General features: G+C 42.7%; 6 protein-coding genes across 9 annotated transcripts; 2 read left to right on the forward strand and 4 right to left on the reverse strand.

Annotated features, from left to right (window-relative positions):
• Positions 1-3,769: 3,769 nt before the first annotated feature.
• LOC308074240 (mis18-binding protein 1-like) lies at positions 3,770-18,348 on the reverse strand. 3 transcript variants are annotated; one of them, XM_080413610.1, is made up of 19 exons: positions 18,265-18,348; positions 15,566-16,057; positions 15,313-15,426; positions 14,886-15,089; positions 14,569-14,706; positions 13,128-13,423; positions 11,406-11,479; positions 10,391-10,512; positions 10,122-10,212; positions 9,769-9,866; positions 8,350-8,525; positions 8,208-8,250; positions 6,905-7,412; positions 6,050-6,219; positions 5,199-5,332; positions 4,880-5,034; positions 4,411-4,498; positions 4,160-4,208; positions 3,770-3,933 (listed from the first exon to the last, which is right to left on the reverse strand). In XM_080413610.1, exons 2-19 carry the CDS (start codon positions 15,906-15,908, stop codon positions 3,842-3,844), a joined length of 2,895 nt encoding a protein of 964 aa, XP_080269736.1. In that variant the 5' UTR covers positions 15,909-16,057; positions 18,265-18,348; the 3' UTR covers positions 3,770-3,841. The 3 variants fall into 3 exon arrangements, with proteins under 3 accessions (XP_080269736.1, XP_080269737.1, XP_080269735.1); XM_080413611.1 differs by lacking the exon at positions 18,265-18,348 and adding an exon at positions 16,993-17,018; XM_080413609.1 differs by lacking the exon at positions 18,265-18,348 and adding an exon at positions 16,935-16,994.
• LOC308074244 (serine protease HTRA2, mitochondrial-like) lies at positions 17,969-31,296 on the forward strand. The gene is made up of 9 exons (XM_080413617.1): positions 17,969-18,693; positions 19,250-19,454; positions 20,668-20,862; positions 21,404-21,436; positions 21,970-22,078; positions 22,366-22,435; positions 22,535-22,633; positions 27,613-30,309; positions 30,712-31,296. Exons 1-8 carry the CDS (start codon positions 18,182-18,184, stop codon positions 27,776-27,778), a joined length of 1,389 nt encoding a protein of 462 aa, XP_080269743.1. The 5' UTR covers positions 17,969-18,181; the 3' UTR covers positions 27,779-30,309; positions 30,712-31,296.
• hif1aa (hypoxia inducible factor 1 subunit alpha a) lies at positions 30,323-54,820 on the reverse strand. Its single transcript, XM_080413614.1, has 15 exons — positions 54,585-54,820; positions 42,419-42,609; positions 41,437-41,588; positions 41,033-41,117; positions 40,226-40,335; positions 39,129-39,331; positions 38,765-38,871; positions 38,295-38,442; positions 36,894-37,168; positions 34,876-35,093; positions 34,265-34,387; positions 32,901-33,151; positions 32,491-32,590; positions 32,289-32,394; positions 30,323-31,789 (listed from the first exon to the last, which is right to left on the reverse strand). The coding sequence occupies exons 1-15, from the start codon at positions 54,614-54,616 to the stop codon at positions 31,626-31,628; spliced, it is 2,265 nt and encodes a 754-aa protein (XP_080269740.1). The 5' UTR covers positions 54,617-54,820; the 3' UTR covers positions 30,323-31,625.
• Positions 54,821-58,715: 3,895 nt separating this feature from the next.
• prkcha (protein kinase C, eta, a) lies at positions 58,716-93,430 on the reverse strand. Of its 2 annotated transcripts, none has more exons than XM_080413616.1 (14): positions 92,743-93,430; positions 85,181-85,244; positions 80,420-80,573; positions 79,058-79,092; positions 77,974-78,056; positions 77,103-77,232; positions 75,958-76,091; positions 75,707-75,847; positions 74,599-74,772; positions 71,932-72,086; positions 66,046-66,184; positions 63,558-63,746; positions 60,646-60,792; positions 58,716-59,858 (listed from the first exon to the last, which is right to left on the reverse strand). In XM_080413616.1, the coding sequence occupies exons 1-14, from the start codon at positions 93,091-93,093 to the stop codon at positions 59,709-59,711; spliced, it is 2,046 nt and encodes a 681-aa protein (XP_080269742.1). In that variant the 5' UTR covers positions 93,094-93,430; the 3' UTR covers positions 58,716-59,708. The 2 variants fall into 2 exon arrangements, with proteins under 2 accessions (XP_080269742.1, XP_080269741.1); XM_080413615.1 differs by having other exon boundaries at positions 75,955-76,091.
• A 2,412-nt stretch (positions 93,431-95,842) lies between these two features.
• Positions 95,843-110,185, forward strand: LOC308074700 (dual E2 ubiquitin-conjugating enzyme/E3 ubiquitin-protein ligase BIRC6-like; the record flags this gene model as incomplete). Its single annotated transcript, XM_080414205.1, has 1 exon — positions 95,843-110,185. One exon carries the CDS (start codon positions 95,843-95,845, stop codon positions 110,183-110,185), a length of 14,343 nt encoding a protein of 4,780 aa, XP_080270331.1.
• A 520-nt stretch (positions 110,186-110,705) lies between these two features.
• On the reverse strand, positions 110,706-121,579 carry cfap99 (cilia and flagella associated protein 99; the record flags this gene model as incomplete). The annotated part of the gene is made up of 15 exons (XM_080414206.1): positions 110,706-110,765; positions 112,707-112,899; positions 113,077-113,282; positions 116,992-117,143; positions 117,248-117,389; positions 117,528-117,732; positions 117,909-117,997; positions 118,786-118,872; positions 119,363-119,431; positions 119,573-119,653; positions 119,939-120,122; positions 120,256-120,368; positions 120,496-120,590; positions 120,690-120,834; positions 121,463-121,579. The coding sequence occupies 15 exons, from the start codon at positions 121,577-121,579 to the stop codon at positions 110,706-110,708; spliced, it is 1,938 nt and encodes a 645-aa protein (XP_080270332.1).
• Positions 121,580-121,896: the final 317 nt, after the last annotated feature.

Here is a 121,896-nt window from a genome sequence, read left to right on the forward strand (position 1 = left end):
TCTGCTTTAATTAGCTGATAAAGCTAATACTAATTAATTAGTAAAACCTTAGCTGGGAAGAGTTATTTCAGTTATAACCCCCCACCTTTAACTATCAGCAAACAGGGGAGGGACGCAGTCCCCCCGATGGTCCTCCGTGTAAGTTGATGGCATGGGACTTGAACCTGCAAACTGTCGGTAGCAAAGGCAACTGGTCCAGCGCATCGCACCACTGCGCCAACGCACCTTTGGGCCTTCAACAGGTGTCTTCTAGTGGTTTTGTCTTGCTTTTTTGTATTTTGGCCTTGAACATTTAAAAGTTCTGCAACATTGAAATATGGGACAACTGGGATTTGAACATTGAAACTCTGTGCTGAGAGTCTGATCACTATCCTTTTAGACCATCTCTCACTGTCTCTCAGCAGATATGTCTCTTAGTACTCTTGAAGTGTTTATATGTCAGCCTTCAGTTAGTAAAGTTTGTTTGTTTGTTTGTTTGTTTATTAAGGATTAAGTTAGTAAAGTTGAAAAGCAATGAACCAAAGAAGAACTGGGAATTGAACATGGAATCTCAATGCGGAAAGTCTGATCTTTAGACCACGACACCATCTCTCAGCCACTCACATTATGTCTCTTCGTACTCTTGAAGCGTTATTTTGTGTTAGCCTTCAGTTAGTTAAGTTGAAATACTCCAGCATTTAAAGCTTCATTATGTAACTTTCCTGCATGACCCTGCTTTTGCCTTTGAATGCTCTTGAGTTGACAATGAAAAGTATTACTACACCATTACTCAGTCAATGACTTAGTATTTTTTTTACGTTAACAAATTCACAGCAATTTCATAATCAACTACCGTAGGTCTGGGACTTGAACATAGAAACCTGGTGCTGAGAGTTAGAGCATTAGTCCGCAACACCATCACACATGTTTAATGTATAGAAGTTGTTCTAGTTCTAGTGCTTTGAAGTGTTCTTTTGGACTGACCAGCAAAGCCCAGCTTCATTTTAGGGCTGTGAAACCGCCCCTATATGTGAGGTTTGGATATTTGCACCCCCCAATCCTGCGCTGTGATTGGCCACCAGTGTACCCCCCTAACCCTGCACCGTGATTGGCCAATCACAGTCTATTCAGGACTGTGATTGGCTAGTGAAACATGACACATGTGCATAGCCCTATAAATAGGACTATGCACTTAAAAAAACCACATTTATGTTTTTTTTTAAGTTAGGGGTGTACAATGGTTGGTCCACAATATTACTTTTCCATCACTGTGATGACCACTGTGACCACACCGCCCACTTCACACTGGGTGTGATTTTTTACAATGTATTTGATATTACCTTTATATTATTTAATAAATTATACATTTCATCCTCTATATATTGTCCAGCAACCTTTATGATAAAGGCGAAAAAAGATGGAAGACCCGTGGGATATATATATATATACATATGTATATATGTATATATATATATATATATCAGTTGAAAACCCCTGTAATCCCCCTGTAATATGAGATACTAATTCAAAGAAAAGTCAATTGATTGAACAAATTGTAAAATAGATACCTATATTACTTGAAGGCGACCTTTTCTGCAAGTTCCCCCCCTTATGATCCTAATTAAATCGAGACTATGAATCGAGAAATCATAGTCTCCTCTCCACTTCCAAATAAATCTAAAAGAGTGGTACTGGTATGGCATCTGCCTCAACCTCTCTGTAGTTATAATCTTTATTTATAGAGTTCACCTCTGACAAAACATTTCAACTAGGGCTAGGCTAACGTGTGTGTGTGTGTTGGGGGCATAGAGTTGTTGGGGGTCATCCAATCTGGGAACCCAGAGCCAATTGAGAAGGAAAAACAGCGCCCTCTGCTGTTTGTAGCAGAATCTGTTCTTGAGAGATTAGGGGTCATCTGCCTCAACCTCTGTGGTTCACCTCTGCATCTCCATTCAATAGTCTACCTGACAAATGAGACTTCACCATCGCTGTCAGTACTTTCAATTGCCTCTTTTTAAATTTTCAACAGAACTTGGAGGGTGCAGAGTCAGGTATAGTACAGCTGTACTGTATCACTCTGGTGTGTACTCTGAGGTTACAATGAAAATGTTAACTAGGATTAACAGCCAAAAACCTGTGTTATACCATGCTACCAGTCACACATGTGACCATTCACAAATGTACACCTCTTCAATATACTGTACATACTGTGTATCTATTGTTGTATTTGTATTTTTGTAAAATTGTATGTATGTTGCCAAATAATTTATTTTTGGTTTCTATTACTTTGTATTTCTTTCTTGTATTTCTCAAGTGAGGTGAGATTAACCTTATAAACCCGAAAGGGTTTTCTAAATCTCACCTGCACATCCAACACAATATCATGCTGTTGCTTTGTTTGTTGTGTTTTAAATGTGCAAATAAATAATAAAATAAAATAAAAAATAATACATTAGAATCATAGGAATATGATGGATCTGTTAATTAAGGTGCTTTATTTAATTCTTTCAGGTGCAAATGAACTGACCTGCTCATGAAACCTTTCACACTAATCACATTGATACATTTTAATGACAAGACAATCTATTTATTCATTCCATTTAAAAGTAGTTTCTTGCCCAACACCAACAACACTTTAGAGCTTACAGAAATGTAAAAATAATCAAATCAAATAAATGTCACAAATCTGACTAGTGGGATTAAATGAGTTTAAGAATTTAGTATTATGATATTGTAGCCTCTGCGCCATTGATTCATGGATACAGTATGGGTCCTGGCAACTGCATGACCACCGGTTGTTCTCCTGCCCACAAGTGACTTTCAGGAACCCCCTTCCCACTCACGCTCTCCTGTTCCGTGTGAAGCTGCACTGGGAAAGATGTGAGCCCAACTCATCAACACTTCTGGCCGCACCAGTGTAGCCGTCGACCCTGTATTCATGAGGGCAGAGGTGGTCAACCCTTCCACTGTCACCATAAAACTGCTCATCAATCTCTGATCTAATGGCATAAGCACTTAAACCCTATGGCTACGTTGTACATAAAATGGTGAAAATTGCCAATCTACAAGCTCACAACGTGTCGCAACGCGCCGTGTTGTGAGCTTGTAGATCTGCAAAGTGTTTGCCTATTATGACATGCCCAGAATAGGGGTGGTAGGGTTCAAGAGGTTATGAACACTCTGCTGGTAGTGAGACAAAGATACCTTTTTTGGCCCCGACTCTTAGCTACTGACAAAAATAACCACACAGCATCTTCATAGCTAGCGGCACAACGCACAAAGGACTCTTAAGTCTATTGGTTGTCCCCAAGGGGAAGATGAATATTCAATCTATCATTACCCCTCCTGCTAAAACTTCCCACAATATCCAAGTGAAGGCGGTTTGAGTGGTTGTCCATAATAGCGTCCAGCTTTGCCCCAACGAGCGAGCCAGCTTTCCTGACCACCATGTTCAGGTTGCTCGTGGCTTTTTCATACAGGAGCCCATTATTAGTGATGATGACCTGTCATTATACAGCCCCATCCCTGCCAGTGCCAGTCTGCTGCCCTGTCCCAGATTGAACCCTGGCCAGCCCGAGACCACCCACCCTTCCTCAGCATAGATATACACATACGTAGATGCCACTACTGTTCATTGGAGAGATGCGTCTTAATATTGGTAGCCAGGGGCAAGCTGCGCTTCCTAATGCATACAGTACACTCCATGCATGTCTATTGAAGCAGGAGGTCTATCCACAATTAAAGTAATCGTATATAATTTACTCCATCCTACTTCCAGATTCCAATTAAGTTTATTTTAAGAAATTCTTTATTTGCACCATTACAAAAATACAATTTAAAATTCAAATTCAAAAAACACATTTCAGTCCTCAAAGTAAAAATCCTCCTCCTCTCCACTTTCAAGCGATGATGCTGAATCTGGTCTCGTCTCCCAGACCAGGAAGGAATCGTTTCCTAGTAGAAAAGGACAGTATCAGGTTAACATGGCTCATTTTACAGAGTCTGTGTATCATACAGTATGTAGAATTACAGTCTGATGAGGAGTTTGACAGAGATTACCACCTCCTCTGACAGACGGATATGACTTTATACAGCTGACAAAACACTTCAACTAGGCTACACTGCTAAAAAGGCTACACTGCTAAAAATGTATGTTGGACATGTTCTTTAGAAAACCCACCTCCATTAAGACATCTTTTCTCAGATAGTTTCCCTGATGGTTTGATATCCTGAAAGAGGAAATTCAATTGAAATAATAAGTATGCATCCTATTTCAATTCATACATCACACAGTGGTGTTTGCTGACAATGACTGATTAATTCTAAGCTAATGAAACTGTTATTTTAACACCACAATGAGATAAAGTACATAATAGCCTTGAAAATGTATACATGGATAGTGTTTATATTCTCATTATCATACAGTTGTACCTTTACAGCGTGTCTATCAAGGTGGACATTAGCCCGGCTTTTCTTCATTCGTTTTTGAAGTTGATAAACACACCGGTCATCATTGTCCCTTCAAATGGAGAGAAAAGAAAAGGTCCAGTTACCACATCATAGTAATCAAGTCATTAACTAAGGCCATAGGGTGCAACTAGACTATTCTCCTCCCCAAAAAACAACACGCATCTGTGATGAGTTGCAACCAACTTCTAATTTTGAGCACAGTTTGGACAGACTGATCACATGTATATAAATAAGGAAAGGAAAACACTTTTTTTTGCCAGATTCTGATATTGGTTCACCATTAAAGTAGAAATGACAATGAAAGAGGGAAAGAAAACACTGCTTTTACGCCACAGAAAGTCAGCACTTAAATGACTCCCGCTTCCTAAAGTGGACATATTAGACAGCCCCAAAAAAAGATTTGCAACAGACAGAATTCAGCTTCAGTCACCTGTTCGTGTTGACAGAGCCCAACATATCTTCAGTGATGTGGTGACACTGAGGGGTCTTTACTGTAGGGAAGCCTGCTGTCCCCGGAGTCACAGGCTCCAAATCTGGAAACACAAACTCGTCGTCCGACTCCTCACAAGACAAGGTGGCAGGGAACTATGCAGCAAGACAGAGAAAACGTCATATTACACTAATATAATAAATAACCTCTAGAAAGAGCAACTTTGTTAAAACATTTGTTGTAGTCCAAGAACAAATACAGCAAATATTAACAACAAGTTGAGAGCCACAAAGAGAAATCATGAACCAGAAAGTGATACCTGGAACCGATTAGCGAACATGGAAGCGTTGGTGAACGCATCATCATAGTTCTCTTTGGGTATGGCCTTCAGAAGCTGACGAACTTGCTGCTTTCTCTTCAAGGTTCCAACTCCAGCGGTAATCTTGGGAGGTTCTGGGAATAGGTCGACAAGAGGCACAAACAGCATTAACATCATCTTGCCAGTTCCTCCATGTCCTTCCTTTAAAAAAAGTCTTATCTTTGCACAGTTTGCAGCATGTTATGTTAATGGCTGCAATGGCTTTTTTGCAACTTGCATTCTGATATTTGCTGGTAAAACTGAGGCTGCTTGTGTGTATTGGCTCTCGCACACCGCAAGGCAGTGCCCAAGCGGTGTGCTACCTCAAATGTTTTCAGATATGTGTACCGTTTAGACCACAGGAAATGAAAAATATGTTTTTTACACTCCCATGAGCCAATAACAATGGATGCCCAAAGATTTGATCAAATCACTTCCCATCAAGAAAAAAACAGCCGATTATTTTTCAGCTTGTCAATAAGCTGCAATCCGTATGTTTAATGTCAGAGATTCCAAGCTCGGGTAGGCTTGGGTTACGCCACTGATCATTCATAGTATCATATGCCACAGCATCATATTCCAGCTGTGGTTTTCGAAGCAAATCGTTGTGTCAGGTAAAGGGGGTACTTGGATTTTGAAATGAGGAAAAGGGGTACTGAAGCGAGAATCACTGCAGAGAATGTAAAAATGTGTCCAGTCTTACACTCAAGTGTGTCTGATTGATGTCAATAAAGTGTTTTAATCTAGCTTCAATAAGCAACCAAAACTACCCGGCTCAAACAGAAACACTGGTTATATAGGAACACACGTACCTGGCTCATTTACAGGTACTTCCTTCTTCCTGGATGTCTTGGTTCTCTTGGTCCGGACGGAGACCTGTGGCATGTTCTCTCTCTGGCACGCTTCAGCAGAGCGCGTTCCAACCATCTGGGCCACATTATCCCAGAAACTCCCCAAATGTTTTGGGAACAGGTTGACAGCCCTACACAACACACATGCACAGTGTTAGGTACATACTTAAGTAGTGTTGGTCAGCACAAATTGAGACTTCAACCAACAAACACAATGCAGTGATTTTCTGCCACTAACACAAAGTACATTTGGTTATATGGTGCAGTATACATTACTCATTCAGTAAAAAGTAACTTTGGGCCTTGGTACAACAGTTCTATCGCAGCACAGCAGCTACTTTGATAAAGGCTACAGCGAAAATGTTGGGACTATAGTAATATTATGTTGATATCAATAAAGCATCGACTAAAGACACAGCCTATTGACTGAGTGTGCACTTCATATTCCAGCCACATTCTGATTTCAAGCTGAATTTCTTTTTTACTTAAAATTGTGTCTTTCTGCCAGTGTAGGCATAGGTAATTTCTTGTCATAGCTTTTATTTGTTCCCATCAGTCCACTACACAGATGTTCTTTTCAGTCACACAGATCAATAAAATATCTGCATGCCTTTTAGTGGTTTTGATCTACAGTGTGCAAATCAATATGAACACACAGCCAACAATTGGCATTCATTATATGGGAAACAAAATCGAGGGTATACTATTACATTGGTTTTTCATAGGCTAATTTCTCAGGAACATAAGCAAATAAATACAGTTTAAGAACTTTTGTGAATGAGACCCATCTCTTTCTGTGATTGTACGAAAACTTACTTTTGCAGCCTTGCAAGCTCTGCCTCAGACCACTGGTCCTCATCATCCTCCTTTAGTTTGGCCTTGTTTAAAGTTTTCCTGGTCTTAGATGTAGTTTCTCTGAGAACTTTGGTGCCCTTCCTACGGCTGTTCCCTTTCACCCAAAAGTCATCACTTGAATCTGACGCTTGGTCAGCAGTGGGAGGATCTGAGCTCACTGGAGGATTGCATTTTTTTGGCAACCGCCTCTCTGGGCTTTTAGATCTCCGCCTTGAGCGATGATTAAAGATGGCTTCAGATTCAGGTACACCATCTGTACACAATGCGGGCTGTATGGCCGTAATTCCTGCAGTAGATGTTGATCTGCGAGAACATCCCTCTGGGATGCTCAAGTCAGTGTTCAGTGGCTCGTTGTGTCCTCCTGTTTGCTTGTCAGGTTTGGCCCTGGCTCTGTCACGGTGGCGAGGTGGTGGTTTTACCTTTCTTAGTGGAGCCATCTCACTGCCGTTTCGTTCACTCCGTGTTCTCTCTGGATATAGAGGACACAATGTCAAGGTGTAACGAAGGCTTAATTCATACTTAGACAAATGACAATTGAAGAAAAAATTTTCGGACTGGATTAGCATGAAACTTGCTGTGCGCCTTCATTGCCCCAGAGCATGAGACCAACTGATTTCGGTGACCCCATGGCCTTTTCTATTGATTGATTGATGTACTTTATTTAGTAAGACATGAGAACATCAGTACATGGAAGTACAAATTCACAATACAAGGTCTACTAAACTGGAAGACTCATTAAGCACTGAGCTTGTTTAAGATTGATTGTAAAACAGCACAGTTACATTTAAAATACTTTGTCTAACAGGTCCGTTCATAAAAGTCCTTGCGGACTTGTTTCCAATGAGGGCCTTGGTATTCAATTCATAGACATGTATAGTGGCACCACAGTTCGAATATCAAAACAAAAAAGCAAAAAATAACACTATGTACAACAAAAAATAAAAAAGGGGGTAAAAAGATATGTACAAGAACAGGGGGGGGGTGAGATCCCCATGCACACAAATCATGATGAGCACCACTTGTAGGCAAAAAAATATTTTAGAAACATAAGGTCCTTACAAAGCAATATGCAGGTTTGGCTGATGAAGCAACTGCGCTGCCTATTGACTTTATCGTTACTGCCCTCCAACTAGAAGCTATGGTCTTGCTTTAGTTCATTTTTGCAGAGCGAAAGGTTTATGCAACAAATTAACTAGCCTTAAAAATTCACCCAACATCTGACACTATACCAGGCTAACGCACTTCCAGTTCCATGCATGCCTACCTTCACGGTTGGACCGGGAAACAGTCACCTCTGCCTCGACTTGCTGCAAAAAGATGTTGCAATAAGTAAAAGAAGTCAATTACATCAAGCGTGTAACATCTAAGAACAAAGTGTGTTCAATGTCAAGGTATTAGTAGCTTACTGGGAGAGAGACAGTTGTCTCATAGGAATCATGAATTGTCATGTTCATGTCTTTGTCCACGACGACCCGCCCACCTCGCCAATAATCTAGAGGGGCCACTCTGGTACGGCCACTTCGGGATACATTAATACCAGTCTTCGCAGAGGAAGTTCCTACTTCCGCGGTACAGGAGACAGCTGGAGAAGAGAAAGAAATCATTATAAACTGTACTTAAATGTAAGACAGTACTGTTCGAGTAGTGGAGTCTCCATCTTCATGCTCTTGAGTTTTAGAATACAATTCATGATTTAAAGTGCAATGTCATTCTTTTAACTTTAAAAGTACAATGTCTTGACAAGATTTTTAAAATCTGTCCAGTTATCACAATACTAATCCAAGGCTAGTCAGGCATATCAAGGTTCCAGTCTGACATTAAGGCATTTAACAGACGCCCTTATCCAGAGCGTGCAATATCAGAGTAAGCATGAACCCTAGTTGACAAACAGGGTTAATAGTCACACAGGTAGAGTGCAGAGAAAACAACGTAGTTCCTTAAAGAAACTATACCAATAAAGTTTAAAAAAAATGTACCTAGCATCTGTCCACACAACATGCCATCTAAATAACATTCTTAACATTTATGGTCAATAAAAAACAAACCTAAATAATACAAACATGAAGAAAAGTAAACAACCCATCATCTGCATTATAAACTAGCGTCTATCAAAAAAACGTTACAAGAAGGGGTACAAGTTGAGAGGTGAGGTGGCGTGACTGGTGTCTGAAGAGAGGCTGGTCTTCTTACCACGACTTAAAATTGGGAGCAAGTGCAAGGGGAGTATATTCCACTGTTTGGGAGCCATGATGAAGAAAAGTCTAGTACATGTGGAGCATTGTCCAGTGAGTTTTAGAAAAGGCTTTAAAAGCCTTTCTGTCTAACACACCAACCAGACTACTACAGACTGGCAGTCAAATGAAGTCTGGAGATCAGTCGGTTGAGAGGTGTGAAAAGGTTGCTGCTGAAACTCTGACACTGCATCGACAGTCGGCTACTAGTATGGTGCTAAAACATAACCTTTGGCTTAGGTGATCTAAAAGAGCGGGAGGTTTGTAGTTGGGTCATGTCCTGAAAGTACGGGGGGGCCATGTTTTTGATTGCTTTATAGGTCAACCGCAGTGTGGCAGCAACCGGAAGTAGAGGGAAAATCTTGGGAGGTTGATTGCTGCAGCATTCTGGATTACTTGGAAGGGCTTCAGTGAGCTGTGCTACAGTTTACTGAATGAGTGTCCATCTTGTCCTATAACTTGGAATTGTGTACAAGGCCCTTGTATGAACAGCAAGTTTTTTCACCCTTTTTTTAACATTCCCCACCAATATCAACCAACTCACGGATGCGCGTTCATGTGAACTATTGTTCATTGTTGCCATCCTGTACTTACCTGTGCGGCGAACATTTGGCCTCTGCTGTTTCACAGACTGGTTGGTGACGGCTTCTTCAGACGATGACTTGCCACGTCTGACTTTACTGCTCGTCTCTCTGCGACAGAAATCATGCATCATTAACAGGCTTAACCCATTTAGACCGGGAACCCCTATACTGTAACTAGACCTTTCAATCTGGGAACCGCTTTTGGGGTAGTTGTTGCAGTATGTAACATACATTTTTGAATAAATATTTGACGTTTTTCAGAAAACAGGTCTATAACTGGTAGATAATCAGCAGCCACTGTGTAATATTTAACCAAAAGCCAAAACACTATTCCTAGATAAACATGGACTGAATTCAACTTACCTTAATGATTCTGACATGAACTGATCATATGATATTCTCCAGTCCTCAGGGAATCCACTGGAGAATTTCTTTAAAAACCACCGTGGCAAGTCTATAAAGGACAAAACGGGACAATATAACCTATCTCATCCATTATCTGCACCCACTTTGCTGTCACATTTCCTTGGTTGGTTTCATTTCTATGTTTTGCACTATTCTACAAGCTCACTAAACATAAGAAAAAAAAATATTTTACATAATGAAATCTGAAATGTTCTTAGCTGACTTACCAGAGTTCATCGGCATGATCATCCTGCCCACCAAATTATACGTTTTTCCAGAGGATGTCCTGAGCATAGTATTGGAAAGCCTCTCCACAATGACACTACTATGCCATGGCTGTTTGTCGTCCCTGTGAAGGAAATATACGTAAAAATGTGCCTGCCTATTGTGGCTGCTGCTGGGGTAGGGCAGAGCTGGAGGGATCGTCAGGGAAAATGGGTCACACCTTGGGTCTGGTGTGCCCTAGGCCTGTAAATATCTGGCTTCATTCAATTGCTCAGTTCCAATATCCCACTTTACAGACGTAGGTTCATGTGAAGTCTGTGAGGGCTATCCCATTTGAAATAGTTAAGTCAGTTAGGGCTCTGGTAGATCCCTCCATGAACCTTTTCTGTAAGTCAGCGTTGACGCAGACTAGGGAATTACCCACAGCTGATTCACATTGTACTGATTTGCGCCAAGATTTTTGTGGGAGTAATATTAAAAGAAAATGTCCTGCAAAAATCTGCCTGTCAAGTGTGATAAATAAAGGACTCCTCTTCAAAGTGCGGTCCCATTCCTTTTATAACATTTGGAGACCTTGCACCCTCAAGCACTTACCAGGTGTTAACATCACCTTACTTAACAACTTAAACCCCATACGTTGATGAGTAGAGTCCCTCAGGGCTCTATACTACCATCTTTTCTGTGTTCGCTCTACATTAAATATATCTTTGATGAAAATAGCTGATCTTCCTAGATCTGCTAAGGTTTTTAGTATTCAGAATTACGCTGGGGTTTAAGTGGTTAAGTATGCAAGGGTTCAGGGCTTGAGGGTTTAGGGGGGCCATTGGAACTGAGACATTCTCTCTCCCCTCCATGTGTTCTATGTGTTTGGAAACCTGTCTTTTCGTTTACACACAACATTACTCGCACCCATGCACTGCCTACACAATGATTTTCAATCATAGTTACTATATGTTTGCAGGCATTTCGTTTATTCTTAAATATAGTCATAGGACGGTTTCAATGTATTATACTTACTTGCGGATTCCATCAACATAGAGGCCAGCCGAGTTAGATTTCAGAATCCACCTTGTCAAATATATCCCAGTGACCTACCAGGCAGGAAAAAAATATATATATATATATATATATATTAGCCAGGATTAAGACATTATCAGACAAGTATCATGTCTTTTGCAGACCCCCTTTCAGCTGACCAAGTGCATTCATACTGTAGGAATGACATTTTATGGTAAAAACATTGCAAGATGTGCGTTTCATTCAGATGTATACTGAAATCACTATTAAGGTGAAAAACACTGGAAAGGAAATAGCAATTATTGAGATGGCAAAAAAAACGTTAAAAAGCAGGTCTTCAATGTGGATCTTGAACATATGACCACTGACCAGTCTGTGTAGTGTGACAGTTATTTTCAGGCCGAGCTGATTTTTTTTTTGAAAAGTTAATATAATTAAAAAAAAATATGACAAATGTGAGGAGCATTATGTGCTGTCAACACAAGGCAATTGGCGTGTATTGGTCCAGCGGTTTGTGTCATTGTGTGCATGTCCGGAGCCAATGCCACAGATGGCTAGCCTCCTACATAATCTGAATCAAACAAGAAGTCCCGCACACTGCATCTTGCTGTGGCAACTCACTTTTTTTAATGACAAACGTTTCGGTCCGTCTGGACCTTCCTCAATAGTGTCTCTAGCCTCCTACATAGCCACGGCATTACAATTACTGGTGCACATATAGACTGTCACAATATAGATATGTTTATTTTATCTCGCTAATTTCCAGGCTGTGTTGTCCTCATCATATCATCCTATGGTTTATGTCTGAACCATTTATAGACATTGGTTATGCACAAAAGGGGGCTAGAAAGATGCCTATGCAAATGCTGGGATTACGCACATGCATGAAAACTTTGACCTCAAGTGTACTCACAGTTTGGACACAATGGGAATTGGCAACACTGCAAGTAGTGAAATAAAACCAAATGTTCCAATAACAGACGGATTTTGCACTCAAATTGAAATATGGCCACAACTCTGAACAAATGTACTTGATCAAAAAGCATTTTAATTCTACTTATACGTCCAAATGATATTGTGTGCATACAAAGATATCCTAGCTCAACCACCCATGACTTGTTTATGCTGAATCAGAGCAGTACACGGACAGACTTCAGACTGGAGCTTTATGTAATGACTGGCTTCTTTGTAAAGCTACCATCTGAAGTTTAATGTCCATTGTCGCCACCTCCTGACAGAGGCAAATGGCACCAAATCAAATCACTTTATTGACATTTGTCAACCAGACAGTGGCGGTCTGATCTCCCCACATAGTGGTGGTCTGGTCTCCCCACACTTTAACAGAAGTGTGGGGAGAGGGAGACAACCTCCAACCACTGCAGATCATGTGCTAGTTATACTGCATTAACAGTCTCTACCATACAGATTGGTTAAAATAGCATTTTATTCATTCAGGCCCCTGATTCTAAATGTTACATAGAGTTTAATTATGGCTAATTTTGGGAGTAAATAGAGCAAGATATTAGGCTTGTGCATGCATTTAAGCCGATTGTGATTTACAAATCGAGAATTGCATGCAGGTGTACATCTGTGCGATTTTCATTTTATGAAATTTATTTTGAGCGTATGCCATTTTTGTCTCATGTAAAATTATGTATGGACTTTCTGTACAGTTTTAAAAATGAAGACCCTGATGAGCACAGTTTCTTAAAATCTACTCACCTTGGCCTTTTGGGGGGTATTTTTAGAAGGGTTTGCGGGCCATTTAAACACATCCTCACGTATCTTTCTGTCCTCACGTATCTTTCTGAAGGAGATGCTTGGTGAACTGAGAAGAAGTGGGTCCACCACCAAAGGCTGGACATCCCCTCCAGGGTCATCTGCTCCTTCCAATTTGGACTCACTGATGGGATCAGCACTTCCAGGATCACTTCTGACATCATCCATGGAGGATTTGAGCTCCATCTCATCCTTATGAAAGGCTGTGGAGGTTGACCCGTCCTGTGGCTGAAAGTGACCTACGGAGAAAGAAAACAAAAAAAACAAAGAGTCTAAAACTCTGGTTTCCAAAATGCAGTGACTCGGATAGCAGTGCCAGGGTTAATAGATTGGCAGATGTTTGCCCTCTTTATAGTACCATGCTGTATCTGGGCTCCATACACATAAGTCAGTCTTGAGATTTTGACTTGCCAATTGAGCCACGGGCTCAACATTTTTGAAAGCCATTGGTCTAAGAGACCCATCAGCAACCACTTGAGGTCATACCCAACCAGTCCAAAGTGGTTTGAATTGACAGAGCTGGCCATCCAGACCCCCAAATTTGGAATGAAAGAAAGTAACACAATTGCTAGAAAGTGCCTTGAAACCAAAAAAATACAAGTCAACATTTTGGTGTAAGGGTGGTGCTAGAGTAAAGGCAATAAATAGGTTCTATCCTGAAAACTGCCAGTTAGATTTATGAGATATCTTTTATTGTAAGTGGAAATGTTGGACTACGGTTGGTGCTACAAGAGGCCATAGGTTCAAAGTCAGTAGGGTACATACTCTGTGGAGCATGAAGGTGCCAGGCAAATTCCATTGCAACCCAGACAGTAGTTTGAGATATTTTGATTGAGACAGAAGTGGTGGACTGACCGCAACATCCTTACAATACAGACCCTCCGCTAGTGGGGTCAAATTTAAACCTAATAGGGGGATCTGACTTGAATGACAGAGGATTCAGCCTAAGAACTCAAGGCCCAAAGTCCTGCAGTCATTTTCGTATTACAACAACATATCTAACAGCTTAAAAACTACTTCACCTCACCAGCAGACAACTCTCTACGCTACTGAGATGCACAATCCCACTACATCACCTGCAAGCAGAGATTCTGTTTATAATAAAACGGTGGAAGCCTGGGGGAAAAGAATGCTGTAGTGTTGGGCTTGCCTTATAAACTTGACCCTTATACACCAGAGTAAGAAGATATTTGGCATCCATCACGATAAAACAAGTTTTAATGAAGCCCAAATAAAATGATCACATTGATTTTGTTTGACAGATCACAAAGCCAATTCATTACTCTTAATTTATACATGCAACACCGTTGTACGATGGCGTATATGAATGAACAGAGAATTAATCAGGCTTTACACTTGATTATATCCCATAATACTCACTCACCTCTCTGATGGAGCGTTATCGTGCCGCATCCAGCTTTGTAACCTGCGTGAATGCGTCTATTCCTCTCGTTCTCTTTAATGTGAACAAAGAGCTTGGCTGGAGACATCTGAGGAAGCCTCTCCAAATTAACACACGTCCCTGTTCAAACAGTAAACCAGAACATATCAGTGAGTTCTGACTGACTGTGGCATTGCTGTGTCAAAAGTCAAACAAAGGGATATGAATAAATAAATAAATATGAGGCATGTATGGTGGGTTAACCAGGGAGTAGCATGAAGTAAATTCAAATTTCTTCATCACTTGAGGAATTAACTCACGTTTATATGAGATGTGCGTCTGGGGCAAGTTGTGGCAGAGAAGTGGGTCAGCTGTAACAGCCGTTTGGCTGTCAGTCATGTCCAAATTGTTGTAAGAGAGGGCATTTCCTACACCACTGCCAAAACCCTCCATGATGGGGTTGTCTGGCACATCATTCGCTTTATAAACAGCGGAGGTTGGCTTTTCCATTTGAGAGTAGCACCCTATGAACAGACAAACAAAACCAAACAAACAATTGGACTCAAAACTCAATATTCTGCTAAATAGTACAATTTCCTATAATGTACATACAAGACTGGAAAAAAGAAACTATGATGTACCAGGATTTGCTGGACAAACAGATGACTCCAAGGATGCATTTTTATTTGGGTAATAATTTCATACAAAGCAGACATTCCACTTTACTACAATTCACTTTATTCTCACCTTGCCCCTTGATCAGTCTTCTCTTCACACTGCCAACATTTTTGAATTCCTGATCTCTCTTCAGGGCAAGCACTTCATCTTCAGAAACACGTTTCTCGCAGGAAAGATGAGGCTCTGTGAAACCATCATGATAAGTACTTATTATATTTAAGCTCAAATTTGATTATTAGTTTTCTGCAAAACGTGAGTCTGTCCTGTCTAGATGTCTTACATCGATAGCCAACATTAATGAACATCATGAGTGACAACTTACTGGGAAATAAATTGGACCCAAACGCAGGATGGTTTGAGGCAACTTCAGTGAGAGGATGATGCTCCCTCTGAACTTGGGATTTCATCTTCGCAAACACTTTGGCAGGAGAGTCGTGTTGTGTCATAGTGTGTCGCTTACAGTTTGTGGTTTTGGGGGGAGGCACATGATCTGGCACAAGATCCAGATCATAAATGAACGACCCATTATCATCCATCACAAAAGAAATAATTTCACTGGAGTAATCTGGAGAGGCCATTGTATCATCATTTACATGCTGGTTGTGGGTCATCCGGCTTCCCTGACGCTGCCTGAAGTCCTTGTCTGGTGTGATTGTTGGGTACATGTTCTAAGTTTTACAGTCTTTGTTGAGTCTCCATGGAGGGAACATGGCAGATATATGACAAGAAACCTTTGTTGCACAGTGCACTCTGTAGCCACTTCCTTCTTGTATAGCTTCACCAAAAGATAGCGTCCATGTTTGAACCACGATACCTGCAAGTGACAATGACATGGTGAAATCGTCATTTGTCAAATGTATGCTAGCATTCTACATAGTCTAAACACAAACTCTCACTTGTGGGGGACAGTCTGCAGTGGTGAAAAGTAGCTAAGTACATTTACTCAAGTACTATACTTAAGTACAATTTTGAGGTATTTTTTTAATTTACTGGAGTATTCCAATTTTCAGTACTTTTACTGCATCTCAGAGGCAAATATTGTACTTTTACTGGAATAAAACACACATTAACCACTTCAGCCCAATATACATTTTGGCCATTTGAAAATAGCCGATCTACAAGCTCACAATGCATCGCGTAGATCTGATATTTTATATGCTTTTGAAAACGTGTGAAAAGGGACAGTCTGCATAATGAGTACTTTATACTTTTGGTACGTTAAGTACATTTGAATACCAATACTTTTACGCAAGTCAATTTTGAATTCCGGACTATTACCACAGAGTATTTCTACATTGTAGTATTGATACTTTCACTTAAGTAAAACATTCGGAGTACTTTTTCCACACCACTGCCAGTCTCAGCGAAGCCCCATTTGGAACCTCACACTCCACTATTGAGTGTGAGGTTCCAAACGGGGCTTTGATTGATTGAATACTTATTAACAGTGTGCATATAGTACAGTGGTACGACTATACAACGGTGCTAAAGGGAGAACACAAAAAAAGCCGTATGGTCCTGTGTATTCAATTCATCGAGAAAGCTAAGTGCTGCTAACTAGTTAGCATACATTCACTTCCTCAGTAACGCAGCTGAAGTAAACGTTTGATTCGCGTGTTAAGTTTGAAAACAAAACATTTGAATATGTTATTCCCCATGGCTTCATACAAAGAGAGATAAACAATTCCTACCTTATGTTATGAACACATATCAGAAGAGCAGTAAGTATTAACGCACTGTCTTACTTACACTTAGCCTCGGTCCCAGCCTCACTCATCTGCAAAGAGGGACTTACACTGGGATTTTAAATGACACAACAATGTTGCTATTGGCTAATGAGAAGGCAACGTCACCAGTGTTGCCATGTCCTTTTATTGTAAGCGACTTTGGCTTTGTTTTTCTGTAAAGTTGCTTGTAAATAAATGCTGGGCTTGTTTCCTAATGTGTTGTTAAAATGTTTCAAAAATATTCCACTTTTTTTTTCTTCAAGATTTTTTATAAAAAATGGTAGATCTACAAGCTCACAACACGTTGCATCGTGACGCGTTGTGAGCTTGTGGATCCGCTATTTTCAAATAGCCACTGGTTTAAAGCGCTCATGCGGCATGAGTTGCTTATTTTGGGTCTGTTTTTCTAGAGCTGGTTGCTTATTTCTCTCGCAAACTCTGGCACCACTAAACGTCACTTCCTGGCATAGAATGCGTCACTTCCCCTTTGTGTACCATCATCATGTCGTTATTTTCATCAGATAAAAGCTCTGATTTGATTAAAATAAGTCTACTGAACGGATTTGATACTTTTTATTATAACCTAGGTATAACTGAATAATAGAACACTATGGTATTTAGGTTAGAATCCACCCAACAAAATGCAACACTACAGAACTGCAACAGTGCAGTTATTGAATGTGCCTCTCCAGACTGTGTCCAGTATTGCCAGAGTTTGCTAGATAAATAAGCATTCAGGTCTATGAAAATAAGCCAAAAAAGAAGAGAACAAGCCATGTTGAAAATAGCAGATCTACAAGCTCACATCATATTTTCAAATGGAAAAATACATATTCATTTGGGGATCCTTGATTTGATGTTTGAAACAAGCCCAAAAACCAGCAACCCGCAACTACTAATATTTACACGGGACTTTACACAAAAATAAGCCCAAAGTAGCTTATAATAAGCAGACATGGCAACGCTGCCTAGTCCACTTGTGCGCATGTCAAAACAAGTCAAATTAGCGTTGTTACTCTTCATGTGTTGTTCTCTTTGACAACAGTGACAACTTTATTCGGTTTCGTTTACATCTGCTGTAAATGGTTTTGCTATAACAAAAAAAAAAAGCTTAATTAATACAAATCGGACAGTTATAATAACGGGTATCCCATGGTATATGGTCAAAAGCGAAACGTTCCACTCCTTCAGAAGCAGTGAAGTGATGCAACATGGCATCTCATGTGGTCAATCGTTGCTTGTTCTCGGTCCTCAGGAGGCAACAAGCTAAAGATCACCACCACAGCAGGATCACCTTCAACACGCTGATCCAAACGACTAGTTCCCCTGTTATTGCCATCTGCACGCAGAAGCAGAAGGTCACACGGAGCGATGGAAGAACCACTGCGCGTCTTGTTGACAGAGGAACGCAGACGTCAGGAAGTGACCATCGTCAGGGTCAGGGTGGTTCTTCTTCTCGGGACAGTGTCCTCGGGTCCGTGGCCCTCGGGTCCGGGTTGGGACTTGGTTCTGTGGCCCTTTTGAACAGGGACAACAAGGACGATCATGATGGACAAGACAGAAGAACCACCACAGTCTCTGGTTCGATCCTTGAACGGTTCGTTCTGTCCGCCCAGTGTGCCTCTCCTTATAAGCCAGACAGCCCCCGTTATAAATACAACTTTATTGCTGATGTGGTGGAAAAATCCACTCCTGCTGTTGTGTACATTGAAATAGTAGGCAGGTGAGTTGGCACAATAGGGGGTTACATGTGGGTTCATTTTCATTCATTGATTGATTGCAGTTTTTATTGAATCTAAGCATAATAGGGCTACATGAACATTTGTACATTTCTGTGAAGGATAAAAAGCTCGAGTGTATTTCCATTGTGGTCCTTTGACTGCAAATGTTGGGGGGGGGGTAAACCTGAGGGTTTGATTGATGTACTTTATTTAGTAAGACATGAGAAACGGGGGTGCATTTCTCCTTTCCGACATGTCGCCTTTCCGACGTTGACGAACCCTATACCTAACCCTAACCCTAACCATAACCGCACGCGGAAGCCACTAGTCGGAGTGGTGAGATGTCGGAATGGAAGGAGCACCCCGAGAAACGGTACATGGGAGTACAATTCACAATATACAAGGTCTACTCAATTGGATAACTCGTAAAGCACTAAATGTTTTCCTCTCTCTTCAGAAGCAGTGAAGAAAAGGGTGTAACTCTATCTGCAGTTTCCATTTGTAAACTCAGAGTTACAGATAAAACAAACAGCTTTACCTGCGTTGTTGTTTCTACAGGCATCCACTTTCTGGAAGGGAGGTAGCAGTGTCCAACGGCTCCGGTTTCATTGTCAGTAGTGATGGTCTTATTGTCACAAATGCCCATGTTGTGGCCAACAAGAGGCATGTCCGTGTGAAGCTGACTAATGGAGAGACGTACCATGCCACCGTGAAAGATGTGGATCAAGTGGCAGACATTGCCACAATCAAGATCAGTGCCAAGGTACAGCAATCAGCTAATTATCACACATGATGCTGTCGATATACTGAGACTGGGGATTCTACTTTGCTGTGTGAAAGGAAATGTAATGATTCATTCAACACCCATTTTCCATAATGACAGTGCTCTTTGACACTTCCCAAATTCAAGTATGATTAATTTGTGAACACAGCACACATACACAACATGCACAGTAGTACTTAGCCCTAGAATGTCTGTGATCTTACATACATTTCAAGTATTCCAAATACACAGTCATAGATCGCTTTATTCGCTTATTTTGTCCTCTAGTTTCATATCCATTTGAAAGTTCTGCCAGAAAACGTGTGTTTAGTCAAATATCTCCACTTTTTCACGAGTTGCACACGGACGACTTTCTGTAGGGAGCTAGGGGGGGCGACTTGAGTGACGGACCGAATGTACCCAAACGGTCCATCACTCAAGTCGCCCCCCCTAGCTCCCTACAGAAAGTCGTCCGTGTGCAACTCATGAAAAAGTGGAGATATTTGACTAAACACACGTTTTCTGGCAGAACTGGATATGAAACTAGAGGACAAAATATGACTCCAACTCTTAGGAATTAATTATTGGGTGAGTACAGACGGAGTTTAGAGCACTTTTATGGCCGCACAGATCGCCACTACACAGTGGGGCTCCGAGAGCGATCTATGACTGTGTATTTGGAATACTTGAAATGTATGTAAGATCACAGACATTCTAGGGCTAAGTAGTACTGAAATAGGATTCACTGGTATCTGACTCTTTGTTTTTCTTTCACTCTGAAATCTCTTGTGTCTCTAGCATCTTTCCTCCTCTTTCTCTATTTTCCCTTAGCTTACTTAGTACTGTTGTTATTCATAAATGATCTAGTATCATTGATAGTTGTTATTGTTGCTACAGCGTTGAGGAACTGAAACCATGTCATGGTTACTGTGCGTTCTCTATACTTGTATATTGTATATTTTGTTCAATACTGATGGTGTTTATTTGAGTGTGACGTCTTTTACCCTGCTGTATGTATCTACAGTACTTTGTCTTGCCCTGTAAACTTAACGGCTGTGTGGCGACTGAATTTTGCCCACAGGATCTATAAAGATCTTATATTATCTACCAAAGAATTGTACTTTTGTGTACTCGTGTATGAAAATTTTAATGATAACATATCTTAATCTTGAATCTCTCTTTTCCTCTCCCCTCTGCTTCGTCATTTGCATAGCATCCTTTGCCCACCCTCAGCATTGGGCGGTCCGCTGATGTTCGGCAAGGGGAGTTTGTGGTTGCCATGGGCAGCCCATTTGCACTCCGGAATACAATTACATCCGGAATTGTCAGCTCAGTGCAAAGAGGCAGTAAGGAGCTTGGCCTGTCCAACTCCAAAATGGATTACATCCAGACCGATGCTGCCATCGATGTAAGCATTATTTTGTTATATCGTCACTGTCAGGTGAAAACCTTGTATGTCTGAAACAAGTACTTTTGGTAACTATCATTTAATTGCCATTTACTAATACTAATACATTTTTTTTACTAAAGGTAAAAAGAACCTGTGTTCCAATGGATCTAATTCAAAAGCTCTTGTTAATATTGATTCAATATTTATAAAACCCAGAGACACAATTAGCCACTTTCACTTGAAAGAATATTCAGAAATAGTGAAATTAGCTGATTTACAAGCTCACAACACGTCGCGACACGTTGAGCATGTAAATTAGTTATCTAGCTACTTTTGCAAGGCATTAATTCATGAAAAAACATTTCTGCCCAACAACAACTATATACTATATTGGCTGTCAATTTGCTCTTGGGTTTATATGCACATTGGCATTCTTGTTTGCCTGTCATGAGGACATTGAAAATAAGCTAGGACATTTAAGTACTGATGCGATTCAGAAAACCCTGTATTATACCATGGTCTATTATTGATTCACATGTGATTGAATTTTGTCTTCCAGTTTGGCAATTCTGGAGGTCCCTTGATTAATTTGGTGAGTCACAAAATACATTTCATCTCAGTGATCACACACAAAAAAGCCTGTTCAGGATGCTTACCTTTATGTTGACATACTTTACAGTTAGGGCATACTGATATGGCAATGACTGATTGTTCAAATTGATTGGATGTTTTATAAATTTAAAGCAGTAATGATGTCCTCTTGATAACTGGATACCTTGTTGAGAGTTGATAACTGTGCTTTAATACAGCTAACCTTAATGTACTGCTAAAGCCCACATGAATACTACCACAGTTCTTGTTTCAGAACAGTGATATTTGATAGTGAAATTATGTCCAACGAGGAATTCCACAACAGATACAAAGGGCAGCTGTCATTTGAATATAGTAACACAATTAAAACTAATATACAGTAGGCTACATGGAGTTTTAAAAGATGACGTAGAAGATAATCAAAATTGTCAGTACTCACCAGTTAGTGCTCAAAATGAAGTACACAAACTCAGTCATCAAAGCAAGTATTCATGCTCGGCTGTTAAGTGATAACTCTGTCTCATCACTTCTAAGGATGGTGAAGTTATTGGTATAAACACCATGAAGGTGACTGCTGGGATCTCCTTTGCCATACCCTCTGATCATGTAAGACAGTTCCTGGACAAAGCAGAAGATAAAAACAGTAAGAATACTAAACTTTCTCTATAAACCTTTTTATTTTATTTTCAAGTTTCTAATGTTTTATTTTTATTATATATTTGTATTTTTCCAGAGTTTCTAATGTTTTTACATGTTGCCTTTTGTAAGTGTGAATGAGAAAGACAAGCCATGAATGGAAAACACAAGTGCTTCAAACAGAAGCCTCCACCCAGGTGGTGAAGATTTTCATGCAGTGTGGCTAATAAACTGGAATTACAATTAACATAAATGCCACAAATTATTTTATACATTATTTAATTTGTTTCCTAGAATCCTGGTTTGGTGACTCAGAGACCAAACGCAGATATATTGGTGTGAAGATGTTGACCCTGACTCCAAGGTAAACATTGATCAGTTATGGATTATCTTTGTGTGGCACTACTGAACTGTGATCTCATCTGCTATATTTTCTTGTTATTGACGCATGCCTTTTCTCCAGTATTATCGCTGAGCTGAAGCTAAGAGTCCATACCTTCTCAGATGATGTTACACACGGAATCCTGATCGTTGAGGTCGACATAGGCTCCCCAGCCAAGAGGTAAATAACATCTCTAATACAGTTGAACAAAATTAAGTGAATTCATCAAACCTCTTTACAATATTTGTCTTGTGTATTCAAATATGAACCCATGGTGACTGCCATAATTGAGCCCAAGTGGCCAGCTTCTGAGTTGTAAATTGAGGCTGTATAGGAAGTGACAGTTCACATATGAATGGCCTGTAGTTTCACTGTTTTACCCCTGCTGGTGTCAGAAAGAATTACTCTCCATTCAAGGTGGGTTTTTGCCAAACTTTAGACTTGATTTTATTACCTTAATAAACATTGTCATAAATACTATATGATTCCAGTCGCTAGATTAAAGTCTTCTTTCAATCACTGTTACGAACATTCGGGGCATACTCGCCTATCCCCATAAATGGAGACAAAGTCTGACAGTATAGAATAGCTAGGAAAGGAGATTCCTAAAACCTACCTAGCTCTGACATCAGAACACTCCTTCTAGAAACCCCATATACGGAGATAACCGGAACCATCCAGGACTGACATCGTAGTCCCCGGTTTGAGCATGACAGACATAGCCAGCTCCATATGTGGGAATGCCTGACACCACCTGACATCACCGCCGTGATGTCAGGAGCCACCCTCAGTGTTATAAAACAAGCCGTATGTCAGGGTTGATCTAGTCTCATCATCGGCATCAGACCCAGTCCTAACCCTTCCAGAGTAAGCAACATAGACCCAATCAGGAATAGCTCATCAGGCAATCCAGTGTAATCAGCGAAGCTCAAGGAACATATTGACCCTACACAGAGTACCAGGACAACTGGCTGGCCGTACAAACCAGCTAGACCTCTCAGTGGCTCTTGAGCCCGGTTCTAAGCAATCAGCCGATTATAAGTATTACAATGGTCCTTCGAGCCGGATTCAAGACTTACTGTAGGGGACTGTAGGGGAAACATGCCAAAAGTCACAAGGGAAAGGAGACACCAGGGGCGGCGAGAGGACTCCGATCCTGCCGTTCGGACCTCAATGAGAGATCAGGCAGCATGCGACCCGATGGAGGGGGTACTGGCACCCACCACGGCAGTAGATGCCTACGTGGAGGAGCTGGTGGGGGGCCTCCGACGTGAAGGAACACAGAGAGCGCTCCAGCAGCGGATTCAACAGCAGTCCCGAGCGAGCCAAGGACTGTCAGGAGGGATGAGGAATGGGACAGACACCAGCAGTCCAGTGCCAACCAATGGTTCCTCACAGGGACTCCGGACTGGTCCCGACACACAGGGACCCATCAACCCCCCACCGGAGCCGCAGGCCGGTCCCAGCACGCAGGGACCCAGCACGCAGGGACCCCCAGCTCAGATCACGAAGCACATCACCTGGCTTGAGCGGCCGTCCCCTCGGGAGACTCGTTCCAGGCAGAGTTCCAGTTCCTCCGCAACCGATCAGGGTTCGGCACGCCGGAGACGCCGCTCGAGGCCTGAACGGCAGCTCCGTAGGGAGACCCGTTCCAGGCAGAGTTCCATTTCCTCCGCGACCGATCAGGGTTCGGCACGCCGGAGACGCCGCTCGAGGCCTGAACGGCAGCTCCGTAGGGAGACCCGTTCCAGGCAGAGTTCCAGTTCCTCCGCAACCGATCAGGGTTCGGCACGCCGGAGACGCCGCTCGAGGCCTGAACGGCAGCTCCGTAGGGAGACCCGTTCCAGGCAGAGTTCCATTTCCTCCGCGACCGATCAGGGTTCGGCACGCCGGAGACGCCGCTCGAGGCCTGAACGGCAGCTCCGTAGGGAGACCCGTTCCAGGCAGAGTTCCAGTTCCTCCACAACCGATCAGGGTTCGGCACGCCGGAGACGCCGCTCGAGGCCTGAACGGCAGCTCCGTAGGGAGACCCGTTCCAGGCAGAATTCCAGTTCCTCCGCGACCGATCAGGGTTCGGCACGCCGGAGACGCCGCTCGAGGCCTGAACGACGGTCCCATAGGGCGACCCGTTCAAGGCAGAGCTCATCAGCGACCGATCAGAGTTCGGCACGCAAGAGACGACACTCGAGGCCTGAACGGCAGCTCCGTAGGGAGACCCGTTCCAGGCAAAGTTCTTCTTCGACCAATCGGGGTTCGGCAAGGAGGCACCAGTCGGGAACCCCAGTTGAGCGGCGACATGGCCCTCCAGGGGAGACGCTCTATCGGGGACCGGTACCCATCATACCGGTGTTTGCCTCTCCGAACCCTAGAGAGTTCGCAAGGTTAAAAGGGGCCTTGAAGGATGCCTTCCCTCCCAACACAGGAGAACGATTCAAGTTCCGCATTCTATGCGACCATCTGAAGCTTGAAGACGCCTACTTAATGGCGGAGTCTCACGCAGACTCATCACACCCCTACTCAAAGACTATGGCAGCCCTCGCGGAACAGTTCGGGCAGCCTCAGCAAGTGGCAATGCAGGGCATCGCTGAGCTCATACAGGGACCCACCATTCGGAATGGAAACATAGAGGCATTCCGAACATTTACTCTGAAAGTCCGAGGCCTGGTGGCTCTGTTATCAAGATCCGGGAGAGAAGGAAGAGAGGAGCTGAGATGTGCAACCTATGTCATGCAACTGTTAGATCGGCTGCCGTATGATCTAAGGGTAATATTCCAGAAGTCCGCACACAAGAACCGGATTCGGACCCCCTTTCTGCCGGACCTGGCAGAATGGCTCTTGTTTGAAATGAGGATGAGATGTAAAGGAGCACAGATAGGTGGTCACCAGGAGCAGAGCCCACAGCGCAACCGGCACAGGACGCCACGCGTCCCTAGCCCCCGACGGGCCGTTCGGCAACCGGAGGTACGCAGTCCACGCAACACTGCTCGGACACATAGGATCCGAAGTCCACAGGGAGCTACCCAGCCGTATAAGAGATCTGTAAACATAATGATGAATACTACAAACCCAAAACCTGCACAGGCTCAGAGGTGGAACGAAAGCAGGAATAACAGAGCATATTGTCCATAGTGTACACAGGAGAAGCACACGCTGAACTACTGTGCTGGGTTCAAGCAGTTAACAAAGGATCAGAAACAGCGCTGGATCATCGAAGCAGGGAGGTGTTGGAAATGTGGAAGACACCAGGCCAGGGATTGCGACCTACTCAAGAAATGCTCACAATGCAACCAAACCCATTTGGACATTCTCCATGACGTACAATCTCGAGAATGGACGAAGGAAGGACAGGGGCCTGGAGAGGATGAGCACCCGCAGGTCTAGAGACAACCGCAGGTCGAGAGACAACCAACCGCAGGTCGAGAGCCGTGACAATCAACCAACGACCAACGACGGATCACAACCTGTCACCAAGATCATGCATACCACCGATGGGTTCCTGTACGGGGCGGCAAAATATCCTCCTCATGGGGCGGCGGGACGCATCTCTACCGCAAGTACTGTATGATGAGTCAGAAATGATGAGCAGAAGAAGATGGAGACACAGCCAAATCCTCGCCGACCAGTTCTGGAAACATTTCTTGAGGTGTTACCTATAAAACCTCCAAGTCCGGCAGAAATGGCAGATCGAGATGGCAGATCGAGATGGCAGACCGAAAGGAGGAAAGGAGGTGTGGGAAAAGGGAGAAAGAAAAAAAAAGGGGGGGAGGAATAAGAGAAGGAAGCGGATGCTAGGGAACATCCTGGAATGTTTACGTATTTCCACCGGAAATCCGTGGGGCGGCGTATGCCAGGAATGTTCTTGAAAATATTTTACGTGTTTCCACGGGAAACCCGTGGGGCGGCTGTTACGAACATTCGGGGCATACTCGCCTATCCCCATAAATGGAGACAAAGTCTGACAGTATAGAATAGCTAGGAAAGGAGATTCCTAAAACCTACCTAGCTCTGACATCAGAACACTCCTTCTAGAAACCCCATATACGGAGATAACCGGAACCATCCAGGACTGACATCGTAGTCCCCGGTTTGAGCATGACAGACATAGCCAGCTCCATATGTGGGAATGCCTGACACCACCTGACATCACCGCCGTGATGTCAGGAGCCACCCTCAGTGTTATAAAACAAGCCGTATGTCAGGGTTGATCTAGTCTCATCATCGGCATCAGACCCAGTCCTAACCCTTCCAGAGTAAGCAACATAGACCCAATCAGGAATAGCTCATCAGGCAATCCAGTGTAATCAGCGAAGCTCAAGGAACATATTGACCCTACACAGAGTACCAGGACAACTGGCTGGCCGTACAAACCAGCTAGACCTCTCAGTGGCTCTTGAGCCCGGTTCTAAGCAATCAGCCGATTATAAGTATTACAATCACCATGATATGCGTTTTGGTCAATTATGGTCCCGTTTATTTTAAAATTCATGATAAAGTAGGGTACCTTGGTACCGTGGCTACCTTGTGATGATTTGATTGACAAGCTACTCAACCAATAGCATTAATTTCACACCCCCGCTCTGGTCCCAACCAATAGCATTCATTTCCGTGCCCCAGATAAAGAAAGATGGCGGATTTGAAATAGCTGAAAAATAGGCTTCATTTACGGTCTGTAGAGTCTATGGGTGTAACTTTGTCCATCCTTTTTACTGTCTATGGTTGAGCCACATGGCTGTTTCAGCTCAAGTTACTTTTGGCTATTTAGCGCCCTCTGGCGTACAAATGTGCAGACAAAGTGACATAACACACACAGCCTCATTTCAATAGAAGTCGGTGTCATTTTTTAAATCACTTCTGAAAACATACTTTTATATCAGTGTCTTTTCATAGTGTCCATTTTACTTTCTTATTGCCTGTCTTTATCCATGCGCATATCTTTTTATGCCCTTTGTTTTGATTTAGTGTTTGTCTTTTTACTTTTACTTACTCTGTTTGTTAGAGGATAAGTAGACAATTTTTTTGTTCAGACCCCTCATTTATAATCGTGCATAGCACAACCTCAAAGATAGCTTTAATATTGAGTTGTTTACCATACATATTGCTTTATGGGGAAAACTTGTACAGTACAGTAGGACTGCTGCTAATTCACTGTCCTCTCACAGAGCTGGCATGTTGCCCGGTGACATTGTGGTGGAGATCAATGGTGCCAAGGTCAACACGAACGAGGAGATCTACAAGGCCATACACGGCAGCAACAATATCACCATGCTGGTGCAAAGACAAACAGAAAAACTACGCTTACAGATCACCCCAGAATGCCCAGAATGACCTGCTGGGTAAGAAGGGGCAGGATAAGGAAGTGTGTGAACTGTACACGAAAAATGGACACTGTGAAACATGGTCATTATGGTTGGGACTTGGGAGCCACTTTTTAAATGTAGTTTAATAAAAGCAAAATAAAAACTACACATTTATTAACTTATAGTATGTTCTCACCATGGTGTCCATTTGGGCTGTGAAATGTTTTGTTTCTCATGGTTATCACTTGGGATGTAAAATGTAAATGACAGTTATGAAGGTGCAAACTTTCTTTAATGTGACACTTTGCTTGGTATTATGGAGATTAAGAAATTATTGGAATACATTCGTTTTTTGGAGTGAACAAACATCTGAGTCATGAAAACAGGGTTTAGTCATCTTGGTCATGACTACAGAGCATTAGCTACTGTACATATGCAGGCTGTCTGCCAGTAACAATAATAATTGTCCCATCTGGCAAAAAACAAGTGGTCTTTTATGTTTTATCAAAACTGAAACAAGGCAATATATTATTAAAGCAATTTAATGTTAGACAGAAACATGAAACAAGCAACAGAGACCCAACACTGCAGTATGCAATGGTATAAAACTGACTGAGAAATGAAGTTTGAGAACTGAAATTCTACTATGATAATCACACTAGTAAATTAAAAGAATTGTTATGAATTACACCGTGTATCTACCTGTACTGTACTAGAGTATGTAACAAGCCAAAACTTGAATTATTTTCATGGTCAGAGAACATTCATCTTACAGGAATAAGAATAAAATATTACTTTCAAATAGAATTTGACAGCAATAATCACAGCTTTGAAAAGACATACAAAAAAGAAACCTCTGGTCTATGCACTGTTACACACTTTCACGAATGTAATAAACTAAAGTGACATCTACTGAACGACTGCATAATTGTATTTATCTCAGACAGGTAACCATTAAATGGAGACATGGGACCGTTCAATATTCATGGGATGGTTCCACTGGAGGAAAACAGGATCATCATTTTATTTGTCCAAGGGAGGGTATACCGTTTTTTATTTTAGTCCAGTGGAGGGTCAGAACATTTTGAATTTAAAATATATGTACAGTACGTACACAGACTGAAGAAACATTTCCATTTCTAAAAAAGTTAACTACAATTTTGGTGATGCACGTAAAAGCTGTTGGCCAATCGTCATTAAGAGAGGCTTTTATGGACTTCAAAATAAAACCAGCATTAACAATCATACAAGTTTCACATTGTATTATCACAGCGAGTCATATTTTGAAGTCTGATTAGTATCTACAGGAAGTCAGATATTTACTGAAACTGTCTTTGATGCTGATGGAACGAAGAAAGATGAGACTTTGAGAATGAGAACAAGATTATGACTTGGCTTCATTTTTAAGAACCATACACTGTGGAATAGAGAACGGATGTTTAATGGTTAACATCATTCTGGGACGCTAATTCAGCCTAACAGCACTTTGACGTGCCCATCACAAATAATAATTACTGCAAAGTCTCGCTGCTGAAGAAAGTATTTTAAAAATCTGTTTTTTTTTTGGGGAGAAAATAGAAACTGAACTACAAACTGAGATTGGAATCAAACTGTTATTTATCATTATTTGGTGGGGGGGGGGGTCAATTTCTTTCAATCTCTTGGAGGGTTAAGAAAAATATATTTGTCACTGGTTGTACTGCCCTAATGGTGTTCTAAACCAAACTCCAGCCAAATTCTTAAATAACTTGAGTCGGGACATAACTTTCTAGCTCCAGATTTAATGACTCTTTTTGTTGACATAATCAAGGAGTAAACTGAAGCATAGGAACACAAATAGAAACATACATTGATTTACTTATACAGTATGCAAATAGTAGCCTAAATGTTTCAACATGGTTGCTAAAGCACTGCATATAAAACCAAAATCACACTAATTGTGCTCAAAATACACTGAATGCAAACTACATGCCACTGAGGCATGATGTCATAGTATCAGTACGTTATTTGAGCTACCATCAACATGAATCCAATACAAACCATCCCATCGATAAACATTCTTTAAAACTTAAAGATAACATTGCAAACAATAAAAAAAAAAATGACTTGCAGGCAATGCTTGTGATGGGTCAAATCAGAAGATTGCAATATGCTTGAACACAGAAATCTGCTGAACTCTACTTTGCTACTAAAACGTGTCCATGGCGGTGCTAAAATCATTTCAACACATTAAACTAACCAAAGATTTGTGTATGTAGATACCGCATTGGCTGCTACTGTTCATTGGAGTGATGCGTCAACGTGGCCACCACATTGGTAGGGGCAAGCAGTGACTCCTAATGCAAGTATGCCCCATGTACGCATGTCTATTGAAGCAGGCCCGGTCTATTCACAATTAAAACCATAACTCGCTGAATTCTCAACCCATTTTCAAGTTTGGTTTGTTACAAATTTCAGAAACATTATGATATAGGATACTTGGTTAAATTTAAAATGTGAGTTTTCATCCCATGACACCTCACATAGATAGTAACATTAATGGTTATAAAAGAAAAAAAGGTTTTGTTTGTTTGAGTTTGCATGTTCTCCCCGTGTCTCCTAGGGTAGTTAATACCCTCACAAAAACATGTAGTAATCCTGGTCACTATACCGCCTCCCCCATGACAGCCGGGGCGCCTGATGGAGGGGAAGGGAACTGGTTGGAATAACGTGTTCCTTCCACGCGCTACGTCCAACCAGGGAAACTCCCCCCTGTCAGGTGACAAGAAGGTCAGTTGGCTCTCATGCCTGAAGGAAGCATGAGCTCGGCCCTGGCCTCCCTACTGTGGGGTGACAGGTGTAATACTGGTGTAGGGCTGGTGTAGTGCCCAGGATCACTTAGGAAATTGGCACCGGGTGAAAAAAATGGGTTACAAAAATCGCGGGATAAAAATTTAAGAAAAAAAAAAAAAAGAAAAAAAGGTTTCAGTCATAAGTACTCTGTACTTGTATAAGACTGCAGGCATATTTCTTGCAGCGGAGTTCTGGCAACTGTCCCCTGCGAATATGGCAGTGACGTTGACAGGCTACCCCAGTGGACAATTCGGTGTCTACGTATTCATGTCTATGAAACTAACTGCCATGATGGCAGAACACTAGGAGGGTCACGCCTTTTTATTCCAGAGTACTCTAAAGTCCTCCAGTGACCCCTCATTCTAAACATCGACCGGTCCCTAACATTCAGACCACCTTGGGTAAAAAAAAAAAAGAAGGAACTTCTGGACTAAAGACGTTTTGTTACGTACGAGTACTACAACATACGAGTACTGGAGGACCACAAATAAAATAAAATAGTTGAAATCCTGTTAAAACTACTTTTAAAAAGGCTTAATATATATTGCTGGTAATATCGTTTTTTAAGAAAATATAAATTGTGCGACTTAAGCTTACAATACACTGCTGGCAGTAGCGCCAGGTTCTATGGTGACCTGCTGGAACAGGGTCATCTGTAGATGGCGCTGTGTGTGCTGTCTGAGAGATTACCCAGGGAAAAGACGAAATGACACACAATAAAAAACTATTAGGTGTCTTTTTGCGCCCGAATCCCTTACACCAAAACCCAACAGCTGCTATGGTGTTCATCACGGTGGAATGCTGCAGAGATCACATAGTGTGCACAGATGGCAGCCACACTACAAAGTTTAAACTGATACAGACATAAATAAGGAACAGCAGGGTAGGACACACAGGAAAATCTTCAGGTTCATTTAACTCAGAGTTGAATTAACGCAGAGGATTTTACTGTGTAGGGTGAGATGGGGGTTAGAAAAGGGAGTGTCAGGGAGAGAAATTGTAGTGTCCGGTCTAGTCCAGCAGGAGGCAGGCTAAGCATTGACTCAGTTGACTTGGTCCAGAGCTCTGAGCAAATCCTCCCCCTGCAACAGGTGCTGGCGACCCAGTACAGGTGCGTTGACCTCGTAGTCGTAACGGGTGAGCTGCGGAAGGGTGAAGGGAGAGGAGCCACCATCCGATGAGCTGCCCAGGAGACGACTTGCCAGGTCTGAGAATGAGAGGAGTATGTTAGTCTTGTATGACTGCATGTCGTCTGTGTCCAGTGCTTGGTGTTTCTTTAGTGGTGGACACTTGTTCTTTCTACTTTTAAATGTTAAATTAAATGTATAGTGATGTTATACAGTAAGTATCCCTGTATTTTGTTCATACACAGCTTGGGCAAGTTTGCAAGGGTGGGATGGGCAGCCATAACTTGCTGATGAGACAGCTTAGTAATTGTAGCTTAGTTATTGTAGATAATGTTACGTCGACAACTAGCAGTAGTTTCTTTTGCAGGTTTACTAAAAAACTTTTCTGAAGTATGGAAAATGTATGAGGTGGGCAGGCAGGCAGGGCATACCTTTTCAAACATTTATCCAAAATTCATAAAAGGTTTACTGTTCAAGAGAATGCACAGTAAACCGTATCATATACTACATTTACTTTTTTCACATAATAAAAAATTCCAGTGTTTAAATTGATCTTTTACGTCCTGTCTACTCACTCACCTGTAGGTAGAAGCAGTATGGTCGTACGGGAGAGTGACTCTGGTGGTACAGTCTCATTCACCCTCAGCTTTTTCCCCTGCTCAGGCACTTCCTGGAGTAACGTGCCCTGGGAAATGACAGAAACTCAAGTTAGTCATCCCTCAAGCATAAAAAAAAGAGAACAAAGCCTTTCAGCCATATTTAGACACCAAGAAGAATTTACCAATGCAACAGCCTCCCCGACATCACCCAGCTTTCGTTTGCGCTGTACGTTCTGTGCTGCCAGCGTCCTCAGTAAGACTTCTTTGTCCAACTGTGGGCTCCTGGAACAGAGGGACAGGGATTTTGACATTAGGATTACATCTATAATTTCATGCCTTCCTGACATTTAATTGGTGTTAAAAATGAACAAAAAGCCTAAAGGTTGGTGAAATAAGTCATTGTAGCACGTACTGTATGACCTCGTCTAGCCTATAGTGCCGTTTCTAATATGCAATTAGCGTACTTTTATATATTTATGGCCCATATAATGACGGATAGGAAATAAGCAGTCCTAGTTCACGTTTTGGCGATCTAAATGTGATCTGCCTCCCAAGAGAGCATGTGCTTTGGTCTCGCATGAGCCTCGCTTACCCCTTAGACAGCATGATCAAAGGATTGGGTGTGATCGGTGGCTCAGGGGGCACTGGGGCAGGGGACGCTGTGTTCTTATCTGTGGAGCCGAGATAGCCGTGGACCTCCTGTGTGAGGTGAGGAAGGGAGCTCTCTGAGCATTTGACTGGGTCAGAAGGCAGAAGCTCATCTGGGGACAGAGTGCGCAGCTGGAAATCATCGTCCATGGGGATGTAAGGAGCCAACATCTCCAGGTCGAGGTCCTCCATGGCCTTGGGGGGAGAGAAAAAAATCAAGAAGCTGTGTTGAGCTTCAATACCAAAGTGCCTATTCATGATGACAGCAGTGCAAAGACACTTTTCCTGGCTAGATCGATTTTGGATCTTAGTCAAAAGGAACTCATGTGGGTCCAGTACAATTGAAGGATGTGCCCTGGGCGAAAAGATGGACATTCAACTGAAGTTAGACACATAAAAAGACACAAACACACAAAGATTAGCTGGGTTCAGCAAATCACACAAATATATTCCATTCGAGCAAATCAACCAGAACTGGTCCAAACTAAAAGTAGATTTAAGACTTGCTTTGATAAAAAAAAAAAAAATTAAACACTGCAGTGAATGTTTAGAAGTGTTACTTCTAACCACATTTGCTGGCATCAAGCAAAGGTTTGGTTAAAGGAATACGTCACTTTATTTTTTAAAAATAACGTTTTAAACACTTCTGGTTCAAACCGCGACATGCATGAGCGAAGAACGCACATGGGCGTGCCTGTGTGGTTCAACCGGAGCTCATTCACATGCACACGAGCGCCCAGTAAGATAAAAGACACTATTGCACTTTGGATGATGATCTGAAATTGTTAAAAGGATGATTTGATTGATACAATATGCACAGCTGAAAGTAGAACAACCTCACTTGTGTATTAGGATTAATTTGAGATCTGGGCCAAGTGTCAAATTAGTTATTACTTAGTTATTACTGTTACAGAGAACTTTGTAGTTATTATTGAGAAGATTGCCAATTTGTGGTTATGTATAATGCTATAATGTTTTTGTATGGAATTGTCCCTATGTCCTGTTTACGGACATCGAGGACTGCAAAGGAAATACATATTTCTAATATTTCAATGTGCTATCCTCAGAAAGACACTGTGTGCATTTTATTGTGTATTAATAAATAAATAAAACTTAACACACCCTCTGAACCTACTAATGATCTTCAGTCATTAAAACACAGTAGCCACGACCTTTGCTGTGTGTCCCCCCCCCCCCCCCCATCTCTCTCCCCATTTCCTGTCAGCCTACTATCCTATCAATAAAGTCAGAAAAGGCCCCAAAAAATATATTAAAAAAAAAAAAATACAGTAGCTCCTGGGACTGTACCTGTGTCGTGAAAGGGGTCTTGGGTTGTGTATCAATGGCAAACAGCTTCTCTACTAGGTCTAGTTTGAAATCTGAGCTCATGTCGGAGTCCATGGAGAAAAAGAAGTCCATCGGGCTGTCAGACTGCAAGGGGGACAATAACAAATCAATGAGCCATTCCTCTCTCAGCACCAGTCAAATCTACAATCACAATTTAGGCATTTAGCAGACGCTAAAAGTGAGAAAATAACTGAAACTAAAATAAAAACTAAACTTAAAATATATAAATGAAATAAATCTAAATTAAAACTATAATGAACAATGCAAAACTAACTAAAACTATATAAAATGAAATATAATCTTTCATCCTACTTTTTTTAAGCTTCTATAAATCAAGGAATTCATCATAATACCTGAAAACTAATACTAAGACTAAAACTAGTTAATTAATACAACTACTTGTAAAGCTAAACTGAAATTAAACACCAGACTGAAGAATCTAATAAAACAAACAAATTAATATATATGTATATATAAACAAACCAATAGCTACTTAGTAAGTAGTCCTTGACTGCTATCTACTACAGTCTATTGCAGACAAAGCCCATGGTGTGAACTCCAACAGGTCTTACTTCTGTGGAGCTCTGGCCCAGGCTTGGGCTTCCTGGCGTACTGGAAGAAACTGGTGTGTAGGGCTCAGCCTCTGTTTTCTTTGAGATGTTGCTGCTGGTAATCTGGGGAGGCTCACTGAGCGGCATGGGAGAGAAGGGCAGGGCGAGCTTGTCACTGGTGGCAGGCAGCATCACATCATTGTAGAGAGGCACCTCCTTGAGCAGCTGGATCTCTGAGTCTGCAGGAAGGAGAGGCCAAGAAGACAGAATACTATTATGGCTGATTCTGATATAGGTTTTGTTGGTCGAGTAGCGAGTTTTATTCCAATTGACGTTAGCCTATTTGTCTGCACATTGCTATAGCTAATGTGTAACTTAACTATCAATAATTTAAGACTAGACAGATGTCTAGTCTTAAATTATTGATAGTTAAGTTACTATGTAGTATGCAGTTTGTGAACAAAGCCTCACAAAACATGTGGTGTTCAGTGGTTAAGCTGCACTATCATAGGATGAGGGTAATTTAGCCTAGAGTAGGCTAAGCCATTCTAAAAGTTATGCTGGCTATTGTGCAAATTACAGGATAGAGATATGCCTGGATTGTGGCAGTATAGTGACGTTGAGTGCCAGAGATCTCACCGTTTGTAACGCAACGCTGTTTACAGCTGCAGACTCCACGACGAGCACCCGATTGTAAACAATATATGCGTGCACGATGGTGGATGGTCCTGGCTAACGCCTGGAACAATAACATCTCTCAAGCGAGTCACCATGGCGGAGTGATCTCGGATCGAAAATGAGTGGTTTTCCCCACTGTAAAAAGTTAAGGAAATGGAGGTTTTTTGCAAGGAGATAGAATGGGAGTGGACGGGAGCCAGTTTTTTTGGCACGGTGATACATCTGTCCCTTCCTTCTCAGAGACATTGTGAGTGATCCCAGAGCTGCTCGTGGAAAAAAACAAAAAGATTGATTTCACGTAGATTCCCGGTTTTGGCACTCAACGTCACTTTTTGCAAAACCGTAGATTCACGGTTTTGGCACCCAAGGTGTTAAAATATATTCCAAAAGATTTTCCAAAAATAAATAAAACAAAATTAAATCAGAAATGTAAACATATTTTTTTAAACATGCAGAAATCTATGAAAAAGTTATTTTAAAAAAGCTCATGCTTTTTTCACTAGTTTATGTCACAGGGAGGTAGACATAAAATGTCTCTTTTGGGCCTCAAGCTAAAGAGTTTGGGAACCACTGCCCCAGGCAGCTGTTTATTGTGTGTAGTGGGTGCGCATGGGTGCAAGCTGCATGTCACATTATATAAAACAACAGACACAGTGAACAATAATGGATTGAAAGTAGAACTTAATTGTAACAATTATAGCAATTCACACAGACCGACGATAAACGAGAGAGAGCTTTGTATGTGCCTCCCCCCTGCTGATTTGGACAGATAATCATCCATTAATCATTGTGTATGATTAATGAAGGAGGCTCTGCTGGGGCGGGGGGGGGAGGTGACACTCACGGCTAGTCTCCTCAATGCCACGGTGAGATGAGCATAAATGTGCATCGGGTCCAGTACGGGTCTAGAGACCCAGTCGGACCGGGTCTAATACATTTGAATGATCCTCAGTCCGTTTCGGACCAGTTTTCCTCGATCCCACTTCGGGCCGGGTCCAATATTATCGGGTCCGTTTCAGACCAGGTCCAATTTTTTGGACCCATGCTACCCTCTAGTATGTGTGTGTGTCTATATTACATTTTATTAGTATAGCTTTTCTCACAGAGAGGACTCACAAAGTGCTCTACATATAGGAATAAAAAACACAGCATGATGCATACAAATAATCAAAATCAACAGAACGCAAACTGTACAATTAATCTCAGGTAACAAAACAGCAGACACATTACACACGAGGAGGATGTGTGTGTGTGTGTGTGTGTGTGTGTGTGTGTGTGTGTGTGTGTGTGTGTGTGTGTGTGTGTGTGTGTGTGTGTGTGTGTGTGTGTGTGTGTGTGTGTGTGTGTGTGTGTACACTTACCAGGACAGCTGAAATCCAGGGCGATGATGGTGTCTCCAGCAGCTGGGGCCAGGAGAGTGAGAGCTTCAGGCTCCTCCTTCAGCTGGTCATACAAGCTTGTCATTGGTTGGGTCTCCGCTGTCTGGCTGAACAGCTTGATCACATCAAGCATGTGGCCTTTCTCCTCTTCCAACTGGAGAGGTGGAGCTTCCACCACCTGCTCCTTCTCCTCTTTCACTGGCTTAACATCTTCTGTCTGCTCCAGAGACAAGACCAGCTTCTCCTCTTGGATGCCACTATAGCGGAGGAAACACGCATACCAGATATTAGTACAGAAATCTTTTGCTTGAATGATTATACTTCTGTGACAGAAGATCCTGGACGGTTTCCTGCTAAGATTACCCATTTTCAAATGAAAGTAGTAGACACTTTTTATGGTACGGCTCTGTAAGAGGCTAGTCATCTATAAAAAGGGTCTGTCTGCATTTCTGTCTGTCTTTTTGCCCGTTCAGAGCTTATCTCACCTAGGGGTGTGCCGATATATCGTCCCGCGATATATCGCGATACGTTTTCGTGACGATATGTATCGTTTTGAAAAAAGAAAAAATCGTTTAAAAAAAAAAGAAAATAAGATTTTTTTTTTTTTTTTTTTACAAAATAATCAGGCATGCAAACAGCCCCGAGGTGAAAAGGGTGACAACATGTTGTTTTTTTTTCGGGTCAGGTGTCCCACTATTGCCCTATTTGGATTCAAAACGGCTATTGTAGCTGAAAAGCTACAAGTTCGTATATCTGAATAATGCAAAAACAGAATTATTTGTTTGCATTTGCTTTTTTTCTCCCCCATATATTTTTCATAATAAAAAAAGTGCGTATCGTATCGAAATCGTATCGAAGTTGTGAGCCAAATATCGGCACACCCCTACGACCACTGGATTGATCCGTGCCAAATTTATCATGCATGCTGGCAGTAGGCTAACTTAGTAGTAAACCGTTTTACATATATTTGTAATATAGAATTTTCATCTATGAAGAATCAATGGGGCTTGGATCGGGCTGAAACCGTGCCCAAATGTGGAGATGACCATCATCAATATGACGTTATCGATATGCCAGAGGCATATTATAAAGGCTAAGTGCATGTGCCTTTATTGTCATTGAGGTGTGGCTCTGTCAATTGGTTTTGCCTAACATATAATGACTAGCTATAGATTAAATCATGCAAAGTGGCAATAAAAGATGCAGAACGTCCCGCCATCAATATGATGTCAGTGAGCCACGCCATTATTTGAACACCATATAGTTGTCAGATATATCCCATCAGCGACAGTTTATAATTCATGCCGACAGTACACTGATTGGAATCTGTACTTGACTCTTCTGAACAGACATGCCCCCCTGCTTCCCGAACCTTGAAAGTACCTGAGCACAAAGTTGACGCAGACCACACACTGTGGTTGGGAGTTCTTGTTGTTGTATATGACGGTGGCCTGGGTCTCCACCCAAACAAAGCCTCCTCTCTTGGCCAACATTCGGTACTGGCCTGTGCTGACCTGGCCTTTTGCAAATACTGGAGGAAATGTAAAGAGAGTGAAAGAATAGAAGAGATTATAATGTTTTCCATTAGTGCAGCCATTTGGTTAAGGTTCATATAATAAACGGCATCCTCATGGTAACTAGATTAACCACTGAAGCCCTATATACTTCAGTGTATGATGACAATGCAAAGCAAAAATATTCAACATGCCAGAATGTAAAACATACTTTCATTTTCTTTTTTGAAAATGTTCACCTATAATGACACGCACAAAATAAGGACGCCAGGTTGAAAGAGGTTACGTAATGGTGATCTATTCACTGCTAGAGTACTGCTAGAGGTGTTTTGGGCTTACAGTTGTGGTGGGTCTTGTTGAGATGGTCTGAATCCAGGGCATGATAGTATTCATACACAGAGCGATTCAACAGGTCCTCTGGGTCATACCCCATTAGCTCCGTGATTCTATAGGAAACATGACACATAAAAACAAATTATTCAATTCTTCTGATGGCAGGTTTACACAGAATATAAATGGGAGCTCAACGCATGTTGTACTCATCCTGAACACTAGGTGGCTCTGGAGCACTACACCCGCCGGCTACGGTTGCGCTTCCATCCATTCATGGAAAGTGAAGAGCACTGCACACAGCAGCTTACTATAAGCTTGTTCCTTACGCAACCTCATTAAGTGTGAACAATTTGGAGTGAGCAGTACCAACCTCTCGTCACAGTAGGTGAATTTCATGTCCAGGGTGTGGCGGCTGAGAAAGGTCTTGGTATCCAGGGGGGCTTCAATGTTAGATGGGTGTGGAATGGGATCACAAATCAGCACCAGGTAGGGCACAGGCGGCTCCTTGTGTCCACTCGTTGTCTGCTCAGTGGGGGTCTCAAAGACACGCACGTGACCTGAAATGTGGAGTACCTGGGGAGTTGCAGAAAGAGTATTAATGTGGCTTAAGGCTTGCAAAGGATGTTTATTGTCATTCTAAACAAACAGGCTGCTGTTAGTGAGAATAATGTTCTTATACTAAAGTCAATCTTATTTGTGACTGCAACTAAGGCTTTTGGACATGGGGTGTCATCTAAAATATATATATTTCTCCATTTAATTGCCGCATACAAGGCCTCTGCTTAAAATTATTATTTAAGGCAATCACTTAAATCTACACTCTTAACTTTACCCAAGATTTGAACCCCCTGTAAGTGTTGAATTTTTACAACCGAGTTAATAGAGCACGCTTGCTGGCTTAGGGAAGAAATGTAAGCAGTACCACTTGTCAAACAGACCACAGGATCTAAATGTCTTAATATAAGAGCAGGGAGAGCAAATACAATTTAGTTAGTTGTAAAGATTGAAAGTTACATAATGTAGCTTTATTTCAGGGATGTTAACAGGGACAAGACAGAAATGAATTAGCAACTAGACCTATTCAAGAACAATGCAAGTTTGGAATGCATGCCCCACTCGGTTATTGCATACCCCTTGTACCCGTCTGTCTGTCCGTGTCCTTTTTATGCCAATATATGGAGTTCCGTGTCAGGCATCCAGGCCAGTATATTGTCAGTCCTATGACATAATATTGATGACATCGGGGTACTCCATACATGGGGATTTGCGGTTTAATCAATATTTTGGGGAGATCCACTGAACCGACTGACTTCCCACTCGACGCATCACTCCTCTGCGATATGCATGCCGAGTGATCATCAGTCGGGCAGTTCTCGAGATACGCTGGTGACAAACTCAGAGATTTTGTGAATTTATAGAAGGATAATAAAATGTATGTAATTTGTTATTTTTCTTCTTTTTGCTTACCTTCCACGTGGCTGACTTTACATTAACTGTTCGCCCCCTACTAGTAAGGGTACATTTCATTCGAAGGAAAAAGCTGCGTTCTGTGTTTGCTTCCTTGGCTTTTTTGGAGCCTGAAATGACAGCACAGGATGAGAGAAGAAGTAATAATCTGTCTTGTCTTCATGGTTGCATGTTACAGAAATACCTGCTCTAAATCATTTCATGCAGTCTATTTGTCATGGTTTTAATTCTGGGTTTATTTATATTGCTGTCTTTAGCCGTCTAAATTGCCAGTTTGTATTAATGTGTACATAACTGCTTCATAGCAAAAATGTACTGACAACCCTTTTGCAAAGTTTTTACCCTTCTGTATGAACTAATAGAAGATAATAGAATAGAGATTAACAAATAGTGCTACATAATCAACATCACGTTTCGTATGTTTATATGGATAGGGGAAAAATATATAATTGTCCAAATGTTATAAATTGACATTGACCCTCAGAAACGAATAATTTAATACGCGGTCATTCAGACAAATCCCTAATACTGTTGTGTAAAACAAGTTAGGAAATATACCAATGATTCACTGCACTGTGCCAATAATGCTGAGTGCATGCGAGTACAGACCAAACAACATTAATCATGCGTGACCAAAGGACCGGAGTGGGAAATGCCAACTCGTTCTGACAGCTTCATGTGTGAATTTGCCAGCTTAGAGCAAATGACGCTCTTCAGCGATTGATGCACTGACTTGCGTGCTTGTCTATGCTTGTCTCTCTCCATTAGAGGCATTTTATGATGGAGCAGACCTAATGTTTTCCTCACCTGTTCTGTGGACCAGCATTTCTCTCAGCTCCTCCTGATCACAGGGGTGTGTGTAGTCAAACACACTGTGTCCGGTCATGTCAAACTGCAGTGGACAAAGACAGAACAGAGAGTGGAAATATAGCAACCATCAATATTTAACAGTCTTGCAACTCATTTATCTTAATATACGACTAATTCAGTTACCAGAGGATTTTATCCCGGTGCCGTCTAAACTCAATCAAAATGCCAATGTTATCCACATTATGTCAGTTATTATAATCATTTATATGCCTCATAAATCACTATTTCACCTAATCTCAGATGACAAACTTTTTCTCTCTTTTTTTGTATTACTACTACCATTTATTTATTATTATAATTACAATAATTTATTTCCGAGTAAAGGAAAATGGCAAACCAACCTGTGCCAGCCCCAGGCACTTGTTGACATTCTCGGAGAGATAGATCATGTCTCCGTCCTCAGACAGCACCAGGAGGAATCCCTCCAGAGCCTTCAGGTAGGAGCTGTTCAACTGGCTGTCCAGTTCCGTCTCCTCCACTGCCTCTGGCTCATCTGGAACAGAGAGGAAGAAGGAATGGGATTTGGGAAGTGACAAACAAAGAAAGGGTTAAGGAGAAAATGTGGATGGTGGGCGAGAAAAATGTAATGATCAGGATTCCATAAATCAGCCAGCTCTTTAGAATTTAGTGCGCTGGCTCAAACATGCTTGCATGGGCAGGGCACTGCGACACGCACACACACTCGCACGCACAAGAATGACTGCAAAGGGTTGAGACAGATTTGGTGTTTCTACGACCGAGCTTTTTCCGTGGTTGGTCCAAAACTCTGGAACAGCCTTCCGTCCACTGTTAAGTTTGCCCCCTCCCTGGACACCTTCAAATCCAGACTCAAAACACACCTCTTCTCCCTAGCATTTGAATCACCCTAGACTCTTTCCATCTAGCCTGCACCCCTTATGCATTTGTTTACTGAGTGTACAGCACCTTGGTTCAACGCTGTTATTTTAAATGTGCTCTATAAATAAAGATTGGAAGTAGCTAAAGGTAAAGACTTACTCATTTTCCAGGTCATTTCAGGAAATGACCTGAAGAAGATCCACAATGGATCAAAACGGGTCTTTCTAATTATGTCTTTTTTACCTTTAGCTCTGTGTGCAGGTTCTACTTTTAATTTAGTATACGCCTTTGACTCAGCACCCACTGTGAGTATAGTTGAGTTTCCCTTAAAGTTAACAGAAAAACACTATTCATATAGTGCAAGTTATTTCTACTAACTGACTACTGGAGCAGCAACCTAGTTCATGTGCCATCCTCCACCCCAAGCAAATACACAAAACATACAATAATGGACCCATACGGGTAAGTAAGTTTAACTGCACTCACCAGCGTTGAGCAGCGTCCTCAAACGCAAGTAGCTGATGGTGAGCCTCATGATGGAGGCCTTGTCCATGTTGGAGGTGACACTGTGGGGCAGGGGCAGCTCCTGGGCCAGCTCGTAGAACACCTCCGACTCCTTCCCCCGTCGACATCGCGCAGCATCCCGTGACTTCTCCTTCCTCCGCTCCGAGCTCACCCTGCGGAAGACAGGTGGCAGGTCAGCTACAGCCTGGCCAAGGTCCTGTTCTGACCCGAGCATACACACCACCACGGTTGGCATCCTTCCTGCCTATCCGCCCGTCTTAGACAGCCTGCTGATTCAGGCGTTTTTTCCCAGACACTGGACTGCCTGTTGACTGCAGAGGGCTGCGGTAGCTGAGCGACTGTCTGCAAGCAATCGAGCGCGAGGTACTCCACACTAGCCGCTGTCCCGCTCCCTCTAGCTAATTTACAAACACATCCCTAGCCAGCCGTCTTATTGGCTGCTGACCAAAGGAAGCAAAGTGAACCCCCTAAGTGATTGGCTAAGTGAGGGGGCTTGGTTCACATGGATTCTCTAGTCTGCCTTCCTGGTGCACACAGCTGGGCTACTGTACGACACCAATCATCCTGACATTTATGATCTTGGATCCCCACACTCTGCTCTACTGGAAAAAACACCCAACATGGACATATTGCACAAACACACCTACTTCTCTTTCAGAAGACCACTTTTTTAAAATCAAGCTACAGTTCAATAATGGAGGTTAATGATGTCACATCTTTTGTTACACCAGCCAAATGTTTAACAATAATTAGAATAGGCTTAAATATAGCCATGAAATTGTGCTATTGACTTCAGTTTTTCTCACCATAATGTGACATATGGATCGATTTCTGCGACTCAGAGGTCACACATCCTGTTTTGTTCAGATTGGGCTTCTTGATATACGGTCTGTGATCTGGTCGATGGCTGGAAGGTATCCTTGAAAGCTATTGATTAACATCGTGACATACACTGTATGCTTAGCCCTGGTTATCAGCAGGATGTACCTATTAGGTGACATTTCTGATTCTCGTTATTGATCCAATTTGTGATCTTGATTTATTTCCACTGTAGATTGTTAAGACTACAAATACAGCTTCAATGTTAAGGTTAGGCATACCTAACCTCAATTGAAATTGTGAACAGAAACTCACTTAAAAAAGCAGTTTTTCTATCTGTATCTGTGGGCAAGAGCCCCTAGTGCAATATCAAAGGGATTTGGGAATATTTCCAAATTAAAACAGACCCAAATATTCTAACATGAAAAATGTGCAGTTTGCATATGTATATCATGTATGCTTGAGCACCTGAAAAGGAAGCATCAATAAGTAAAGTTAGCTAAATGAACAGCATGTGATGAACTAGGCAAATAGAGCAGAGCAAGCGGAACAGATTTTAAATGAGTGGCATTACAGTGTTATTAATATGAACAAATAATTGTAATATACTAAATAATATACAATCAAAAATAATTATTATTTGTAGCCCTACATCTGTTATCCCCATTCCAGAACTAAGCTATTTAGAAGGGAAGAAAGGTGTGGCTAATGGACTGGTACCACACAATAGGCTGATCCTCTGGGAAATACTTTAGACAGCAAAATGCAACAAATGGACACATTTCAACTCTGGAAAAGTACAAAATGAACAGTCACAACTCACAACCAATAAAAATGTCAGTGCTTCTCCCAACTCACATTTTAAACCTAACAAGCAATGTAAATGATGTGCTCATTTAAATTTAGCCCATTTAGTGTCAATGATGCGGTTCATAGACTATGCAGTCATGAATAGCAGCATATACAGATCAATCTAAAAAGAAAATGAATAGTGGAAAAGTAAATTTTCTTCCGTAATATAATTCAAAAGTTAATTGCACATAAAGTTAGTTAGTTAGTTAGTTAACTAAAGTGAAATATTTCAAACCTTTTTTGTTTTAAGCTTGATGATTATGGTATACTAGCTCATGAAAAACAAAAATCCATATCTCAAAATATTAGAATATTACCACATAATACCATTATATTATGACCACTCAAAAAAGCATTTATAATACAGAAATCTCCTGGTAGATGGCTGTGTTGACTCTGTCTGGACTTGATAAAACACAGTGGACCAAAACCAGCAGATGAGATGGCACCCCAAATCAGTAGCCCAGATCAAGTATTGAGTGCATAAATTAACATATATTTCTGTATTATAAATCCTTTTTTGAGTGGGCTTATGTAATATTCTAATATTTTGATATATGAATATTCATGACCTGTCCTGCATGCCATAATCATCCAGATTAAAACAATAAAAGGTTTGAAATATTTCACTTTATGCGCAATTAATCTATAATATATGAAGTTTTCACTTTTTAAATTATATTACGGAAGAAAATGAACTTTCCACAATATTCTATTTTTGATCTGTATAGGCTTACCATCTATACGATTAATTCATTTATAAAAATAGAGCAGGCAATGTAAAAGCCTTCAATTCAGAAATGTAAGCTTAATTGAAATTGATTTGTTATGCACTTATAACACAATTAACCAAAGAGAGCTAATGGAAAATGGATCAGCAAAATAAATTTAGCTTCCTCTAAGGATCAAATCACCTAACTGCACTGATAATATTCCAATATTCTAGTCTAGAATTGTTTTCGTTGTTAGTTGAAACTATCCCTAACACTTGATGAGTTGAGTACATAGAATATATTTTTTTATATTGAAATATGGAATATTTGTGACAGTCTGAGTCACCCCACAAAAGGTCCATTGAATTTTGAGCCAGGAAAAACCCTGCCAGTCTAAAAATATTATCATTCTGAAATGCAGATGACAATTAATTATGCCACTGAGACTCATCCTTACTCTACAGTATGCTTGAGAGGCCCATCTGCAATAGCCGATTTGCAACAGAGAAAGAGAGGGAGAGTAAAAGTCAGGTTCACCAATGTCTCTTCCTCGTGAACAAACAATGCGCCACTTTCAACTGACATGTCAAGTAATAGTTTGCTACACTGTGATTGATTGATTGATTGAATATTTTATTAGGCAAAAAATGTAAAACAGCACAGTTACATTTAAAATACTTTGTCTAACAGGTCCGTTCATAAAAGTCCTTGCGGACTTGTTTCCAATGAGGGCCTTGGTATTTAATTCATAGGCATATATAGTGGCACCACAGTTCAAATATCATTACAAAATAAACAGCCAAAAACAATATATAACACTATGTACAACCAAAAAAATAAAAAAGAGGGGAAAAAAAATATGTACAAGAACAGGGGGGGGGTCTGCTGTCTAACGGGAAAATGGTACTACCTCCACCTTTGGCCTCCTGAAAGGTGATTTTTTAAGGCTCTGATGAGTTGTACGATTGCCAAGTTTGGGTTTACACAAGCGCTCCAGTACACATGAATGAGAACCAGTGTGCACAGTATGAAAAGAAACCAAAAGTAAGAAGTGCTCTTCATTTCTCTATATGCATGTTGGATTTAGCCAAGTTTATATAGATAATAACTAATGTGGCAGCCATTTCCTGGATCTGCTGGCATAATTAACTAGTAACTTCATGTTGTTCATCCAACTGACTGTCCCTTCACCTCAAGTCTCTCAGCGAGCCCCTGCAATGCTCTGGCGCTTCACCAGGGGGGCATGCCTCACACTTTCAAAACCCCTGGGCTAGGCTAGTCTAGTGGCAGACGAAAGGTAGGCCTACAGTCACTAGTGATGGATCAAGTCCAGGCATAGCCCAGGCATCTACCCTTGGCACAAGTACAGGAATCCAAAACACTAAGGGTGACTATGACACTTGAGAAGCAGACATGAAACAGCATTGCATGTTTAAAAAAAAAGGTCTCAGCCAAACTCAGCAACAGTGTATAGGTAACATGGCACAAACCTTCAAAATACACAAAATTATAAAATAATGCCATGAAAAACTAAAAGCTCAGTTGTGTGTCATTAGCCTTCTTTTGTACTTTGATCTGATACAAGTACCGAATATGAATCAAGCCGTTTTCAGTGATACTATTAATAAATACTATTATTATTACCTGGACTTCATAGTTCTTTCCCAAATTGCATAAGTGTATGGAACTGGGAGAAAACACGGAACAAACTGCTTTTGATTGTCACATGAAACATAAAAAAAACAGAAGCCAAAAAACAAAAGCAGATACAGTAGGTCACCATTACATAACATGTCTACACACATAGGCATACATGCCTAGCAGCACTGACATTCTGCTTTGTGTAATAATAATGATATCAATAATAATAATGTAGACCTTATTAAACAGTTTCAGCTTCACCCAGCTGGTGGCTGCCCAGGTCGTAATATTGAGCACTCTGGGGGGAAATTTAACCTGGGACCTTCCGTTTCCCTGCCGGCCTCTCAACCCATTCAGCTATGGCTATTATGATGATTAGCGCTATTATGTAACCAGACTCTATTCAATTATTAGTTCAGAGTCAGACAAACAAATGAGGTGGGATGTTGGGTCTTCAAATGAAAATTTCCAGATTACAGCTATAAAACAACCCCTGTTCTTTGACTACATTGTTAGTTATCAGAAGGTGGACAGATTTGACAGGGAAGCATTCAGTCTCAGTCTCTCTCTTTCAATCCGATGACCACTCAACATTGCCATGTCGGTTACATAACCCACTTCAGGGAAACGCACAGAGGACAGAGTGCTGCTGAAGTCAAGGACAGCACACTGCTGTTGAAATCAAATAAATTATGTACATAGCATTTACAGACAAGAAAACAATTTAATAAAAATGATGTTTATAGAGAGTGCTGTGATAAAACACCGTTTATTAACAACACACTTTTAAACAAAATTTGTTTGGGCTGGCTAGTAAATAAAACCACACAGGTTCTGATTAAATGATCCTGCCCACTGAAATTCATCCTAAACAACACACAAGTTAAAATGTCTTAATTAAAAGCAAGATCAAGCCTGATGTAGTCATTTCTTGCATAGGCTTGCATGGTGCTAAATGTTGCATGAGGCTAAAGGGATTCTGCTCTCACGCAGCTATACACCAATGTCAAAGGCCTCAGAGTCTGAACCTTTTGGTGTTTGTTTTGTTTTTTCCTTTATACTATCCATCATGCTGAGCAAGACTGCTACTGAGAATGTCTAACCGGAAGTACAGAAAGTACAGCTCAAGGGAGTTACGTGGACAGGGCTCCAGTATGCAACATTTTGGTCGCACATATGCACAAAAATCTATCAAAAATCTATTGGTTGTACCAGTGTGGCCAATAAATTGAATACCGAACCAACCAAATAAGTAATACCGACTGCCAGGTTGACACTGTCACACCAAAAGTGGTGACACTGAAAACGCAATCAACACAGACTGCTGGCATTTGGCCAATTACATTTGTTGATAGGTCACCAATTGTTGTGTGACAACAGTGATCCTCTGTTGACAGAGACGAGCTCATTCTTTTGTAATGTAACGGGTTCATTTTAGGTACACTGGATCAGATACACCTCGACGATTAAAACAGTAGTGTGGATACTGGATCCCGTATGTCATGCTTTGTAAACACGGTCTGTGTCAGTTATAGCTCTTGTCTGTTTTTTTTGCGTTTGATGTGCACAACTAGCAGCCACACGCTGCAGTAAAAAAAGCGTGTTGTACTATAAACAGCCTGCAGTACCACAGTAATGACTCGCCTACTACAGAACCCTCGACGTCGCTTCCTAACAAAACCTGGTGCATGGCTCTATTTGTAAACAAAAATGATAATGTTGATCACATCATATTGCTTGTTTACTAATACAATACAAGATGGCTTTAGCACAGTCATTAAGTAAACCCTAGGTCGGTAGCACATATGGCACCCGTTTAATACAAATGTTAGAAATAAGTGAAGGTTTAAACTTTACAATCTACATACATTATATTTATTACAGTTTGCAAGCATTAACATAATGTTTTAAGAATTTATCGGAGCTGACAAAAAAGGTTTAAATATAAACTATATTATTGCAGTCAAAATATTTGGGTGCACATAAATTATACGCAGGTGCACCTAAATGAAAAGGTTAGTCTGGAGATCTGGTTGTTGCTGTGCAGATCTGTTTACATTCCTCAAGCATGAAACCAGTGTTGCCATTGGTCGAAAAATACAGCTTCCGTTGATCGCAATCAGCCAACCAGTTGTAGAAGAATCCTTGATATATTTAACAAATTCTATTGCTAGTTTGACCATTTCAAATGCCTTTTAAATCTTAAAACAAAAGATTATCTATTATTACTGTAGGGCTTGACACAGAGCAGTAGTGTTAAAGTTACAAGGAAAGAGGAAGATATGCAGCAGTCTGTAGACTTCAATAGACAATAGTTGTATGAACCATTATGCAGAATATGCACCTTGCATGTGATCATTTACAAGAGAGCAAGTTTATAGACCAACTGGTTTTTGATTGCCAACATTCAAATACTGTACATATAATAGTACCTTTTCAGAGGATTGTTTTGAAGGTTCCATTATCATCTTTACATTTGACAGATAATCTTTAAAAAGGTAAACAACAGGTTGTGTTCCACTGTAGAGCTCAAGACCCTGATGCTAGATAGGAGAGTGTGTGGACTGGATGGGATTCAGGAGTTTCGAGTTGGTGTTGGCTAGACCGCACTCTCAAATTGCATCATCAGGGTTTCCGGCAGTGCATTTGGGCGCCGGGCCTGAAATTTTTACGGGGCGAGCGTGTTTTGGGACGAGCATTCTTCCGTCAAAACAAAACAAACGAACAGCTGCTTGCACGTGCAGCCACACACACAGTTGAATTGATAGTTACTGCGCAGTGCGCTGCCAGCAGTTACAAAACAACGACGCAGTTTATCTTCTGCCGCCCAGTCGTGGTGTTTGCAACATGATCCATCCAACGTTATCAAGTTTACGTTCACCAAGCGACAACGGAACATAATTAGGCTTTATTGGACTAAAGAACAGGGAACTGGCTGATGTGATGGATATAATCCCGCCCCTCCCCCCCCAGGAATTGTGTGGAGAATATGAGTGGAAATGGTCAATGTATGTTGCAATGTCAGCTGTCTTTAACGTGGTCTGTAACCTGTAGCCAAACCAAACCCAATAAATAATAGTAACGTTAGCCTAGCTTGTAGCAACTTGATGCAGCATGCAGCGCGCGCGTGGGGGGTAGTGCATTACTGTTCTAACCTGGTTTTTAGACGTTGGACATTGGTTCTGAACTTCTATAAGCTAGTGTTGTCTTGTTAGGATGTTATGGGATCAGTGTATAGTTCTATACCAGGGGTCTTCAACGTTTTTCAGGCCAAGGACCCCTTAGCTGTCAGAGAGATGAAGCAGGGACCCCCCACTAACATACTGTATTGCAGAATAAACTTTTTCATAGATAGCTTCATAGACTTATTTGACAGCACTATCATCAGTGATGTGTAAATACATGATGTTTGTTTGTTTACACATTATATTTTCTATTATGTTGATTTTCACTTTTCAGAAATGTACCACTTAAACCCTCAATTTAGTACTTTGTAAACTTGACCTTTGGCTCTGTACTTGGTTCACTCTTTTTTCCCTGTACACCAAATCTCTTTGCCGAAAATAGGGAGCTTGTAGATCTGCTATTTTCGGCAAATGTTCCCCTCAGAATAAGGAAGCTACGGTTCAAGTGGTTAATGTAAAATAAAAAAATCCTACCACAAACATTTGGTGGCACTCCTATTCAAGTAAATCAAAGGACCACCTAGGGGTCCCGGACCCCCTGTTGAAGACCCATGTTCTATAACCAGGTGTTGGCTGTGTACTGGGATCAGTGTGGGTTGGTTCTATATTATAACCAAACCAGGTGTTGTGTTGTCAGGCTGTACTGGGATCAGTTGGTACAACTGGACATTGGTTCTATAACCAGGTGTTTAGTGTTGGGTTGTCCTGGGATCAGTGTGGAAAAATGGCAAGTTTGCATGGAATGGAGCAGACTAAAAGATTTAAAAGATTTATAATTGACTAAAACTAGACTAAAATGTAAACGTTTTTTTGTTGACTGAAACGAAACTAAATACTTAACGTTTTGTTGGACAAAGATAAAGACTAAAATGCTTGACTTTTAGTCCACTAAAACTAAAAACAGGATGAGGTTGACTAAATATGATAAACTATTGAAACTGGACTTGCATTTAAAAATGGCTGATAAAATCTAACACTGGTACAAAGCTTAACACAATGTTGAATAAATGTGATGGAAAATAGTGTTTTCCATCATCACACCAATTCGTTAATATTTTGAGGGAAAAAAAATAATTAATTAATTCTATAAAGAATTGTATTCCATTTTTATTCAATTTTATTTAAAAGAAATTGCGCGCACTCGCAAAGCGTGCTCACAAGTGACAGTGAGCATCACAATTGGTACTCAAAGTTTTTAATATGTAGAGACAGTGACAATTGGACTCGTGTAAGCCTGTACATTGTACTGAATTGCTACACACAACTAGCCACTCCCTCTGACGTAAAGCCCTAGTGATTAAGAGATGACACAGAAATAACAAGATCAGGGCAGTTCACAGGTCTGACAAATGCTATTTAAACAGAACCAGATCTACTTAAAACACATGGTGCAAGTGCGCATCAGCTTGTTTCACTTAAGCTGAATTGCATCACTGACAAAAGTGCCGTAAATGTTTTACGTCATAAGTGAGTTAATACTACATTTGTAAATTCTAAAGTAATACTACATTTGTAAATTCTAAAGTAATACTACATTTGTAAATTCTAAAGTAATACTACATTTGTAAATTCTAAAGTAATACTACATTTGTAAATTCTAAAGTAATATACTAAGTATGTCTCGTCTGAAGCTAATCTTGCAAACCGATGGGCTGATCAGCACCAAATTTCTTGTGTACACTGCCAGTATGCCACATTTAGTACCTCCACTAATCAAACCATGAGTAACTCAGGATCCACATGGTAATGGCGGCATGACTCAAATGTAGATTTCCACCCAATCATTGATTGGGCTAACAACACCTCAACCAAATCTGGACTGGAGTCATACATCATACCGATATAGGTTGGCCACAGGAAGTATGATCTACATTGGACCCATGCCATTTCCATGTGGAGCCCAAGATCCAGAGGATTTGATTATTTTTTTCTCCAGATTTTGATCTCCTTGTTAGTAAATTGGATTATTCACATTCAGTTTAAAAAGAAAATTGCAGCACAAAATACAAGTCAAAAAGTCAAGTACTTTTGAGAAGTATCTTGTAGCATATGCTTAGTGTGAAGTACAAAGCATAATATGGTATAGGACCAGTATACTGCTGTCAGAGGTAGGTGATAAGTGAAGGAGTTAAATTATATTGATGGTAACATTAAACAAGGCAGAAGACCGGAGTAAAGAAAATGTACCATGCATTAACAAAATAAAAATAAACAAAAACATACGGTTCAATACATGTGTCAACATCCAGTCCTTGAGCAGCTCTTGGTAGTCAGGTATTGTCAATGGTCAGAGGGCAATGTCAATGTGAGGGCAGTGTATGCTGTATGGTGATTTGGGGGGAAGTGAGTGTGTGGCTGCTGCCCTTTGGCCTACCCGTCCTGGTAGGACAAACTCTTAGTCATTCAAGTTGGGTTCAAGTTAGTTGGCTCGCCATCATGATCCTCTTTCTTATCATGGGGAAAAACCTGGCCTGGATGTATACAAAAAGGCCAAATTAAAATAACAAAAACAGATCTACAAGATCACCGGTAATTAACAACAGCTTATCTACAAGCATTACATCCAAAATAAATCTACATTCCAACCAAAAAGCAATCAAATGAGAACAAACATTTCAACAACAAAACATTTGAACCTCATGGTCATTCACCAATTCAATCTGATTCACACAGTCACAGCCGCGAACAGCCGGTTCGCAGGAGGCGCGCCGACTCAGCAGACCTTGAGGCCGAGGAGTCGCACCCGAGCGCCTCCAGGCGCGAGTGCCCGTGACGACCGGCCGATGGTCTGCTAGTCGACTAAGCGCCGTCCGAGTTATGTACCGATAGGCACAGAATCGTAAATAATATTGGTGGGGACTGCGTTTGCCCCAACTGCCACTCACTGCACTAACTTAGCCCGCCAGCCCCGCCCCCTTGTGCCTTCAACGGCATGGTAGAAGGCCGTTCGCGTCACAGCCAGCAGGTTGTGCCAGCAGGTCAATCAGTTTGGGAAGAAGTCTAAAAGCCACAATATTATTGGTTTTAGTCAATTGGTCAATGTATAAAGTTGGAAATTTAGAGTATGGTAAAATATGGAACAGACCTACAGCAGCTTCAGAGTAATGTGCACCTCACTCACTACTGCAGACAGACTCTGTTTTATAGGGTGTGGCTGGTGGTCTTGCAGTGATTGACAATTGCAATCACTGGTGTGACTGATCTGTGTCATGTGACTTGATTGAGTGAGACTGTGTGTGCATGTGTGTGTCAGCACAGACACGCACAGTATTTGAAACACACAAACAGTGACAGTATTTGAAACCTGGGTTACAATCTTCAAAGTGTTTGGCTTCTTGAGAATTGAATGCAGCACAAGTGTAAATATATATGTAAGTATGGTAAATCCATTGTGTCCCTCTGACTAAATCCATTACTGGGTCAATCATCGCTGAAGCTCCATAAAAACATAACAAAATAATAACAACTATAATAAGGTTGGTTAAGCTAACAGGCTATGTTTGCTGAACAGTTTTGGTTCATCACAAAAGGCCATATTTCGTTAACTTTACCCACTTGACCTGAACCTGTTCCCCATCCATGACCAGATTTAGAGCAAATGCTTTGCCTACGTTTCTGAAAGATCATCGACATTTCTACTGCTGTGGGCTGTAATTAAACAAACCAGAATATGTTTGTAACCTAGCCTAATCAGACAGGGACGAAAATGAACAGCTTTTGGCGAAAAGGAAGACGGTTTCAATTGTGCTTTTCACTATAACCTCACAAGCTCAGTTCCAGTCATTAGCACCACGACGGTACTTCCCATTTCACAATGAACTTGACATGTGCAGATTGCAGTATTAACTAAATTGTTATAGACGCCACTTGTACCCACGCCCTCAAAGAAACATGAAATGAGACAGAAACAATAACAACTTTCACTTCATTTATAAGAGTAAGGTAGCTTTTCATGTTCGTTGTTGAAGAGAAGAATTGTGCTTCCACAAAAGATTGTTGAAAAAACAATTACGTTGTTATAATTATTATAGTACAATAGACAACATCCACATCCAGTGTCAAAGTTCACAAGGCCTTGCCTTTACCACACTGGCCTGGCAAAAATAATCTGAGACAATAAAAGGTAAAGAATAAAAGTGATCTCCCACACATGACAGAAATTAAAATAGGAATTATCAAGATGTGGCCAAATTCTTATTTATAAACTTCTACAGCCAATCTTGCATTAATCATGTTCTATTAATGTTTTTATACATAGGTAGAGGCCTCGGATAAGCCCTTTGGGCTTCTTGCCTCCTCCTGACACTTTTCTTTAATATTTTGTGTACATTTGTTTGTATTGTTTTTATATTTTGTGCTAAATAAATCAAGATCTAGATTAACTAGCAAGCAAAACACAATACAAAACGCTAACATTGATTGTGTGATGACTTAAACACAACATACAGATACCTAGGGTCACGACAGTACTAGTACATGATCGACCATGGACTATGGACTAAAATATGAACACGGCTGAACAATAACAACAAGGTAAACAAAAGCAACCGATCCGGGGAGATAACGTTACACTCCAGTCAGATGACCAGCTAGCTAGCAAGCTAACGCTGGTTGCGACTCGTTTCCACCAACAGCAGATGCAGCTACGCTAGCTAGCTAACTGCGTCGTTACACACACACACACACACACACAGTATAACATGTCAACGCATTAACCATACAACGGGACGTTCAAAGGTTGTTTTAATAGCCAACAACGAGCTCGCACGAGCCAATATTATATAGCATATATTCAATGCAATTAAGAAAAAAGTTGAAAATACGTCTTTTTTTTTTTCCGCCGAGCGACACTGGGCAGAGGGGAAGCCATGAAGCCTTTTTTATATCTTGTCAAACAGAAGTCATCTTTAACGTTACCTTTTCTTTTCGGGGACAATGTCTGTGTCCATGAATATTGACCAGGGTTCAGTCTTCTTCTCTTCGGTGTTCACACACAATTCCACGTTTTCAATTAAAACCCGTTAATCCGTCGGTAGGTCACATATGAGTTGTCGCTGTGCGAGTGTGTGTGTGTATTTTAAAGAATTAAAGCTTCCGTCCGCTGTAGAATGACTTGTTTGGTAGAGACTGGAAGTTCAATGCCACGCAGGAGAGCAGAGGTTGCAGCGAGCGTAGTGGATGGATGGGTGGGTCACGCGCTGCTCTCCCGCCCCCTCCACGGGAGCGAGCAGTGGAGTCACATGCTCCTCCATCCATCACCGGGTACGAGCATCCCGGTGAACCAGCTCAATGATGTGACAGTGTGAACCACTGAACCTATGGTGTGATTCCCATTTAGCCTATATTACTATATAACTCTCCCGTACCGTTATGTGGAGTGGGTGGATTATATACAGTTCCAGACCGCAGGGATTGATTGTGGTTGTTGCCTAGCTAGCCTTTAATTTCAAGGACCCACGGCCATGGACATCCCTTAACTCTGAAATTGACCCAAATGGACACTCTCCAGTCTCCTTGTTATAGACATGTAAAGTTACATTTGGCTCTTCTTAGCTATCAGTAATTTGGCAGGCCTAGCCCAGTGGTTCTGGTTCTCATTTTCATGGCAAGGAGCCCCACATTTATAGGGCCCCCCCATAAAGAGAATATTTGTGCTAGATCAGATTTAGTACAGAATTCTATAACTATCTAGGTGGGACAATAACAGTGGAGAGAGTGCATGAGATACAATCTCTCATTGGGTTAGAGGCTAGAGCGCTTACAGGCAGTGAAATAATAGTGAAATTGAACAGTTCCTCATTTTGCTGGGAAACCCTTGGAACAGCCCTACAAGGACCCCTGTCCCCGTCCCCCAGGGATCTTTCTCCATAGGGCCCAGACCCCACTTGTCTTTGTGACAACTGTGCGTGTTTGTGTTTCTCTCTCACTCACGCACACACACGCACGCACACACGCACACACGCACACACACACACACACACACACACACACACACACACACACACACACACACACACACACACACACACACACACACACACACACACACACACACACACACACACACACACACACACACACACACACACACACACACACACAATATGCCTACAGGATTGATAAGATATTTCCCCCCAAAGAAAATAAATTGCAGTGCTAGTATGTAGGATCTTTTGGCACACACTGGCATATACTACACTTACTGGTTGATGTGAATATATCAATGTATTTTAAATTGTCATAGTGAAACTTTATACAGTGTAGTGTGTAATTATTTTTTATTTTTTATTGTTTATTGGTTTACCTATATTTTTAAACAAAAGATTGACATGTTGAACTGATGCTAGAAAAAGTGCTCCTCGGAGCACAGGTCTCCGCCAGGTCAGGTAGGTTAATGTGGGCAGCAATAGGACTGTTATCAATTCAGTTATTTATTTATTTATTTTAAAGACTAGTAAGGCATTACCATTACCATTAAAGTGGTCACTGGTCACAAACAACAAATTGTGAAGGTGTTAGGTTGCATTCCAAACATCGCACAGAGTGCTGTGAGTGATAGGATATTTCAGTAAGTTTCCTCTTGTGGTTGTATGCCAGGCAAAAGAGAGCTGCTCCGCCCCTCTTACCACAGTGGAACTTGTGGCTCTTCTTTGGAACTCATTGGCCTTGCACCATATTCATCCCTTACCTATAAAAAAAAACCTGGGGGGAAAAATCTTCAATTCAATGTTAATATACATTTTAAGATGCACAATTCTCTCTCTGTGAATCCGATTCTTGTTATAGTCAAATGTGAAAATGTATTAAGATACGTCTTTAGTGCATAATGCATCTGGAAGGTTCTGCCTGTGACTTCCCAGAAATATTTGGTTGGCACAACACCACAATGTGAGTCACTTGAGTGTACAGAGACTTTTGCCTCGAGTTTATTCCATTCTACAGGGTCCATACTTGTGTCTTGATCATTGTAACCAGTTAATATACTTTGTCATACAATGAATAGTGAAAATGGCCAATCTTCAAGATCCTAACACGTCACAATGTGTGTTTGTAGATGTTATGGGGGGTATTAATAGGGATCACCAATTACAATGTGGTTAACAAAGCAAATTTAGAATCTTCGTCTCACTCAAAGGTACCTCATATAATTACAGAACTGGAAAATACTGAAGGTGTGCACAGCATTAACGTTGAATTCTCCTGTTATTATAAAGAATGTCTATAAGTGACACTTGGTCTTTGCATGGAAGATTGATGAACCAAATAAATAAAATCTACGGTATGTTGTTCATTTTCACAGCTCCTTCTGTGGTAGGCCTATCAATCAAATAGACAGAGCAGCGACAAGGGCAAAACAGTGATTCAATCTGTCAATACTGTCACTGCTTGCAGCAATCAATATGTCACCATAATGGTTTAAACATTCACATTACCCCATGAAAGTGTCTGGAAAAGGAACACATTAAAGAGAAATCAAATACAGTCAGATGGTTGAACCCGATATCTGCTGTCCTCAGGACACAACTAGTATCTTGGTTGAAAAAAACATCAAAGTCTACCATACAAGCCCTGACAAAAAAGGATAGTCATTTTGTATTTTAAAACAAAATGTTGACGCCAGAGAGTAAAGCAGATAGTTAGCTACGGCAAAAGATTTTCACGCTCGAAAACATAAACCTTCTAAATGGGTCCATGTTTATTTCCTGTTGCGGTGTTCGTTAATATCAGCAGCTCACAGGAAATAAAGTTCAACCCAAGCTGTTCCATAACAACACAATTCCACTGACAAGGCCTATAACCTACTCCCCACAAGATGAGCTCATTTCTAAAACCTGAGTTAATATGATGCTTTTAGTAAACCAGACACTAAACATGATGGTGTGGGATAATAACAGCTTCAGGCAAGTATGGACTCAAACTGGAGTCAGTCAGAAACTTTCACTTAAATGGCCACACAGCAGAGCATTCCATTTGGCGTTCCCAGAGATGTGGCATTGTTTTAATTCTAAGAAAATCACAGGTGTGTTCTTCCATTTTGAGCGTGTGCATTTCTTTAGCAGTAAAATCTTCCACAGGATAGGCGACTGAGGGGATAAGCAGCTGTGTGGAGACTTCCTTGCTTTAATCAACAGGAAGTGTCCCTTTCCAGTCCATCAAGACACAGCCAGCCAGGTTAAAGATAAAATATGGGACATTTCGGTAATACTTCTGGTTATATATATACACACAACACTAATGCCCAATTTATGCTGTACGATGGTGTCATGCGACGAAAATCCTTATCAAAGCTCACAATGCATTGCAGATGTGAGGCATTGTGAGCTTGTAGATCGGCTATTTTTGGCACGTGACAACTGTATGCCATGATTGTATTAACCGGGCTTAAGCCTGAATATATAATATAACTGTAGCAGATCTGCCCAGGCCTAAACATTAGTATACTCTGTTAACTGGATTCCACTCAAAGACAGCAAAGTCATTTTTGTTTTCATAACAGTATTCTGTCTTCTTTACCATCAGATCATTAGCAGGTTTGGCAAACGTCTGTCGCTTACAAAATAGGCAAGATTCCTGTCTCCGTCATACTACTCATTAATACGACTGTCATGACGCGGTGTGGTTTCCTGCTTATTTTGTATCAGTTTGTGGTGACTGTTGACTCTCTCACTCCACTCACTCATGTGGTTTAAGTGTAGAGCAAAGGGACTTTTCAGTAACTTGCACTTCACTGTGCTGGCAATACCCCACAAACTCATACACACTTACTTTTCACAAATGTGCTTATTGTTTTGCTACTGTCAACAGATGTCCCATATTAACTTATGAGTACTATTATTCACAAGGTGCGTGTAAGTAAATGGAGAACATCACAATGTGCGTTTGAGTAAATGGAGAACATTCAGAAATTTCTAAACAGCTGTGAATCACCATCACTGCTTTCAACAAAGATGAAATATTGCATCATTCTCTTTTTGTTTGACTGTTGCATTGACGTGAAGAGGACCTTAGTCACTGAGATGGATGCCAACAAATTGTCAAAGGATGTGGTTTATAAAAATATGCATATTTAATATCCGTAAGCATGAATTGCCAATCAACTCCGTTAAAGATGGCATTTGTTTATATAATTTATTTTATAAAAAAGGTTGCACCGCTTTCCTTATAAAATATGTCTTTGGTTATTTGTTTTTCTTCTAGGAATAGTCTCACATCACCCAGAAGCTATTTCATAAGCTCAGTCACAGGCAGCTCTATATTTCTGGAAAATACTGTCAAAGGTGGTTCGACAGATCCTATTTCCCAATTCTCTGGAACTTGTGTTAAAGCATGGCAACAAAAGCCAAACCATAAATCATAGACTACTGCCTTATATTCCAAAAGTACTTGCTACTAATGTTATGCAAATGGGAGTAAGTTCATCCACCTGTTTGAGAGCAAATTCACAATAAAACTCAAACATTGTTTTGCTATACAGTTGCAGACAATCTGTTTACAGAAGCACTGTCAGACAGGAACTGAGCAAGATACTTGGGAGTGTCTGGCACTTTTCCAAAGGCCAGGGAGATCAAAAAGCAACACTGAATCCTCCCTGTAATTTTCTCACTCATTGAAAAGTTAAGGATGAGAGCCACATGGCTGTTCAATATACAACTGACCATATTCACACAGCGGCCATTTTGTTGCTCTTGTTAATGAAACGTATTAACAAGAGCTTGTGACATAAAATCTACATTGTATTCATTGTAACACAGGTTTTAGACATACAAGGTTTCCACCCGACAGTGACGATAAACTGTAATACATAACACAATGAAGAGTTCAACAAGTGCTCCAATACCAGTTCTCATTAAGGGAAGATCTATTTGGCTTGTTCAGTGGGATGGCCAACTCTTCTGTCCCGTGTTAGGTCAAGACGTCATTCCAAGTTAAGAGATGTAAGTAATGACAATTAGAAGAGCAGAAGTGGACAACAGTTATTGGTGCCTAGCAACAAAGGTGCAGGATGACCCGGGACACGCTAGAGTTTCACAGAGGGAGTTTCTAGCTTTCCAGCAGTTCAGGTGAGGTGTAAGAGAAGCTATGGAACTCGTCCTGGCTGACAGAAGAGATGACAGGGCCATCGATGGGTGTGAGGGTGGGCTCTTCCTGGGTAAAGTCTGGGTCGAAGTTGTTGACGTCCTCTGCTGTTTTCTGGAATAGGCAAATAAAGGCTTGGTCTTATTAGAGGAAAAAAACAGATATCACAGTTACTGAAATAGCACTTTTAAAGCTTCAATCCAGGAACTTAGTTTAATGAATAAAACAGTATTTTAACCAAACTGTATGGTAAAGTACAGTATGTTAAAACAATACAACTAGCACATCTGCAGTGGTTGGAGGTGCTCTCCCTACTCTTCCTTTGAAAAATGTAGACTTCATTGACAATGTCAATAAAGTTATTTGAAGCAGACAGTGCACCAGACTGTGGACACTAGTTGCGTTATCATCTTTATTGTGGTCTGAATATCGTTGAAATAACCCCTCTGACAGGCGAGGGAGAACACCGACATAAAACCTATGGATTGTTGCTTTAAAGGATGATAAAGCCTCACAAAGAGAGCAGTGGAGATGATGCATACTTGGCAGTGGATCAGTAGTGGCACCATAGAGCCATATCTAAGGTATGAAAGTTGGTTGTTGCACACTTGCACATATTTGGTAGAAATATGACCAGGAATGTTGTATTCCAGCATTGACAAATAATTTATGTAAAGTAACCAATTAATATATAAAATATATATATATACAAAATATAATTTGGTGTGTTGTCCCCTTCAAATTAACTGTCAATTAGTACATTTATCAGAATGGCATAAGGACAACACTGTGGTTGCCCAAGAGAAGACTTAAAGTAAACATTACGTGGTGAGTAGTAAATTACTCCACAGTCTCATTTACACAGTGCCATGTCATAAATTGCATTAGTCATATCACTTACAATCCGGGGTTTGAAGGGCGGTTCCAGCTCTCTACGGTTCAGTTTCTCCCAATCAATGCCAGTAAAGAAGGCATGGCTGGTCACAGCAATGTCACCGCCCTCCGAAGCAACGCAGCCCAGACGCTTGGCTGGATTCTTGGTCAGGAACTGTAGAAAAAGACAGTTTTTACTAATCTACAACTTACAAAAAAAACACTACTGATGATACAATTGAAAAGTAACACAAATAATAACAGCACAGTGATATTCAAACCGTACATGAAAACGAAAGTACACACACACACACACACACACACACACACACACACACACACACACACACACAATGGAGTAATGCCAGACTGAAATCGAGCCAGAATGACATCCTGTCAATCCCTACGTCCCGTCCCCACAGACACTCCCAGGAGGGTGTCTTGGCACTGCACGTCATGTCCAGTCAGAGACCAAGTGGGTCCAGGAAAGTGCAGCTGTGTTGCATGCATTTCCTGGTCTTGTGCACATACTGTAGAATGCTTACTGAGCAACAAAGGAACAGTGAGTCACTACTTGGATTGTAACTGAGAACAATTTATGGACAACCAAAAGGCTGATTTGTGTGTCTGCTGGGAGAGGCCGAAAACAAACAAACGCAAATTTAAAACAGCGCTACAGAGGAGTGCGAACACACCTTGGGGCTGCTGGTGGCATGTAGAGGCAGTCAAAACAAAATGCCACATTCCTTCTCAGTGGGAGGGTGACCAGATTCAGCCCAGCTGTAGATAATATACTACGTCAGACACAAACACAGCTAACTAAAACCTGACCAGAATAACACGGACATCTCAGAAAAATGATCAGGACAAAAGGAGTCAAATGCATTGAATGAATACAGAAATGGGAGAATGGCACATAAGAAGAAATTAAATCAGAGGATGAACACACCAACAGAGGATGAACTATGATAATACCAGAGCAGGGAAAGGCACAGACCTGTTATTATAGTTCCGATTGTGGGGTCAATCAGTTTGTGAGCTGTACGCAATTCCCTACCACTTTATAGACCACAAAATTAAATAAAGACCATTTCGCTTAAGTTGATGCCATCTTTCCATGACTACACCTCAGCTGTGCCATCCACTAAGCCTGCCATGTCAGCAAAAAAACAGAAACAGAAAAATTGAGAACCAGCTTGCTCATATAAAATGCATTAGAGCCCAACCAATATCAGCCGATATTGACTTAAATATCGGCGCATACTGCAGTTGTCCAAAATACATACAAAATACAATTCCCAGTGAAATTTACTGTTTCAGTGTAATTTTGGACTACAAAGTTTATTGTTAAACTGTAAAATATCCTGACTCCATTACATATCTGTGACAACACATTTGAGGGATACATTGTTTTGCAAGTATGTTTCCCTTAAGACCGCAAATATGGATAAGGGATGATGCATGAGACACAAAACATCATGATGACACTTGCTGGCTTAGACATGAACCAGGGATGAGCTTTCAGTATAAATAGCGCAGCGCGGCTCAAATCCACTCAAATGCACTCGTCTTTACATAAGGTTTGTCGCGAGGAGCAAACAAGTGGTGGAACTTGGACCAGTGCCATAACAGCATAACAGCACTACAGCATGTAGGATAAGCAGAGAGGCGGGAGGGAGAGAGGCATGGAAGTACAGTAGGGGGGATATATTTATACGTATAGCATACATGCTGTGTGGGTGGGCAGTGGAGTGCGCCTTAATATAGTTATGTAAGAGTCAAGGCCAACAGCTGGCTGTCAGAGCTCTGCCAGTCATTCTGCAGACAGAACAACAACATAATTACACAGTATAGCAAGTGACAATTTAAGGACTTTTAAGATTTTCTTATTACCTCAACAACAACAAAAAGAAAGAAAAGAAAAAGAAAAAGACTGCATTAATTCTTTCAGTGCCAATGAAATAAAAAAATTATTGCGAACTTTGCCAGAATATTTTTTTTGTTTTTTCAAAGAAAATAAAAAGTGCTTAGGAAGCGAGATACAGCCTTTTTCAGTTTTAGGTTAAACAAAGAGTGGATGGAGCTGCAAATCTTCAGATAATGATATCTTGGGTTCTGAACACTTTAAAAAAAAAAAAAAAATCTATTTTTTTATTTTTTTTTAAAAACTCGGGATTTCTCGTTCTGGCACTGAGGGTATAACCCAAAAACTCGGGATAACTCGGGGTCTGGCACTGAGAGAGTTAAAAGCAATCAACAAACTATACTATAAAAACTGGTCAAACATTGGCCAAATTGTCAAATAATATAAGAAAGAGGCAAACATTTAGCATTGTTGTGAGCTTGTATATGCTATTTTCACAATATTTATCTGTGAAACCGTGTCAAACTAGATTGAATGCCTCAACTCCTACACTCCTGCTTGTCAGAGTGGGGGGGGAGGTCCCCAGTTCAAATATGATCATTTTGGGGGGTCATGGCCTGAAAAGGTTGAGAACCACTGCAGTACAGGACCTCCAGATCATAGACATCCAGTCGAGCAAAAGCTTTTCTCGGTGGGCCCTTATTATCAACGTCCATTATGATCACAATGTGAGCCCTGCCACCTGCCATTAGCATACACAATATGAAGTCCTTTTGGTGGCCGTTTATTGTTTTTTACCCCCCACAATGTTGCAAATACAACCTGCAGTGAGCAATTGATTTCCCTTTTTTCCCCCTTTTTTTTTCACAGACATTTCCGGGAATTGTACAAGGACAATGATGCCATGACCTGTCTAAATGAGCAAATGGAGGAGGCGGCCGAAGTCCTGCCACTGAGACAAAAATATCTTTATTTATCATGCCATAATTCAGGGTGGTCACGGTCGATCCAACTAATTATGAATCAAACACAAATGATAGAGCAGTGAAGCCAAGACTCTGCTATACTCTACTCACAGCTTTGAGTATATCCACCGCATCTGCACTCAGCCAGGACGCGTAGACGATCTCCTCACTGAGGATGGATTCAAACAGGTCGTCTTCATTCTCTGCCTCAAAGGGGGCGTGTCCTGAAAGCATCTCATACAGCAGCACCCCCAGAGCCCACCAATCAACCGAGGGTCCATACAGCATCTCCTGTAGGATCTGTGGGTTCGTAAATCACATCTGACATGTAAATATACTATACTATGTGTGTCACGGCGCGCAGAGAGCACAAGAGAGCTTAAGGGATCATTTATACTTCAACAAAAAAACCTGTTGCTTTCACCGAGTCAAAACGGTTATACACAAATTATAAATTAGGCTTAACCGTCACACATAACATCAAACTAAAACACAGCGCACAGTGCTCGCTTAGTGTGCATGTGGATCACAGTGAGGAATGAGTGTCGAGAAAAAGCAAAAGGGGCCATTCATAAATCCAGACGTGCACACTTCCACCATGAATTTAAAAAAAAATACAGTGCACTACAGATCACCCAAGTCCTTCTTGTGGGAAACAAAGCACGTCTTTCATGGTGCATTCTTATGAGGTCATCAAGGTACACACAGTGGTGGACATTAACTACTGTAAGTACAGTTGTCCCCAGCAAAAGTAGTTAATATAGCATCACAGTCATTTTAACCGCTTTATCCATTTATATGTTGGCTATTCTGCTTGCTTGCTTTTTTTTTTGCAGGCTCATGACTTTCACTCCACTACATCTCAAATAGAAATATTGCACTTTTGACTTCACTACATTTCTAGGATGGGAAAAAGTACATTATGAATGAATGCTAGCGTCCCTATTCTGGGTATGTCATAATAGGAGATCTACAAGCTGTAATTTGTACTTGAATTGAATATTTGAGTATTTACTTATGAGTATTTACTCATACTTTGTTCACCACTGGGTACATAGAGCCCTTCAGAAACACAGCGGACTCCCTGGGCCTCAAGGTGGCCCATGGTCAATTCCACACAGGTGTGCTACCTTTGAATAAGTCAGCAAAGAATCTGGAGAAATGCGCCCTACGTTGTTGAGAATGCTGTGTTTGTTGAAAGAGGTGGAGTAATGGAGAGAGGATGGGCCTGGAAACTGAGTTATGTGAACTCATTTGACCTGAATCATAGAGAGCTAAAGAAAAAAACCAAACAAAAAACTACAAAACTATGTATCCCTTGCCTTGATTAACCAAACAAAAAACATGTATCCCTTGCCTTGATTAAAATGTGAAATACACACAAAATGGATGCCCAATGCACTCTGTTTACATGAAAATGGCAACCTCAATGATTTATAAATGCCCCCCTATATGATAGATATCAGAATCAGCTTTATTATACTTTATAAATTTTTATCTCAGATATGTTGATAGCGCAGTTTGTAGTCACAGCATAATATGGATTTGATCAACCCTGGCTGGGTCACCTGGGTGAGGGTGTATGTTGCGAGACCCGAAACATCCTATGACCCCAGGCTACAACACTGATGATACGTCCCAGGTGCATCCATGTGATGTTTTTCGTTATAGTTATTCTATTTATAGTGGCTCATAGGAATTTATAGACTACGTGACAACCAGGAATAGATTGGTGACCACCGGAGAGACGGGTGACAGCCGGAATGTAGACGGCATCCGGGAGCAGTTTGGGTTGGCGCCCCAGTCTGTGTCTTCCGTGAGGAAGAAGCCCAACAAATCCACGGTGAGGCCTTTGGGAGGACCATTCAAGTAAGACGCAAGGGAGCCTGCAGTACCACCACGGGCCATGGTGGTCATTGCAGTACCATCACGGGCCAAGACACCATCACACCAGAATGAAATGTTTGGAGCAGGGGAGTCTGGTGCAACGCTCAGGTCCTGGACCTGGTGAGACGAAGGAGGAGCCCGGCCAGGAGACAACCCACAGAGCCTAGTCCCTCCACGTGCCAGAGCCTCCCCGAGTCCCGGCAGAGTATTTCCGGAGAAGCGGACTGAGTGGCCCTGTCTTGCCCTATAGGACTGACCGTGGGTAGCTACTGGGACGTAAGTCGGGGCTTGATCAACCCTGGCTGGGTCACCTGGGTGAGGGTGTATGTTGCGAGACCCGAAACATCCTATGACCCCAGGCTACAACACTGATGATACGTCCCAGGTGCATCCATGTGATGTTTTTCGTTATGGATACTGTAATTAGACGTTGTGTTGTATGGTAATGTATGTTTTTCAGTACAAGAGTAACGTCCCAAGAGTAACGTCCCTGGGTATGTCATAATAGGCAAACATTTGCTGAAACTAGGCAAATATTCCGCAAACATAGCAGATCTACAAGCTCACAACACGTCACAGTGTGGCGTGTTGTGAGCTTGTAGTATTTTCAGCGAAGACAATAGTGTAGAGGTAAAAAAGAAGAGAGGACTAAGTACAGACCCCTGTGGGACCCCGTTCACCAAAGTATATAGGGTTTAAGAAGTTAACTGACCTCTGGAGCAATGTAATCAGGAGTACCACAAAAGGTTCCTGTGGCTACACCCTCAAATATGCCCTCCTTGCACATGCCGAAGTCTGCCAACTTGCAATGGCCATCTTTATCCAGAAGAACATTGTCAAGCTTTAGATCCCTAGGAGGCAAAAAAGAAACATGCAGAGTGACATATTAATGTTTATGAAGTTTATACCCTGCAAATGCAAACACGTCAATGTTTGCACCCAGACAGCAACAGCCCCGAAAATATCATTTTGAGGTACCATCTCTATAGTAAAGGGAATATTATCGAACCTGTGGCAAACCTGCAGGGACAAATTCCTCACCCAGAATTGTCGTAAAGATTTCTCGTTAACACATTTCAAAAAGTTGAAATTTAACATTTTTTTCTGTCTATTCAAAAATAGCCGATATATTTGCTATTTCCCCCCAAAATTTACAAATCTTCTCTTATTGGGGGTCCCTGGCACAAACTCTTCGGCCAAATACACATTCATTTGGGGGTCCTTGACATGAAAATGTTTGAGAACCACTGCACTAGACCAGTGGTTCTCAAACTTTTTAATGTCAAGGACCCCCAAATTGACACTTATCAGCCCGCGGACCCCCATTTGAAAAGATATGCCAGGGACCCCCATAAGAGAAGATTTTTTTACGGCTCTAGTAGTGATTCTCAACCATTTTAATTTGAAGGACCCCCAGTTTGACATGCATTAGGCTACGGACCCCCATTTAATGGCATTTCTATCTCTGGGACCCCAATCTATATTTTAAAATCAATGTTAATTTAACTCTGAGAGTGTACAAATGGAACCAAATGGACCCGTTAGGGTCCATTTGGTTCCATTTGTACACTCTCAGAGTTACAGACCTATAAGGGTCCATTTGGTTCCTGTCCATCATTTAGCTGGGGACCCCCTGGAACCCCCTCAAGTACCCCTGGGGGTCCCCAGACCCCACTTTGAGAACCAATGCACTGGACCACACCACTGGATTGATGGTTGGGTTGGCAAGAGGGAACCACTTTTCGAATGTAAATATTTACCTGTCAAAACCTTAACCCATTCAATCCGGGAACGCATCTCTGTCATTTTAGATTTCTTTGGCTATTCAAAAATAGCAGATAAGATATAGATCTGCTATTTTCGAAAAATCGTGAAAATGTGTGCAAATCTTTGAATATATATTTGTAAACATTTGTAAAATATTTTGTTCCAGGGACCTCCAGAAGCAAAGATTTGAGTTACAAATGTTCGCTTTAAAAATATATATTCAATGATTTGCACAAAATGTTCAAGATTTTTCAAAAAATAGCAGATCTACAAGCTCATATGAGCTTGCATATATGCTATTTTTGAATAGCTAAAGTATAAAATAATGGTCATAGCTCAAATCTAAAATGACACAGATTGAATGGGTTAATAGGGCTTCCAGTCACACTGCAGAGTCCAGAGTGTTACTTTATCTCCTCAGAGTACACGCATGTAACCAAATGGACTTGTACAGGTTTTACTGTGTAGACAGTAGCTACACCTGTGCTGTCTCAGTTCATCTGCCATTAGTAGGATAGACAATGGTGCCATTCTAACTCCGTTATGTTTCAATTGCACAAAAAAACAAGACACTTTTGTCCACAATAAAGCAAATGAAATATGTGCTTACATAATGGGTAAGCATATCTGTTTTTTTTTATTTTATTGGTAATTATTGTGTCTTACTTTCTGAAGTAACGCATCATTAAACCCCTCACGCAGTAGCTAACAACCTTTTAATTTCCTTTCGTCTCACAAAAGACTAAGGAGCATTAAGACCAGACAATCCAGGCTCCAGAATAGTACTGTACATATCCTAAAGCTGTCTGCCTCCTTAACACTCCAAACATAGCAATGCAGGCCACAACAGGTTAAACTATTTTAAAGCACTTATCCAGAGCATTGGTTAAAGCACTTTATCTATTCTAGAGCATTGGTTAAAGCACTTTATCTAGAGCATTGGTTGGGTCCGGGGACCCCTGGGGGTCCTTGGGGGGGTTCCAGGGGGTCCCCAGCAAAAGTAGTTAATATAGCATCACAGTCATTTTAACCACTTCATCCATTTATATGTTGGCTATTCAAAAATAGCTGATCTACAAGCTCACAGCGTGTCACTTCGTGCCGCACTGCGAGCTTGTACATCATTTTTGAAAATATTTGAAAATATTGAAAAGGTTTGGAAAATGTTGATTCTCTTCTGGGGGTCCCTGGCACAACAATTTTTCAGATGGGGGTCCGTGGCACGAAAAAGTGTGAGAACCATGTGATCTAGAGAGGGTGGTTTGATGCTGCTGATAATAATTTCCCTACAGGTGCTGTTTCTATGGTGTTACAATGTGTTGGATTTTATTTTACACAGTTGTTTTATTATTGTATGGTTTGGCTATTAGCCATCTGTTTTATATTTTGTATTATGCTCTTTATGAGTGAGTGTCACTAATTTTGGTCTTTTTCTGTTTTTGTGAGCTCAGCAAGACAAATTACAATCAATTGTGAAAACATTTTGGATCATACTCCAACATTACATACCAATATTTAAGGCCAAGCTGCTAAGACAATTCGCTCATGTTATGTAAAACAACCCTTATAAAGATAAGTGGTAGCAGGGATAAAACTCAGTCACTATGTTTCCATTAGTGTTTCCATTTAGTCAATGACGTCTGTAATTCATTAAATAAATGGATTACTCAAGAATCATCTAAACATATTTGCCTATGTAACTCAATAGTAACGTAATGACCCACTACTGTCCACCGATTTTATTTTAACTTACTTGAATTGAAAGTTAATGTAATATATGCACTCTATAGCTCTGTGAAAGTAGCTTCCCTGATACTAAGAAGAAAACACCCTGCATCTCCACACAGGCCAGTGGAGCCGATGTCATCTGACTAACAGCTGAACCTGCCCACTGCTTTGATCAGGTGACCAAGCACTGCAACAAGGTCATTGAAAGGTGTTCGTGTGTATGTGTTTGACATATGAGGGGTTGTTCTATAGCTGTGTGCAGATCCGTAACTCTCCTATTTTACAATGCGGCAAATAACCATTTCTCTTATTTTTTTAAACTTTTCATATAGATAGCTGTAGAGAGAGAGACAGGAAATCAAGCAAGGTCAGAGAGAACTGGAGTCCCCCAGGGGTCTATACTATGCCCCCTCTATACCAAATATCTTTGAAGAAAATAGTCGATCAACAAGCTCACATTGTGTTGCAACCAACCGGTCGTATTGTGAGCTTGTAGACTGACCATTGTCGCTGAATGTTTGCCCCGGAATTTGGACGCTTGGGTTCATGTGATTGAACCATTAAAGTGTTGTGGTGCAGGCAGCCAGATCAACAGGCATATTAATACTGAAAGTGAAAGGGATGACTGGACAGTCAGGCAGACGGACAAGCAAACCTGGTGTGGTTGGATTAAGCCGGTTTGCTCTTCCCTACTATAATCTGATTGTGTAACACTGACTCGGATGCTTATGGCCACTGTGCCTAAAGCCTAACAAACAGGCCACATGAGGGCAACTACGCCGTACTGTATGTCAGGGCCACTCAGCCATGGAACACAGGAGTCAGAGCGAAACATCAATGAAAGATTTCAAAGAAAGCGAGAGGTCGTGGTGGGGGTTGTGCACGTTGACACGCATCAGTCTACTCTGAATTCTATCTTCTTATCAGTCACATCACCGCTGTCAGGCGGAAACCTTGCATGTTAAAACAATAGCTTTTCAGGAAATGGAAAAAAATAACCTGTGTTCCAATGGATTGTATTTATCATATTTATAATTTATTTACAAGCTCTTGTTAATACTTTATTTGTAGATGTTTACAAACCCCACAGACAAAGTTAACCTCTTTCAAGCTGGCATCCCTATTTTGGGCATGTCATTATAGGTGAAAACATTCAGGTATTTTCAATGCGATGCATTGTGAACTTGTAGATCGGCTATTGTCACTTATTTTAAGCGACATTGTCATATGACAAAGTATAAAATAGAGCATTCATTTATGTAAAAAGAAAACAATTAAATATGGAGATACAATGTTTCTGCCCAACTGTGACTATATGTTATTTACGCCATTTGGCAGGTGCCTGACGCAAAGCAGCTTTAGAAATGACAATAAGGCTGCATCAATGCCAATGACACTGCTATCGATTAAAAATGTGTCAAAGGATACGAACACTCACAAAAAAAAGCAGCAGGCTTATTTCCATTGTGGTCGTCTTCTCAACAAGCAAGTAGAAAGACCTTTAGTTCCCAACTTATAGACCTTGATGCTTTTCTCTTGATAGGGGATAGAGTTATGTAGTTTTTTCTATTATTACAAATATTCCATTACTGATCTGCCTTAACAGCCCCACACTGCACACATGCCTTCTCAAGAATAAAATAAAAGGAAGTAGAGGCTAAGAAAATTAGAGGTTAGAGGTTACAACGAATCTAGGCAGACCTCAGTTTCTTTGGAATGTGTTTGCAAATGCACCAAGATAGTTTTATCTATCAGTGAGAAAGCAAGAAAACCAATACCACAGTTACACTATCCAAACATAGTAAACAAACACTGACACAATGTAACGCTACTGATGAAAGGTTTCACCATTACAGATACAGTATCAAGACTACAGGCTGCATATTCCTCCAATTTGAAGCAACCCTTTACCCGAAAGTCAAAGAGCACTGGAGAGATAGCTAGTCACAAGAAAGCATGTTACATAATACAAAGATCAATGCTGTAACCATTATGTCAAAGAGAGGGCACAAGGGTAGCCACAAGGCATGCTAGCTGCCATTAAGCGGACTATTTAAGCTCTAACATGCAAGCCATGCCCGACACGCCAGGCTAGCAGCTACAGCAGTTATGCTGCTGTGGTGGGTAAGTACCCACCTAAATATAACTCAGAATCTAACTCTTAGTTCACATGATGGTCCCTTATCATCATGAGTGCTGGCAGGGTGATCTTTTGGGTTGCCACACAATTTAAGTGCACAGCAGCAGCATTTTAGCCTGATCACAAACACACACAAACTGATGTTGAAATTGAAAGCATAACCTCATGAGCTTCCCTCTGTCATTTTGCTTTGAGTTTAAAGAATATACACTACAATAAAAAGAAATGCTAGGCCTGCAATATAAACCGTTCCCCTCATAGTAAAATAATTAATTAATGGGTAATTTTAGTCTTAGTCGAACAAAACGTTGTTAGTAGATTTCAGAAAATCAACATCGGAATGTTCAGTTCTGAACCTCACCAATTTGAAAAGGCTGTTCTCTGATTGTATGTGGCAAATACCAATTTTACTGAATTGTTGTTTAAATCAACTACCGGTAATCGCTTAGTGCACAAATTCCTACGACTATTAGTGCACTAAAGAATGTCTTTAGGCCTGCAATAAGAGTTACGATAGACTATTAGTATCATGGTCCACTCATAGCCTAATTAAAATATTGGAATTTTAATACACAGTAAAATCCGGGACGTTAATTTAGCTGTGAGATTGTGAAAATGGGCCATAAATTAACACCTTTTACTGTGTATGAATGACTGGAGATCCCTCCCTGTAACCACCAACTCGTATGGCCGGTTTATGTCTGTGTGTCTCTGTGATAATGTGTGTGTGTGTGTGTGTGTGCGCGCGCGCGCGCGTGTTGTGATGTAGATACGATCGTAGGACCTAGGATGCATTATAGAAGACCACCTGAGACTCATTATATGGATAACTTAGAGTAGGAACATAACTCTCTGTGTGTGTGTGTGTGTGTGTGTGTGTGTGTGTGTGTGTGTGTGTGTGTGTGTGTGTGTGTGTGTGTGTGTGTGTGTGTGTGTGTGTGTGTGTGTGTGTGTGTGTCAGACCTGTAGATGATGCCTTTGCTGTGCAGGAACATGAGTGCAGAGGTTATCTCTGCCGTGTAAAAACGTGCCCTGGGCTCCTCAAACTTCCTGGACTTCTGGATGTGGAACATAAGATCTCCACCATTCACAAACTCCATCACAAAGAAAAGACGGTCCTGTAAAATACAGTAGGAAGTAATATCAACACTCATACACACCCACACTAGGGAAAATATATTGCAACCGATATTCAAAACCAATAACCAACTTATAACCAAATAATCGATGGGAGATATATTTTCTTATATCAATCGACAGGAAGAAATTCCCAAAAAGAGAGTATAATCGACTAAATCGATTAAACACTTAACCCTTCGTTGTACAATGGCGGCGTAAAGGTAGATCTGTTTTATTCACTTTTTTTTTTATCGTTCACTAATCGTAACAGAAACAAAATAATCGTCATATTCATTTGAAGTCATATCGTCCAGCCTTATAAACTCTCACTCATACACACACACACACAATTGTTACATAATTGCCTGATAACAATTATTTGAGCTAATTGCAATTATTTTACATAATCGTTAGAATTGTTCATATTTTGTGCATATACGGTGAAAATTTAACCCACCAACTTTATTTTAAAATAGCCAATCTACAAGTTCACTACACATCGCATCAAGTAAAAATTATTAAGTATATGGCCTCTTCTCTGTACATATATTTTGATTATTGGTACCAGTCATTGTCATATCTGCTCTGTGTACATTTTGTTTACCAAGGCTTCAAGGCAAACAGAAATGTATATTTGTATTTATATATTCCAATGTTCAATGGCAAAAAACACAATTAAATCATCAATCAATTATTTGTATGACAATTAATCGTCAGCTAAAACTGCCTGATCGTGACAGCCCACACACCCTGGGGAATGGACCGTATCATTAGACAAACCCAAGAACACACAGAAGGCACAGAGGATGTAAAATCTATGATGTGAAATCTATGTGCTTCTTGTAAATATCACAAAATGCATTGCAGTTTCATGTGTGACTGTGCAGTTAGCAGCAGGATAGAAAAGCATGTGGGTAAAACATGTCGATTAAAAACCCATTCGAATGTTATATGGAACATGGCCACCCAGCAAATGGTAAAAATCACTGCAGTGGGACATGACGTGCAGATGTGGTCATCACCTCACTGTTAAAAGTGATCTGTTATCCTGGTTGTCCTCATATTTCAATCTTGTTACTGGTACCAAATGTTCCCACGACCTCTTTTTATTTTCTCTTGTTCTTTTTTTGTATGTTTATATTTTTATTTTTACTGATGTTTTTCTATTGTTTTTTTGTACTTTTTGATTTTATGTATGTATGCATGTATGTCTGATAAAACCCTGAAAAATAAAGAGTTTAAAAAAAAAAAAAAAAAGTGATCTGTTATTTAGCGTTTGAAATTACATTTATGGTGTGCAATCATACTGTGGTAGCGGAGGATGCATCTTGAATCGATTGGAAATGGCTATATCTTAACTGGACATACAAGCTCGATGCATCTTTGTAAAAGTCCATATGAACTGTACTCTACATATAATATGCAAGTTCAATCATGATAATGGCTACAACCATAATATTTATATTTACTGTATATTACTTTTTCTGTATAGCTCTTTTACAGAAAGCCATTTTAAAAACCATTTAATTAATCAATGTATTCATTGATGATTACCAATGGTACATGATTATGAAAAGTAAATTGTCCTAGCCCACTGGTGGAATGTGGGGTCCGGGAACCCCAGGGGTCCTTTAGGGGGTTCCAGGGAGTCCCTAGCCAAATGTTCAATACTTTAGGAACCAAATGTACCTTTAAAGGTCTGTAACTCTGAGAATGTTCACATTTGTGTTAACTACACCCTGAGGATTTTACAATGTAGATTGAGGTCCCAGAGATAAAACAATTTGTTAAAGTAGGGACCGTGGCCTAATGCATATGTAACTGGGGATCCTTTAAATTAAAAAGGCTGAGATATTACTTCTCTAGTCTGATTCACTGTGAAGGTTACTTGGGGTTCAAATGAAGGAATCAGACTAGACTGACCTTTCTGCAGTTGAAGAATAGCTCTGGTATTCAAAGAGTCATTCACTCCCTCAAGCTCCTGCACATTGTTATTCATATACTACAGACACAAGACTGGGAAAATGCTGCCACCAGCAGGACATTGTGTGTATAAACAGGTGCTCTGTCTGTACTGTATCTGAGCTGTGGGAAGACCCTCTTTTCACTGTGTTTCGCCCAGGCTATTTAAGACAAAGACTATAAATTATAGAAAACAAGTATAATATTCTGTATGCCTTCATACTTGATATGCAACAAATAAACAGATACATCTATGAATGTAAATGACTGTACTGTATGTAACTGTAACTATATTTTGATGAGGAGTTACCAAACTTCCATTCTACGTTATGGACTAGTTATTTCTAAAGCTTGGATAATTGTGAAAACTAGACGACTCTATAATTATAGTACATGCATACAATATGAGATCAGTTTGTTTGATGCATATCAAGTATGAAGGCATACAGAATATTATAATCCATGTTTTACTATAATTTGTATAGTCGGGCCAATGGCGAAACGCAGTGAAAAGAGGGTCTTTTCTCTGTGTGTTATGTGTGTACTGACTGGTGTCTGGAAGCAGCAGTAGAGCTGTGTGAGATAGGGATGGCATCGGGCCAGTGACAGAACCCGCTTCTCCGTCATGGTGCACTCCACGTCATCGTCCTGCAGAATGATGTCCTTCTTCAACACCTTCACCGCAAACACCTTCTCACTGCCGTTCAACTTCGTCAGCATCACCTGACAAGTACCAGAGGGGACACACACACACACACACACACACACACACACACACACACACACACACACACACACACGAATGTTTTATAGATCACAAGTAATATCTTGAATATTAAGGTCCTTACACACCGGGAGTGTGTTATTGGTGCGATTAATTCGGCTGAAAATATATTAGTAGTAAGTATAAAGGTCCTTTCAAACGGCAAGCGGCCAACGCGCCTATGTAATTCATTTTCAATGAGAGGCGGGCGATTATTTGGGACGCGCGGAGAAGTTGAGGGGCGGTGAGGCGAGCGGGCGCGGTCCCGTGAAACTTTCGCGCGCGTGCTCGTGCGTGCACGCGCGCGGCAAGAGCTGGATTGTGGTGAGCTTTTGTTTTCACCGCACTGCGCAGGAGGACAAAACAACAATGATCGCGGCGTGATCACCGCTGATCCGAGCGGTAACGCCCACGTGAACCGCTTGCCGTGTGTTACGACCTTAAGCATAAGTGTTGTTTGTGTCATGAGTGCATCCACACAGAACGTGTGTGTGTGTGTGTGTGTGTGTGTGTGTGTGTGTGGGTGGGTGGGTGGGTGGGTGTGTGTGTGTGTGTGTGTGTGTGTGTGAGTGAGAGAGAGATCAGGGCCCACTTGAAAATCTTGACAGTTCGCAGCCCTCCCATCTGAGCACTTAACATGGCTGCCGTGCTAAGTGGTCAGATGGGTGGGCCGCGTGCAATTTAATTTAAAGATCGATCAACCGATTGTGTTACGGCTTGGATCAGTGGAACCAATGTAGTGAACACTTTTTTATTGGCATCACTATGAAAACAGATTTTTTTTTAAAGTTTTAAAGAAAATACCATGTCATTTTTTTACCACCAGTGGGCCCCGGACCACAGGTTAAGAATCACTGCTTTAGTCCTCAATAAGCTTTTACATGTATCCCCCACCTTGCCAAAGCTGCCTTTTCCCAGCACTTGGAGGAAAGTGAAGTTGGAGATTCCCAGCCGTCTGTTTGGCTGCTGACTTTCCTCGTTCCCTCTCTTCACGGTAGAAGCCCTTGAGTGACTCTGGCTTCCCCCGTTACTAGCCTGGGAGCGGAGTGACATGACATGAGGCGTTAAGATTCACTCTCTACTTTCTGTATACGTTTTTTTCTTTTCTGTGAGTACTGTACTGTTTTGTTCAGTGGACGTACAACTGAGTTGCTGCGTTTGGAGAGTGCCCCAGGCTCCAGGCCCATCTCTGCCAGCTTCTTGGCCAGTTCCACGCTGTTGACACCGCAGCTGGGCGCCACGTTGCCCTTACAGCGGATGTGCACGTTCATCTTACAGACTGAAGAAAGAGAGACAGACAGGGGCACCACTTTTAATCACTTTCAATATTTTAGGTATGTCGACATATAGGCAAAAGTTTTCAACGATTTTCAACAATCTTCGGTACCTAATCTCCAAGCTCACATCGCAACGCATTGTGAGATTGTAGATCGGCTATTTTTGCACCACACTGTCGAATGACAAAGTATAAAATAGGGCTCAAGAGGTAAAACAACACTGATAAGGAAGCATAAATTAAGCTTCAATGGGTGTCAGACACGCATGAACAACAATCTAGACAATAGCCTGGAATATGATATGATAAACTGATATGTGGAATAAACATGTTATGAATGAATATGGACAATTTTCTATTGCTATTTTTTTTTTTTTTTAAAGCTTTAGAGCATCATGTACAGGCAGTACATAGGTTTTCAGCATCTAAAACGAATTTACAGTCAAATGTAGCCCTATCTGTGTTTGGTATCTCTCACAGTCAAGTAACTGAACATTGACGTGGACAAAGTTAGGCATACCGTTACATTTGCCAAGATGAAATATAAAAAAGAATGAATGAATTTGTAGGCTTAGTGCTGTGTACATTTCTAGATTACCTTTCCAATATGATGTTGTACAACGAATTGTGTCTAAACTTGATTGATTGAATACTTTATTAACAGTTTGCAAGTAGTACAGTGGTACGATTTTACAATGATTGTTAAAAGGAGAACACAAAAAGCCCTAGAGGCTGGTTTCCATTGTGGTCCTGTGTATTCAATTCATCGAGATGAATGAAACGCTCTGTCATTGCTTATTTGAAATGTATCGGTAATACTTTCCTATTACATAACGGTACAGATTTCTTACTGTAATATCACTATGCTTATATATACATTTTATCTAGACTATAATCATGATTGGGTATATGATTTCACCCATGCTGTACATTGGAAAGGCAGGCTGAGCGAGTGGAAGAGAATTGAATGACCCAGAGATTGGTGTAGAGACAGATGCTGGCAGTTGTTCTTACTTTTGCAGTGCAGACCCTGTCTCACTATTCCCCACAGCAACGAGCCACAGTGGTCACAGAAGGTGGGCGACTTATAGTTGTGGATGTTGAACTTGTGAGGGACGTTGATGCTGAAACCCTGGTTTATGGACTGACAGAGAAGAAATGCAATCACATTTATTTATGCAGCATTTATCCCATTTAAACCCATCGCAATCCAGAAGGCAGCTGTATGGTTTATACACACATTTTTGTCCAGTATACCATCTCACTGATCATAGCGTGGCACATGAGATGAGTGAAAATGTTTAGTTCCCATTTTTTCTCACACAACGTGATCTATGGCCATTTGTGGGAGGGAAATAATAAAACAAATTATGTATATTATTCAGAATTCCCCCATAGAAGAGGAACTTGTCATGTTCACTAAAATGCAGCGAAACACCGCCAAGTATTTACATTCTCCAACAAGTAATTATTCAGCTAATCAAAGTAGAGGTTACACAGTGTTCTAGCTCAGTGAGCATCTCAACACAAAAACGGGAACTTGTAGGGCCCCTGGACAGGCTGGTTGGTGGTTTGGTTCTACTCATATACGTAGATGTGTTTGCCACTATTATGGTCTGAATGCATTCTGGGAGGAACCTTTATATACTGTAACACATCTCCAGACTCATCAATTACAGCTTCATGCAAAAACATTTGATATGTGTCAACACCAGCAATCTGCTGTTAACACCAGCAACCTGCTGTTAAGAGAGAATCTGGGAGCAGCTGATGCACGTGATGTTTGCACGTCATTCCTGACAGCTATTTTATTGGAATAGTGTAACTTCCTTTATTAGGTTCTTGCATAAATTGAAGTGTTTTGAGTGTCACTAGTTGCTCTCACCGGGTCGCTTGCAGGCTTCTTCATGCGTGGACACACTGTGACAACCTGCGTGTGGCATCGCTTGTGGACAACGCAGGTGCACACTGTAACCAAAAGAGCAACAACAAACACTTCATATCAGGTCCACATACTGTAGCCCAGTGGTTCCCAACCTTTTTCTGGACCAGGCCCACTTGAAAAATCTTGACGGTGTTCGTGGCCCAGCCATCTGACCACTTGAGAATGTTTATTTTAATGATCAAATGATTGTGTTCCACCTTACCTTGGATAAGTGGAATCAAGTTCTTTATTTGTATCACTGTAGACTCATTAAAATCATTGTGTTTTACCAATTAATTGGGGTCCCCCTTGCAATACCCTCACAGCCCACTAGTGGGTCCCGGCTCACAAGTTGAGAATCACTGCCGTAGCCCATATGTACATTTTTGTAACATCGAAAAGCGTCAGAAAGCGTTGAGAGACCGCGTGAGACAGCATCTCTGGGCAGAGTCATACAGAGACCAGAAGGGCTCCATTAGCAACGAGGAAGTTTCAGAGTATGAAGCTTCTGAGGCTCGCTGACTTCCTGTTTGGGGGATGGGAGGTGGGGCCAGGTGGGCGGGTAGGCGTGGGTGGGGGGTTCTGGTGGTCGGAGCATTGCAAATCGAGACGAAAAACAAAACACAGAAAAAAGACAGACTGTGCTACAGAGTTAACAACTTTACGTCCAATATACTTCGCCGTATGACTGATAGTGAAAATAGAGTTTGAATGTCTGCTATTTTAGATTTTTTTTTAATGTATTTGACATTTTTGAGAATATAATGACGTGCCCAAAATAGGGATTTTGGGCACGTTGAAAAGGGATTCATACCAGAGAGAGGAAAGCGAGAAAAAATGACAAGCTGAGAGATTAACTTGACCAGTTTTAACTTGGCGTCCCTATTTTGGGCATGCCATTATACGGTAATTATACTGTAGGCAAAATTCTTCAATAAACTTTTTTTTTTTCAAAAATAAATGGGCTATTTTTGCCATTTGTCATACAACAAAGTATATGGGCTTCAAGAGTAAATAAACAAATGTGAGGAGGGAAGCTGCTCACCTTGGCACTGGTAGGCCTGCTTTCCAAACACACCCCTACAAAACAAAGACACAAGAATCAGATCGTCTTCACATGGAGAATGTGCAACACGGAGAGCAGGGGACCTCTCATTTAGGCCTGTTAGAATTATTACATAATCACACTGATCGCAATTATTTGAGATACCGCATAATCGTCATAATCGTTGCCATGTTGAAAAATAGTGTAAATAGCAGATCTACAAGCATGCGATGCAATGCATTGTGAGATTATAGATAGGCTATTTCCAAAATTTTCTCCACTGTCATTTCTTTCGGCGATACACCCGTTGAGTTTTAAGTCGATTGGTCCCACATATCTGTCGGATCGGCGCTTCTGAACAACAGGATCTCCATATATGCCTATATATGGGCATATCGGTCGGATAGGCAGTGCTGGACAACCTCCATTCCGACTGATTCAACGCCGGACACTGCACTCCCTTGGGTCCTTTGCTACGCGCGCACCAAGTTTGAAGTCGGTCAGTCGGACGGTTCTCGAGATTAAAACCACAGAGGCGCACGCACGCACACAAAGATTTTGCACATTTATAGTTAAATGTTCCAATGCTCAATACCAAAAACACAATTAAATAGTTTATCGGAAATATTTGTACGACAATAAATCAAGTAAAATGTTATGATCGTGACAACCCTACTCTTATTGGGCCTGAATCACTAAGCTTGATAATTTGTATTTGTGCGTAGGTATATCCTTTCCACGTACAGTCTGATTCATCAAAAGAAAATTTCGGACGTACACTCAAACTCACGTCTGCTCGGAGGCAGACTTATATGCCTCCGACCTTGAGTGAGTTATTAGGATGCCTTATTCTTCATGCAAAATCAATTACAATCTTGCCAAATCTCAAATAAAATCTTTATGTGCCCAACATTGTCATCACATATAAAAAAAGAAAAAAATGTGTGAGTGTTAAATGATCTATTGCTTGGATATAGATACATATTATAGACAAATTCAAAGCAAGTTTTATTTATTTTTTCAGTTGATGCACTTAGAGCTGAATTATTAGGTCCCTCAGCGTGTTTGCCAGTGTGGCCACAGTTTCGCATATTGGACAATCATGCCAATGTCACGCTATTAATTTATAATATTGACCACATCACATGCATGCAGTCTTACCATCTGATGAGGATACAGTATGGATTAAATCTAGCTGTGTCCAACAAACAAAAATGAGCTATACTCGTTATCCGCGCGAATCAAGGGCTCTGCACCCCCTTTCATGAAAGCATGTCCGAGTTGACTTACAGTATGCTTTACACTCAAATAATATCGGAAATGTACAACCAGCTTAGTGAATGAGGCCGACTTATGTCTTACCATATGAACTCTTTGCAGTGAAAGCAGAAGGTGGGCTGACGGAGGAAGGTGGACATGAACTTGTGACCCTTGACCTGGTGGATCCTCCTTTTCACGGCCCCCTGACGTTTTCTCGTGAACTGCTTGAAGGTTTTGTCTTTCACAGTGGCATCATCTGAAAGACAAGATCAGAGGGAGAATTTGTTCTGAAATGCAGCAGGGTTGTAATTTTTTGCAAGCAACCTTTAATGTTAAACCACAGGGATGAGAGAGACTCAACACCCTTTCCTTAAAAAACTATGAACCAAAACAAGGAAGGAAGGAAGATAAACTGAGTTAAAAACATCGAACAAACGATCATTCTTTGGACATTGCGTTTCCAAATTCATCATTGATGAATGATGAGCCATTAATTAACACTTGCATAAGGTTTTACACGCGAGGGCTAAGTATACAGTATGGTCCGACTGTACAGAAAGGCTGTTTTGGAGGGACTGAAAACCACAAGTCCCCACACCTCCAACAGTCATAGCTGTGATGCTGTGAAACAAGAAACCTCAAGAGATAAGATAATTGTGCAAGCCCTTGTTTGAAAACGTAGGCCTATGCATTCTTCATGTCCTCATCTCAAATAAGTAAACGCTGGATAATTTCTTCAAATAGACCGGATCACAGAGGCAGCGGGCAGTACGAGGTGACATGGGCAATTCACAGCTGTAGATAGATAGATAGCAAATTGAAGGGACATTATAGAACAGCAGCGTAGAATGAGAAGTGTGGATTCATATCAATGGTCCATTGTGTGACCTACTAATACTGTAGGTGGCATAGCCTACTGTCAGATAGATGGATAGATATAGATGTCCTGAAGCAGTCCAAATACAACGTTGGATAATGGATCCATTAATTAAATTACAGCGATGAGGTGAGGTCTGCAAGGTAAATGTAGGCTAAATGAAAACACTAAAGTGTCTCCATTATGCAAGTAAATTAAATAGAATAACATTCGATTGTGGGTTAATAAATAGGCCTACATATTAAATCGGCGATCGCTCACATGCGTGTGTATGTGCGAGCGTGTACACGCGCGCCTGACATTGCGCTCCAATAGTTAAAACATCCACAGTACACCACAGTCTATCTTTATTATAGCCTACATTGATATAGAAAGAGGAAGTCATAGAGTTTAAAAAATTAAAATTAAAACAAGGGTATTGTGCAGTCACAGTTACCAACAGCGCTTAAAGCTTGTTAATTTTCAGCATTATTTTATTAATGGGCAGAGTACAATCCCACTTGTTACAGCCAAACTTCATTTGCGAGCATGTACTTATAAGGAAGTTGCGTGGAACAATCGGTTAGTCTGGTATCAATTGATAGGACTCAGAAAACAGAAGTCTCGCTAGACGAGATTGAAATCTCGAGATTTCAATCTCGTCTAGCGAGACTTCTGTTTTTTTTTTTTTTTTCTTTTTTGCATAGTGTTCTGTCACTATGAACGTCAGATCTCACCAAATTTGTTTTTTTTAAAAGCTATTAAAATATGTGATCTAACCTAAGGCCTATCCGCGCACCTTTTAACACATTGGGTGCCAAAACCGTATATATACGGTTTTGCGCATACTAACGTTGAGTGCCAAAACCGTATATATACGGTTTTTGAAAAAAAAAAAAAAAAAAAAACTTTTTTTTTTTCCTTCACAGCAACAGGAAATATCACTCCTACAAGATTTAGACTCCAATCCACCTCCTGGTTAACTTATGACTTCAAAAACCTGTATCTCGGCTCCTGTGCACTTTTTTTTTTTACAATGTTAATTTAACTATTTTCAACTGGCTGCAACTATGGAATGGATTTCCGAATGTTTTAAATTTTTTCCCCCCGATTGTACGAGACCTGTATGTGTGTAATGAGGGGATCACCGTGAGGACGGTGATCACTGAAAATATTTTGTGACTACTTGAAAAAGGTTCAAAATGTTTAAAAAGTCCTGGCACTCAAAGTATAATATTTTAATAAACCTCTGGCACCCAATGTGTTAAGCTGTGGCGGCTCAGGGGTGGAGTTATGAAATTTTTCTACTGTACCATTCATCCTAAGATATCATAACGTCATAGAAAAGGTAAGAAAACTTTAGTCCAAAATTCTCCTTTAAGCAAGAAAGCGGTCCTTACGAAGGCTCTTACCACTTACCAGAGCCTTCGTAAGGACCACACGTAACTCCCTACACAGGATCTCTTTGGGAAACGCGGCCAACGTCTATATCTACAAAGTCATTCGTCCACAGGGTCCTCTTTTATTCCAAATGTAAGATTGTCTTTGAAATAAAATATTTTTGCTGTTATGGAGCCCCCTGCTGGCTTTGGTTTATGTCATCTAAAGCTGTTGAAAGTGAATCCAACTAAACTAAATGCCGCTACATTATCTGAGCAGGGCTTGCTGGATGCATCATTTTAGGAAGTTCATTTAATGCATGCTAATATTTAGCTCTACATCTAGCATTACCCTTCAATTACTATTCTTTATCAAAGCAGTCTGTAAAACTGGACCTCATCCCATGTTCTTCTCATCAAATTACCAACAGTGCAAAAAAGGACAGCAAAATAGTGGTCGATGACACCACAGTCACCTTTATATATCTTTATAAATCAACATAAGACTGCAGATTCAGCATCTTTCCGATTGTTTTCCTGACAAGTGCGGCAGCATTTGTTGAAATTTGGCCTTCAGTCAGCTGTGACAGCAGATGAAAAAGGGAACTTAAGGGAGAGTATGGGGGTGGGGTGACAAATGAAACAAACGATCTCAACTTCTAACCTCAAACAGAAAAACAAGCAGGAAAGGCATGTTGGCCTGTTAAAACCTCAATATGTAAAACCTCTTCGCATGCTACATCTGCAGACATTGGGACTGACAAATCTTACAGACTCTAAAAGGTGCTGCACAGTGACTTAAAGGATTATTGTCTTTGCATAATGGGTCAGACAGACATGCTACAGTGCCTTATACTAGCTGAGCTCTGTACACACAGGAGACAATAAAGCCACAGCCACACTGCACATACATAAGTCAGTAGGTGAATGACACTTATGTGTGACGATAACAAGCGTTCTTCATTCATGACCACCAATTACCAGACAAAGCATACCTACTGTAGTGAATACCTAACCTACCAAAATATGACGTATACTCTATGACACATACTGTCTCATTCTCATATTCACAGACTGAAACAGAGAAATAGTAATACATAAAGCGCACGCACACACACACACACACACACACACACACACACACACACACACCAGTGAGATAAGGTAATCTCTGATGTCTCTGACAGAAGACACTTTTATGCTTAATGCTGGCTTTGCATTTTCACACAGAACCAAACAAAGCCGCCTCCGTGTGCTTTTACATGGCATGCCAGTGGTATGCCACAATGGCTTGTGACGTGTGACAGCGCCTGGAGTTACACTGTGCCGTCTGACAGCTGTAAATGTAATACATTTACAACTATAAGCTATTTATTTATTTTACAAAATACAGACACAAAATGGCCTAATGACGTAGCAGTAACAGAAGATCTGTTTGCTTGATCTTTGCTTCTCTCTCAAACACATGGACAGATTGTACACACAACTTGAGATGACAGCTGTCGTTAGACTTTATACATTTACAACAATAGACTAGGCCTATTCATTTAGTGTAATTGATTTAAATCGGTAGTTGTTGTCACTGTTCGATCAGGTCATTCTTTGGCTCTATCACTACCTCCACAACCGGCTCAAAGACACAACAACAACGCCCTCACATTCCGTGTCTGTACATTTTATACAAAACGGCGAGACGAAATGATGGGGCAACATTCCCGCCTTGAACAGGCTGTGTAAAAGCAGCTAGAGGTGACAAACTGATATTGTGAACCTCTGCGAGACGAAAGGAGGTGGTTACAGTACTTCTAACTGTAATGTTAACAGTGAGTAAGTAGAAATTAATAGCACCGTCATCAATGAAAAGACAAGAATAGGGGAAGTTAACCATTTCAGATGCTGCCACAGGACCATGGGCAGTAAGCTACAGAAAAGTTAATTCCCCCAGGCAATCAGGCTTTTGAATGACAAGACCAAGAGCAGCAAGCTACAGAAAAGTGTATGTAATATTTTGTGTAGGGCCCATGCACACAGTACCTTCAGGCACCTCAAAGTATGCTATGATAATAATTAATATACTGTACATACTTTGCTACTTTACTTCTACTTAATACATCATTTTACTCTTTTGTGCTCGTATATGAGATGTAACAATAAAAATGTTAAATACATTTATTTGTATGGACCGTTATAGAGTCGTTTCTAGTTTTTTCATTTTCTCCCCACTTTAGTCATAGCCAGTCCCCCCCTCCCCATGCATGTAGTCCCTGTCACTGCCAACCCCTACTGTTTGTCATGGAGAAGGTGTAGACAACCACATGCCTCTTCCGATACACATGATGTCTCCTGCTGCTTTTTTTTTCACCCGACAGTGAGGAGTTTCACCGGGAGAGGAACACGCTATCCTCCCAATTCCGCTCCCTGCTGAGCAGGCGCCCCGACCAACCTGCAGCCAATTGTGTTTGTTGGAGCGCCTGCCCGGCCAAGTACAGCAGAGGAATCAAACACCAGTCTCCACAGTGATGGGCAGGAACTTTACCCTACCTGCGCCACCCGGACCCTCATCCCAGGGGAAGAAAGCAATTATGATAAGTGTGAGGCTTGTATTATTACCCAATTAATGAGCCTTACCATCAGTGAAGGATCCATTCAGCGAAATAATGGCATAGACCTTTCCCTCTGGCTCTAGGTCCATCTGACCATGCACATTGGTGGGCAGAGGGAAGGAGGGAGAGAGAGAAAAAAAGAGAGAGTAAATACATTTTATTGCATTTGCATTTAGCATGAGCCAAATGTACTCGAGCATGCTAGCTGACACTGTACACTGTATCAGTCTCTTATCCTCTGTTGATAGTCTGTACATATCCATTCATACAGTAGGCAATAGATATACAGTATATTATTCACTGGTGGTGAGGTGACAGCTTGCAAATTATGCTTATTGATTGAACAAACGTTAACTCCGTCAGAATAAGAGCAGATGCCTAGGTTCAGAGTCTATTTATTTTATTTAATTTTATTTTAATCTTATTCTCTCTATTCTTGCCTGTACCTACAGTACCCTGCGTTTCACTACTGCGGTTGCTCAAACGACAACTGAACTTCTCCATGGGGATCAACAAAGGTTTATCTATCTATCTAGCAGAACGACATACCGGTAATGGTATTTATTTTGTCAAAAGAGTAATTTGTTCTTTAAATGTCTACAGTGTGTAAATGCAGCATTGTAGGTGAAATGCATCGCTTGATACACAAACAAGACATTAGCCAAAGCAGTTGTTGGGATGTGTTGTGGGAAGACTGACAGCTTTGGTCGTACCTTTAAAAACATTGCGATCATACTACGATTACCTGCCCTGAATAGTACAGTACATGCAGCAGTGTGTGCGTAATGTGGGGAGAATTTACTCAACGTAACAGAGAGACAAGAGAGCAGGTCTGGCAGGTTGTGCTGGGTGCAATCATTTGGAGCACAGATTAAAGTGTTGTCCACACCAAGGGCCGTCCACAGTCCACACCAAGCAATACAATGATAGCCATAAATATATAATATATTTGCTTTTTAAATTATTCTAACTCAAGAGGATAGCAGAGTCAACACCACAACAGTAATGACGACAGTGGTCACACCCAGCTGGGAAGAGACCACGGGGCAGACAAAGGATCAGGTGTGGGATGACGACAGTGGTGAACAATATATTTATAGTGCTTGGTGTCCCACCGGAATGCATTCCCCACACCCGTAGCACACTCAACACATACCCAAACATTACATAACCTACTAAACCAAGCGTAAAGTTAATCAAACCCATGCCACAACTAAATTGTATTAATTAAGGGCATCCATCATTTCAAGGGTGGCCAACTAGTGATGACTGCGGCAAAGTGCTGTCATTATGTCAATAGGCCATTTTGGCGTAAATCAATTACAAATGTCTAAGTAATCAATAAGAGGACATACAGAAGGCGGCACTGACAAAGAGCATAATTAATTTATGCTACATCACACAAGGGTGTCGCTTGCCGAAAACAGCAGCGCTTCTTCCGCCGTCTTAGACTAGCATACAGTAATTAAAACATGCCATATAAAACTATTGGTGTCACATATGTAATTATGTATACACCCCCACCACTGGAACATCTTGTTTAGCTACAGTACCTGTGGCCAGTGACTTTCACTTTCAAAACCTTTGCATCATGCATGTCACACAAACAGAACGTGGCACACAACACCAATGGTTTTGATAATGTGGATTGTGGAAGTTAAATGGTGGATTTGTGGATAGGACTCTATATGAACAAACTTGTTATATCAGCAAAACACATCGCATTCTGTTTGTGTGACATGCATGATGCAAAGGTTTTGAAAGTGAAACTGGTCAAAGTCACTGGCCACATATCTGTCTAGGCAGTTCGCGTGACTGCTCTGCCCACTTAGAAGTTAATATCCTCATTCTATGGCTTACTTTACTCAAACTCCAGAAGAACGACAATGACACGACATAGCAGTATAATACTGTGGTTCCCAAGCGGTGTGCCGAGGCACACTGGTGTGTCCAAGTGCGCCTTAAAAGTTGTGACCACACATTATTATTGCAATGTAACTACATAAAAGAAAAGTTTTAATTTACTATATCAGTACTTTGAACACTAATTTTTGTAGGCAAACATAAAAAAAATGCTTTACCAAATGTAGAAACAAATAGCGGAAATAGCCTATCTACAATCTACAAGGTCACAATGCGTCGGCTATTTCTCGCTATGAAAACGTGTGCCTTGAGATTTTCAGTTGCATATTGGTGTGCATGGGGCACAAAACGTTTGAAAACCACTGGTACTACAGTATAATGCATCACTCATTTTCTGCGAAAGAGTCTTTCTTGCTTTCTCTCTCTCTCTCTCTTTCTCATAATACAAGTGACGTGGTAAGCAGACTTGGGTCAAAAGAAGATAAAACAGTTATATTCTACAGGTGTGTGTGTGTGTGTTGCTGACAGGATGCAACTATTTTTACATCACAGAAAAGGAGGTTTCGAGTCTTTTTAGTGTGGGAAAACTTTTTTTTTCTGGGGCTAACTTTACGCTGTGGAAAATGTTGTTTGTTTTCAAAAGGCATGTGAGGTTGAGGGGTAAACTGCTTCAATTACTAATATTCTTGGTGATTTCTCAACATTTAAAGTCAGATAAATTAATCTGGAAATATCTAATTAAAGAGATTAAATTAAAGTACAGTTGGGGTTTGACAAATGAATTAAATAAAATTATATAACATAATATAACATCTAGTACCAAAGCTTGTTTTACATGTAGTGGTAAAACTAATTCAGCCAATACCGAAGCTAATATAAATAAATAAGTAAAAACTTCAACTGAAAAAGGATTAACACAATTCACTATTTTATGTTGAACATTGTGCGACTTAGTATAAACTAAGCCGTGGGAGTAGTAGAGCCAGGGTGCGAGTGGTGATGGAAAATGACCTCTGCATTGAGGATGTGAGCACAAGGGTGAGAGGCAGGCACATGAGGTTGACACAGAAGCAGGACATGAGAGAGGCATAAATGACTGTCTCATTCTATTGTGAGCAGCTATCATGTGGTGAACAACCTCAAGAGACTGCTCTTTTTGATACTATGGCTTCACATTCTGATGATCTTAGAAAGTGAGCATAGAGTTTACACTGCTGCTGTTTTGGTGCCCCAATGGGATTGTGGCATAGACACGTATGTATGTCAGATGCATATCATTATTTATAAGTAGGTTTTGGTGAGTTCACTCGGATTCTTCAAGGCTCTGTGTGTACGCCACTATGCTGCAGCAATTTGGTTTAAAATGTAAATGCATATGATCGGAGGTAGTAGACCCATATGCAGTGCAAGTGGGTCTCACCTTCAAATTATAAAGACAAGATAGAGTGAAGTTTTTGTCTTTTGGCTATGAGCCAACACTAAGCATTGTGACATTAAGCCCCTGAGCGTTGCAGAGACAGTGGTAAAAGCTGCAATACATTTAGCAACGTGGGCGTGCGGAGGCCTGTGAGCCTTACACTCTGTTGCTTCACTGAGGACAACTTTATTTGGAGGGGCTAACCGAGCGTTAAACACGCCCACAGTGGAGACCTAGCTCACAGCAAGTAACTTCAGGCTTGCATCTTGAAGTGAGAGTGACTGCTTCACTTATGAATTACACCTGGTTTTCCATAGAAACCGTATGCAGTTCCATACTCTACTGTAGAAACCGAATGCAATTCCATACTCTACTGTACCTTATTGTTAATCCCTGTACGTTATTACCTGTTCACTCCTTTCAATTATGAATCTGAAGATATCCATAGGAATGGAGACTAATCTGCATAAATTCCATGTTGTTGCTAGTCTGTAGCCTAAAATATCTACCTCCCACTCAAGGAGAGACACATAGGATAAATGTCAATAAAACAGGACAATGATGAGTCCCGTGGCACATAGTCGATACCAGCTGTCTGCTCCAGGACTGTAAAGGTTCAGGTTTCATTGCTTTGACACCTGCAATTGCTTTCTCCCACGGGGACGAAAGTTAACCAGTGGAGTGAAACTTCATTATGAAGGGCAGCTTGCAGTAAGAAGTGTCATGTTGACCGGGGTGTTCCCGAAATGTCAGAGGATCAGAAGGACACCATAACTGACTGCACTCAGGATTGGTATAACATGGAAGCCTAGCTTATTCTTCACCGTACACCAGAATATCACGCCATCAAGTGTAAAACGGCCACATCACATTTCTTTTACGGCATGACTATGTAGGACTATGTAGGAGGCAAGTCATAACGTGGGTGTATTATTTTCCTGTGTGTAGGTCTGTCTGTCTGTCTGTGTATCCAGAGCTAATCTCATGAATCACTGGACCAAGCAGCGCCAAATTTCTTATGATCTTTAAAATATTGAATCTTTGATTTTATAATGAAGGTCAATGGGACTAGGTTGATGAAACCTTGCCCAAATTTGGAGTCTTAACATCACAGGCCGGCCATGTGAAGTCCGGGATCCACATGACGCCTCATATGTGGATCTCCAGATCCACATGGTTAAAACAAGACCAGGAGACCTGGTTCTGCCAGACCCAGAATAAGTACTTTATAAGATCAGAGCACTACGTCACGGCTAAGCCGGACTTCACATGACGTGTCAGCCTGTGTCTATGCCCATGTATGGACGAAAGGGGGACAGACTTTTATAAGCCGGACTTCACATGACGTGTCAGCCTGTGTATGCCCATGTATGGACGAAAGGGGGACAGACTTTTATGGCTGGGGCCTAAGGGCAAAGGGGGCATGCCCATGTATGGAGAAAACAGGTACAAAGCCTCATGTAGGCCGACCCCTTGGGTCTGGCAATGATTACAAATGTTCCTAGTACCATCCTGACATTTCACCATTTGTCATATATGGGCTGCTGGTGACATAAGTCATTGTAGCATGTATGGCATTGTCTGATCTACAATGCTGTGTGTCTAATATGCAATTAGCCTACTTAGACAAGTCTTGCGGAGTTTAAATAGTTATTATGACCCATAGAATAACGAGCAGATAGAAATAAGCCCTAATGGGGATCCTAAATAAACATTTGCTGATTTTTTTTTTAGATTTGGTGTAAAAGCGGCCTAAGGACAGAGCAAACTCAGGTCCAGTTTACTAAGTCAAAATGGTTTAAGTGGTTAAACATTTCACTCCAGACATCTGTAGTAAGAGGGCTGTGTTGGATTAAAGATGGGGTGTTATCGCCTATCTCTTGTTTGTACTCGCTAGGTCACATGGTGAGTAGGGCAGGCCAAGGTGCTGTTAGATGTGGTTTCAAGTGCACAATGCTTCACATCAACACTGCTTAGCTCACAGAAAGAAGAATTAACACCTTAGTACAGCAGAGGCGTGACCTATTTAAGATGTTACTTAAGGGCACAGCAAAAGACTGTGCTTTTCAATTGACAACTACGGCTGTAACGGTATGAAATTTCACGGTACAGTACCGTACCAAAATACAGTGGTATACAGTATGGAACGGTATTAATTTTTTCCCCCTTTCAACTAAATGTACTATGGCCTATCAAAAGGTGGGAAATACGAATTTTGCTTTGAAAATAAACATTGGTTTATTGAACTGATCTATTATGGGGGCTGAGATGTTTGTATTGTAAAAAAGTTTGTATACAATCACAACACTCAACCTAAACAAGACATTGAAATGACTTCTTTTGTGTGTAAAACCTGTATTGTTTCTGCCATTCTGGCAACTAAATGTGGAGAAAAATCTTCAGTCTACTTTTCTATTGACTGCTGCATTACAGTATTGAGATACATTCTGCGTAGTGCTGGCTGTGGAGTGGAGCTGCACATATTAAGCACAATGCAATGCAACAATACCTTGGGCACGGAAAGGCTTGCTGTATCAATACAGCGGTTGTGCGGTACACCTTAAAACAGTTATATCCCTAGTCTACTGAGAACAAAGCTGAACCAGTGGTTGCAGAAGATTGTGGGGTCCCTTCTACATGAAATTGCCCTTACTTAAATCTGTAGAACATGTGAATAATAAGACTTTTCCCCGTGTAGACCTAAGGGTGGAACAGTGGTTAACACTGTAGCCTCATAGCAAGAACGTCCTGGGTGCAAGTGAAGACATGCATAATGAGGACATGTGGGTCACTGAATATCCACTGCTCCTAATGGTCACCATGCAGAGCATGCATTTTATCCACAGCGATCAATCAGGTTTATTGTACATAAAAATGCACAAAATACCTCCTCCCCCAGGGACGGAATTAGGTCAAACCGTTTTAAGTTTAAATATAGGCAGAATGTCACCCTGCTACCCTGTTTAATAGCCAAAGTGCAGGAAGTAAAGTGGAAATTTTGAAATCCATCTCATGTGAAAACGGGCACTGATAGTGTTGTGGCTCTTTCTGCAAAGCTTCCTAGTAATAATGATGGTGACAGCGTGTGTGTGTGTGTGTGTGTGTGTGTGTGTGTGTGTGTGTGTGTGTGTGTGTGTGTGTGTGTGTGTGTGTGTGTGTGTGTGTGTGTGTGTGTGTAGTTCCTATTATGGTAATACATCGAGTTTATTATGACACTTTAAGGTCTCTTTAACTGGCTGAGAAAATCTGGCCAGGCCAAGTGAAAGAGAGATACATGCCCATGTTATTAAACAATTACTATTGGATGTACATGAGCAAGAAGCCAATTGTGCAGTGGTTCTCAACATGGGGTCTGGGGTCTGGAGGGGACCCCCAGGACCTTGAGGGAAAAAATAGTGATAGATAATATTCACCATTGGTACACGGTGCAAGTAGTAAATACAACTAGATTACGTACCCGAATGATTATTTTGAGCAGAGTTTTACTGTTGTCTATGGGACTACAGTAGCCTAATAGGCAGTAAAAAAGAATCCTGGACCAAATCACACATACGATATAATATGGTACATATTATGATCAGACCAAATCATGTCTCATCATCAATATTTGTTTTCTTAGATCGGTGTTCCAGAGAAAACATCTCATCAAATTGGGAGTCCTTGAAATTAAAAGGGTTGAGGATGGTTGTACTGGGCTGTTCCAAATGTCAGTGGTGTAAGAAACTAAGTACATGTACTCAACACTCAAATACTGCACAATTTTGTTTACTGGAGTATTTCTAATTTTCAGTCATTTTACTTCTACTCCACTACATTTCAGAAGCAAATATTGTACTTTTACTCCACTACAATTATTTGAAAACTTGAGTTACTAATTACTGTGTAGATATGCATTATTATTATTACAAAACAAAACATATATTAACCACTTCAGCCCTATATACATTTCGGCCATTTGAAAATAGCCGATCTACAAGCTCACAATGAGTCACCATGCCGCACATTGTGAGCTTGTAGATCTGCTATTTTCAAAAGATTTGAAAACTTGTGAAATGGGACATTCTGCATAATGAGTAGGCCTACTTTCTTGGGACATTCTGCATAATGAGTTCTACTTTAGGCACCAATACATTACTTATGTGTACTTTTACTAAAGTAAATTTTGGATTCCGGACTTGTAGAAGAGTATTTCTACATTGCAGTATTGTATTGATACTTTTACTTAAGGTATATTACCACTGGTATATTAAGCATTAAAGGGCTGAATCCCGCGGGATACACAGCCAATCAAATCACTTTAAACTCACCCATCCCTCGAAGGTTTCTTCTGTGTTGGATGTCTTGATCAGATCCTCAAATTTAATTGAGCAATTAGCCACAAAGTCGTCATACCCAATGGGGGTGTCGTGGAACACGGCCAGCTCGATCAGTCTCCCGTCGTTGACCTGGAGGCAGAACTCCTCGTTGAACGTCGGATTGTTCGTCTTCTGTTTCGTGTTTGTCTGTCCGATCTTGCAGTCATCCACCTTTATCACAATGTATGGATCCAGAGAGGTGACAGCCTTGTTGAAGATGACCGCATGACGGAGGGAGAAGGTTGTCGGTTTGAGATCCACGGCCTCGCCGATCCTCACCTTCAAGTATCCGTTGAACTTCATTCTAGTTTAAAGTTAGTAAACTACCATTAAAAAATTAAAAAAATTAAAAAAATTAAAAAAATTAAATATTAAAAAATAAATAAATCCAGCTCGGTGCGCAAAACGTTACAATATGTACACCTAAAAAAATATATATAAAAAACACGCGGAAAACATTGACTAACTTATTCACTACATATTAGACTCATAAATGAGGGAATATGGTCATATTCTTATTTGGTTTCCTCTCTCCTGTGCCTTGTTGCATGCATGTTGCATTATAATAATACACAGGTAAAGTTGTCTGTGTGTCTCGGTCAGCTTCTAAGAGACGTTTGTGTCGTGAACAAGCCTGCGAGTGCTTTTAGAACGAGGAAAACAAAAGGAGAACTGAAGCACGCTTTGAAGTCACCGAGGCGAAAGTTCCGCATAACAAGCAGCCAGTAACCTGTCTGCTTTCAGTGCCGTCTGTCAATAATGGTTCGACACAATCACGTGGATTAAATTGTAGTCTCTAGAATCTAGATGAAGGACTACAAATACCATAGTGCACCCCAGTAAGTCTACAGGCTGTTGTGTCCTGATTCACCTATTCCAGGTTATGTATGAGGATACAGCGCCTCCTTGTGGCAAACCTATTTAGTGACTGGATATAAAGAAGGGAATAATTAGGCCTATTCGTTGCTTTTCTTTAAAAGTAAAAAGTGCCCCCAAATAGAATTTTCTTTTTTTTTTACATTAATGAAGGTTCTGAAAAGCACCATTTACAAATACATAGCTAGATGGATGAGGAATGATTGAAGACTTCATACATATTCATACATTCTTCCTGGTTCCTTCCATCGCGCTATATATATACAAACAAACAAACAAACTTCTACAGATATTGAATAAATATATCTATGATATTATCGAACTGTTCTTGCCACTGTGACTGTAGCCTAATGCTGAATACACGTACCAGGAGAACAACTTGTGCAGGTGTCTGCACTAGTGATATTGCTGAAGGACCCAGGAGGACAGGACTTACACAGTGGGCTGTCAGTGACACTAAGTGTAATCATGGAAAAATAGACAGCAAGTCAGATGATCATTATGGTGCAAAAGGAAATCTTGATGTTCTGCACATGTTTAACAACGTAAGCCAGATACTTCGTCATTCCACAAATAGTTAAAGGAGTAGTTCACCCAAAATATTTCTATCAATTACACACCCCATGAAGAATTGAATTCATGGAGATTTTTAGTTTTTTGTCGCAATAATTTGATGTTAATAAAGAACACGTCTGTGTTGTGAGTTTGTGAATCTTTGACAGTAATGCCTGTAATGACAAGCCCAAAATAGGGACGCCAGGTTGAAAGTGGTTAAGTATGAGGGCACACAGCAAATTCCTGAGTGTAAATTAGAACTGGACCCTCACTGGTTGAATTGAGCTTGTCGATCTGCTATTTTCAGCGAAAGCTCTCCCCACAATATGGGTGCTGGGGTACTTTAAGTGGTTAACCGTTCTTTTATAACTCTGGCATTAACTCATGCATTTGTAACAAGTTAATATGATAAGTCCCTGATGCCTGAATGTAACATTTCTGCCTCGCTGTCGGTCCTAAACGTTGCTTTTCAGGAAATGGAAAAATTACCTGTGTTAGTGTTACAATGGATCCAATGTAGAATTAGTTACTCACAAGCTCTCGTTAATTATTTTCATTGGTTAAATATTCATGAAACCCACAGAAAGGTCTATTTCTAATTATTGAAATGGTATTGCATTTCAGTAAAATAGTCTACAAATAAAAAAAATTAAATTTCTATTGAAGAGCAAAATTAATAGACTGATATTTCATTTCTGTGGTGTAAATTACAGTGCAACATTACTTAGTTAACATGACCACAGTAAGTGTCATTTTGTGGCACATTATCAAGTTTAGTCAATATGTGGCTGTCTGCCTAAATTAATTTAGTCTTACTTTCCTAAATCATAAATATGAAAGGCATACTTCACCTGAATTGTAAAATAATAATTTAGACAGCCTTTATTTTACCAGGGGGGGTCAACCTATAACATCAACCTGAAATTGTGCTCCACCATGTTTGATCAAACTTAGGCACCAGGGGATATGAAGCCATTACATCACTAAATCCACAGCCATTAGTTACAGGATGTGAGGTCTGGTCAGCTGCAGAACGTACACATCTTACAGTGTGCATGCACCTTTCCAAAATGTTTTTATTATTTCAAAGGAAAAGAGAACAGGCACTTAGCATTGGACAAACTGCAGGGTTGTCTGTGTAAATCGGTGTTGTTAGACATAACAGTTTGTGTTGTGTGCGATGTCAGACCAACCAGCCTATATAAAGTGTTCAAGATGAGCATATCATTTGTATTTGTCCAAGAAAGACAAGTATAGATAGATTAAACAGCGGTGCTTTACTAATTATATCACTGCATAGACGAAGACCAAACCATAGGAATCAAATGCTGAAACCTGGAATTTTTGATTGATTATTTGTAACCTGAAAAGTGAAGAGAGACAAAGAGACGGACAAGAGAAAAAAGAGGCAGAGATCTCAGAGAATCTGTGATTCAGTGAATAGCAACAGCTGCTGCGGTCAGTGCGGTGACGGGGAAAAGAAGAAGCCACAGTGTGTCAGCAGTGTCAGAAGACTTAATTTTGGTAGCCTTTTAGGATTGATCAATATTACTGCTTGTGTTAACGGAGATCCCTAATACAGGAAAAAAGAAGAAGGTAGAAAAAAAATAAAGGAAAAAGAATGGCAGCCAAGATCTTGTTGGGCTCCAGCTCAGTCACCTCCTCAGACTGGATTGTGCTGAGAGACGGTTACCTGCGTTGCGACGAGGAGGGCCTACAAAGCCTCTCCTACCACCCAGCCCTTAATGCTATCCTAGCCGTTACCAGCCGTGGCAGTATTAAAGTAATTGACGGCACGTCAGGGGCCATTCTCCAGGCTTCAGCTTTAACTGCTAAAACCGGTGGCCGTGTCAGGTGTCAGTACTTCCCTGCAGTGGACAAGGTGCTTTTTGTGGATGACTATGCAGTGGGGTGCAGAAAGGACCTAAATGGCATCCTGCTGCTGGACACTGCCCTGCAGGCCCCTGTGGCTAAGCCTGAGGACATGGTCCAGCTGGAGCTACCCATCACAGAGGCCCAGCAGATGTTGTCGGCTTGTCAGAAGATTGATGTGTCCATCACCCAGGGATACGACCTCTTCATCACCCAACTCAAAGAGGGCCTGAAGAATATTTCATACAAGACAGCAGCCAATCACAAAGTAGCCAAGTGGGCGGTCCTGACCTTCCATCTGCCTTACCACGTACTGAAGCCTGTAATTGGTGCCATTGTTACCCAGCTGAAGACCGATCAGAATTTGGCTGCCTTGTCTGTGGCCTCATCCATTATGGACAGGCTCTCCTACCTCTTGCCCAGTGCTAGGCCAGAGCTGGGGATTGGCACAGCATATCATACTGTAGATCGGTCATTGATGTACAGCGAGGCTAACAGGAGGGAGACATTCACGGCCTGGCCTCATGCCAGCTATAGGTGGGCTCAGCCCGATCCCATTGCCCAAGCAGGATTCTACCAACAGACTGCCTACGCAGGTGATGACAGAACGTTTTGTTTCACATGCAATGTGTGTCTAGTCCAATGGGAGCCCACTGATGAGCCGTGGTCCGAGCACGAGCGCCATTCCCCAAACTGTCCATTTGTGAAGGGTGAGCATACGCAGAATGTGCCACTGTCGGTGACACTGGCCACCAGCCCGGCCCAGTTTCCTAGCAGCCCTGATGGCTCTGACAAGATCAACTGCTATGGCTTCGGCAGCTGCCCCCATCTCCTGGCAGCCGCCACTAAGAGGGGCAACATCTGCATCTGGGACGTGTCCAAGATGATGAAGGTGCACTTGAAGTTTGAGATCAACCCGTATGACCCGGCCATCCTGAGGCAGTTGATCCTGTGTGGCAACAAGCAGAGCCAGCAGACCCTGAGAGTGTCCCAGGGTAGTGATGACCAGTTGGACTACCCAGACAGTGGACCCACAGACCAGCCTTCTTCCCAGCAGGAGAACATGGAGGTAAGCCTGGGAGTGACTGCACTGAGTGTGCTGCAGAAGCCAGATAATCTCCATTGGGAGGCAGTGGCCAGCGTGCTGGAAGACACAGTCAAAGACCTGGAGGAGCTGGGGGCCAACCCCTCGTTGGTTAAAGTCCATAGCCAGAACACAGACAAAGATAAGGTCTCTGAGCATCAAAACATTCCCTTCCCCTGCCTGCTGGCTGGAGGGCTGCTCAGCTACCACTCAGCAACCAGCTTCCCACTGGCAGGAACACTGCTCCCTGCCCCAGCTTCAGGCCTCAGGATCATGAATGGTCTCCTTAGGACTCAGAGCCCTGAGCCCATCTACACTGGGTCCCTACAGAACCAATGCCCCATGGCAATAAAGACCTGCAACATCCCAACAGCCGCCCCAGACCTGGGCTCCCCCAGCTTAGCTGGGTCCCCACCTCTGAGCCTTTCCACCCAACCAGTCATGCGCAGGACTTTGCCCGTGCTGTTGCTCTACAGTATCAAGGAGGTGGATGAAAAGTCAACGTTGGCCAATGCTACTGCTAATCTTTGGGGACTGAACGGCTACATGGACAGCACCCTGAACGGCTACATGGACAGCACCCTGACTGCAGCCACCCCCTCTGCCCCTCCCTTCGCCACCTTGGTACAATGCCTGAAGCTGCCCAAGCAGCTCGAAGAAGAGAATCTGTATGTGGACTCAATAACTCCCTGTTGGGATGGAGTGCATCTTCTGGTGGGCCTACAGCCATGCAGCATTGAGTCCCTCAGCAGCATCAATCAAGTAGAGGCTCTCAACAATCTCAGCCACTTCTGCAGCCAGCCTAAATGTGATTCCATCCACTCTATGGCCAGTGGGGTGGAGGCCCACCAACTCCACCACGACCTGGGTGCCACCCCTCCCCAGACGCCTTTTATCTCCCCCCCAGCTGACCAACAGCAGCAACGGAGGCCCCTGAGTGGTGGAAGCGGAGGGGGCTACCTGGTTCTCTACAAGCTCAACTACTCGAAACATATCCTCACCTTGGATGAGGAGCCTGTGAAGGTGCAGCACATCCAGGACCCAAATGATGCTGTCACCTCTCTCATACTGCTCCATCCAGATGTGCTAGATGGCAGCGAGAAGGCCACAGAGGAGGTTCTGCCCAGCCCCAAATACAGCACCACCGCCTTCGACATTGGCCCTGCAGTATTGGGTGGCCCTGGAACAGTGACTGGAGTGGCCACAACTAGAGCCGCTGGTATGTCCACCTCCACCAAAGAAAAGAGCAAGCAAATGGAGGTGGCAGGCCTGGGACACTTAGTTGTGACCACACAAGCAGGGAACATTATGATCCTGGACCTGTCCACTTTACTGGTCCTGGCTAAGGTGGAGGCACCCAAGAGGGAGGGGTCAGCTGAAGAGACAGACCCCTTTGTCTCTGTCACCTATTGTTCTGGGACCGACCGCCTTTGTGCATGCACAAAAGGCGGAGAACTTCATTTCTTTCATATTGGAGGTGTGTGTGATGATCTAGATGATGGTGACATGTTATTCGACGGCCCCCTTTCTAAGGGGGTTGAACAGCTGGAGAGAGCCAAGCCCTCCTCTGACCCCTTCAGCCTTGGGATCACAGGAGTGGAACTCCTGGTGGACCAAGCACTGAGCGTGGAGAGCCTGATGTCACTGGTGGAGCTGACACGCTTCGAGACACTGACACCCTGCTTCTCTTCCACTGTGCCCACCTGCTGGGTAGAGGTGCAGCAGCAACAGAGGCACCGCCCACAGCACCTTCACCATCAGCACACCTGCACCTGGAAGCTCCAGAGTGATAGCTCAAGCTGGGATGAGCACGTGTTTGAGCTGATTCTGCCCAAGGCCTGCATGGTGGGCCATGTGGATTTCAAGTTTGTCATGAACAGCAATGTCACCAACATTATTCCTAATATCCAGGTCACCGTGCTGAAGAACAAAGCCTGCAGGCTTGGAAAAGTCCTCAGCACCACGGCAATGGACAGGCATATATCATTACCACTGTCCCTTTCTTCCAATGGGGAGAACGGCCAATTTCTTCTGCATGACATCACAGAAGACATCCAGTTCATGGACATGGACGACACGACAGGTTCCGGATTCTGCCCATTCTTGGAGGACCATAAGGAGGACATCCTGTGTGGTCCAGTATGGCTTGCCAGCGGCCTTGATCTCTCTGGACGTGCAGGCATGCTCAGCCTCACCAGCCCCAAGCTCATTAAAGGAATGTCAGGGGGAAAGTGTCGGTCCTTCCTGGTCCATATCAAGGCGGTGAGCAACAAAGGAATGGAGGAGGAGACTCTGCAGCCAGTAATGTCCACGCCCAGCGACAAGCCCCAGAGCACCAACTCCCAACCACTCTCCAGCCTGCTGCAGACCTCCAAGGAGAAGGTCTCGACATCTAAGGCTGAAACCCTGACACTCTTGAAGAAAAACGTCAATTTGCATGGCTGTGATGTACTGCAAGAGGTGTCGATCACAATCAGGTCATTCAAGAAGACATCCATACCCAAAGAAGGAGTCCAGCGCTGTGCCCTGTTGCAGTTCCCAGACTTCCATGAGAAGCTTATGAATGCCCTGTGTAAGCAGACGGAGGAGGGCCCAAGCACAGAGCATGCCCAGAGCCTCATCCTTGACATTCTGTGCTGGCTGGCTGGCAGTCTGAGAGAAGGAAAGGAGGGCTTGCTGGCCAAAACTCAAAGAAGGCTGTCTGACATTGTGCGGGTGTGCTTCTTTGAGGCTGGTCGGAGTATAGCCCACAAATGTGCCCGCTTTCTTGCCCTTTGTATTAGCAATGGACAAGGGGACCAGAGTCAACAGGCGTTCAGTATGGGTCTACTGAAAGCGCTTCTTGACAATATGCCTTACTTACCTGCGGCAGCAACAGGTGGATCAGTATTCTGGTATTTTGTGCTGCTGAACTACATTAAGGAGGAGGACCTGGCAGGCTGCAGCACAGCCTGTGCCTCCCTGCTTACCGCTGTGTCCCACCAGCTGCAGGACCGCCTCACTCCACTAGAGGCACGGTTGCAGACCAGCTATGATCTGTATAGTTCTCCATTTGAACCAGTGCTGTTTGACCTGGAGGTCGGTGGCTCCTCCTGTAAGAATGTCTTTAACAGCAGCATTGGAGTCCAGTCTGACGAGATCAACCTCTCTGCCGTCATCTCAGGGAGCAGAAAGGCGAGCAGCTGTGCAGCAGCCGAGGGTAGCTTCACAGCCCTGACAGGCCTTCTGGAGGTAGAGCCTCTTCACTTCACGTGTATCTCTACTAGTAATGGTACACGAGTGGAGCATGATGATGATGCCAGCATATCCACAGTGAACACATTTGGCATAATGCCCACAGAGAATGGTATATCAGCGGGTACGGTGGGTGAGGCTTCGATGGCACTGAGTTTGGCTTCCCAGGTAGCGCTTCAGTCGCTGTCTCACGACATGGGGTCTGCCGAGCAGCAACTCCAGGTGCTGCAGGAGAATCAACAGCAGCTGCATAAACTGCAGCAGCAGAAGGATAAGTTGGCCAAGACCACCTCTTATGCAGCTTCTTGGCCTCCAACATATGCCTACCCATCTGGCATGATCCCTCCGTGGTCTGCACCTGAGACTATGGGCTTGATGACATCTTCCTTCACCCCGCCAGATGATGAGGACTTCATTGAAGACAGTCCTGCTGGGTACCAGAACTATGGTGTATACGGGCTAAATATGGTTGCACCTAAGAAAAAGAAAGCCAAACCGGACCCCATACAGAGTGGTCTGTCTAGAGCTTCTCACTTCCTTCAGCCTCCACATCAGTCCATCATCATTGAACGCACACGCCAGCGTGATCAAATGTCATTCCAGTTCTGTCGGTTTGTGACACTGGACTTTGGACGTCCTGTGCTGTTGACCGATGCTTTTATCCCCACCTGCGGTGATCTGGCATCTCTGTCTATAGACATATGGACGCTCGGTGAGGAGGTGGACAGTCGCAGACTGGTGGTAGCTACTGACATCAGCACCCACTCCCTCATTCTGCATGACCTCCTGCCACCGCCTGTCTGCAGATTCATGAAGATTACTGTTAATGGACGGTATGGCAGCTCTAATGTCCAGCCCAAGATTCCGTTGGGCTTCTACTATGGCCACACCTACATCTTACCATGGGAGAGTGAGCTGAAGTTGATGCATGACCCACTTAAAGGAGAGAGCGAGGCGGCCAGCCAGCCAGATGCGGACCAAAACCTCGCCATGATGGTGGAACAACAGGAGGACATCCAGTGCAGGTATAACTTAGCGTGTCACCGGCTGGAAACACTGCTTCAGAACATCAACGTGCCACCCCTCAACAGCGCCAACAACGCCCAGTATTTCCTGCGCAAAACTGCCAAGGTCATGGAAGAGGACCAGCGTGTCTTCTCTGCCTACCAGGATTGCATCCAGCTGAAGCTGCAACTCAACCTGGCCCATCATGCTGTCCAGAGGGTACGTGTGTCGCTGGGTGCCAGACGCAAAACGCTTCCTGGCCCCGGGGCCATGACCACCACAGAGGCACAGGAGGAGCTGATCCATAATTCTTCCACCGAACAGTTGAGGACCATCATCCGCTACCTGCTGGACACAATGCTCAGCCTGATGCACTCCAACAATGACCAGTTGGTACCCTCGGTACTCCAGAGCACCTTCCATGCTCAGGCCTGCGAGGAGCTCTTCAAGCACCTGTGCATCAACGGTACACCCCAAATCCGCCTGCCTGCGGGCCTGCTGCTGGTGCAGCTGTGTGGTGGCAAGCGCTGGTGGGGCCAGTTCCTCTCCAATGTTCTGCAGGAGCTGTACAACTCTGAACAGCAGAGCCTCTTTCCCCAAGACAGGGTGTTTATGCTCCTGATCTGCATTGGACAAAGATCACTCCACAACAGTGGTGTGTTAGAGGGCCTGCTCAGCCTCTTGGATAGCCTGCTCTTTCCTTTACAGCAGCCTCTGGATGTCACCCAGCGGAGGACTGAAAGTGTGCTTGACATTCCCATGATCAGCTGGGTGGTGATGCTAGTGTCCAAACTGATGGACTATGTGGCCAGTGTGGAGGACGAGACTGCAGGTGCTAAAAAGCACCTTGGAGAGAAGGACAGAAACAAGACCTTCACATGTAACCAGTGGAGTTTCATCAACAACAGCCTGCAGTCTAAGAACTCCAGCACATCAATCAATGGCAACAGTAGCCTGAAAGGCCTGACCTACACAGGTGACCAGTGGATTTTGATGAACAACAGCCTGCAGTCTATCAGCACATCAACCAATGGCAACAGTAGCCTGTACAGTACCCTGAAAGCAAAACAGAAAACTTCGGAGCAGATTGAGATCCAGAGTAACAAAGGTTCTTCCAATAAATTCCCAGTGGAGCAACAGGCCACATCAAAGCACTTTAAAGATCTGATTCGTCTGCGGCATATGGCCGAATGTCCCCAGTTCACACTGGATATGGAGGCCACGACGGACAAGGAGGCCCCTGAAGGGGAGCCTCTGCTCTTCACACTGGCCCGTGAGTGCTGCATCTCCATTGTGCAGAAGCTGGCCCTCTTCCTGCTCTCCATGGACTTCACGTGCCACACCGACCTGCTGCTCTTCGTCTGTAAAGTCCTAGCTAGGATAGCCAACTCCACCCAGCCCACCATCCACCTGTGTGAAGTGGTGTCGGAGCAACAGCTGGAGCACCTGTTGCTCCTCCTGGTGGGGACAGACTTCAACCGGGTGGACATCTCCTGGGGAGGAGCCTGGGCCCAACACTCACTCACCTGCATGCTACAAGACATCCTGGCAGGTGAGCTGCTGTCACCAGGCTCTCTGGATGTGATGGATGAAGGGGCGGTGGATGAAGCGGCCAGGATATCTTCCTTGTCAGGATCAGGGTCAACTGACCCTCTGATGGAGACGGATGACTCAGATGACTCACTGCCCCAGCCTGCGCCCATTCCCCTGGTGGAACACATCGAAGAGGCCTCTGTGCCCGATATCATCACAGGTGCTCCACCTCTATCATCTTTGCTCACGCAAGACCAGGTCATCTTTAACAGCTTGGGCGGAGGCTATAGTCAGTTAAATCACTTTTTACACAGCCTTCAATCCCCCATGTATCCTACCGGATACACCCCCGACATAGGAAAGGTCGATTGGTCGAGTACCAAGTCTGACACACAAGGTCCCTTCGTCTCTGTGTCACAAGCATTGGATGCCCGTCTGGAAGTGGGGCTGGAACAGCAAGCAGAGTTGACACTCAAAATGATGGCCAATTTGCAGGCTGATTCCATCCTAAAAGCCCTCAATTCAACCTCACTCACAGTGGCCCAGCCCGCCAATGGGACAGATGATTCCCTGCAGAGTGGGCTGCAAAAGGGAGCTTCTCCTGGCAGCAGCCTTATGATGGTGCAGGCCTCTTCTATCCCCATGCTGAGTGCTTGCTTCAACAAGCTGTTCTCCATGCTTCAGGTACACCATGTGCAGTTTGAGTCCCTGGTGCAGCTGTGGCTGACCCTTAGCCTCAACTCCTGCAATGGTAATGAAGAGAGTGGCTCTCACATCTTGTTCAATGCCAGCCGAGTGCCCGCCATTCCACTCAACCAAGCATCCATCAGCAGCTTCCTTACGGTGCTGGCTTGTTATCCCAACACTTCCCTGAAGACCTGGTGTCTGGTTCTGCACTCACTCACCCTCATGACCAACATGCCAGCCTGTGGTCAGTTTTCAACACTTGCCTCCAGCAACAGTCTGGGTGGTCAGGAAAGCACAGCTCAACAGATGGTGTCCGACCCCACACTGGTCCATGTCCTAGTGAGCTTCCTCTCCGGCAGCAACCCCCAAGGAAAGAGCCAACACAGCTCCCAGGTGGGGCCCACAGCCACCCGGGCTATGCAGGAATTCCTCACCCGCCTACAAGTGCACCTGTCATCCGCCTGCCCGCAGATGTTCTGCGAGTTCCTGCTGAAGCTTATGCACAGAATGTGCATTGTACAGGATAACAATGAAAGGGGTCCGTTTCAGTCAGGCCAGGGTCCTCTGGATGCCCAGGTCAAGCTGCTGGAGTTTACCCTGGAGCAAAACTTCGAGGTGGTGTCAGTCAGCACTATCTCCTCCGTTATCGAGTCCATCATCTTCCTGGTGCACCGCTACATTTTGTGCTCGGACAAGGTAGTGTCACGCAGCAGCTTGGACAGCTCGGTAGGTGCCCGCTCCTGCTTTGACGGCCTCTTCACCAACAACTTTGAGCCATGCGAAGCCAAGGCTGTCTGCGGTGAAAACACACGTGACCAGCTGATGTTTGACCTACTCAAGCTGGTAAACACGCTGGTGCAGCTGTCCGTGTCCGGGGACAGGGAGTTAAGCGGGCCACCAGCGGGCAGCAGTCCAGCTGACAGCAGCAAAGAAGGCGTAGCTGGAGGGTCCACGGCCAATCAGGGACCACTGGCAGGTGTGGCTGACCTGGTCCTTGCCAATCAGCAGATAATGAGTCGGATACTCTCAGCCCTGGGCCAGTGTAGCAGCAGTGCCATGGCCATGATCATAGGATCCAGTTGTCTCCAACTGACCAAACATGAGAACTTCCATGGTGGTCTAGATGTCTCGGTGGGCGATGGCCTGTTTACCATCCTCACCACCCTCAGCAAGAGGGCCACCTCAGTCCAGGTCGTGTTGCAGCCGATCCTCACATACATGGCCTGTGGCTACATGGGCAGACAGGGTTCTCTTTCTACCTGTCTGCTGTCCGAACCTCTGCTGTGGTTCATCCTCCAAGTGTTACAAACCAGCGAAGCTCTCAAGACCTTCCATGACATGGGTGGTGTCCAGTTGATTTGTAAAAACATGGTGACGAGCACACGGGCCATTGTCAACACAGCATGCAGCATGGTGTCCACCATCATGAAGTTCCTGGATTATGCTCCAGGAAAGGCAGCAGATGACAGCCTTAAAGCCACAGTCAGGGGCCTGTCGGAGCCTGACAACACTGAGGGACTCCACAACTTTGCTCCGTTAGGCACCATTACCTCCAGCAGCTCTACAGCCCAGCCAGTAGAGGTCCTGCTCCAAGCTACACCTCCTCTCCTTCAACGTGGTTACCGTGCCTGGTCCTACACCTTCCTGCCAGAAGAAGCATGGTTTGACCTCACCATCCACCTTCCTACCTCCATGTTGCTGAAGGAGGTCCACATCCAACCAGACCTCACCTCCCTAGCCACCTGCCCTTCCTCTGTCTCTGTGGAGATTAGTGCCGATGGGGTCAACATGCTGCCCCTCTCCACACCAGTTATAACCAGTGGCCTCACTTACATCAAGATCCAGTTAGTGAAGCCAGAGGTGGCTTCAGCTGTATGTCTGAGGCTCCAACGGCCCCGTGACACCAGCACCCTGGGACTGTCCCAGATCAAGCTCCTGGGACTGACTGCGTTTGGGAACACATCCTCCGCCTCTGTCAATCCCATCCTCCCTTCTGAGGACCAGGTCTCCAAATCCAGTATTGGCTGGCTGCACCTGCTTCACCACTGTCTGACTCATGTCAGTGACCTGGAGGCCATGATGGCTAGTACTGCAGCGCCCACCACCAACTTGCTGCAGACCTGTGCTGCCCTGCTGATGTCGCCCTACTGTGGCATGCACTCATCCAACATTGAGGTGGTGATAGTTAAGATAGGCCTGCAGTCCACCCCCATTGGACTCAAGCTCATTGACATCCTGCTCAGGAACTGTTCTGCCTCCGGGACAGACCCTGCTAATCTGAACAGTCCCTTAATGTTTGGACGGCTCGATGGTCTCTCCTCAGACGCCACCATAGACATTCTCTACCAGCTTGGTACCACCCAGGACCCTGGCACCAAAGTCAGGCTTCAGGCACTTCTACAGTGGGTCCATGACTCATCACGGGTCGCGGCCCGCAAACAGAGTGGTCTCATTGGCTACACGGGCCCCTGTTCAGCCTCTACCTCTTTAAGGGAGTATGGCCTCCTCATGCCTTCACCCTCCCACCTCCACTGTGTTGCTGCCATCTTGTGGCACAGCTACGAGCTGCCTGTCAACTATGACCTCCCTGTGCTGCTGGATAGTGAGCTCTTTGAGTTGCTCTACAACTGGTCCACGTCACTGCCCTGCAACAAGGTGATGAAAAAGGCTGTAGATAGCCTCCTGTGTTCCATATGCCACATCAACCCAAATTATTTCTCACTGCTCATGTCCTGGATGGGCATTGTGGCACCCAGTACCAGCCATTGCCAGGCCCAACACCACCGCCCCTCCATGACAGATGATGGCAAGAAGCAGCACTATGCCAACACCACTGCAGCCGCCTCTGCAGGACTCACAGATGACTCCAAGCACACAAGACCACCAGTTAATTTTTCTGAGTCACAGTTGGCGACGCTATCGGCTGCTTCTCAGTCCCCGGGAGCCATTAAGCAGCTATTAGACTCTGGCTTCCCCTCCCTGCTGGTTCAGAGCTTGTTCCAGCTCTGCTGTGACCTCCTAGCCAGTGCTAACCTGCCTCTGCCTGCAGTTGCCACCTCCCAGGTTGAACGACACCATCACCATCACCACGCCCACTCTTCCTTGGCCATGTCCCTTCTGTCTGTAGAGCTGGCCATCCCAGTGCTGTGCTTCCTTACAGAAGTGGGGAACAATCACACCATGAGAGATTGGTTAGGGGGACCGGAAGTAAGCCCACTGTGGACAGCCTTGCTCTTCCTCCTGTGCCACTCCAGTGCCAGCACGGGTGCCAATTCAGCCAGTGCCGGTACGAGCTGCACTCAGGCAATGAGTATGGGTGCAGCCACATGCCCCCTACCACCCCAGCCTCAACCTCTGGCGTCCCACTACTCATTGGTGTCATCAGGCCGGCTGGGGGCTGGCAAGCTCACCACTCAGCAGAGGACCACTCTGGAGAACACCACTGTGGCCTTTTTCCTGCAGTGCATCTCCTGCCACCCCAACAACCAGCGGCTTATGGCACAGCTGCTGTGTGAGCTCTTCCAATCTTTGCCCCAGCGAGGGAATGTGCCTGTGTCTGGAAATATTTCAGGCTTCATCCGCAAGCTTTTCTTGCAGCTCATGTTGAAGGACGAGAAAGTCAATGTTTTTGTCCAGTCTCCCTGTCCGCTGTACAAAGGACGCTTAAACTGCACGAGCCATGTGATTCAGCACCCTATGTATTCAGCAGGGCACAAGTACCGCACCCTCCATCTGCCCATCTCCACCACACTGGCTGAGGTCCTAGACCAGGTATCAGATACCCCAAGCATTACAGCCAAGCTGATTAACGAACAGAAGGAAGCAAAGAAAAAGATAAGGAAGGGGGAAAAGAGTGACATGGAAACGAAGATGACGTCCCAGTCTAACCATGCCCTATCCACACCTCCTCGGCCACCTTCTAGGAGGGGACAAGTCATGAAGAAGCAGTCTGTTTTTCAGATGACCACTTCGTCTGCCAAACCTATAAACGTGCCCGTCTTCCACCTCTACCACAAACTCCTTCCAGATCATCCCCTCCCAGTGGACCTGACCCTGGCCCAGCTGCTGACCCTCCTGTACAATCGCAAGCTGCCACTGGGGTACCGTTCCATTGACCTGACGGTCAAATTGGGCCACAAGGTCATCTCCAACCCGGACCTCTCCAAGACAGACTCCTTCAAGAGGCAATGCACAGAGAAAGTGGAGCACTGTGACATGCTGAGTTGCCCCGAGAACAAAACCATGACGCTGATCGACGACTGCCCGGACACAGCCATCGACAAATCCCTGCTGGAGACCACCAGTCCCATCGAGTCACCACTGCAGGTGTTCGCCAGCATGGGTGGCCTGTCCCTCATCGCAGAGAGGCTGCCCATGCTCTACCCCGATACCATACTGCAGTTGAGTGCAGTACTCCCGCACTCCCTAGCCGCCTTCGGCCTCTTCCTACGGCTACCCGGCTATGCCGAGGTACTGCTCAAGGAGAGGAAGCATGCCCAGTGCCTGCTGCGCCTGGTCCTGGGCATCACAGACGATGGAGATGGGAATCACATCTTTAAGTCTCCGTCAGCCAATGTGCTGCCCACGCAACCATTCCATGTGCTGCACAATCTGTTTAGCAGCACTCCCCTGACCACAGACGATGGTGTACTGCTGCGTCGCAAGGCCCTTGAGATCGGTGCCATCAACCTCATCATGTCCTGCCTCTCGGCCCTCAGCCATCAAGCGCCTAACGTCCCAAACGCCAACACCTCTGAGCAGGTGTCCAATGGTGAGCAGGTGTCCAATGGTCATGGGGTAGGCACCAATGAGGAGCAAAAGCTGTACTGGGCCAAGGGAACAGGTTTCAATTCTGGGTCCACAGAATCTGTTTGGGACATAGAACAGGCTCTGACCAAACAGCGTCTGGAAGAGGAGCATGTCATCTGCCTATTGCAGGTTCTGGCCAGCTACATCAACCCAGCAGGCTTTGTAGGTGGCCATGATGGCGATGTCCCTACAGGGGAAAACAGGACACACAGCAGCATGGCCTGGCCCTCAATGCTGCAGGAGGTGCTTAGCCAGTCCTGCCTCATCCCCGTCATGTTGTCCTATCTACGCAACGACTCTGTAATGGACATGGCACGCCATGTGCCCCTGTATCAGGTGTTGCTGGAGCTACTGCGGGCCATCTCTACCTGCTCGGCCCTCGTGGCTCTACTGCTTCCCCTGTCCAGGGATCCTGGGCAGGAGGAGTGTTCAGAGGGACAGACCTCCATAAGCATGCTGTTGGCCAAGATGAAGACCTGCATGGACATGTACACCAACTGCCTCAGGTCAAAGAAAGACAAGAGCAAAGGTGAGGTGAAGACGGATATTTCAGATGAAGAGCCCGAGTGCTTGACACTGCTGGTGTCGGACATCCAGAGAACAGCTGAGATAGTTCACGCTGCTACCACCAGCCTACGACAGGCCAACCAGGAAAAGGTGTCGATCCGGCCCAAACCCCAGTCAATCCTACGCTCCCTGGTGGAGAAATACGTTGCTGCCATGAAGAAGCTCCAGTTCGACATGGTTGATATGGTATCGGAAGACGAGAATGAGAAGTTGGTCTTCCACGTCAACTACCAATACAAGTGTCAGGTGAATAATACCAGCGATGCCAACAGTGCTGCTCGTGCCCGCCGCCTGGCACAGGAGGCTGTCACTCTTTCCACCTCTCTGCCTCTCTCCTCCTCCTCCAGTGTGTTTATCCGATGTGACGATGAAAGGTTGGACATAATGAAGGTTCTCATCACAGGTCCGGCCGACTCTCCATACACCAACGGCTGCTTTGAGTTTGATGTGTTCTTTCCCCAGGATTATCCCAACTCCCCACCACTGTTCAACCTGGAGACCACAGGGGGCCAAACCGTGCGCTTCAACCCTAATCTTTATGAAGACGGAAAAGTATGTTTAAGTCTCCTCAACACTTGGTCGGGGAGACCAGAAGAGAAATGGAACCCACGGAGTACGAGCCTTCTACAGGTACTGGTGTCTTTGCAGTCTCTGATCTTGGTGCCTGAGCCTTTCTTCAACGAGCCAGGTTATGAATCCATGCGTGGTACCCCCAGAGGCACCCAAAGCTCCCGCGAGTACGACGCCAACATTCGGCAGGCCACTGTCAAATGGGCCATGCTGGAGCAGATGCTCAATCCCTCCCCATGTTTCAAAGAGGTGATACAAAAGCACTTTTACCTGAAACGGGCAGAGATTATGGCACAGTGCAAGGAGTGGATTGCAGACATCCAGCAGTACACTAGTGACAAGACCGTTGGCCACTCTATGTCTCACCACGCTGCCGCACTTAAGAAGCACACAGCCCAACTACGAGAAGAACTTCTTAAGCTGCCCTGCCCTGAGGGTCTGGAGCCTAATGAGGAGGAGTTCTCAGAGGTGAGCCAGTGCCAGGCCCAGGTTTTTGATGGCCCTGAACAGAAACTCTGCATCGGACACTCTGTTTCGGTTGAAAACCCTCCCTCAAGCCCCAGCCAGCAAAATTTGGCACCAATGGAAATAGATTTAGATTAGAAAAAGCTTATAAAAGTAAACCATGTCACACTATAAAAAATGGTTAACATGTATGTATAACAGTATGGTAAACCCCATACTATTTCAAATCTGTAAAAGGGTAGTTACAATTAGAAATATGCTCAGTGGAGCACAAATCTCTGCCAGTGAATCTCTGACGTCATCAATATATCATAATGAAGTCCAAATATGAATTCCACACGGCTCCATATTTAGGCAAGACCTAAAATTGGATCTGAAATTATGATTTTACAAAAAATTGAAAAACATTCACACATTTGTGAACAAGGGAACCAGGAGACCTGGTACTGCCAGACCCCTAGTGGTTGAAATCTGAATGGCCGGACTTCGCATGACGTGTGTGCAGAGGAAAAGAGGGACAGGACAGGACAGGAAAAGAGGGACAGACCGACCGACCGACAAAGCCTCATGTAGGCCGACCCCTTGGGTCTGGCAAAAACGATGCGATCCACACATCTAATGGCAACAGGAAAAAATTATCAATGTTTTTCTTTTTTCTCTAAGGAGTTCCAGGAGGGCTACTGTCACTCCTGGTGAAAGCGGTGTTCATTTTTGCCCTCTTCCAAGAGAAGGTCTTCCAAGAGAAGGATCTCATCGTTAGCTTTTTTTTTATCGTTCATTTAAATACAGTTTTCAGTGTATAATCCATTCCCAAAACAGGGAACCGGGCAGGGGCTCCGGTTTTTGGATAGGTGGTGTTTTGCTAACCCCCACTTCTTTCTGAAACCCCATCAGAGGGCACAGGAAGGTTGCGGTTGAGAGATGTCTAAATTCAATGTAGGGGCTAAAACTGGATGTAGGGACTAAAACTGGATGCAAACAATTCAGAGATTCAAGCAATTAATCCTTCATTAATCCTATGAAAAAAAAACATGATTGTTTGAAAAGCGGCTATGGAAACAAATGGAGTGTTGTGAGTTTGGAGATCAGATATTTTTGGAGGGACAGCGAGTGCATTTTCCGGCAGCGGAAGCTGCCGCGGAGCTGCCGGCGGCGCCAGAGTTGGGGCAAACGCAGTCAGTGGGGCAAACGCAGTCCCCACCAATATTATTTACGATTCTGTGCCTATCGGTACATAACTCGGACGGCGCTTAGTCGACTAGCAGACCATCGGCCGGTCGTCGCGGGCACTCGCGCCTGGAGGCGCTCGGGCGCGACTCCTTGGCCTCAAGGTCTGCTGAGTCGGCGCGCCTCCGTCATCGTCATGGTCCAAAACTATACTTTATCGGCGAAAAAAATAAGAAAGAAGTCCCCGCTCCGCCGGCAGCTGCCGCTGCTCCGCCGGCAGCTTGTCGATCCGGCCCAAACCCCAGTCAATCCTACGCTCCCTGGTGGAGAAATACGTTGCTGCCATGAAGAAGCTCCAGTTCGACATGGTTGATATGGTATCAACCACCGGCAGTTCCGCGGCAGCTTCCGCTGCCGTAAAATGCACTCGCTCCTTCTGTATTTTTGTCCAGCAGAAGAAGCAGGCCAAACTAAATGAAACATCCAAATGTCTCTCAACTCAGTGCTCTTTTGGAGAGTGAGAAAGGGGGAGAAATGCAACACATTGGGATGCTTTTATATATAGCTAACTGAGAATGTGAATCTTAGTTGATATGTCTAAATAGACATCTGTTTGGACATCTTTCAATGTGATGTTTTGGTAAGCAGAGAGCTTTTGTTTCACCTCATCATTATATCACATTATCAAATTGTAAACTCACGTGCTTCACTTCATGCAGGACATTGGCTTTGTCGCTAGGAAAGGCATTCTGTGCTCTTTTGATATTGCCACTGTGTCTTGCGCAAAGCGTAACCTTGGTCTTAAAGGTAATGGCACACTGATTGGTTTGATTAATGTAACACCCCTAACCAGACCTACAGCTAATCCAGGGCCGTATAGCATCTAGCACTGGTGTTGCACTTGGCGGAAGATAGCAAAAATAGCACTGGGTCACACTCCCCGGTGCAAGTTAGAACATATTGCCAAGCGTTAAATTGCGCTGTCAAAATAGGACTCCTAGGTGTTCCGCTTTTGACTTTTGAATCCAATACACTAGATCATATAGTTGACCTAGGATAAAATAGGGTGGTATAGAATTATAGGCCTAACATGATGTACATGATGTATTTCTGGGTCTTTGGGGCTAAATAAACGTGATCAGAATCATGTATTTCCTTTATTATTTATTTACAAGGACTACTGATTGACTAATGGGAGTAATAATTGTAATGTATCTAGAACAAATGAACAGAATATTATATTGCATGAATATACTGTAGATTAGAAGACATGTCTATGTCTTGAGTGTTGGGTGATTCTTTCTGGACTTGATGCTCTAAGCTTCGCTCCAAGTCTTCCCAGCACTGCTTCTCCAGGGTTTCCTGACATCATCACAGAAAATTCTAATAATGAATAAGCAATGATTTGTTTAGCACTGACAATGATGTTTAAATATGTAACAGTCAAAACAACACAGTTACTAGTACATTTTAAATGTGCTTTGATGCTCACATTTTTGTGTTGTGAGTTTTTGACAGCGTGTGGGTTTGCCAGGTCAGAGGATTTGACCTTGTTCCTCTCATTCTCCCGACGTCTCTGACGTTCTTGCTGTTTCTCAGCCAACTTCTTCTGCAGGGCCAGCACTCTCTCATCCCCAGCCACTGCCTTCTGCCGCAGAGCCAGTGTTGCTTTCTTTTCCTCTTTCCTACCAAGAGTATTATGAATATGTGTTCAGGCATCTTTAGATGCATGGTCACAAGTGTTGTGACCATGCATATACAAATGAACAAGTATTGTTCACTTGCAACATGTCAAGGCCATAGCTAAAGTTTAAAAGACTGCAGACCTCTGGACGGTCTATTCAACTTTATGTTTCTCTGACCTGCATGCTGCAGCATGGCCCAATGCTTTCCTGTGTAGGTCAATGGCATCCAGCTGGTCCAACAGAAGTAGCTCCTTGTTATGTTTCTCCTCCAGAATCCATTCGTGTCTCTTCTGCTGCTCATGTCGTTCTGCTTCCTTAAGGATTGCCAGCCGCTCTTTCAGCTCAGCCAGGGACATTTCTCCTAACAAGTCATGGCCTGCTGTCTGCGACACGGGGAGCAACATGCTCATATGGGTACGGTAAACAAACAAAAAAGCAGATCGAAAATAGACGATCTACAAGCTCATGTGTTGCTGAGCTTGTAGATCGGGTATTTCTTCTATGCGTCATTCAACAAAATACTCAAGGGTACATTAACAAAAAAAAATCTCACAGTGTTGCAGGAGATGTGCTATGAGCTTGTAGATCAACTATTTTCTATATACGTCATACAACAAATTATATAGACTGCATCACAACGTCTGTTTACCTTTACTTACGGTTAGATAACACCTATGTTCAGTGTAGTCGTTCAATCGGTGTAGTAGGGACATGCACACACTGAAATATTTTTATCTTTTTTATTTTATAATATTAATAATCCAGAGTCCTGACCCTGCTTTGGACACTAATTGCCGCTACCAGCACTGCATCTGTAGGCAAACTGCTCTGTGTGTTGTGCATGTGACGATGATGGGTAACCACATACAGTATGTAATATTATGCAAACCAGCCAGGTAGTCACTCATACCACTCCATTGAATGGCTCATAATGGGAACGCAATGCAGTCTGGCTGGTATGCACGTGCATAATCTGTACACGTGTGGGCACGTACGTGCAACCAGTACACCCCTGCATACATCACACACAATTATTATTACTAGAGATGAGCTAGGCGGCCCTCACACCTACGTCGCACCGCTGATCCGACCGATATGGCCATATATGAAGATCTCTGTATTTGTCAGTCCTTGTTCCTTTTATGCTCATTAATGGAGATCCCTGATGTCATTGGTATATGCCCATATGGGCAGGCCCCCTTTGTGCCCATACATGGAGCTGACTGATTTGCTTGATGCAACATTGGGAACTCTGGTTATGTCATAATGACATGAGCATGACGTCAGAGGTCCAGCTGGCCAGTCCTCCCTTCAGCCAATTTTAATATAGGATAAATAAAAATGAGTCAGCTAATGTGCTTTTCATCCCTTGGCCGTATCACATTTAATTTCAACATAAATTCCTGCATTAACAGGGTTAACAGAGTCATCTGTAATGCATGTAATGCACACATCCTCTGTCACAGTTAATACAGTCCAAGGTTGTTATGACAGCTTGCCTATCGTGGCCGCACATACTGTATATAGGCTACTGGACCCCTGAATTATAGGTCAAGTGAATGGGCTCAGCGTCTCCCCAAATGTGCTGTTTGTGTCGTACCTTTTAACTGAGACACACATGCAGGCACGCGCACACACACACACACACACACACACACACACACACACACACACACACACACACACACACACACATAAACAGTAGACACACACACGAGATTAACAAAGATCTCTTATAAAGCCATATTCCGTTATAATGTATTTAAATTCAGTTTGTTTAACCAGTTCCCAGTGTGCCATTGAGTGTGAACGTCAAACTCAATGGCAAAGTTATCGAGCCTGTGTGGGCCAGCTGTATGAGCTGATGAAAGGGGGGAAAAAAAGGTTTTCCATTATATCTTTAACTGGGTCTAAAGCCCTTGCCAGGTCCTGGTATTGCACGAAAATGTTACAGCGCTTATGCTCACTCATCCGATTGTGTGACCTGACCGTATTTCGGGACGCAACAGGACACATATTGGACAGTTAAGCAAATGCAACACGCTTTTGACAAATTACTCTTCTGTGCACACACACTTCGTCGCACATGTAAGTAAGCCTAGTAATAGTAAGAGAGGTAGTGTGTTGACCGCTGACTATCCGTTGGCAGCGGAAATGGTACGCTGATACACCGCATATGGTTACTCATCCGCCTATGCATTGTGGGACGCAACAGGACACGTATTGGATAGCATCGTCGCACATGTAAGTCTATATATAATATATATAATATATAAGAGAGGTAGTGTGTTGACTGTCCATGGCATGATTTGTTTGTATAATAAAGAGGGCTTCTCCTGTCCACTTGCTGCTGGTGGCATGCCTTATTTGTAGTCAACACAGCAGTGAAATGCGCAAGTCCTGCACCGCACGTCTGCATATGTGGCGCCTATGCAGAATGCTGTGGCTGTGTCCAGGCGCATACCACATAAGATGGTAATCCAGCATGACAGCGTGTCGCGGGTTCGACTCCGTTCCCGGCGACCTTTGCTGTATGTCTCCCCCCCCATCTCTCTCCCCATTTCCTGTCAGCCTACTGTCCTGTCCAAATAAAGGCATAAAGGCCCAGAAAAATATCTTTAAAAAAAAAAAAAATGCAAGGGGGCACGGTGGCACAGTCGGTAGTGCTGTCGCCTCACAGCTAGAAGGTCCTGGGTTCGATTCCCGCAGGGGACGCTGTGGGCGCTGGGGGTGTGTTCTCTCCTCCGCGTCATCAGTGCCCATACCCTAGGTGGGGTTGGCGAAAGGGCCTTTCTGTGTGGAGTTTGCATGTTCTCCCCGTGTCTCCTAGGGTAGGTACCCTCACAAAAACATGCAGTAATCCTGGTCACTATACTGCCTCCCCCTGGCCAGCCGGGGCGCCTGATGGAGGGGAAGGGAACTGGTTGGAATAACGTGTTCCTTCCACGCGCTACGTCCAACCAGGGAAACTCTCCCCTGTCAGGTGACAAGAAGGTCAGTTGGCTCCAGGCGTGCGGGAAGTCCTTAATACTTAGGGGGGCTGTGCGTCGGGGGGGACTCCTCGCGCCCGCGCGCAATTTTTTTTGTGATTTTTTGGGGGTTTTCTGTGTTTTTCCCCACACAAAAAGGCAGAAAGACAGTGCAAACACCAGGTTGAAGTTCATCCATGACCGTAACAGACTGCTATGATCCATAAAATATATATATATTATAAAAAATAAAACTTTTTTTTTTTTTTTTTTTTTTTTTCCCATCACCAGGGGGGCTGCTCCCATCACCAGGGGGGCTGCAGCCCCCATAGCCCCCCCTTCCCGCGCCACTGGTTGGCTCTCATGCATTGAAGGAGGCATGAGCTCGGCCCTGGCCTCCCTAGGTTGGCAGAGGGAAGGTAGTGCCCAGGATTACATAGACAATTGGCACTGGGAGTAAAAAAGAAAAATTTAGAAAAAAAAAAATAGAAAAAAAAAGAATGCTGTGGCTGTAGGGGTTTGAAAGGAAGGAAAATATTCAAGTTCAAAGCATGAAAGGTAGGTATTAGATTGGAAAGGTATGCATTATATTTGTGCAAAGTTTGGAGCCAATTCGTTTGCCATTAGGAGGCGAACGGATAAACACTGTATGCCTTGTGTGTAGGATAGGATGAGATGTGTTGTCTAACCTCAATGTGTCATCATGGCATCAGGCGCATATAAATCAGTCAGTTCCATATATGGGCACAAAAGGGGGGCATGGGGTATGCCCATATATGGGCATATACTGTTGACATCGCCGGATCGCCGGTGAAAATTTGACTACACCGATTGAATGATTACACTGAACTTAGGCGTTATCTGCCTGTAAGTAAAGGTAAACAGACGTTGTGACGGAGTCTATATAATCTGTTGTATGACCTCTAATAATTATAAAATCTCCACAATTATCCACTGCCAGTTGTCTACCCGGAAGTGAATGTTGTTGTTATTGTGACATCACAGTGATTTGTCCTAGGGCTTAGGGCCACAGGGCTTAAGTGGTCAACATATCCAGGTGACACAGAAGTACTCCATCTGTCTCTAGCTGTGACTGCAGATTTATCCATTTTCCTCCACTCACCTCTGTGTCATCCAGAAACTTGTGTCTGATGAACGGAACAGATTCCATTGCATGGATCTCACGTATGATCTCAAACTTTCTGCTTAGCTCTGCCTGCGCTTCCTCGAGGGCCTGGCGAAGGAGGTCTTGAATTTGTTCTGAGACTTCTTTAACTGTGACAAATGTTCAGGAGAATACAAATTATCAGGGTGCTATGAAAATTCAAACCCAAGTGAATCATGTCCTGCATGTGGTGAGGTGAGGTGAGGTGAGGTACCTATGCGTTGCTTGAACTCCTGCAACTTCACTTTGGCTGCCTTTGAATTCTTGTGTCCCTCTGTCACTTTTTGCACCAAGTCTCTCATTTCCTTTTCTTCTTGTAACCGCTTCTGAGCATATCTTTGCATCAACTGAGCAGTCTACAAGACAACAAACCCAAGGACCCCTGAGATGAATCACTGCATACATTACTGGGCCTGTCAATAGAATACTCTTCATATAAAACATTAGTCATTAGTCATTATCAGTCATTATGATCATACTTTACATGGACAAACCTCTTCCTTTTTAAGCTGCACGTTCTTTTGGTTGTGCTCCATGATGCGTGTTCGGGCCATAGCCGCCTCCTCGTGACTGATGAGTCCCTCCAGGCGCCTGAGCTCAACCTGGGCAATCGACTCCTGGAGGTCCCTGTCACGCGTCTCCTTCTGCCACCGTAGGAAAGAGGAGGGCTCACCTTCGCCCTCCTCCAGACGCTCCATTCTTTTAATACACACAACAAATACATTTCAGATCTATAAGATCTCACAACGAATCACGTTTCAATGCTTGTGAAACTCTTGTAGATCGGTTATTTATGGTGATGAAATTTGGTGTAGAACTGATTGGTTACTGCCAGTGCAAAGACTGCAAAGAGTGATAAATGGATGTTGCTGCACCTTTGAAGCTCCACCTCCACCTGCCGGTTATAAAGCGCTCCTTCTCTCAGGATAGCTGTGTTGTTAAGCTTCACCTGCCATGTGTTTGTCTGAAGGAACCAGACAAACATAAAGAATTTGGTGAATGCATAGATAATATTTAATAGTGATCAGGCCTATAATTTCATCTTTATAGGGGGCAAGGCCACTTGGCCTTTGGGTGTTGTATATTTGAGGGCCAAATGCTAGGACAGTATGGAGGCCATCAAATAAAACAACTGAAATAAAAATCCACTGAAATAATTCATTGAATTGCATTAAAATGTATTCGGATAGCAGTGTGCCAGTATGCCCTGCTGGATTCTAACATCATCTTTTTACCTCAGTAAAGGTGAGCAATGTTCAGTAGAAAAGGCTTATATAATATCCTTTCGTTGTTGTTTCCGGTTACCTTTTATTGTCTTAAATGGGGCGTGGATCAATGCAAATGATCTCCCACATGAACGCGCCTCTGACCTTCAGGCAAAAATGAGGAACAACTGTGATCCGCACAATTGAGGGATTTACACACCTCTTTGTCAATTGCACGTATATATGTCTATGATTTGAATATCAAGGACCTCATTGGAAACAAGACCGCAAGGACTTTTATGAACGGACCTTTTAGAACATTTTTTGCCTAATAAAATATTCAATCAATCAAACGTCGTTTTTTGCTTAGAGAAAATACACCTTCCTTTAGTCACTTTATTTACACGTTATTTGCGACCAGCTTAGTGAATCGGGCCCATACACTCTCAGCCCTGGGCCTGGACTAATCACTGGGGACACACTGGTGTCTAAATAACATATTGACAGAAATATTGAAAGTAAATGTAATTATTATATGTACCTCTACCTTGTGAGTGGATGGAACTCCAGAGGAATGAAATGAATTGAACTTCAGCTTGGAATCTAAATCTTCCCTAATTTGGGAAATAACATTCTGCAACACAGGAAAAGCAAATATGTCTATATACTGGCTATACAACCTCCCATCATTTGTTTACAAAGTAAAAGAAAACCCCAAAAAATCACATTCAGGTTTGTATTATGATGATTTACTAACAATTGAATTATAATATTCACCACACTTAATGTTATTGAGTAATGATTATTCCATTAAACTTAATGTAATGGACAGCTGATGTTTATAGGCCTAACAGCATAAAAAAAAAAGAGATTGGTCCTAGGTGGCTACCACCTCAGTTTTAGGATACTATACGTTACAGCAATATATCTCTATTTAATATTTGTTCTGTTTATGACAAGACATACAAATAACTATAGGAACCATAATTATGTGTGCAGTGTGCTTACAATAATTGGGTTGGACTTTAATCATCTGCTGCAATTAAAAACATCCAAAATGTATATACAGTAGCTTAGATAACATTTGATTACATTGAGCATCTGTTAAAATCCATTGTTCCTACCTTAGTGTGTTCTGACTTCTGTGGATTTGCGCATTTAAACTGTTTGATATTTACCTCATAGAGCATTTGCTTGGGAGGAAAACAGCAGAAATGTCATTACAATTCATGTAATGATGTAACTCTTTATATGGCACTTTCATTAATCATTTCTACGTTGAGAGAAAGAGAGAAAGTCATAATGATGGTGTTATAAAAAAAAGTGACAGCTACCTCAGCCTTTTGACGGTTTATTTGTTTGATCTCCTCTACAGCTTTTATCTCGTTTGGAAGCCTGTAGGTGCTATTTGGCACCTAAAGAAACACAAAGCATTATGACAATTGAAACCATGACAGCTACTACACAATTAATGTAACAATAGTCTGATTTATTCTCTTTAAAACTGACTGTATGCTATTATAATGAAACTATAGGCTATTAATAAAAACAGAAAACACTGCCTATCGAAAGCTGAAAGATACACAGTCAAATCACCAGGGAGACTTTAAACATGTACCCAAATTGGTTCCATTTGGGTCAATGTTTATAGGCCTATACACTCTGATTTTACTGCATAAGGTAATGTAAAGGAAACTGACTGGTCTGTGTTTTTCCTGTGATGGAATGGCCTCAGGTGCAAGGAGAGGGCGAGGTTTAGGTTTAGTAAGAGAGAACTCCTGCGGCTCTGTCGTCTTCTTGGTGGGATCTTTTTTGACCTGTGCCCCACCTCGAGACATCCTGGCAGCAAGCTGGTCTAAGAGAACATCTATCTCAGGGCGCCATCTAATGGACAACAATTATAGGCATGTGCTTCAATTCACATCATCCCATTTTGTGGTGGAGATGATCTGAGAGTCATACTATGTAAGACTACTCACACTACCCAGACCTTTTTCAAATGTCATTGTAGGCCTACCTCAGCAAAGGAGAAATCCAGTTTCTCTCCACATAGGCAGCATCATAGATCTGACTCCACTCTCCTCGTATCCACGTGGTTAGGTTTGTGACACTGAAGAAGAAAGTCAGGAACTGGAAATAAAGTCAGAGTGGCTTAGCAAAGATGATGATAGGCTATTGTATGTATACCATAATGGGATGAGGTTTTGACTTCTTTGCAATGCAACAGTACAAACATAGAAGAAACTCTGTTTCTCACTGTGTGCATCTTCTTGATGTCCAGAGATTTGATACTGTTACTAAAATGTGGAAATCCAAGTGCATCTTGCATGAACATGGCAAGGTAACAGATAACTGAAAGAACAACGTAGCAAGATAGGTTGTTCAGGGTGAAAACCATAAGCAATTCCAAAATAGAATTTGTGTGAACAATTCTAGCAAATTTTCACTTACTGACAAACTGGTGACGATCACCCCTGGATAAGCACTTCCCACTTTGAACATAGAAGACATTGATTACTATGTCCAGCAACTTCTTGTGCTCAACACAGCCACAAACAATGTCAAGTATGAACCTCTTGTCCTCAGCTTCCACGTTCTAGGATAAAGACCACATCAACATCAGTGTTGCCAGATTTTGCGAGAGAAATAAGCAATGCCCTTCGCCCTTTAAACATAATGCATTGGCTATTTGAAATTGAAAATAGCCGATCTTTTGATTTGTGTTTTATTTTGTTGTCAATGTCTTGTTTAAAAAATATATATATATATTATTTAATGGCTGAATGTTTCAATTGTTATTTTCCAATAAAAAGATTTATGGAAAAAATAAAAAAGGAAATAGATCTACAAGCTCACGTAGATCTGCTATGTTCAGCATAGGCTTAAGAAAATGTTAAAAAATTGGAATATTTTTTAAACAACACAAATCTTGTATGGGGGTCCCTGGCTGCCTGTGGATGGCATAACATATTTTCAGATGGGGTTCCGTTCCGCAGACAAATAAATATTAATTTGGGGGTCATTGACTTGAAAATTAAACACTGGTTTAAACAGCAATAGGAAAAAAGACCAAAGAAGCAACTACACTTTAGAAACAAGCCCCAAAAAAACGCAATCTGCAACTACCAATATTTACAAGCAATTTAACAGAAAAACAAGCCCAAAAGTGCAAGTGCACACGCATGCACACATGTTTTTTTATTTTATTTATATTTTTTGTCTACCTTCATGACCTGTGAGGCATCTTCTAAGAAATCATCCAAACACAGCTGCTGGCCGGCGCTGAATTTGTCAAGCAGCAAAGTGGCTTCCTTGACGAGGGATCCATGATTTGATGCCATTTTGTCCGGCAAAAAAAACTGGTAATATTTATTGTTGTGGCTAATGAAAAAAAAATATATATATATATATAAAAACAGTGGAGATTTCTTTCGAGATAACAACTTCTTGTCTTGGCAAATTCGCAGCTACTTGTCTGGGACTGTTGCCATACAGTGACAGTCGTTACTTAGCAACAGACGCGCGTAAACAGAAATGCTGCCCAGCTCCTGCGCAGACGCGCACGCACACACGCGCGCGCACACACACACACACACACACACACACACACACACACACACACACACACACACACACACACACACACACACACACACAC

This window comes from Gymnoscopelus braueri (assembly GCF_963280865.1).
Source record: "Gymnoscopelus braueri genome assembly, chromosome: 19".
Lineage (NCBI taxonomy): Eukaryota > Metazoa > Chordata > Actinopteri > Myctophiformes > Myctophidae > Gymnoscopelus > Gymnoscopelus braueri.

Excerpts from the sequence above, each read along its gene's own strand:
- LOC308074240 (XM_080413610.1), bottom strand. The coding sequence starts at position 15,908 with ATGTACCCAACAATCACACCAGACAAGGACTTCAGGCAGCGTCAGGGA. Across the intron at positions 14,707-14,885 it reads GACGCACATCTCATATAAAC|GGACGTGTGTTAATTTGGAG; the intron begins GTGAGTTAATTC and ends CTGTTTGAACAG. Across the intron at positions 8,251-8,349 it reads AGACAACTGTCTCTCTCCCA|CAAGTCGAGGCAGAGGTGAC; the intron begins GTAAGCTACTAA and ends ATCTTTTTGCAG.
- LOC308074244 (XM_080413617.1), top strand. The coding sequence starts at position 18,182 with ATGGCATCTCATGTGGTCAATCGTTGCTTGTTCTCGGTCCTCAGGAGG. Across the intron at positions 19,455-20,667 it reads CAATCAAGATCAGTGCCAAG|CATCCTTTGCCCACCCTCAG; the intron begins GTACAGCAATCA and ends TCATTTGCATAG. Across the intron at positions 21,437-21,969 it reads GAGGTCCCTTGATTAATTTG|GATGGTGAAGTTATTGGTAT; the intron begins GTGAGTCACAAA and ends ATCACTTCTAAG.
- hif1aa (XM_080413614.1), bottom strand. The coding sequence starts at position 54,616 with ATGGACACAGACATTGTCCCCGAAAAGAAAAG. Across the intron at positions 41,589-42,418 it reads GAGGACGCTGCTCAACGCTG|ATGAGCCAGAGGCAGTGGAG; the intron begins GTGAGTGCAGTT and ends TCTCTGTTCCAG. Across the intron at positions 38,443-38,764 it reads CAACAAGACCCACCACAACT|TATTTGCAAAAGGCCAGGTC; the intron begins GTAAGCCCAAAA and ends CATTTCCTCCAG.
- prkcha (XM_080413615.1), bottom strand. The coding sequence starts at position 93,093 with ATGAAGTTCAACGGATACTTGAAGGTGAGGATCGGCGAGGCCGTGGAT. Across the intron at positions 85,245-92,742 it reads AAGAAACCTTCGAGGGATGG|ATGGACCTAGAGCCAGAGGG; the intron begins GTGAGTTTAAAG and ends GTGCATGGTCAG. Across the intron at positions 72,087-74,598 it reads ACTGCTGCTTCCAGACACCA|GACCGTCTTTTCTTTGTGAT; the intron begins GTCAGTACACAC and ends TGTATTTTACAG.